At 36.2% G+C, this 144,179-nt stretch overlaps 11 protein-coding genes across 12 annotated transcripts in view; 5 read left to right on the top strand and 6 right to left on the bottom strand.

Annotated features, from left to right (window-relative positions):
* Positions 1-227, bottom strand: part of LOC114537245 (uncharacterized skeletal organic matrix protein 5-like) — a 1,181-nt gene extending 954 nt beyond the window's left edge. Inside the window, exons 1-2 of the mRNA XM_028558381.1 lie at positions 148-227; positions 1-24 (exon numbers count right to left, since the gene is read on the bottom strand). The exon at positions 1-24 is cut by the window's left edge and continues 109 nt beyond it. The gene's annotated coding sequence lies outside the window, so the exon portion shown is untranslated. The remainder of the gene's footprint in view (positions 25-147) is intronic.
* Positions 228-16,085: 15,858 nt separating this feature from the next.
* LOC114537255 (uncharacterized skeletal organic matrix protein 5-like) lies at positions 16,086-17,794 on the bottom strand. The gene is made up of 5 exons (XM_028558390.1): positions 17,661-17,794; positions 17,370-17,403; positions 17,205-17,259; positions 16,975-17,110; positions 16,086-16,862 (listed from the first exon to the last, which is right to left on the bottom strand). Exons 1-5 carry the CDS (start codon positions 17,730-17,732, stop codon positions 16,335-16,337), a joined length of 825 nt encoding a protein of 274 aa, XP_028414191.1. The 5' UTR covers positions 17,733-17,794; the 3' UTR covers positions 16,086-16,334.
* A 3,074-nt stretch (positions 17,795-20,868) lies between these two features.
* On the bottom strand, positions 20,869-21,604 carry LOC114537244 (uncharacterized skeletal organic matrix protein 5-like). The gene is made up of 2 exons (XM_028558380.1): positions 21,461-21,604; positions 20,869-21,357 (listed from the first exon to the last, which is right to left on the bottom strand). The coding sequence occupies exons 1-2, from the start codon at positions 21,602-21,604 to the stop codon at positions 20,869-20,871; spliced, it is 633 nt and encodes a 210-aa protein (XP_028414181.1).
* A 1,048-nt stretch (positions 21,605-22,652) lies between these two features.
* On the top strand, positions 22,653-25,546 carry LOC114537226. The gene is made up of 2 exons (XM_028558363.1): positions 22,653-23,267; positions 25,259-25,546. Exons 1-2 carry the CDS (start codon positions 23,038-23,040, stop codon positions 25,419-25,421), a joined length of 393 nt encoding a protein of 130 aa, XP_028414164.1. The 5' UTR covers positions 22,653-23,037; the 3' UTR covers positions 25,422-25,546.
* An 8,679-nt stretch (positions 25,547-34,225) lies between these two features.
* Positions 34,226-57,960, top strand: LOC114537232 (transmembrane protein 180-like). Its single transcript, XM_028558371.1, has 7 exons — positions 34,226-34,484; positions 36,377-36,456; positions 36,679-36,717; positions 37,436-37,834; positions 55,603-55,714; positions 56,325-56,593; positions 57,185-57,960. Exons 1-7 carry the CDS (start codon positions 34,341-34,343, stop codon positions 57,624-57,626), a joined length of 1,485 nt encoding a protein of 494 aa, XP_028414172.1. The 5' UTR covers positions 34,226-34,340; the 3' UTR covers positions 57,627-57,960.
* Positions 57,961-58,976: 1,016 nt separating this feature from the next.
* LOC114537223 (uncharacterized protein C19orf44-like) lies at positions 58,977-64,755 on the bottom strand. Its single transcript, XM_028558360.1, has 5 exons — positions 64,381-64,755; positions 61,623-62,440; positions 60,831-60,999; positions 60,359-60,522; positions 58,977-59,694 (listed from the first exon to the last, which is right to left on the bottom strand). Exons 1-5 carry the CDS (start codon positions 64,646-64,648, stop codon positions 59,656-59,658), a joined length of 1,458 nt encoding a protein of 485 aa, XP_028414161.1. The 5' UTR covers positions 64,649-64,755; the 3' UTR covers positions 58,977-59,655.
* A 3,856-nt stretch (positions 64,756-68,611) lies between these two features.
* On the top strand, positions 68,612-77,515 carry LOC114537231 (programmed cell death protein 4-like). Its single transcript, XM_028558370.1, has 13 exons — positions 68,612-69,062; positions 70,527-70,633; positions 70,833-70,907; positions 71,231-71,266; positions 71,628-71,672; positions 71,756-71,794; positions 72,249-72,327; positions 72,883-72,944; positions 73,907-74,170; positions 74,492-74,551; positions 74,805-74,915; positions 75,211-75,350; positions 76,289-77,515. Exons 1-13 carry the CDS (start codon positions 68,813-68,815, stop codon positions 76,338-76,340), a joined length of 1,320 nt encoding a protein of 439 aa, XP_028414171.1. The 5' UTR covers positions 68,612-68,812; the 3' UTR covers positions 76,341-77,515.
* A 5,911-nt stretch (positions 77,516-83,426) lies between these two features.
* On the top strand, positions 83,427-113,661 carry LOC114537219 (myoferlin-like). Of its 2 annotated transcripts, none has more exons than XM_028558352.1 (58): positions 83,427-83,605; positions 91,399-91,454; positions 92,387-92,478; positions 93,051-93,156; positions 93,788-93,918; positions 94,340-94,403; positions 94,590-94,721; positions 94,902-94,964; positions 95,060-95,110; positions 95,506-95,536; positions 95,832-95,896; positions 95,986-96,036; positions 96,266-96,315; positions 96,567-96,649; positions 96,886-96,935; positions 97,185-97,238; positions 97,421-97,489; positions 97,883-97,926; positions 98,156-98,232; positions 98,314-98,414; positions 98,714-98,827; positions 99,118-99,217; positions 99,466-99,668; positions 99,933-100,039; positions 100,256-100,340; positions 100,773-100,883; positions 101,054-101,206; positions 101,787-101,936; positions 102,155-102,235; positions 102,706-102,785; positions 103,045-103,159; positions 103,385-103,487; positions 103,570-103,697; positions 103,838-104,008; positions 104,125-104,179; positions 104,311-104,388; positions 104,696-104,877; positions 105,255-105,404; positions 105,559-105,657; positions 105,732-105,893; positions 106,352-106,511; positions 106,877-106,941; positions 107,080-107,187; positions 107,654-107,785; positions 108,293-108,412; positions 108,628-108,663; positions 108,770-108,861; positions 109,321-109,491; positions 109,812-109,957; positions 110,166-110,308; positions 110,601-110,785; positions 111,367-111,414; positions 111,525-111,615; positions 111,717-111,816; positions 112,120-112,316; positions 112,724-112,833; positions 113,025-113,172; positions 113,382-113,661. In XM_028558352.1, the coding sequence occupies exons 1-58, from the start codon at positions 83,455-83,457 to the stop codon at positions 113,412-113,414; spliced, it is 6,033 nt and encodes a 2,010-aa protein (XP_028414153.1). In that variant the 5' UTR covers positions 83,427-83,454; the 3' UTR covers positions 113,415-113,661. The 2 variants fall into 2 exon arrangements, with proteins under 2 accessions (XP_028414153.1, XP_028414155.1); XM_028558354.1 differs by lacking the exon at positions 83,427-83,605 and adding an exon at positions 88,980-89,298.
* A 993-nt stretch (positions 113,662-114,654) lies between these two features.
* Positions 114,655-120,267, top strand: LOC114537229 (vesicular glutamate transporter 2-like). The gene is made up of 10 exons (XM_028558368.1): positions 114,655-114,758; positions 115,478-115,942; positions 116,266-116,465; positions 116,638-116,725; positions 116,895-116,990; positions 117,117-117,244; positions 117,824-117,973; positions 118,578-118,710; positions 119,080-119,318; positions 120,012-120,267. Exons 2-10 carry the CDS (start codon positions 115,543-115,545, stop codon positions 120,129-120,131), a joined length of 1,554 nt encoding a protein of 517 aa, XP_028414169.1. The 5' UTR covers positions 114,655-114,758; positions 115,478-115,542; the 3' UTR covers positions 120,132-120,267.
* A 2,203-nt stretch (positions 120,268-122,470) lies between these two features.
* Positions 122,471-123,924, bottom strand: LOC114537215. The gene is made up of 3 exons (XM_028558350.1): positions 123,838-123,924; positions 123,282-123,588; positions 122,471-122,782 (listed from the first exon to the last, which is right to left on the bottom strand). The coding sequence occupies exons 2-3, from the start codon at positions 123,582-123,584 to the stop codon at positions 122,579-122,581; spliced, it is 507 nt and encodes a 168-aa protein (XP_028414151.1). The 5' UTR covers positions 123,585-123,588; positions 123,838-123,924; the 3' UTR covers positions 122,471-122,578.
* A 4,517-nt stretch (positions 123,925-128,441) lies between these two features.
* On the bottom strand, positions 128,442-129,898 carry LOC114537214. The gene is made up of 3 exons (XM_028558349.1): positions 129,779-129,898; positions 129,246-129,556; positions 128,442-128,748 (listed from the first exon to the last, which is right to left on the bottom strand). The coding sequence occupies exons 2-3, from the start codon at positions 129,549-129,551 to the stop codon at positions 128,545-128,547; spliced, it is 510 nt and encodes a 169-aa protein (XP_028414150.1). The 5' UTR covers positions 129,552-129,556; positions 129,779-129,898; the 3' UTR covers positions 128,442-128,544.
* Positions 129,899-144,179: the final 14,281 nt, after the last annotated feature.

Raw genomic sequence — 144,179 nt, 5'->3', positions numbered from 1 at the left:
GTGTAGGTACCATCAGGCAATGATCTAGATATGGTTATAAAAAAAAATTTCTGAATAATTGTGGAATAATGGTTGAAATTCATTGACTGTAATAGACCTTTATCCACCAGTATATATATATATATATATTTTTTTTTTTAAACTCACGTATTCTTGACAAACAATTCTGTGCAAGATTGTGGAAAGGCCTACAAAAAACGACAAGAATATATACGTGTGAACCCATTAAAAATTTCTTTTGTATGTAAAACTGATTTGTCAACCCTCCACCGTCTATCTTTTTGTTCTAGATCTCTAAATTAATTTCGTAGATCAGGAACAATAACTCGCTCGAGAGCACTTGCAATGCTTCACTATTGTGAAACATCGCAAGTTAAGGTGGCAAAAATAAGGAAGCCATGGCAAAAATGACGTTTCAATATGGCCACAAATTATCATTAAATTACGATTATTTCACAAACCCTTCGGTTAAATGTCTTCTTTTTCCATTAAACCTTTTGCCAGATGTCTGGTAATTTGACCGGGCAATTTTAAGAAAAAGTTATCGATACAAAAAAAATTAAAGTGCGAAAACATGGTTTTACGCAATTTAAAAAAATCCTATCGATAACTTTTTTTGTCCTTTAATAAATGACTTGCAAAGCATTCGGTGAAAAATAAAAAAAATCACCGAAAGATTCTTGAAATAAATGCAATTAATCATAATTTGCGGCCATGTTGAACGTCATTATTGCAATCCCAACGGCTTTCATAATTAATCCGTCAACAGTTTCTAATCCTTAACGTACTGTACATTATATTCAAAAGCATTATTGCTAATCGTGTTTAATTTTTCGCAACAAACCTGTTATCTAGAATTTTTACAAACTCTAGGGAGCCACTTTAAATTTTCAAATATGATTTTTCCAAGATGGACTCAAAATGGATTATAAGTGGCATGTCCACATTCAGTGGCGTAGCCAGCATGATAAGTCGGGTGGATATATTAATATAATTTTATTCGTGTTTTACATTGTTCATTTCTTTTCAAATTGATTGTTTTTTAGGTCTGTGAACATGAATACATTCTAATATATGTCCACCCCACTTATCGATGCTGGCGAAGCCACTGTCCACATTTCAACATAAAAAACATTCGCTGCTAAAATATTATGTGTAAACATGTAATATAATTGTTGCTAAACATATGTAACTCCCCTATAAGCAGAATTAGTGGACACTTCATTTGTCCATACCCATTTTATGTGATGTTGCTATGGTCTTTGTAGTAGTGATAAAAATTTTTGCAAATTGTTTGATAATTATAATAAAACCGCCGAAATTGCATATACTTACCCTTAGTGCCGTAACTAGCACGATGATTTGGCGGAGGAGTGAATATTCATATATCCAGTTCTGCCTTATGGATTTATTTTGTAAGTGCAATGGTTTACAATAGAAATCCGTCGGGCAGAACTGAATATATGAATATTCATCCCCCCCCCCAATTATCGCTCTAGTTACGCCCCTGCTTACCCTAGTCCTATTAGGACTTGTCAATTCGTAGTAATCAAAATCTTTGTGCTGAAGAAAATGTTTTGCAGGCATCTCTGAAGCAATATCTTGAAGGAATTCACAATTTTTCTCTGAGTTTGAGCATTTTTTGAAATTAGTAGATCTACACGCTTCGTTATCACGGGCACAAAAGTAAATGCATTCTGCTCCCGTTCCTGCGTGGACTTTTTCTATCACTTCGGTGTTCAAACGACGACCTTTAGAATAGTAAAAAAGAAGGTAAACGTGCATTATGAATTATGATGCAAACGAAAATTGTTGATTTTTCTAATCGAAACATTTCGTCGTAGCACATGCAGGAGAAAGTAATAAAAACATGGTTAAATATTTATGAAGGCGTCTCGCTAATGTAGTCCGTGTGCTTCGCAAGTGAGGAACTAGACTTAGTAACGTAGAATCCAATTAACAAAGTGAGAGGTCATTGTGAAATTGCAGTTTAGTTAATAAATGTGACACGAATATTTGAGTTTTGTCCAGAAATAATGCAACATATGTACTCGTAACTAACGATTTTCTGATATCGCAATCCCTGAATAAAGCCCCTTAAAGTTCCTTTATAAAATACCATGGTCTCTTTATAGCTAGAAAATTCAGCCAGGAGAAGCCTAGCCGAATTCATATTAGAGACGGGAAACTCGTTCTAATGTGAATTTAGCCGTTTGGACGGGGTCCCATCTGGACGAGAGACTGGTCATAAATTCGCATTTCTGAAATATAAACACGGTGAAGGACGGAACAAGGCTAACGGAAAACAAACAAAATTTTTATCGTAATAATTACGATACCCTTTTTAGCATTACCCGACCTATCACACGTATAAATTTATCCATTCCTATTTATATTTTGACGGGTTTTTTACCATCAAATTTCCAGTCTAAGATGAGTTTCCGGTCTCTAATATGAATTCGGCTACTCGCCCAGCTTAAGGGGCAAGGTTTGCTTCCACGCAGCGATTTGAATTGTGCCAGTTGCTTTAAAGAAATTATTAGCATTCACAAATATAACTGTATTGTTGGCAATGTGAAAGCAAAATTATAAATATTTTACCCTACGCACCTTCATTTGGTCCTTGAAAGCAAAAATCAAAACCATAACCAAAAGTTTGAACATTCAGGAATATCAGCAACAAAAGACTGACTTTGACGAATACACGAAGCAAAAGTCTTGTTTGCATAATCAATTCCATATTCACTCGTTGTTTTTGTTGGACAAGCGACATCTTTCCTGTAAGTAGAAACCTTTTATCTTAACGTAAAATTCTTCCTCAAAATTCCTCTTCAAAATGTTATAGACTTCAACAGGAAGACCTATTCTGACACTGGGTCTGCCTGACAACAAGAACGAAGACTTGTTAAAGGATATTTCATCTGCGCCAGTGAAATACGCGACACAAATGTTTTGTTTTTCAAATTATCGTTACTAACATATGCCACTTTGGCTTTAACAAAATTTATTCATTCATACTATATTCGTTTACATAATTAAACAGTAAGCTTTTAGAGTTGAAAAAACAACAAATTAAGACAGTTTATTAGAGTTATTAGGACACACGGGTGTAACTAGAGCGAAATTGGGGGGGGGGGGTGAACTGATATTCATATAATTCAGTTCTGCCTGACGGATTTCTATTTTATTAAGGCATTGGAAATCCAAAGGGCATAACTGGATATATAAATATCCCGCCAAATATCCTTCTAGGTACGTCACTGTTAAGACATTGCAAACTTGTGACGTTGAAAACAAATTATTGCAAAATAATATACTGAAATAAACACAGCTGGCGTGATGAATACATGCATGTTCGCATGAATATATTGTGCATGTGTAATTCATTTAAATGTTTACAAATAATGTGCACGATTGTGTTGAACCAAATGTTCTTTTAACTTGTTTCGTAAATTTCAGGGGGCTAAATAGGCTTCTTCGATATTGCATGCACATGGTTTGAACATCAAATTATGAGGTCGCCAAAAACCACACAAAACCCACGCTAATATATGTTGGTCACGTGATTGATATTTAGGTATTTATGAATATATGGACAGAACAAACGTTTGGACAAGCATTGCATGTATGCAGAGTCAGAGTGTCCCAGTAAATATATTTCATGGTTTGTGACATTGTGCTAAATATATAGGTGGTTTAAATAAGTAAAATCTAATCATTGCGATATCTGCATATATATGTTTCAAAAATTGGCAGTTTTCCAGTTTAAATGCTCCGGCAATGTTAAAAATCTTCGTAGATTTCTCCACTGTCAACAATGTCTTTCATGAGTCGTCTGAGAAATTTAAAACGCTGCCTGAAAAAGGTCCATTTTACATTCAAGCTAGGCCACTCGAGTTTCACCTGTGCTTACACAAAAATATCATCCACGCTGAAGTCATTATTGCATGCAATTTTTTTCATTTACAAGCATATAACTTTGAATTTTATGTACATTTATCATGCTCCAATAGTACACCGATTGTAAGACCGTAAATTGCTATTTCTGAAATTATCATCGGTTTGTCTACATGATTGAAAAATGGAGACAACTTTATTTACAAGATATCACATTGCAACTTATGACAGGACGACTTATTTTTCAAACACATTTGGATATTAGGCCATAAATTGTGGGTTTTTACTAACGGTTTAACTAAATAAGTTATATAAAGTTGGCGTTCTTTGAAGAGAATCAAATTTTCACTTTCTTGGCATATTAATCCCCAAGCCGGTGCGGAGCGCCGTGCGAGGGTACTAATTCAGCCCGGAGATTACGAATCACACCCGGGTTTTGTGACAGAACATTGCGGCAACCAAAGTTGTCAAAATTCTATGTCATGGACGTTGGATGGTTTTGCTAGTTATGCGCATGCGTGAAATTTAAAGTGGAGGAAACCGTTATCGCCAACTTTCTGATTGGCTGAGTCAGAGCTTGATACGTCGTTTTCCAAAGTCATATTGAGCTAAAAAAGGCGTTTACACCAGCAATCTGACAGCAATCTGACAGAAAAATATTTTTGTTGCGTTTCATTTTCATAGGACTACATAATCTAATGTGACAGATACTGTACTGTTATAGGCCTAATTATTATGCTGAAAAAAATTTATATTATCAGTCACAGTCTAAGGTGCTCGATGTATATATCAATCAAAGTGTCTTTTCTGGTGATATTTACCAAAGCCCAGAATAGACGTGCTATAATGTTTTTAATGTGTGTGTAATGTCATCATTTATGCAAATTCGTTATCTTTGACGATATGAATGCTGGAATATTCTTCTACGATCTGCCAACAATAGAGAGGTTAAGATACCCCGGTTCCGGTGTACGGGTACGGGTAGCGCCATTTTGTTTTCCATTTTTCGCTGATGTCAGCATATTTACCCGTAATATCTACCCGTTTTCCCGTTGTAAACGACGGTCTACACGTAAACAACGAACGGGTAACTACAAAGACAAAGTGGTCAAAGTTTTTTTAATAAAGGACAAATGGAGAAGCGGGCGAGTGTCTTTAACACGTTTAAAATACATTTTACGTATTAATATGGTGTCCATATTGTTCAGGCTTCTCAAAAATGGTTTGCAAACATAATTTATGAACGCCATCTTGATATTTTTGATTTTCAAAACAAACACACGAAATACTATAGTTATATAAAAGTTAAGTAGGACTTACAATGGAAATGTATAATACATATCTACTTTTATAGTCAGTTCTTACCCGGTGTTGTTCTCACCCGGAATTTAAGAAAATTCTTAAGTTGCAAACCGTACCCGTCTTACCGGTAACGGGTACGTGTAATTTACCCGTACCCGTACACCGGAACCGGGGTATCTTAACCTCTCTAATAGCCTACACGCGTACAAACAATGAGATTATCGGGTTTTAACAAACCATAGTTATCTTAACCTTGACTAGAGAGTAGCGTGCTATTTTACTGGTTTATTATTGAACAAGAATGTATCCAAATGTCGCCAAAGATTTTGCACCGTTATCGGGTTGGTAGCCATTTTTAGCAGCATTTCCACAAGTCTTTCCATTCATCTTTCCATAGCCGAGCCAAGAATCACACGTATCGCAATCGTCCTGGTTATTGGCAAAAATTCCAATTCGCAATTTGGAAAATACATTAAACCCTTCCCTGTTGCAGTTTTTCTGAAGTGACGAGTCCGCGATCAGGGATTTCCATGCTGCTCTACCAGCGCTCGTTGCCCTGAATTGGCCGTCTACGATCACACTGTACAGCGAAGTTGCGGTGTAGTTGAAACTCATCCATTTTGTGTCTCCGTTATACGACATACCCAGGCAAATCTTTGTGAACGGAGTATTCCAATACGAAGCCAACTTGCTTTCTTTCTCTGTCAATCCTTCCAGACCATCTTGTACTGCGTATGTCTCTTTGTTTGTCCACAGGGAAGAACCATACATGAATGTTTTCTGGAAAATTGAAATCACTTCATTACGGATTGACTGATTAGAAGTGAATACGCACTATACTCTTCATGACTACAATCTAACCTTAGTCCCATCAAGCTTCGTCACTAGTGTCCAACCTCCAACCCCACATCCTGGGATATCTGTCATGTGACAATATACCTTATATGTTGGTGAGGAATGATTCTTCTGAAAGGTGTAGACACCATTGAGCAATGATCTAGACATGGTTATAAAATATTCTGCTGAGTAATTCTGGAATAAAGGTTGAAATTCATTCGAATTAACTGTAATAGACCTTTGTCAACTGGTATATGTATCTTTTTCACTTACGTATTCTTAACAAACAATTCTGTGCAGGAATTTGGAAAAGTCTAAAAAAAACGACAGAATATATTCGTTCGGATCCATTAAAGCACGAAGATTTCTTTTGTATGTAAAATTTATTTGTAAACCCTGCACCGTTTATCTTTCGGTTGTCGAAATTAATTTCGTATAAATCTGGAACGTTATAAATCTCGGTATAAATCTCGTTAGAGAGCATTTGCTATCCTCCCATATTGTGCAACATCACAAGTTAAATGAATTTAAAATAGATTATAAGTGGCATGTCCACATTTCGACATAAAAACATTGCCTGCTGAAATATTATGTAAAAACGTTTGACATACTTGTTGCTAAACATTATTTGAACAAAAGAGGCCGCTAGGCAATGTTTAACAGAATATATAAGCAGAATTTCGAATTCGTGCAAACTTCATTTGCCAATATTTGATTTTATGTGATGTTGCTATGGTTTTCGAGATTGTAATAATAATATTAATAATAATATTTAAGATTTGTAGCGCCCAAATTTACATTGATATATGATCAAATAAATATTTTAAACATTTAATAAACATTTTGCGGGTTTTTTCTTGATTAACCACTGAAATTTCAATACTTACCCTAGTCCTATTAGGACTTGTCAATTCGTAATAATCAAAGTCTTTGTGCCGATGAAAATCTTTTTCAGGAATCTCTGAAGCAATATCTTGGAGGAATTCACAATTTTTTTCTGAGTTTGAGCATTTTTTGAAATTAGTAGATCTACACGCTTCGTTATCACGGGCACAAAAGTAAATGCATTCTACTCCCGTTCCTGCGTGGACTTTTTCTATCACTTCGCTGTTCAAACGACGACCTTTGGAATAGTAAACGTACATTATGATTGAATTGCAAATTTTTCATTTCTCAAATCGCAACTTGTTGTGGGACAGGAGGAACCAATGGAAACATGGTTAAATATTTTTGAAGGCGTCCTAGTAATGTGAGTCCGTGTGCTTTGCAAGTGAAGAACTAGAAATACTTTCGTGCAGTCTGTTTGAGCCTATTGACAAGGCGAAATGTCATTGTTAACTTGTTGTTTAGTCCATAAATGTGACACGAATATTTGAGTTTTATAACTAATGATTTATTCATATCGCAATATCTAAAATAGAGTCCTTAAAGTCTCTTTTTCAAGTGCAACACTGCTTGTCAAATTCAGCTATGAGAAAATTCGCGGAGCTTTGAAACGCAAGGTCTTAGCATTCACATGAATAGCTTGAAGTGGATTAGCATTCGCATAAAATTATATAACTGCATGTATTGCAGGGAATGTGGAAGCAAAAATTTAACACATTTTCGAAAACGCACCTTCATTTGGTTCCTGAAAGCAAAAATCAAGACAATATCCAAAAGGTTGAAGATTCCAGGACATGAGCAACAAAAGACTGACTTTGACGAATGAGTGAAGTAAACGTCTTGCTTGCAAAATCAATGCCATCTTCACTGGATATTTTCTTGGACAGGCGACATGTTTGCCGTTAGTCGAAACCTTTTATCTTTATAAAATTCTGCTTGAAAATGTTATACTTATAGACAGACAACCTGAGTCAGCCTGTTTGAACAAGAAATCTTGTTAATCAGATGCATTCATCTGCCGCTAGAAAGTTTAATAAACAATCGTATTTTTCAAATTATCGTTACTGACATATGCCACTTGGCTTTAATAAACTTACTTATTCTTCCAGCTATATAGCACGCCGAAACGGGTACTGCGGTTAAATATTTATTAAACCGCAAATTTTCAGAAATGAAAAGGTTCATACATTGAAACCTGTTTTGAATTTAGTAGAATCGATGCTTCGCCTTTCAATATGCATGCACAGGCTTGGGTCTGGATGAACTAAAAACGGGCTAATAATATCATAATATTACAAAAAATAAAACGGCGGAAACGGCTTAACTTTGTCTCTTTATCGGTAACAGGAAAACAAATGCAAATTTTATTTAATATCAATGACAATATTCGTTTTCCTAACACGATGATCTATGTATAGCAATCCATAATGTTCAGTGCACTATGAAATACCCCCCAAAAGTCACGTCATAGTTCATTGGTTCCTCCTTTAGTTGAATCTTTGCATGACTTTGATAAAAAGCTTCTTCAGTAGATTAGTCGTTACTCGACAAAATCTTTCATGTGTCATATTATATACGGCGTCACAAAAAATGTCCGATCATATCGGTTTTTCTACAAATCAAACTTTTCAATTGTATGATTTTTACAGCGACCGAATATAGTAAGAGAAAAATTCGCACTTTTTCAAGTTTTGATTAATTCAGTAAGTTTTCGCGGAATTATTACATGAGCCATCATGAGAAACATGAGAAACAGAGCAGTAAGAATGCATCAACTCATTGGAGGGGGCACAATGAGGGAAAAGGCGGCTGAAATGTTTTAAATGTCAGAAGTGTTGAATATAATAAAAAAGTTAATGATTCAAATTTGTAATTGAACTTCTGAAATTATTTAACCATTATGCAAAATTTGGACAAGTGAGAATTTTAGTACCACGTTTTTGGATTGCTGCAACAACGACATATTTCAAGGTTCGAATCTGAAAATTTGCCGGTTTTTTATCAACGAATGTACGTGTTTGCTTCCGAAAATTTAATATTTTTTACAATGAATTACATCTCTCGCAAACATTAGCATAAGAACTGACCGCATGTATAGTTCATTAAACTGTACTATTCTCAAGATTAGCACAATGACACTTATGTACCATATTTATGAGCGTCTTAGCTGTTTCTTTCGGATATATATAACGCCCCTATTGTAGTGCAGAAATATGATTTCTCATTTGCGAAATGTAAAGAAGCTGATTTCTGTGCGTTTTACTTGTTTATTCATACTTTATACTAATAGTTTACACACTTTAACCTATATATTTTACCAGTTTATACCCAACTTATTATTATTTATACATACAATCACCGTATTACTTCTCTAAACTTGTCAATCTCAGAGTCTATGATAACGTTATTTAGTTACTAGAGTATACACACCACAATAATTAAGATAAATAAACACACCGCAATAATAATTTTATCAAGCCGTATCTGTACCTTTTAGCGTTTGAAGATCAATGGAAATGGGATATTTTCACTGCACCAATATGTATCCAAATGCTGAAATGCGTTTTGCCTTCTTATCACACGTAGTACAACGTAGCTTACCGCAGGCGAGATGGACATTTCTTAACCCGTCGAGCCTTGCACCATATCCTATCCAGGAGTAAGGGCTGTCGCGTTGAGTTTGGTCGTTACTAGCGAATGCAAGCCTCGCTTTAATGGTGTACTTACCACTCTTACTCCAAGACATAAAACCCCTGGAGGTTACCCTTATATTAAAACCCTGAAGGTTGCATTTTTTTGCAAGCAGGAGCCCGCGATCAAAGACAGCCAAATATTTTTCTCAGCGGTTGTATCTCGACACTGACCATCCGCGATCAAGTTGTACAACGAACTGGCTTCATAGTCCAACATCATCCATCTTCTGTCGCCATTAACGGTCATGCCAAGACATATTTTCTTAAAAGGAGTGTTCCAATAGGAGGCCAGTTTACTTTCTTTCCCTGTTAGTCCTTCGAGCCCATCTTTAACTGCATAACTTTCTTTGTTTGTCCACAAAAACGCGTCATGGTAGAACGTTGACTAAGGAAACAATAATTTGCTATCAGCTAGCGATTTGAAAACTAGTTAAATTGGTGCATGTACCTACTTTTTGCTGTATAGGAAGGCGATTCCTAAGTATTGTATACAGTGGCGTAGCCTGCATGATAAGTGTGAGGAGATATTCATATATTCGTGTTTTACATTATTCATTTCAAATTGATTGTTTTCACCGTCTGTGAACGTCTGTGAAATGTATCAGTATGTCCACCCCACTAGGCTGAGGTTGCAGAATAAACAAAATTCGTTGAAATCGTGGTAAGCTAGACGAAATTGATCTGTCTTATTTCGAAATTTTGATTGATTGCATGTTTTTGTCGTTTAAATATTCAGAAGTAAATTAGAGTAGGGTTTCTTTTAGATCCACTGAAGAACCTCTTCCGCACTCTTTTTCCAAAATCACGCGAGATCATCTTTGAAATTTAAGAGGAAAATATATATTTCAAATTAATTCTTGCCTTATTTCCGTCCACTTTTAAGACGAGTGTCCAGCCCCCAGCTCCACAACCAGGAATATCTGTCATGTGACAATATGCCTTGTATGGTGTCGAGGATGTGTGTGACTGCAGAGTGTAAGCACCATCGGACATTGACCTGGATTAAATAACCTCTTTCAATACCTTCAATTTTTCAATACCTTCACGCCAACATGCTCACAAGAAAAACAGTCAATAGTGTATATGAAACTCACGCATTCTTGAGTAACAAGTCTTTGCAAGACGTACCTACTGTAAATTTCATAAGAAAAACAAAGGTTATAAGCTTGTAATCGGCTAAAACGGCATATAGAAATATGTAGCAAATAACCAATTCAAAGAACTCCTATACTTATTATGTTATTCCTGTTATTCCTTGGGGGATATACTTGACCAGGCAGCTCCTTGGGCAACTAAAAAAGAGTAGTAATGTTGTCAAAATATCGTTTTATATACAAAATAAGTTAAATATAAAAACTAGCCCGGCTAGTACGAGTGTTTACTCAATACGATTATCCTTAAAATTAGCTGTGACTTAGCTACGCCTTTACTTACTGGTTTAATTATGATAAGATGGTTAAACTTGGAGTTGCTTGTTTCATCGTCATTGGTTGTTGCTTGATGTGTCTTATTGTTGAGTTCACAGCGACCTTTACCGATACCAGAAGTTTTGAAGTTGGCTGACGTACATGATCCATGACGAGCACAAAGCAAACCGCAATGAAACTCGGACTTTGCTTGTTTTGTTTCGATGACATGATTCGCCAAGTATTTTTGCTTGTTTTTCCGAAAGACGACTTCCTTTAAGCGTTCGCCTGGGACGAAACGAGAAATTTTCAAATATTTAAGGTCCTGTCATACGGTGCAATTTTTCTTGCAAATTGCAATGCAATTCTACTTCTAAGAAATGTAACTTATTGAAGAGTCTTGCAGAAGAAAAGTGCATGAAGTTTAAACACAAAAGTTTCGTTATTCCCAAATATACATCCCTCAAAAGTAGAGTTGCATTGCAGGTTTCAAGAAAAATTGTACCGTGTAACAGGGCCTTTAGTTGCTATCTATATAAAACTAAGTACGCAGTAGTTTTGTTTAATTAATTTCGTTCATTAAATCGACGAATTCATTCATTATTTCATTTGATTCAGCCTGGATGCAGCGAACTGGTCAATTTAGTGTGTTATGTATAAACTACACCCGAGTATCGAAGTCAAGAAGTATCGTATTTTATTGTTTATCGTCCTTATTGCGCAATCAAAATCAGGGAACGTGGCTCACGTGGCCAAAGCTTGCCCTGTGATTGGTTTGCTACACTGCGCCGTGTCCGAATGTCACTATAATCAGTAACAATTGCGGAATAGTCTGCACGCTCACCGTTTTAGTGTCAACTAGTTGCTGTGATCGCAGCTTCCATTTCGCGACTACCTTCCGAACATACTCAGCACAATTTGGGAAGATTTTTTTACGCAATTTTAACAAGAATTGGTATAATTATGACAACAATTACGAAAGATATTACTCGCTGTGGACATACATTTGCTTATTACACATTATATTACACATTATTTTACACATTATATTATATACATTAGTATATACTTCTAAATAATTGACGTGAATATTTAATTGCATTTCGTATGCAAAAAGGATGAAACTGGAAAATTCTAGATGGGAAAATCTTACCGTGGCTCGAACCACTTTCGATGCGGTCGGATCCGCGCCAGCTGAGTGTGTGAATGAGTGTTATAAGAGCTTATTATACAACAGCTTGTTACACAACAACTTGGAATAAGCAGTGCGAACTCATTTTTTTTTATCAAATTTTTTTTATCAAACTTGGTACTACAAAGACTTTTGGTGTAAATATTAAAATGGAAGGGGGATAAAATAGAAAAGCAGAATGAAAAAGAAGTTATTTAGCTTTCCAAAGGCACCTTTCTACAATTCATAACAGAAAGAAATGGACAAATATTTTTTTAAAGTGAAAATTAGCGATCGAATTCAAACTTTCCCGAGTGAAGGCAAACGAAGAAAATTTGATCATGAATTTATTATGAGCTGTAATAAGCATGTATACGCCCATAACGTTGTCTATGTATCTATTTCTGCTTATTATGGCATAAGATATTTATGTGTTCCTGTCAAATTCAGAAAGACCTGCTACATTTTCAATCAGTGTATGTTTGAGAAAACCCGCGACTATAGAAATCGCTACCAAACCATGCATCCCGACAAGATTGGCAACACGACGCAGTATTTATCTCAATTTCTCAGTTCTCCGAAGCTTTTTCATCCTTTTCAAACCTTTTGAAAATTACTCAGCGATTGTGGATCAAAAACACACACAAAATGCGTACTTCCAAAATTTTCCCTCCGAATCAATTGTGACAGAAAATTCGCTAAATTTAAGGAGCAAGGCGAGTTTCCACGCAATGATTTGCGTTACGATAATTGCTTAAGTGATTCGACTACATGTGAAAACTAAAGTTACACGCAAATCAACACGTACCTTCATTTTGTCCTTGAAAACCAAAATCAAGACCATATCCAAACGATTGGAGATTCATGAATATCAGCAACGAAAGACTGACTTTGACATATACAAACAGAAAACGTCTTGGTTGCATAATCGATTCCATATTCACTGGCGACATGTTTTGGTAATTCAAAACTCTATATCTTAGACAAAATTCAACAGTTCAAAATTAGACAAAATTTTCCCCTTTAAAATTTTGTAGACAGACAATTCAACCCCTACTCAAGACCTATTCGGATAACGCATAGGTCTGCCTGTCTGACAACATAAATGCAGTCTTATATATGTCTGACAACATGCATAAATGCAGTTCATCTGCGCGTTACCTAGGTAACGCATTCTTGTTAATGAGACCATTTCAACTTTTTGAATCGTATAGGCGCTGTTACACCATGCAATTTTCCTTCCAACTTGCAATACAATTATAGTTTTAAGGGGTGTTAATTTGTAGAGAGTGTCTGCAATGCTGAGAAAGCGTTAGCAGATCGCAAGAAATGTTCGTATTTGACAACTTTAGATTCCTCAGGAGGATTTCCGATCCTCAAAAGGAAAGGCAAAATAAACTTATCGTCACCGAACGATCCGATTTTGGCAAACGTAAAAAGGAACGCTGATTTTATGAATTTCACCGTTTTCAATTCTATATGTACAACTTTATACTGCACGTTTAGTGTAACAGAGTCCGTCGATTTCTGTGGGTTTTATTTATTGATGATTTTAAGTTATCATTCTGAATGTACTGCTAATATTTATACGGAACATATCATATTCAGCTTTGGGATGGACTACAAATGATTATAACTATTTTCAAAAGTTCAATGAATGAGCTGCGTATATGTATAGCGCCATGCCGGCACAACGTATCATTATCTACATGCTTTAAAGTTATCAAACTCAAAGACTTTTTCGTGAATCGTGATAACATTATTTGAATGTCTGAACGTAACATACTACATTATAGTATGCTCCAAATTATTATGCAAATTAGTTCTCTAGTAAGATTTCATAAATTATTCATCATAAATATGTGAAACTTTCAGAGGTTCTCGTTACACTTTTAGAGATATTACACATTAATATTTTTGTTAACACTCCAACAGAGATCCCATTAGGACGTTTTATTCAAATAAAACGCTTTTGTTCTGCATTAGAATAATATTATATGCAAATAATAAACCATAGGTTGCACTTGTTACAATAGCGCAATATTAAGAATTCAAAGTTTTGGCTGTATATACTTCTGGAGCACTCGGTCCGCATGGATTGACAATAGAAGCCTTTTATAATTTACGACTTTTTTATTTGGATTGGCGTTCGTATACTAAGCCGTTGAATCACGACTTACATATGGTCCCCATGGGGCGGCCTTAGAACGGCGTAGCATACTTTCTGTTAAGGTGGTAATCGTAGTTAAAAGAAATTAATCCCATGGATAGTCTTTAGAGCAAACCATAAGTCGTAGACGCTTTGTGAATTAACTCATCTCTTGCACTATCCCCTTGACATTGTCCCACAGACTTTCGATAAGGTTAAGGTATTTTGACTGTGCAGGCCAATCCATTTCTGTCACTCCAGTTTCCCTCTTCCTGAAACCATTGCCTGACTATCTTGGAGGTGTGCCAGGTTGCATTATATTAATAAAATATTGCTTGGAATAAGAGAATTATCCAAAATGCCTGTGAAGCCCTCTCCTATATTTGCCTTCTTTTGTATGAATTTGTATCTAAACAGTTCTTTTTGACCGTTAGTGGATATTAAAAGATTCATTGTCACGATTCCTGTTACATACGATACTAGCAACATCCGAGCAGTTCTTTTTTACTGCCAGTGTACTACATTAGTATATATTACATACAAATTTAACGATATTCAGGAAGTGATATCAAAGGTCGAGGAAGAAAACGTTTTGCAAAATGAGGCTAGGAATAATGAGCTTTTTATCTCACAGGTGTCTAATTCCATGATTTTGCTCTATAGTATAACAAAAGCTTTGTTCCAGGTAATTAGTTTTTGGCGTTGTAACATGAACTCTAGAGTTCTAGGAGAGCATCTATATAAGTTTATATTCAGTGGTTTCATTAATTAACGCTTTTAAGGGGCTGTTTACATGAGCCTGGTTACCCGAGATTCAACGAAGCATGAGAGGACTTTGAGGTATTGAAATAAGTCTTTATGACGCCAAACAAGCACATGCTATTGTTGTGGTGATTATACGACTGCCAAGCTCAAGTTGTCTGTTCATTTTAATACCTCAAAATCATCTCACGCTTCGTTGAATCTCGGGTAACCGGGCTCATGTAAACAGATAAACCTAAATAAAACATTTTTAGTTCATTATCATATATGCATAGCTGATAGCTCATTAGTGCATTACATTTTGTGTAGACTGAAGACACGCGAACAAATAAAACCGATCGTAATTATTTTAATATTTTCATCAAGAATATAACGATGAAACTACACGTATTTTCAATTCTGGGAAGAGCCGTAAATAACGATATTCTATAATGTAGAGTTCTTCAAACGCTCTAAAATACCAGCCGGCCGTCTGTATACTGAAATACATCTGGAGCGGTTTGGCCGTTCTTCATATTTTGGGTATATTTCGAGAAGTATTTATAATTTTGAACTCGAAAATGATAATCGTTAGTAGATTTTCTATCGATGTAAGATAAAAATGAAAGATCCTCTGGGTTTAGTGTTTATAGTATACAGCAGGACCAATGCTTGAAGAATCATCTGCTCAAAAAAAAAGGTAAATTAAATCAGTTCATTCTGTAGCTTTTATTTATTCATTGAATATTTTACTTTTTCCATTCTGAATACAACGCTAACAGCAAGCATTCAGCTTCGAGATGAACCACAAATGATTTTATAAATATCGATTTCAAAAGAACAATGAAGGTGCATGATGCATATATATAGAGCTATTCTAATGGTTCTGAGGGTCTTAATTTCGAGTGGAATTATACACACTTCAAATTCAAGCCAGGAACAGTTGATGGAAAAATCAACTGTTCCTGGCTGGAATTTAAAGTGTGTATAATTCCACTCGAAATTAAGACACTCAGAACCATTAGAATTTACCTACATTGAGTGAAGTGCCAAAAATCATATAAAGAGCTATGCTCAATGATCATTATCTACTTGTTTTAAAGTTATTAAACTCAAAGATTTTATTCCTGATGACATTGTCTAAATACCTGAAATTAACATGCTAGTGATGCTACATTATTTTGCAAGGCATCTATATGTATCTAATGTCACTATTTAGGGTACGTAATGGATCTGAAATGCGTGAATCATTTTCACTGCACTAATATGTATCCAAATGTTAGAATGTTTTCAAGCCACCTATTATATTCACCACAGGCTAGATTTACTTTTTGGTGAAAACCGTGGTGGCTAACACCAAAACCAATCCAGGAGTCGGGGCTTTTACAGTCGTCTTGGTTGTTGGCGATCAGCCCGATTCGGGCTTTAATGTCGAAATGCGGACCGTGCCAGGGAGAAATTTCGTTTAGAATATTAAAACCCTGAAGGTTGCAGTTTTCTTGCAAGGAAGAGTCCGCGATCAAAGACTTCCAAATACTTTTCTCAGCGGATGTGTTTCGATACTGTCCGTCTGCGATCAAATTGTACAACGAATGTGCTTTGTATTCGATCACCATCCATCTTCTGTCGCCGTTAACGGTCATGCCAAGACATATTTTCTTAAAAGGAGTGTTCCAGTAAGAAGCCAGTTTACTTTCTTTCTCTGTAAGTCCTTCAAGTCCATCTTCAACTGCATAACTTTCTTTGTTTGTCCACAAAGACGATTTATAGAAGAAATTTGGCTATGAAAAAAATGTTTAATCAGGCAGCGATTCTAAGTACTAGAATTATTTTGATTCTTTCTTAAACGAGAATATGATTGATTCGAGATGGTCATAATGTGGTCAAAATTACCTTATTTCCATCCACTTTCAACACTAGTGTCCAGCCTCCAGCTCCACAACCTGTGATATCTGTCATGTGACAATATGCTTTGTATGGTGTCGAGGAACTGTTCAACTGCAGGGTGTAAGCACCATCGGGCAAAGACCTAGATTAAATGAAAAATGTCAATTCAGATGCTTTCCAGCAAAAATGCAGACAAGAAAACAATCTCGAACTTGTGTGATGTAAATCAAACTTACGGTTTGTTGAGTAGTAAGTCTTTGCAAGATGAAACTAAATAGCACTGTTTTAATACTAAATCGAAAATGATAAAACTGGTTATGCTGCCCCGAAAAAAAAATCATAAATTAAAATCCGTATTGGTAATTGCACTCTATAATTATATGCATTCTTAGGAGTCATACCTGAGGAGTATATCTGACCAGGCTCTGTGCAAGTCTGAAAAGAACATCAATGCAATATGCAGTTATTATGTATAATTCGGTAATTATTTTACGCGAATACACGTATTGGATATAAAAAATAGATAAGAGTATTGTTTATGAAAACTCGTCCACTGTATATAGTCTGTTTCAATGATGAACATATCAATTCTCTTTCTCCATAAGTGCACGTTTTAGTTATAATGAAATATTGATAAGGTTTCAGCATTTGTACATGTAATTATTAAGATTGTTAAAATTTCATATACTTACCTTAGTCCTATTAGGATTTTTCAGTTCGTAGTAATCAAAGTCTTTGTGCCGATAAAAATCTTTTTCAGGCATCTCTGAAGCAATATCTCGGAGGAATTCACAATTGTTCTCTGAGTTTGAGCATTTTTTGAAATTAGTAGATCTACACGCTTCGTTATCACGGGCACAAAAGTAAATGCATTCTACTCCCGTTCCTGCGTGGACTTTTTCTATCACTTCGCTGTTCAAACGACGACCTTTGGAATGGTGAAAATAGGTAAAAGGTAAATAACAGTAAATGCATTATACAGCAAGCGCAAAATTGTTGATTTTTTTGATCGGAACTTCTTCTAGGGAGAAAGGACGCAATTAACATATGGTTAAATATTAACGAAGGCGTATTACTAATGTGAGTGTTTGGCAAGTAAATAACTAGAAATGCATTGGTGATGAAGAATCCTTCGCTTATTTGAACAAATTAATGTGTATTTCAAAAACTGAAAAGTCATATTGTGAAACCGCTGTTTAGTCAAAAAATGTGACGCGAATATTCAGTTGGTTTTTTTTCTGAAATAGTGAAACATGTTAGCTAATAATTTTTTGATTACGCTTACGCAGTAAAGTCCCTGCAAAGTTTGCTTCCACACAGCGATTTTCTTTGTGCAAGTCACTTAATTTGATACACAGATATAACTGCATCCATTGTTAGCAATGTTAAAGAATAACTTTAAGATACTAATTTTTCAATACACACCTTCATTTGGTCCTTGAAAGCAAAAATCAAGACAATATCCAAAAGGTTGAAGATTCAAGAATATCAGCAAGGAAAGACTGACTTTGACGAATGCACGAAGCAAACGTCTTGGTTGCAAAATCAATTCCACTGGTTGTTTTTGTTGGACAAGCGACATGTTTACCGTCAGTCGAAACCTCTTAACCTAATTCAATTCGATATTTCTTATCCACCTCAAAATTCTATAAACAGGCAACTCAACTCCAACAGAAAGACCTATTCGGACACCCGGTCTGCCTGTCTGAAAACAAGAACGAAGACTTGTTAATGTGATGTACATTCATCATTAAATATGCACGACGCTTTTTTTCAAATCATCATAATTGCCAACATATGCCACTTTCATTTGCCATTATATATGTTGACAAACTATATTGCATTCAGTGGGATGCTTTGAATGAAACGTGGAATATAGCGAACTTAAGCTTGCGAAAAAATAACACAACAAGACACAGAAATTTAAAAACTCATTTGTTAGTGAACCGTTAAGAAACTACTTTAAACCCATTGATAGTATGATCAGCCTGACAATTTGGTCCTGTTATGGAAATTTTATTTAGTTTCATTTTTCGTAAACACATTAATTTCTTTCAGCAAAAAAGCTGAATATTTACATAGGTATGATGCAAACTGCTTAAAAATATATACAAATAAGTAAAAGTATACTCATTAACGCACGACATTACTATATATTATTACATACAAATTTAACGATATTTAGAAAATGATATCAGAGGTCAAGGAAGAAACCTTTTTGCAAAATGAGGCTAGGAATAATGAGCTAATAAGCTTTGTTTACGGTATTTAGTTTTTGGCATTGCAAAATGAACTCTAGTAGAAGAGCATCTAAGGTTATAAGATTATTCAGTGGTTTCATTAACGCTTTCAATTAGCTCTTATTAATTCATTATCCGACGTATATTGGTCATTATTGACCCTTTCAAAACGGTTTTTGTTTCGGACTGAACACACGCGAACAAGTAAAAGAATTCGTTCGTCAAGCAAAATTCTGCTCTAAGGCGATCTTCCACCATTTTTTGCCCATTTTTACAGCCCGAAAAAAAATTTGCTTTGCGCAAAAAATATCGCTATAGTGGAAATTTTATTGCGTGGCTGTATACATCAATTTACATGAGTGGATATTGGACACCTGCAACTCCACCCGCAAAATAAAAAAGAGGCATAAAAAATGTTGTATAACACATAACTGCCTAAAATAGGAAAAAGCACTTCTCCATAATTCGGAGCGGAGAACACATGTTTATTATATAGGGGCAAAACACGTGATAAAAATGGACCTATAGAAGACAAAAGAATAAAACAAATTCGAATGCAATGCATTACGTTAGTAAGCCCGCTGAGCTTCACTGTTACTGGTGCGTGCATTCTCGTTCCCATTATGCGAAAAACCTGGGAAAATCCGCAGAATGTCGGCAGATTTTTCGCGTACTGCGTGTGAGAGTGTTGCACAAAATTACATCCGCGTTCCCACTACGGGAAAAACCTGGGAACTTTGCGCTGATGATTTAACCTTAATATAAAAATCTTTTAAGAATGAGATGTATTAAAGAACTGCCTCTAAAGCCATACTCCTGTTAAAAATCGTAAACCTGTATTAACAATCAAAGCCTTATTTGTGATGATATTTTTGGAAGGCCTAGAATTTACATGCTACAATATTTTAATGTCTCTGAAATGTCACCGTTTATGCTAATTCGTTATTTTGAATATATAAATGCTGAACCTTTTCACGTAAAAACTATATGCAAGAAAATGCCACGTTCTTACAACCCATAAGCTAGTTATCTTAATAATTATTAACTAGAAGGTAGCGTGCTATTTTACTGTTTATTATTGAACAAGAATGTATCCAAACGTCGCCAAATTTTTATCACCGTTATCGGGTTGGTGCCTAGCAACATTTCCACAGGTCTATCCAGTGGACCTTGCTCCATAGCCAATCCAAGAGTCACACGTTTCACAATCTTCCTGTTCATTGGCTACAAGTCTAATTCGCATTCTTAAACGTAGGTTTATGTTAAACCCTTCCCTGTTGCAATTTCTCTGAAGTGACGAGTCCGCAATCAGGGATTTCCATGCTGCTCTGTATTCTTTAATTCTTTAATCTATATATTTTAATCGTATTTAACCTTAATATAAAAATCTTTAAAGAATGAGATGTATTAAAGAACTGCCTCTAAAGCTATATACACCTGTTAAAAATCGTTACCTGTATTAACAATCAAAGCCTTATTTGTAATGATATTTTGGAAGGGCTGGAATTTACATGCTACAATATTTTAGTGTCTCTGAAATGTCACCGCTTATGCTAATTCGTTATTTGGAATATATAAATGATGAACCTTTTCACGTGCAAACTCATAAGTTATCTTAATAATTATTAACTAGAAGATAGCGTGCTATTTTACTGGTTTATTATTGAGCAAGAATGTATCCAAACGCCGCCAAATTTTTATCACCGTTATCGGGTTGGTGCCTAGCAACATTTCCGCAAGTCCTTCCAGCTCCATAGCCAAGCCAAGAATCACACGAATTACAATCTTCCTCGTTATTGGCTACGAGTCCAATTCGCATTCTTGAATGTCGGTATTCATTATTAAAGCCTTCCCTGTCGCAGTTTTTCTGAAGTGACGAGTCCGCGATCAGGGATTTCCATGCTGCTCTGCCAGCGGTTGTTGCCCTAAATTGGCCGTCTGCGATCACACTGTACAGCGAAGTTGCAGTGTAGTTGAAGCTCATCCATTTTCTGTCTCCGTTATACGACATACCCAGGCAAATCTTTGTGAACGGAGTATTCCAATACGAAGCCAACTTGCTTTCTTTCTCTGTCAATCCTTCCAGACCATCTTGTACTGCGTATGTCTCTTTGTTTGTCCACAGGGAGGAACCATAGATAAATGTTTTCTGGAAAATTGAAAGTTCTTCAAAATTGAAATTTATCATTTTCATTACAAATTTATTGTTTAAAAATTAATACGCACTATACTCTTCATAACTGCAATCTAACCTTAGTCCCATCAAGCTTCATCACTAGGGTCCAACCTCCAACCCCACATCCTGGGATATCTGTCATGTGACAATATACCTTATATGGTGGTGAGGAATGATTCTTCTGAAAGGTGTAGACACCATTGAGCAATGATCTAGACATGGTTATAAAAAATCTGCTAAAAAAATTCTGGAATAAATTAAAGGTTGAAATTCATTGACTGTAATAGACCTTTGTCCACTGGTGTAAATCTATCTTTTTAACTTACGTATTCTTGGCAAACAATTCTGTGCAAGATTGTGGAAAAGCCTACAAAAACGAAAAGAATATATTCGTTTGGACTCATTAAAGCACGAAGATTTATCTTGTATGTAAATACCTCGAACGTTTATATCTCATTTCTAGATCTCGAAATTAAACTCGTAAATCTGGAAGAATATCTCGTTCGAGGGCATTTGCAATGCTTAAATATTGTGCAACATCACAAGTTAAATTTTCAAATATGATTTTTCCAAGATGAATTCAAAATGGATTATAATTTGCATGTCCACTTTTTATATAGTTGTTCCTAAACATTATTTTAACAAAACATGCAGCTATATATGCAATATGTAACTCCCGTATAAGCAGAATTAGTGGACACTTCATATTTTTAACAGAATTAGAGGACAAAACATATTTTTATGTGATGTTGCTATGGTTTTCATAGTAGTGATAAAAATTTTGCAAATTGTTTGATAATTATAATAAAACCACCAAAATTGCATATACTTACCCTTAGTGCCGTAACTACACTGCAAAAAATGCATTTTCTCATTTGAGTAAATGTTACTCAATTTTTGAGTAATTGTACCGATTACTCAATAATTTGAGTAAATTTTACTCCTCATTCGGTAAAGAGAAACTTTACTCTCTCTTGCGAGTAAACGAAAACTCAAAATGTTGAGTAAAGTGTTAGAGTAATTTTTACTCCAATTTTTGCGCAAATTTTACTCAACTATGAGTAAATTGATGAGTAAAATTTACTCAAGCTTACGCAGGAGATTTAAATACTCACAAATTTGAGTAAATGTAAAGTTTTACTCTTTTCCTGAGTAAACGCAGCATTTACTCAAATCATGAGTTATGTACAATGTGTAAAATTTACTCAAAATTTTGAGTAAATACAACGTGTATCAGTTACTAAAAAAACACGTAAAAAAAAAAAGAGTAAACTTTACTTTTACTACAAAACTATGCCGGCCACATATATCTTTCCAGTATTTGGGGCTTATTTTGACGGCTAAGTTATTAACAAGGCCAAGAACATTATTGGTTCATATATTAATATCACATAATACCACAAATTAAATATATACAATATATATATTATAATGAGCCAATCATGTTTTGCGTTTCCTTCGGTATGCTAATACAAGCGTACGGATATAATTAATTATAATGCGCCAATCATGTTTTGCGTTTTCTTTGGAGGTAAATGCTAATACAAGCGGACGGATATAATTAATTATAATGAGCCAATCATGTTTTGCGTTTTCTTTGGAGGTAAATGCTAATACAAGCGGACGGATATAATTAATTATAATGAGCCAATCATGTTTTGCGTTTTCTTTGGCGCGACGATTCAAATGACTCCAATTTCATTGTCAGTTTCAAATCACCGTGAGCTTCAACGTGCGGTAAAAGCTTGTCTTTGTGTCTTGGTATATTCAAATATTTCTTTGCTCTATAATTCCGCTGAACTGAGAAAAAAATGTTCACAGTGGAAGACGTTCACTCATGGCTTATTGCAGTTGGCTTTGGCGAGTATTGCCAGACGTTTAAGGTATGTTTTTGAGCTTGTTGTTAGCGGGAGATGTGGCGCGCAAATACTCTGTAATTTACTCTTGTTGTCAAATCCAAAGTACAATCGCGCACAAAATGTAGATATTTCAAATTTCATCACTATATAAAAGATAGCATATGCATACACTACCTTTAATTGTAAATCCCCGAAAAATCGCCGTGACATTGGCGGGATTTAGCCTTTAGGGGCATTGCATATAGATACGGCAGAACGTCGATGTTGGACACCATTGTTTAATGGTTTATATGAGAATTTCGAGTGCGGCTTATTTGGGGCAAACTCTGGAGCCTTGTCTTATTTTCGCTCGTATGTAATGGCCCTCATGCTTATATGAAACTTAGGCAGCTTATATATACTGTTTATATACTGTAAAAATGATATTTTGATTGTAAGCAGTCTCCTTGTTTGATCTTGTATGAATTTGTATTGAATAATTCATATCAAAAATTCAATTTCAATTGAGAGGCCACTAAAAATTGTGTTCAGTTAATAATATAAAATTATGTATTTTGGAGCACTAATAGTAATTTACTTATGGTTTTCAAAACACCAATTCACAAAAGATTATTTATACCTTTGACCAATAGATCATTCAAGTAATCAGGTTGCACATAAAGTGTCAGTTATATATATATTGGCTTCATGAAAGGTCTTATACATAGAACCTATTACTTTATTTACTTAATGACCTCAGAACAAAGGTCTCACAGCAAGTATAATATATTGATTTTTTGAGCACACATGCTCTTAGATATGTAATAGCTTTGGTCTTTCATTTTCATTGGACAACATAAGCAATAAAGGTATATAAAAAGAGCATCAAACATTAGAGTCAAATTACTGTCACATTTAAAGGTAACCATGTTAAATAATTTTACTAAAAATTGTGTTTGGCAAATTATGAATTAAGTGACATTGCAGTTTATTGTTTTGAATATTGGCCCTGGCATTGCTGTTTAACAGCTTTTGTGTAAGGTGGCTTAGACCGCCTTTAACCATCAGCTCACTTGGGCAGCACATTTTGTGTTGCCCATCAGTGAGAATTGCAAAGACAATATTCAAGACATGTATACATTTATGTTGATGCAGTTCTGCTGCTGTGTAAGGTGGATTCCGCCTTTTACCAGTACCTCTTTTGAGTGGCTTGTCCGCTCATGAAAGAGGAGATATATAAATGAATACACTCTGTAATGTAATTTAATACAAGGTTTTCTTTTAGACTGAGGTGAAATGACAGTTTTATATGGGGCTTATACATATTTTTTATCAAATTTGTATTTAATAATAATTTAACTAAAAATTGTGTTTGGCAAATTAGGAATTAAAGTGACATTGCAGTTTATTGTTTTGAATATTGGCCCTGGCATTGCTGTTTTACAGCTTTTGTGTAAGGTGGCTTAGACCGCCTTTAACCATCAGCTCACTTGGGCAGCACATCTTGTATTGCCCATCAGTGAGAATTGCAAAGACAATATTCAAGACATGTATACATTTATGTTGATGCAGTTCTGCTGCTGTGTAAGGTGGATTCCGCCTTTTACCAGTACCTCTTTTGAGTGGCTTGTCCGCTCATGAAAGAGGAGATATATAAATGAATACACTCTGTAATGTAATTTAATACAAGGTTTTCTTTTAGACTAAGGTGAAATGACAGTTTTATATGGGGCTTATACATATTTTTTATCAAATTTGTATTTAATTGCACAAAAAATTCAGCAACTAACACTTAACAGTACTAAACATCTTATAAAATACAAGATTACATTTAAGTAATATATTTATCTTTTTTACTTGACACTTACTCTTTGATATGTGATATGGTCTAATGTGTTTGAGAGAACACAAGCTGCACCATCGCAAAAATAAACATGTGGCAAAATGAAAACTATAACTTGTTTTATTATTTATGACTAAATAAGTTACGTACCATGCTAAATGATTTAACTAAAAGTTGTGTTACTCAATATAAGTTGGACAGAGACATCAGCGATGAATGATAAAGAAATGGCGAGTTCACTAAGTAAGATCAAATACATGTCTTCTCCGAATCAAAAGAGAGAAAAAAGACAGGAAGACAAAGAAAACAAGAAAAAGAACGAAGAAAAAAGTGACTTAATTGGTACTGTTTTTTGAGGCGAGTTTCTTTTTACTTGTGTCATTAACATTATAGGCCAGGCTTGATCCTGGCTGCTAAGTAACAAAGCAATTACGAGGTCTTTATTTGCCTTACCGAGTACAGTACCCATTTGAGACAAACACCAGGGCGTTGGGTGAAAGGTTGCTTAACGCTCAAGTCTTCTGTCAATATAAGTCTATCTGAACGATATTTTATTTATCTTTTCTATAGGACGGAAGTTTCGAGAATGCAGCAAAAGAATGTTATGCAAGCGGTAAAGCTTCATTTTGCAAACAAGAACAATTATACATTATACATAGCAAAGTCTCTAGGTTATCTTTCTTCATTTTTACCGAAATGTACGTTATTTGCAAAATAAAATTTGTCCTCCAGATGCCAACTGTGACATCATGAGTTTTGCATTGATGACTGCATGTCATTTTACTATATTATTGACAATGTATATACCACTTTAACAAAACTTGAGGCTGTGATTGATTGTATATTCTGATTGTGTAACTGCGATTCGTGTGCTGCAAAATAGCAGGCCTGTTGTAAATTAATTTTTAAAATAGATAATTTCATTGAACAAGTTGTTTGTGTGCATTTTTTGTCTCGATCTACATTATTATGTAGTGCGGTGTATTCTTGTTATTCTCCTTGTTTCAAGTTTTCACTTTTTTTTTTACTCAGAATTGCGAGTAGCTGTCATCACAGTAGCTGAGCAATTTGGAAATCCAATTGGAAGTCAAATTACGCAAACGTTCGAGTAGCTTTACTCGTCTTTTGAGTAATTCCCGCGTTTACTCAAAATAAGGAGTCACTGTGGAAGCAATTTGTCCGAGTAACTGGTACTCGTTTTTTGAGTAGAAACTACTCTTATACTCGAGTAAATTTACCGAAATAATGAGTAGTTTCTACTCAAAAAATGAGTTCTAGTTACTCAAACAAATTGCTTCCACAGTGACTCCTTATTTTGAGTAAACGAGAGAATTACTCAAAATTGCGAGTATTTAACTGGGTTTACTCATTTAATGAGTAAATAAGGGTACATAGCTTTTGAGTACTTTGTACTCTTTTATTTGAGTAATATTTACTCAAAACAAGCGAGTAATTTTTACTCAAATATTTTGAGTATGTTTTACTCAGTATAATGTGTCACTGTGGAAGCAACATTTTACTCAATAATTTGAGTACAATTTACTCAGGATTTTTTGCAGTGTAGCACGATGATTTGGCGGCGGGGGTGAATATTCATACATCCAGTTCTGCCTTATGGATTTACTTTTTAAGTGCAATGGCTTACACAAGAAATCCGTCAGGCAGAACTGAATATATGAATATTCACGCCCCCCCCCTATAATCGCTCTAGTTACGCCCCTGCTTACCCTAATCCTATTAGGACTTGTCAATTCGTAGTAATCAAAGTCTTTGTGCGGATGAAAATCTTTCTCAGGCATCTCTGAAGCAATATCTTGAAGGAATTCACAATTTTTCTCTGAGTTTGAGCATTTTTTGAAATTAGTAGATCTACACGCTTCGTTATCACGGACACAAAAGTAAATGCATTCTACTCCCGTTCCTGCGTGGACTTTTTCTATCACTTCGCTGTTCAAACGACGACCTTAGGTAAAAAATAGGTAAACATTATACAGCAAGCGCAAAATTGTTGATATTTCTGATCGGAATTTCTTGTAGCGAAGCAATTAACACATAGTTAAATATCAATGAAGGCGTCTTACTAATGAGAGTGCTGAAATGCATTGGTGAAGAATGAAGAATCCCCACTCTTATTTAAACAAATTAGGCCCGTCTCACTCTCAGACGTCAAACTTTTCATGTGCCGAACCTAATGTTAATGAACTAAAATCTTTGATTAAGCTCATTTGCATTTGATTCGCCACATGAAAAGTTCGACGTCTGAAACGGGTCTTATTAATACGTATTTTAAAAACTGAAAGGTCATTGTAAGACCGCTGTAAAGTTAATAAATTATAAATGTGGCGCGAATGTTCAGTTAGTTTTTGTTCTGAAATAGTGAAACATGTTAGCTAATAATTTCTTGATTACGCTTACGCAGTAAAGTCCCAGCAAGATGTGCTTTCACACAGCGATTTTTTTTGTGCAAGTCACGTATAATTTGATACACAGATATATAACTTTAAGAGATTAATTTTTCAATACATACCTTCATTTGGTCCTTGAAAGCAAAAATCAAGACAATATCCAAAAGGTTGAAGATTCAGGAATATCAGCAACGAAAGACTGACTTTGACGAATGCACGAAGCAAACGTCTTGGTTGCATAATCAATTCCATATTCACTCGTTGTTTTTGTTGGACAAGGCACATGTTGGACAAGCGACAAGTGGAAACTTTTATCTTAAAGTAAAATTCCTTCTCAAAATGTTATAGACTCCAACAGGAAGACCTATTCTGACACTGGGTCTGCGTGTCTGACAACAAGAACGAAGACTTGTTAATGAGATGCATTCATCTGCGGTAGAGAGTTAAATCCGCCACGCAATCGTCCTTTTCAATTTATCATTAGTAACACATGTCAATTTGGCTTTAACAAACATACTAATTTATCGAGCTATATGTAACATGCCGAAACGAATGGCAGACTGTTCGACATGGAAAAATTACCAAATTAAGAAAAGTTAAAATATTAAAGTTTAAAAATTTTAAATTCAGTAGGATCGATGCACGATGATGCATGAGTGAAAAGGAAATGAAAACTTTTTCTAATATTAGTATTCGTTTCCTGAACACGATGAGCTATATATACCAATCAATAATGTTTATTGTAGCTATATACATCGAAATAATCCCAAAAAAGGCCACTTCATAGCTCATTGGTTCATGGTTCGTTAAATTTAGTTGCATCTTTGACATTGATAAAAAGCTTTTTATAGATTAGTCGTTTTTCGACAACGTCGCGTCGTGCTAAACTGTATATAGGATATTATTTCCAATATATAACACTTAAAAAATTGTTTTTAGTTAGTGAAACAAATATGGAATAACAACTGCCTAAAATAGAAAAAAACACTTCTCGACATTTCGACCTTTAGGAGAGTTATTATGAAAACGATAACTCATTTGGGTTTTCCCAGAAATTTCCATTCCATATCAAACATTTGTATTGCATGATTTTCAGTTACATCGACCGAATGAAGTAAGGAAAAAATTCGCACTTTTATTTCCAAGTTTTGAATAATTCAGTAACTTGTCACTGAATTATTACATGAGCCTTCATGAGAGACATAAGAAACAGAGCAGTAAAAACGAAACCTTTTGCAAAATAAGGCTAGAAATAATGAGCTTTTTATCTCACAGGTGTCTGATTCCATAATTTTGCTCCATTATAAAAAAACCTCTGTTTAAGGCATTCGGTTTTTGGAATTGCAACATGAATTCTCGTAGAAGAGCCTCTAAGGTTATATATTTCATCAAGAATATGGCGATGAAACTGCATTTTGAGTGCCGGGAAGATCTAAATAACGATGTTATATTTTATAATGTAGAGTTCTTCAAACACTCTAAAATACCAGCAGTTCGTTTCCGTTCTTCATATTTTGAGTATATTTCGAGAAGTATTTATAATTTTGAACTCGAAAATGCTAATCATTAGTAGATTTTCTATTGATGTAAAGTGAAAATGAACAATCCTTTGGGTTTAGTGTTTATAGTTTACAGGGTCCGCGTCTGCAGGGCCAATGCTTGTAGAACCATCTGCTCAAAAGAAAAGGTAAATTAAATTCACTCTGTAGCTTTTATTTATTTATTGATTATTTTAATTTCCACATTCTGAATACAATGCTAACAGAGGGAATTCAGCTACGAGATGAACTACAAATGATTTTATAGTAAACGTAATGCATCTGAAATGCCTGAATCATTTTCACTGCACTAATATGTATCCAAATGTTAGAATGTTTTCACGCCACCTATTATATTCACCACAGGCTAGATTCACTTTTTGATAAAAACCGTGGTGGCTAACACCAAAACCAATCCAGGAGTCAGGGCTGTCACAGTGATCTTCGTTGTTAGCGATCAACCCAATTCGGGCTTTAATGTCGAAATGCGTACCGCGCCGGGAAAAAATTTTATTTAGAATATTAAAACCCTGAAGATTGCATTTTTCTTGCAAAATAGAGTTTGCGATCAAAGACTTCCAAATGCTTTTTCCAGCGTCTGTGTTTCGATACTCTCCGTCTGTGATCAAATTGTACAACGAATGTGCTTTGTATTTGATCACCATCCATCTTCTGTCGCCGTTAACGGTCATACCAAGACATACTTTCTTAAAAGGGGTGTTCCAGTAAGAGTCCAATTTACTTTCTTTCCTTTCAAGTCCTTCGAGTCCATCTTCAACTGCATAACTTTCTTTATTTGTCCACAAAGACGAATTATAGTAGAAATTTGGCTATGAAAAAAATTGTTTAATCATCTAGTGATTCTAAGTACTAGAGGACTAGAGTAGTATTACTATTATTTAGTAATTACTAGATCTTTATGGAGAATTACAGATGTACGCATGTGACCAAAATACTGCGCAATGATTGGAAGTTAGACAAATAAATTATTAATGAATTTCACAAATCTAGTTTAATTGTGCTATTGTAGTAATTATTTCTGTTAATATCTGTTATATTTTGCAGAAACTTAAGTTTTGAAATTCATATTTGTAATCATTCATTTGGAATTATTTTGATTCTTCATTAAACAAGAATCTGATTGATTCGAGATGGTTGCAATAAAATCTTGCCTTATTTCCGTCCACTTTCAACACTAGTGTCCAGCCTCCAGCTCCACAACCTGGGATATCTGTCATGTGACAATATGCCTTGTATGGTGTCGAGTAACGGTTCAACTGCAGGGTGTAAGCACCATCGGGCAAAGACCTAGTTTAAATGAAAAATTTCAATTCAGATGCTTTCCAGCAAAAATGCAGACAAGAAAACAATCTCGAACTTGTGCGATGTAAATCAAACTTACGGTTTGTTGAGTAGCAAGTCTTTGCAAGATGAAACTAAATAGCACTGTTTTAATACTAAATTAAAAAAGGATAAAACTGGTTATGCTGGCCCGGAAAAATTGCATCCATTAAAAGTGACCACTCTATAATTATGCATTCTTAGGAAACATACCTGAGGAGTATATCTGACCAGGCTTTGTGCAAGTCTGGAAGAGAACATCAAAGCAATATGTGCTATGTATAATTCAGTATTTATTTTGCGCGAATACACGTATTGGACATAAAATATACATGAAAGCATTGTTTACCAAAACCCGTCCACTATAGTCGGTTTTATCAAGAAGAAAAAACTGCGTATATATTATATATGTCATCGCTACAGTTTCTTCAAAATTTTTCATATTCCGCAACATTCTATAATATTTTTCTGAATTTCTTTCGATTCATTTCTTAGGTTTATTCATGCGGCGTACTCGTCTCTAGGTCGAGTAATGATGAACATATCAATCTTTTTCGTCCACAAGTGCACGTTTTAGTTATAATGAAATATTGATAAGGTTTCAGCGTTCGTAGTTATTAAAATTGTTGAAATTTCATGTACTTACTTTAGTCCTATTAGGATTTGTCAGTTCGTAGTAATCAAACTCTTTGTGCCGATGAAAATGTTTTGCAGAGATCTCTGAAGCAATATCTTGGAGGAATTCACAATTTTTTTCTAAGTTTGAGCATTTCTTGAAATTAGTAGATCTACACGCTTCGTTATCACGGGCACAAAAGTAAATGCATTCTACTCCCGTTCCTGCGTGGACTTTTTCTATCACTTCGCTGTTCAAACGACGACCTTTGGAATAGTAAAAATAGTTAATAGGTAAATAACAGGTATACTTTTTACAGCAAGCGCAAAATTGTTGATTTTAATTTCTGATCCGAACTTTTCTGAAGAAGGCAATTAACGCCTGGTTAAATATTAATGAAGGCGTATTACTAATGTGAAGGCTTCGCAAGTAAATAACTAGAAATGCACTGGTGATGAAGAATCTTTCGCTTAGTTGAACAAATTAATGTGTATTTCAAAACCTGAAAGGTAATTGCAAAACCGCTGTTTATATAGTTGATAAATTTGACTCGAATATTCAGTTTTTGTTCTAAAATAGTGAAACATATTAGCTAATAGTTTCTTGACTACGCTTACGCAGTAAGGTGCCAGCAAAGTTTGCTTCCACACAACGATTTTCTTTGTGCAAGTCACTTAATTTGATGCACAGATATAACTGCATGCATTGTTAGCAATGTTAAAGAATAACTTTAAGATATTAATTTCTAAATACACACCTTCGTTTGGTCCTTGAAAGCAAAAATCAAGACAATATCCAAAAGGTTGAAGATTCAGGAATATCAGCAACGAAAGACTGACTTTGACGAATGCACGAAGCAAACGTCTTGGTTGCAAAATCAATTCCATATTCACTCGTTGTTTTTGTTGGACAAGCGACATGTTTACCGCGTCAGTCGAAACCTCTTATCTTTAATAGAATTCGATATTTCTTATCTACCTCAAAATTTTATAAAGAGGCAACTCAACTCCAACAGAAAGACCTGTTCGGACACCAGGTCTGCCTGCCTGAAAACAAGAACGAATACTTGTTAATATGATGTATATTCATCATTAAATATGCACAACGCTTTTTTTCAAATCATCGTGCATAATTACCAATACATGCCACTTTTATTTGCCATGATATATGTTAATAAACATTGCATTGCATGCATTCAGTACGATGCTTGAATGAAACGCCGAGTATAGCGAACTTAAGCTTGCGAAAAAAGAACACAGAAAGAAACAGGCTAATAATGTAAAAATTATACAAGAAAAGTAAACGGAATGTCGGAAACAGACAAATGAAAATAGAGGCCACATCGGGAATGTTTTATATTTCAATGTCAGTCGTGAGAAACTGTCTTACAACCAGTTTCTTTTGCTTATAAAATAACAGCAACAAGGTAGTGTCCCAAGTTTGATTTCCATACGCAAATTACAACATCGAAACCCGGGCTTTGACCAATTATTTTAAAAGATATATATATTGCAACAGTATGTTAAGTGTCTAGTTTTAATGAGTGCAAGCGTCCTCCTGTTCAGCAATATTAATTATAATTAATATTTTATAAATACAGAGTACTTTGCATAATGTAGCGATTTTAAAAAGTGCAAGCATAAGATATTAAAATCTAAGTTAGCCCTTACTCTAACTAATGAAAGTTGTTTCATTTCGAATCAAATCACTATTTTGAATCAAACTGAAGTATTTTTTCGACACCCGATATAGATCTTGTTTTTTCCACTTTGTTTACACGCTGCGCGATTTTATTCCGGCTTTCAAAAAATGTGATCAAGCGGGTAAGTTAAGGAAGTTCAGGTTTAGACACTTTTTGAGATCGCATTGATAACTTTTTACACTTTCGCATCGATATCTGTTTTGAAAAGAAATTCGCACTCAAGATCACGGAAAAAAAATTCAAAGAGAGCCGGGTTTTTGGTTTCAAGGAAAACTTAGTTGGAAAACTCATTTGTTAGTGAACCGGTGAGAAACTGTTTTTAACTCATTAATAATGAGATCAGCGTGATAAATTGGTCCTAGCTGTCATGGAATTTTTTTTCAGTTTCATTTTTCGTAGACACATTTATTTAGTTTCTTTCAGCAAAAAAGCTGACTTACAAAAGAGGTGTGATGCGAACTGTTGGAAATTTTATTGCGTGACTTCATGTATACATCAATTTACATGAATGGATGGATATTGGACACCTGCAACTCAACGCGCAAAATAAAAGTGGTATTAAAAATGTGGTATAACAATTAACTTCCTAGGAAAAAACACTTCCCCATGTTTCGGACCGAAGGGCCTTCGTCAAGAGACATGTTTAGTATATAGGGTCAAAACGTGCGATAAAAATGGGCCTATATATAGAAGACAAAGGAATAAAGACAAATTCGAGTGCATTACGTTAGTAAGCCCGCTTAGCCCGCTGAGCTTCACAGTTACTGTTGCGTGCATCCTCGTTTCCAGTATGCGAAAAACCTGGGAAGGAGAATGAGATTTGGAGTGCTCATCCACGACAGCTGGTTTAAGTCTGCGTTTGGGAGTGTTAGACAAAATTACATCCTCGTTCCCAGATTTTCGTGCACTGCTTTCAGTGGCGCAATGAGTACTAGAAAAATGAGAACTTTGCGCTAGTGATTGTCTACTTTTGATGGAGGCAAACGAGGGAATAGTAATGAATTATCCGAGGTATAAGTTCATCCCAAAAAGTTGTTAATGAACGTTGAGATAAACAGTGGCGTAGCCAGCGTGACGATTTTGTCCCACTATGTAAATTTTATGTTATTATTATTATTCATGTCTTTAAAAATTTATTGTTTTTACAGTCAATGAACACCAAAATATTAGCATAGCGGGACAAATCGTCTGGCTGGCTATGCTACTGAAAATAACATGGTCCGTTTCTTTTTTAATAATATAACCAGGGAGCAGCGTGGCAGCGCCTTCAAATAGCTTAGCATCAAATGTGGTATAACAATTGCAAATGCATAAAACAGACTTAGTATTCTTCTTTGCTAACTCTCCTAACGAAGGCCCTCAGGTCTAAACGTCGAGAAGTGTTTTGTCTATTTTAGGCGGTTGTTATACCACTTTACTAAAGTTGCATTTCCTCCAGTGATTATATACAGCTCAGTGGATCATGAATGTTTCCTGTGAACATGCAGTTGTCATGGTGAGCGGTTCTAACATGAATTTTAATGAGGCAAAATTAGTGAAACAGGAAATGGAGAGGAGACTAAATATAATAGTCAGAAGTCATCACTGGAAGTCATTGAGAGTGTTTTGGTTCGGTATGCCGTCTTTCAATTTAGGATCAGGAAAATCTTTGTTTTCTTTTCATTTTTTTCGCGATGGAGCCCATGGAAGTTGTCCGTATCTCGTACGGCTCTATCGCTCTCTTCTGGTCGATACTTCACAATGTCTTTCTCCTGTACTATGTTGAGATATTCGTGTCCGTCTACAAGATAGACAAGACATCGTTTTGGATTGGCGAGGTTTGTACTGCGCTCTTTATTTACTAAGACACGTTATTTCTATTCAAATAACTCGTAAGTAAGATTGTTTAACTCTGAGATATTTTGTTCTTCTTCCAATAATCGTATTTAACCTTGATATAAAAATCTTTTAAGAATGAGATGTATTAAAAAACTGCCTCTAAAGATAATTACACCTGTTAAAAATCGCTAAAGCATGAAAGAAATAAACAAACTTTTACTTGTCACCATACGCTAGACCTAATGCTGTGTAGGAAAACCTTCAATATATACGTGGCTTTAATATTATTATATATTATTATTAATTACAATATTGCTGATGCACATGAAAGGTTCCTCCAGTTTGATTGGCTCTCTCAAGGGCAGTTTGTCCAAAATAGAATTAGCATGTCAAGTTTTGCAATCCCCAAGAAATCCCTTTGTATGTGTAAAAGAACATTTATATCTGTATGTGTAAAAGAACTTTAATATCACCTCCTTTACAAAAAAACTTTGAATTCAGATTTTGAGAATTTATTAATACCCTTCTGATTGAAGAACTACTATGTACTTTTAACATGTACTTTTAACAGTGGAATTCTTATTTACACATATGTCTCCCGCCGCAGAAGCTAATCTCTGGACTTGTCTCGACAACTGCTTAGTTTCAACCTGTTGTGTGGGAAAGTTAAATTAAATTATTTGAATTATATTGGTGCAAGTCATTACATAGCATTGTGATACATTAGGTATAACTATTTCAATTAACATTTGGCCTGTCATGTTTCCAGCGCATTTACCTTCTAAAGTTAAATGCTCAAGCACATATGTTTGAAGCAGGCCCTATATAAAAGAAGAGTTTGTAGTAGTTTGTAGGTTATTTTGCAGTGGAAAAAAATGTAAAATGCAATCACTCCAAGAAAGAAAATTGCTTGAAAAATGTTCAGGGTTGCTGCATGCCCTGAATAGGTGCACACTGAACACAGTGGTGTATATATGTGAGCTCACACCTGATAGTCTCTTGAAAGAATACTATAGCAAGAATACACTTGCCCAAATCAGAACTTTGCAAATATTAAAATTGCAATTTATGTCTATTCTGTTAAATTATTAAAGTTCTAGTGGTTTGTTCCTTAACTCATACATGACATTTCACTGTTCAACAATATACACTTAATGTATGATCCTGAGGGAAATAGTGACTTTTGTTTTTCCAAGAGTCTGAATATTTCCCGAGAGGAAGTTGATGGAAACATTGAGACTCAAGGGAAAACAAAACTCACTATTTCCTGAGGTAGTGTATACGTTAATAAGTGTTTTTTATATAGGGACAAAAACATACATGTTACACAACAATTTCATTTAAAAAAAAACCACTTTACTTTGTTATGAAAAGAAGCGGGCAACAAATTTTCACTTGTTTCCCTGGCGGGAAACATTGCATTTATTTAAAGTCATGTGACTATGAATGAACCAATCACATTTGAAATACATAGCACCTATATATAACAATTAATTAATACCTGGGCAGTGATTAACACAAGTTCAGGATGGGCAGAGGAAGTAAACGATTTATAAGAAATTTTTGACTGAGCAAAGTTTTTCACTTGAATTTCTTTTTAACTGTGATCTGTCGAGTGACCTGTCTGTGACACAGTGAATCACTGATCTCATAATTCACTGGATATGGAAACTATGAAGAAACTTTTAGCTCCATTAAAGTACATGCTTACATAAAATATCCTTGCTAGTGTTAATACTGTTTTGCATGACTGTGAGGTATTAACAAGAGAATTCTGCATATCTGGCAATACCATAGTGAGTTGCAATAACCTCTTCACCCCTGTATTTGCATGTAAATAGTTTTTGATTTGATAAAATAAGTATTTTTTAAAGGAAAATTTTTCTATTAGGCTGTCTTTCTTGTTTGGAATTCATTAAATGATCCACTTTTTGGCTGGATCAGTGACCATGGATCATTAGAAAATAACATGTAAGTTGATGCACTTTGGTTGATGGTATTGTCTAGGCAACTTTGTCACAAAGAATGACACAGTTGATTTATTAAGTCATTTAGGAGAGTATTGTGCAGTGTTGAGACATTGCATTGGACCATGCCAGGCCATTATTATTATTAATTTGCACTATTTGGTGTCCCCCTGTATACCTGGAATGTACTTCATGTAGTGCTTATGCGTTGTGATATTTTTTATAGTCATGTTGGCTCCATTGAAATTGTTCGTAAAAGAATAAGGTACAGTTGCTTAGCTGTGAAGATTTTATTCTGATGCTTATGATGTTAAAAAATATTCCCACCAATTTCCACAACTTTTTGAGCTATCTCAACAAAAATGTCATTTTTTCTCAGGGATGCTGACAGCTGGGGCAAAGGAAGGGGGGTTGGGGGCAAAGATTACCTTTCAATTTAAAGGGTTACATTTATCATGAGTAGAACTGTAGAAGTGCAACCAACAATTCAAAAAAACAGTGGCGTAGCCAGCCTGACGATTTTGTCTCGCTATGTAAATTTCGAGTTATTATAATTATTCATGTCTTTAGAAATCTATTGTTTTCACAGTCAGTGAACACTAAAATTTTAGCATAGCGGGACAAATCGACAGGCTGGCTACGCTACTGTCAAAAAACATGACAATCGACAAACTCCTAGCTGCTGAAATCATTCTGAAGCTAAAACGCGATGAAATTAACGAAGTTCGAAGTTCTACAAACGTTCTCTAGTATGCCCTGCTACAGAAATGTCACTTCACCAAAATCCCCCCCCCCCACTTTACCCTCGCACCATTCCGGTGTCCCTGTTTCTTCTTGCGCGATTCAAACATCCGAAATCAATTTGTCACTGTAAACCAGCTGTAGGGATGTAAAATGCATTTATAACCCATTTTTCTTGGTTTAAGCTGAAAGGTTTTAAACAACTGCGTATTGATCTATTCTTGTTTTGAATCACCTTCTAGAGCGCTGATGAAATTTAGTCCCGTATTTGTCCTGGGTTTTTTATCTTTCTGGTTCAGCTGGCTGCAACCTTCGCTACAATTTGTGATATGTCTTTGTATATACGATGCATTTTTAACACTTATCGACCTAAATCACTCAGCCTTGCTTGCTGACCTCGCTCTTAGTGAAGAGGAACGAACGAAACTTAACAGCTATTCATCATTTTTCTCCGCTATCGGTTCCACGTCAGTGTTCATATCGTACTATTTCTGGGACAAGGAATTTATTATCACGTTTCAGACATTCTGTGTTTGCCTGGCAATTTTTTCATTCCTTGGTTTTGTTCTGAGCACCTCGACGCTGAAGCATTATTTTGAGAAAACGAGTCGCTCATCAGTCCTGACCTCGACAAACGAGAGGTAAGACTTCTTCCATATTTTTAGCCGAGAGTGGCGGGCATTATCATAGCTGGCGCCAAGGTTACTCTCTGAGAGTACTAATGGGTATTCCTGTGCTTGAGTAATCGTAATTGGGGCTTATTCCCGTAAAAGATATATAATAGGTCGTGTGTAATTGTAATAAGGCGAGGGTTCCAATGGACGACTTGCGCTTTAGACTAATTTTGATCGAAGTGACTACAAGAAAATAAATTATCACAGCTAGAAAGATCTTACTTAAATTAGTGCAAATGCAAAGTTTGGCTGCGAAATTTTGTAAAATACGGAAAATATAGCCATGCGAAGTTGGCAAATTTTGTATACTTTTGTATTATACGTGCCGAAATGTGTAACTAAATTAGTTACAAACTTCCGGCCGTAATAAAAAAAGTATACAAACTTCGCATGGCTATATTTTCCGTAATTCACAACAATTCGCAGCCTAACGTGCATGGCAGTCTAAAGCGCAAGTCGTCCATTCTCATGGGTAACTCTTTAAATTCGATTTCCCTTTGAAAGGGAAAGGGCATGCAATAGTCAACTTTTATGCTTGAAACTTTGTTTGGAGCTGTGTTTAACGCCTCGTCAGTGCAGCTTGGTACATCTATACACGAGATTACTACCGTATCTACGCATGTATGTTTGCTCTCACTAACCGCAAGTGGTTCAACACAAATCGAGCCACTCCATGTCTATACGTGTCTATAGACATGCAGTAGGGCCACAGTGCTTGAACGACCACAATGGAAGTGAGCTTTGCATTATATGCTAATTAGCACCTACTATAGCTTTCCCAGAGTGCTCAACAACACCAAAGTGAAGGAGCGCGTGCTAAAAGAGTTATATTACCCATATTAAAAACTTCTTGTAAGTTAAAATCATATATATTTATATATCATATATTTATACATGATATTTATACCCTGATGTTCTTTTTGAATTTATTTTTTTAAACCACCCTCCTGTTCCAATGCGCACTCAATAGAAATATATATAGTATATACAATTTCAAACCTTTTGTTACTAAAAATGACAAACTATCTTCATTCGCTACATTTACGTGGAAAGGTCAGCACATATAGCTACGCAATGAGTCAATTAATGTATGAATTAGAGTTAAAATTATGGTTATGAAAGCACTACTGATAGTTTGCAAGAACTAAAAACAAAACTTCAAACTTTCCAACAAAAACATCGTTTCTCCTCACCAGAAATAAAATGACTCCTTTATCAAACGATTCAACTTAATCTAATTTAAAGCTAGCTAAAACCTATTCAATTGCTAGCCTTGGTTATGGTTATTGTTGTTCTACTCAACTGCCCGGGCATGTTAAATCTCAACTACTGAATTGCCTTAATTGGACATGTTATTTATTTAACAAGTTATGCAATAGGTGCGACTGGAAGGAAGAATCACCTCGAAGTAAGATAAAAGCGTCACTTTAAATGTCAGATAAAACAATGTCTAAGTTTGAATCAAGCTGAAACAACGCTAGCAGTGCAAACTTCCTGTACATGCATCATGCGTGTTAAATGCATTATTTTTTTAGTGGTCCCGTGTGCAAGATAGCGCTGTATGTAGCAGAATATATAAACTGACAACTGTTGTATAGCCTTACATGCATGCTGACGTAATGCATTTGAAACAGGATCGTATATAGTTTGAGTGAGTTTTCCTGACAAGAATCCAGTTTGGAATCTAACATAGAGATAAAACTAAAACAAAATGGCGCTTCACGCGAAAAATACAGTGGAAAACTGGTTTTAAATGCTATAAAATAGTTATTTACTGAACAACAACGCTTGATTTGGAAAGAGAACACGTAAGATAAGAGATCATGGTATCTCAACCAAAAAGGGAAATTGACCGGTTTTTCAGGTGAAATAATTTTTTATGGTCATTAATGACGGATGCAAGTCATTATATAAGCACAGTCAAATATATTGAACAGTTATTGACGGCGGCGTAACTAGATATTATTCTTTCTCTTCGAAATAGCACGCTGGCGGATTACACTTCACCCATGGATAAGATCTATCATGCACCTTAATTGTATAACTCATGTATACCGTATTAATTATTTAGGTTTCTTATTCCTAGCACTACATGGCGCAACCGTCTTAAGTAATTGAATAATTGTTATACTATATCTGTTTAATCTTAATAAAAAGATTGGACACGGGTTAATTAGATCAAACCACAGAAACGCCGCATTGACAGCATCATGATTTAAATAAAAAAAGATCAATTGTTTGAATGGCAGATACAACATGCTGAGCTGAACGTAGCTTTGGATCTTACTTATTGGTCATTTTCCGGCATGAGAATATGTGCCAGCGAGCATCTTGTACATTTCAAAACACCAATGTGATAAAACTTTGTATTTGGTCTTAAATTGATCAGATCGTGCTGGAGTCTACGTGAACGTGTCCTTGCAAAATCCTGTCCTCAGGTGAGTTTTTTATTTAGTCAAAAATTGATGTAGTAAAACCTTTTGCCTACCTTGCACAATGCAATTATTTTTTTATGCATTTATAGCTATTCATATAACCGATCTTCACACACAGTGCATGACCGTGATATTTTTTAGAAGGTTTCAAATTCATGCATGGCAGGGCTACGAACTATGAAATTCGTTGAGATACCTCTCATTGCTGGGAGGGTTCCATTTGTTCCTGTCTAACACACATGTATAGAAAAAACAGAACTAGCTAATAACCTGTCAATTTGAGGTCTAATTATATATATATATATATATATATATATATATATATATATATATATATATATATATATAATTTTTTCCTGTATAGATTTTGAGCAACGCCAAAAAAATTTGTCCAGGTAAACAATGTATCACTGAATTGAAAAATAAATTTCATTTCATCATTTCTTTTATATACTTGTATAAAGAGCTTTTAGTTGAACTATACGTAAATATATAGCCTCATGCAATACTATATAACTGCATTGAAGATAAGCTAGATATATCAGTTATCTGTCTAACCATTTATGCATGTGAAAGCAAAAAGGGGATATTGCGCAACCTTTCAAATTTTCTTTCCGTTTCTTGTATGTTTTTTATCGATTTCCAAAGTGTTTTCTTTTTAAGCTTTTTTAATGATGAGAGTTCTGCGATTGGTTTTCATCCTGAGTCTTGTTTTGAGTTTGGCGATGGTGGCTAATGGGTTGTGGCGTCGGCGGCGCTCACGCCCTGCAGTTAGGTGTCATCATTGGTACAATACGTTAGGCTGGTATCTCAAAGGAACTGATCTCGGATGTTGTGGAAACTACAAGGGCTGTTGCAAATTAGCAAGCAAAGCGTGCTTAGCGCATGACAAAGCGTGTTTGTGTTGTGACAAATGGCACTGCGGATGGGCGTGTAAAAAGCATTCTTCATGCGGTAAATGAAACGATCAACGCCTAAATGAATTGATGGACGCATGGTTTTAAGGAGATGTAGCTCAGTATAGTGAACATAGTAAAAACTGTGTTTTTTGTAATACTATTATTGAAAGCATAACAAGTTGTGACAGCATTCTAGACAGATGACTATATTGTTCAGCCGAAAATTGTTCAGTTTTTGTTTGAGGAAAGCTTGAGCATGCAGGGAGGGAGAGGATTATCTATAATGAGGAAACATGTAAATTTACAACCATCGATAATTAGTTTGAACACGCTCAAAACAAATATGCATGCATGTTTATTTAGTAAAAGAAATCATGTAGCGTCACGCGAAGGAAAAATTTCCTCATAATTCTCTGATTACAGTTTAAATCATCTTTGCAGTCCCATAAACTCTCAACAGTCAACTTTGCGCAAAAAATATAGCCAACTTTACGGAGCTATTGCGAGCAAACTGAATAAAATAAAACTCTCATTTTCGGCCATGTTCTTAACAATATAACAAAGAAAAAGATCCTTTTTAAATTTTTCGATTTCCATTAAAAGCGAAGCGGCCACATCGGTTTGTATGAAAACCATAGGTTACCCGAAAATGTGTTTTTTCATGGCATTAATCAACAAGTAGCATTTTGATCCGTGATAATTTGCATTACATGAAGTAGCGCACGCACTCATAATTAAAAAATGTCAATGATCTCTTATGTATAAAATATATACAAGGTTGGCAAGTATTTTACTGTATACAAATAATATATCAATAAAAAAATACGTCAAAAACTCTTCAAACTCTTGCTGATTCGTCTAAAATGAAATTCCTCCTTGTTGCTGTCTTTTGTCTCTTAAAAAAATGGGACTGCGAACATTTTGTACACCGGCATCGTAATTTTTATTACATACGGCAATAATTAAAGAATAAAGACAGGTTTTATACGGCATGCATGGGTCAAATTACACGTAAACCGTGTAATTCCTGTATAACACTACAATCTTCATCAGCCAATAATTAAATAACCACGCATATCAACTTGTCACCAACAAAATACTCGTAATAACGATTACTTTCTGCGACTATACCGAAAGTCAAATTGGAAGTTGCCAGGAAAGGCTTTTATTTCCAAGGGTTATGTCTTTTAATAAACTGCCTTTCCAGATTTAAAGATGTTTTGGTTATTGTTGTTCTACTCATGCGTAAGAGCTTGTTAAATCTCGATGACATAATTGGACAAGTTATTTATTCAACAAGTTATAAAGAAACGACCGGAAGAAGTATCACTTTTGAGTAAGATAAAAGCCTCACTTTTAGTTGTCAAATAAAGCAATACCTAAACAATACCCACAACTCAAATTACACTTTTAAAAACACTTTTTGAAGTTAAAGTTAAGCCGAAGGTGTAATAGCCTTTCGCAGTTGGTTATGCCTTTGCAAAACCGCATACAAAGATGAAATTTATACAAATAAACTGCATCTTTACCGCGAAGCAAATACGAAATAAACAAAGTAAACACGTACCATAGAGGGCGAATGACGACTTTTAGGCAGGTTCTATACGGCATGCATGGGTCAAATTACACGTTAACCGTCCTAACATTAACAATTCTTCCCATGCAAGTAGTTTCAAACAATATTTTCGCTGTTAGGAAATAATTTTATTCATAGTGAGCCAGTCACTCAGCTTTATCAACTCAGCAATTAAAATTCCTGTATAACACTACAATTTTCATCAGCCAATAATTAAATAACCACGCACATCAACTTGTCACCAACAAAATACTCGTAATAACGATTACTTTCTGCGACTATACCGAAAGTCAAATTGGAAGTTGCCAGCAAAGGCTTTTATTTACAAGGGTTATGTCTTTTAATAAACTGCCTTTCCAGATTTAAAGATGTTTTGGTTATTGTTGTTCTACTCATGCATAAGAGCTTGTTAAATCTCGATGACATAATTGGACAAGTTATTTATTCAACAAGTTATAAAGAAGCGACCGGAAGAAGTATCATTTTTGAGTAAGATAAAAGCCTCACTTTTAGATGTCAAATAAAGCAATACCTAAACAATACCCAAAACTCAAATTACACTTTTAAAAACACTTTTTGAAGTTAAAGCCAAGCCGAAGGTGTAATAGCCTTTCGCAGTTGGTTATATGCCTTTCCAAAACCGCATACAAAGATGAAATTTATACCAATAAACTGCATCCTTACCGCGAAGCAAATACGAAATAAACAAAGTAAACACGTACCATAGAGGGCGAATGACGACTTTTAGGCAGGTTCTATACGGCATGCATGGGTCAAATTACACGTTAACCGTCCTAACATTAACAATCCTTCCCAAGTAGTTTCAAACAATATTTTCGCTGTTAGGAAATAATTTTATTCATAGTGAGCCAGTCACTCAGCTTTATCAACTCAGCAATTAAAATTCCTGTATAACACTACAATTTTCATCAGCCAATAATTAAATAACCACGCACATCAACTTGTCACCAACAAAATACTCGTAATAACGATTACTTTCTGCGACTATACCGAAAGTCAAATTGGAAGTTGCCAGCAAAGGCTTTTATTTACAAGGGTTATGTCTTTTAATAAACTGCCTTTCCAGATTTAAAGATGTTTTGGTTATTGTTGTTCTACTCATGCGTAAGAGCTTGTTAAATCTCGATGACATAATTGGACAAGTTATTTATTCAACAAGTTATAAAGAAGCGACCGGAAGAAGTATCATTTTTGAGTAAGATAAAAGCCTCACTTTTAGATGTCAAATAAAGCAATACCTAAACAATACCCAAAACTCAAATTACACTTTTAAAAACACTTTTTGAAGTTAAAGCCAAGCCGAAGGTGTAATAGCCTTTCGCAGTTGGTTATGCCTTTGCAAAACCGCATACAAAGATGAAATTTATACCAATAAACTGCATCCTTACCGCGAAGCAAATACGAAATAAACAAAGTAAACACGTACCATAGAGGGCGAATGACGACTTTTAGGCAGGTTCTATACGGCATGCATGGGTCAAATTACACGTTAACCGTCCTAACATTAACAATCCTTCCCAAGTAGTTTCAAACAATATTTTCGCTGTTAGGAAATAATTTTATTCATAGTGAGCCAGGCATTTATCAACTCAGCAATTAAAATTCCTGTATAACACTACAATCTTCATCAGCCAATAATTAAATAACCACGCATATCAACTTGTCACCAACAAAATACTCGTAATAACGATCACTTTCTGCGACTATACCGAAAGTCAAATTGGAAGTTGCCAGCAAAGGCTTTTATTTCCAAGGGTTATGTCTTTTAATAAACTGCCTTTCCAGATTTAAAGATGTTTTGGTTATTGTTGTTCTACTCATGCATAAGAGCTTGTTAAATCTCGATGACATAATTGGACAAGTTATTTATTCAACAAGTTATAAAGAAACGACCGGAAGAAGTATCACTTTTGAGTAAGATAAAAGCATCACTTTAAGATGTCAAATAAAACAATACCTAATTTAGAACCGAGCTGAAACAACTATCAGTACAAATTCTTCAAAACACCAATTAATGTGATAAAACTTTGTATTTGAGCTTAAATTGCTCAAATCCTGTTGGAGACTCGAGTCGTCAACGTGAACGTGCTACTGCAAAATCTTTTCATCAGGTAAGTTTTTTAGTCAAAAATTGTAGTAAAATCTTTTGTCTACTGCATATAAGTTTTACTTTTATATGTTCAATTTTACAAATTCGAAGAGGCATTCAATCAATTCGTATCATTAGACTATTTGTAATGTACAAATAGAAGCTTTAAATGTGTGTAGTGAGCGTAACATTTATGGTTATATATTCACAATATAAGTTTTAACATTACATTTGCTGATATTTGCACGCCAACTTTAAACGACGTGTAAAATTGGTTTAACTTTTAAGCTAAACTTTTAAATTTTCCTCTTAGGCCAAAGGTTCAATTTTGTCGATTTCTGATTGAACGGATTTTTCATTAATTAAAGCTTTTCCCACGATGGCAGCCCTGCGATTGATTTTTGTGGTCAGTCTTGTTCTGAGTTTAATTGTGGTAAACACTGACGGCTGGTGGAGGCGGCGCCGCCGTCGAGGGTGTTGGTACAATCCTAAAGGTTGGTTCCTCAAAGGTTCTGACCATGGATGTTGTGGAAATTACTCCGGGTGCTGTTGGTATGCAAGTTTTGCGTGCTTGGCGCATGACAAAGCGTGTCGCTGTTGCAATAAACGGCACTGTGGATGGGCTTGTAAGAAAGAGAGTTCGTGCGGTAAATGAATTAACGTTCACGTATTAACATGGTCTTAATGTGATGTTTTTAGAACCTACAAACAATGTTTCTGGTATTTTGTAATAATATTTTTAAAGGCATAAAAGGTAAATAGTTTGCACTAGTTTTTTTTTAACCGAAACGTTTTCCTAATTAGGATTTATCCTCACCAAACAAAGGTGTTGGGAAAATACATGTGCTTTATCAACTGTTTCTATAGAAATATATTTTTGCATCCTTTTAATTAAACTATGCGTGGATCGCTATAGTTTAAATAATTATAAACTGTATGATGTATCTACATTTTACATGTTTCAGGCGTGTGTTTTATAATTATAATTATAATTTTTCCGGTAAGGAAAAATAGGTCAGCGAGCATATTGACATAAACTTAGTGTTTGTTAAGACCTTGATCATATCGTATTGGAGTCCTCAACGTAAACGTGCCACTGCAGAATCTTGTCCTCAGGTAAGATCTCATAAAACTCTATAAAAAGTTTTCTTTCTATACAGCGTATCCCGATGTTGAGTCATCCCTCCATAAAATATATATCCTCACACTATGGTATTAAATTAGTTTTTCAATTATAGTCAAAAGTGCTAATTATTGTGCTTTTTTCTCATAGCTATAGCTATATATAAATAAAGTTTGCGTGCTTTAGTAGTAACCTTTATGACGGGTAATATACATATGTTTTTAGAATTTTATCTTGTTCAAATGTTTCATGTGAGTTTTATCCATCGCAATATTATAAGCACCTAAATTTGCAAGTTGAGAGCCATCACATTATACCGGACACGATCCAGCGACGATTCTCTGTTAAATTTTCGGAATTCAATAAGAAATAAACGTCAAAATTATTGCAAATGTCACAGCTTTTCGAATGTAGTAAAAAAGATAATTCGGGTCAAAGTGATACGTCGGTGAAAATCATATATATCAAAATATATATATCATCTTTTGTATATATATATATATATATATATATATATATATATATATATATATATATATATATATATGTATATATATATATATATATATATATATATATATATATATATATATATATTATATATATATATATATATATATATATACCAGGAAGAAATTTTCACTCAGATGGATGCAAATAGATCTACATCCTGCTTGAACGTGTTATAATTACAAATGTTCTTGTTCCAGACAAAGAAAACACTTTCAGTCTAACTCCAATTTGCATAAACTTGTTGTTGTTAACCTTGAATTACAACACAAAGGCTATCCGGTTTTCAAAACAAATTGTCTACAAATATTTATGATTCTGTACTTTCAATACACATGCAGTCAATAAACGATAATGCTTCGAGTTTGAGGGCCAATGACTGAAATATTTTCTCATAAATGGTAATCACACTTGCCAGCGTTTTGATTGATTGACAATACACCAGCGATCTAGTTTACTGATTTAATGAAAATTTTACACGAGCATGCAGATAGGATTTAATGAGTGCTTGTTGTCGGAAATTATTAAACTAAGCTATATAAGCAATGTTATGTTAATTGACATTGTTTAGGTGGTATTTACGTTAGAATATATCTCTAGATTCCTCAGCAACCCTATTCTCCCGGGTTCCGGGTGTAATTCTAATCTCCGGGCGGAATTAGTACCCTCGCACCGGCTCGGGGATAAAACTCCTTGCTAATTTAAGGCGTATTCATATACGAATCCGTAATATTATTTTTAGATGAATCCCTTTTAGCAGCTTTTGTGGATTTTCCAGTCTTTGTTTATTTTTCACACCACAGCAAGCCCTTACACTCTGCTTATAATCCATAGAGGGCGAATAACGACTTTTAGGCAGGTTCTATACGGCATGCATGAATCAAATTACACGTTAACCGTCCTAACATTAACCGTTCTTCCCAATTAGTTCCAAACAATATTTCAGTTCTTTCGCTGTTAGGAAATAATTTTATTCATAGTGAGCCAGTCATTCAGCTTTATCAACTCAGGAATTAAAATTCCTGAATAACACTATAATCTTCATCAGCAAATAATTAAATAACCACGCATATCATCTTGTCACCAACAAAATACTCGTAATAACGATTACTTTCTGCCACTATACTGAAAGTCAAATTAGAAGTTGCCAGGAAAGGCTTTTATTTCCAAGGGACTTGTCTTTTAATAAACTGCCTTTCCAGATTTAAAGATGTTTTGGTTATTGTTGTTCTACTCATGCGTAAGAGCTTGTTAAATCTCGATGACATAATTGGACAAGTTATTTATTCAACAAGTTATAAAGAAACGACCGGAAGAAGTATCACTTTTGAGTAAGATAAAAGCCTCACTTTTAGATGTCAAATAAAACAACGCCTAATTTACCTAATGAGTACAATCTTCCTGTTCATCATTTTCGTGAAAAAAAATTGGCCAGCATGTATAGGCTGTTGATTATGCATATCATATCGAGCACTAGTTTATAATTGTCTTGATACCCTCTCTCGTGTCTTCTGAATAAAACTAGGTCAACAAAGTCGGACACAGGTTAATGGAATAGCAGCGCCGCATTGGAAGCATCGTGACTTTGAGATGAAAAATATCATTTGTTTGATTGACAGATCAACATGCCGAGCTGAAAGTAGCTTTGCATCTTACATATTGGTCATTTTCCGGCATGAGAAAATGTGCCAGCGAGCATCTTGTACATTTCAAAACACCAATGTGATAAAACTTTGTATTTGAGCCTAAATTGATCAAATCGTGTTGGAGATTGGAGTCGTCAACGTGAACGTGCTATATACTTCTTAAATATACTAAATCTTTTCATCAGGTAAGTTGTTTAGTGAAACCTTTTGTCTACTGCATATAAGTCTTACTTTTATATGTTCAAATCACAAATTTGAGGAGGTATTCAATTAATTCGTATAATTAGACTCTTTGTAATGTATACAAACACTTTAAATGTTGTATAATTATAATGTGTAGTGAGCGTAACATTTGTGGTTAGCTATATATTATTCACAATATAAGTTTTAACATTACATTTGCTTATATTTGCATGCCAACTTCAAACGACGTGTAAATTGCTTTAACTCTTAAGCTAAACTTTTAAAATTTTCCTCTTAGGTCAAAGGTGCAATTTTGAACGGATTTTTCAATAATTAAAGCTTTTTCTAAGATGGCAGCCCTGCGATTGATTTTTGTGGTCAGTCTTGTTCTGAGTTTGATTGTGTTAAACACTGACGGCTTGTGGAAGCGGCGGCGCCGCCGTCGTACACGTCGAAGGTGTTGGTACAATCCTAAAGGTTGGTTCCTCAAAGGTTCTGACTGTGGATGTTGTGGAAATTACGCAGGCTGCTGTTGGTATGCAAGTTTAGCGTGCTTGGCGCATGACAAAGCGTGTCGCTGTTGCGATAAATGGCATTGTGGACCGGCTTGTAAGAAAGAGAGTTCGTGCGGTAAATGAATTAACGTTCACGTATTAACATGGTCTTAATGTGATGTTTATAGAACGTAGTACAATCGATGTTTCTGGTATTTTGTAATGCTCTTATTAAAGGCATAAAAAGTAAATAGTTTGCACTAGTTTTCTTTCAACTGAAACGTTTTCTTAATTAGGATTTTATCCTCACCAAACAAAGGTGTTGGAAATATATACATATGCTTTATCGACTGTTTCTATAGAAATCTATTTTTGCATCCTTGGAAACTATATGCGTGGATCACTACAGTTTAAATATAAACTGCATGATGTATCTAAATTTTACATGTTTCAGGCGTGTGCAGGCTTAAATCTTTGTGCAAGACATTTTTTGTTGAATATTTATAAATTTCTCACCAAGTTTGAAGCCTGGGTATAACCAATTTCCGCTTTGTCGCGTGCATGCAGCAACATTTCGCCATGCTGTTCAAACCAAGCAAATAATTTTTCTAACTTTTTTTCCTTCATTTTAACCCTGTAACATTCATATAAAGATTAAACAGAAATCACTTCGAGAACAGATTGAAGGAGAAAATGTCACTTTTGCTTCTTCACTTGTAATATTACTTATTAACGACGAATCATGCATGCCTGCAAAACGACTTGCATAAGATAATGCGAAATAAAAATCGCTTAGCACGTTCCGTTCTAAAAAAGTTTTCTTCATTATTCTCGTGTTTCAGCAGTCCATTTTCTTATAAACTTTGGCGAAAATAATTTTCTGAATGAATCTTCTGTATTCTCGCCCAAAACCACCTTTGTTTCATCGGTTACATGTTCCGGTTCATTATAATTTTTCCGGTAAGGAAAAATGGTTCAGCGAGCATATTGACATAAACTTAGTGTTTGTTAAGAACTTGATCATATCGTATTGGAGTCCTCAACATAAACGTGCCACTGCAGAATCTTGTCCTCAGGTAAGATCTCATAAAACTCTATAAAAAGTTTTCTTTCTATACAGCGTATCCCGATATTGAGTCATCCCTCCATAAAATATATATCCTCACACTATGGTATTAAATTAGTTTTTTCAACTATAGTCAAAAGTGCTAATTATATATTGTGCTTTTTTCTCATAGCTATAGCTATATATATATTTTCCGTGCTTTAGTAGAAACCTTTATGAAGGGTAATATGCATGTGTTTTTAGAATTTTATCTTGTTCAAATGTTTCATATGAGTTATATCCATCACAATATTACAAGCACCTAAATTTGCAAGTTGAGGGCCATCACATTATAGTGGTCACTCTCCAAAAAGAAGCTTTTGGGAGTTATGAACGCCAGATGAGAAAAATCCGCTACCACAAATTTTGAGAATCAATTAAAGCAGGATGAAAATAGTTAGCTTCGCATAGAGATGAAACACCCGGGTTTTACTTTTGTTGTAATTGACAGCCCTACTTTTTATAAATTTTCTTGCATTTTTTTAAACCTTGTAGTTTTGCTTCGGTTGTGACGTCTTCCTTTCGTGCATGCTCACAGCCGTAGATGAAGTAGTGTTCAAAGAAAAGTCGAAAAAGTGTAAAAAACCTTTTTCCTGAGCCGAGTGTATATTCAAAGAAACCACTTCAGACTTTGTTTACCCTTAAAAGCCTTGAACCCCTTGAACCCCAATATATAAAGACTGCAGGTAGCACATGATGATTAATTGGAAAGCTATATAGCTCAAACAGTATATACAATATAACGCGAAACAGAGTTTCTCAGCTCTAAGTTTAAGATCAAACACGCGAGCATGAACCAAAAATCCAAAACCAAAAAATAAAACTAGCTATATATTATAGCAACTCTTTGTTTCTGCATGATCGCTTTCTTTGGAAGCTAGGAATACGAATAACGTTTCAGGATTCAAACAACTTTAGCATTAAAAGAGGTGTTCTTTTATAATGTCTATACTTGACTATATATGTACTTTATATCGGGTTATTTTTTGTAGCCTAAGGACAAACTTTAAATAATGTATATATATAGCTGTCGTAGATAAACATGCAATAGGTTTCAACATGACATTATAATCACGACGCATACAATTTGCTGAAATTTGCCAAGTTTCTCGCGTGTATATAGCTGGTGTATATACAGTATAAGTATTTAAAGAGGCCTTTTTAAAATTTTCCTCGCAGGTAAATATTGCAACGGTTTTTTTTCATGATGGGAGTTCTGCGATTGGTTTTTATCTTGAGTGTTGTTCTGTGTTTGACGGTGATGGACACCGCTGGGTTGTGGGGACGAAGGCGCTCACGCCGTACAATCAGATGTCATCATTGGTACAATAAGTTGGGCTGGTACCTCAAAGGAACTGATCTCGGATGTTGTGGAAATTACAAAGGTTGTTGCAAACTTGCAAGTAAAGCGTGCTTGGCGCATGACAAAGCGTGTTTGTGTTGTGACAAGTGGCACTGCGGATGGGGCTGTAGGAAACATCGTTCGTGTGGCAAATAAATATTGCATGCCTTTGGCGAATACGGAATAATATAACATTGTCTTGTTAACGTAGTATGAATTTTTTGTATAATGCTGTTATTAAAAGCATATCAAGATGTGACGACATTTTTTATAAGTATGATATTCTGATATAGGAACATCGTCAATGCCAATTTCCCGTTTTACTCGTTTTTCCTTATGTCATGTTGTATTAGATAATGAAACCTAATCAAAACTAAACTTGTTTTGGAGTACTAAGCGAAGCCAAATAAAAAATAGAATTACACTCATATGTTGTATCCATTATTTTTCTCTGATTGGAGTTTAATTCGCGTCTGTGATTCATGTACTCAACAATACTGACGACTGTCTGTTGCTGTTACTTATCTCCTGCCGATAAAGACACTCGAAAACTTGTTTTGATCATGGCTTGTAAATTTTTAACATTATTTGCATACTTATATTGTACTTTTTATGAAAATTTATGCATTCTGATTGGGTCACTGAAAATGTAAACAAACTTGCTGATTGGTCTAAAACGAAATTCCCCCTTGTTACTGTCTTGCTGATCTCTTTCCAGCCTAAAAATGGGCCTGCGAGCATTTTGCACACCGGCATCGTGATTTTTATTATATACGGCAAAAATCATTAAACTTTGATAAAAGTGATCAGATCGTGTTGCAGTCTTTGGCCTGAACGTCATAGCAAAGTTCTGTCCTCAGGTAAGCTCTTGAAAGAATTATTAAATTGCACGCGATATGCATTTTTACACGCATGGTTCTTGCCAGGGAAGCAGTCACTATGGTTATAGAATTACCCCTCGCTATATTACTATTAGGGACTGGGCCATGAACTGCACTAATTTTTTGTTGCTATAAGTTCTATATTCATTGCTAGCCAGGGTTTAAATTATTGTTATTACATATTTTTTTTCAAGTTGTCTTAAGTGTGAATTTTTATTGTTTTTTTTATAGTTGGCTGGCAATCGGAAATTTTTTTTCAGGTAAGATATGTTAGTATTTCATTTCATGTAAAAGTCTCATTCATCGCAATAATTATTATAAGCGCATGAATTTGCAAGCTATCAAGGGCCATCACATACCGGACACGATTCATACATAACATGTAGCAACCATTTTCTGTTTAATTTTGACTAAAAAATAGAAAATAACCAATATAACATACGAGGAAATTATATCTTTGAAAGTTACAGCGTTTTTAATTTTTCAAAAAGGCAAATGGTGGTCAACGATATCCTTAGTGACAATCATGCACAAAGATTCTTGTGTTGAAAAAATCACGTCCGGTATGCATGCATGTCTTTGCCCGGCTTGGGGCCCAAATTTTCAGTTTTCGTAAGCACATGAATTATATTTTAAAAGAAAGTCGTGAAGCTGGGTTTGGACAACAAATATCAATGAAAATGTACTGTTGTTATAAGAATCCTCAAGATTATTGTAACAAAATCAAATTTGTTTGCTTCCAAACACTCGAAAACTTGGGAAAATTGCGTCCGCTTTTGGCCTTCACGGCCCGAGTTTGACAATGTTTTTGTTGTACACATAAAAAATCATTAATTCCGTGCATGTGTGTATATCCAGTGCTGTTGGCATACAATATTAGGAAGAAAATTTCACTGAGGTGGATAAAAATAGATCTACATGCTGCATGAACGTGTTATAATAATTACAAAATTAATGTTGTTGTTACATAAAAAATCATTAATTTCGTGCATGTATGCATACCCGAAGCTGTTGGAAGATAATATTAGGAAGAAATTTTCACTCAGATGGATGCAAATAGATCTACATCCTGCTTGAACGTGTTATAATTACAAATGTTGTTGTTCCAGACAAAGAAACCACTTTCAGTCTAACTCCAATTTGCATAACCTTGTTGTTGTTAACCTTGAATTACAAAACAAAGGCTATCCGGTTTTGAAAACAAATTCTCTACGAATATTTTATGATCCTGTGCTGTCAATACACATGCAGTCAATAAGCGATAAGGCTGAGAGTTTGTTGATTTCATCCATCTTCGGGGGCCTGAATACCATTTACAAACTGAAGGTGCATAATTGATATTGCTTAAGTGGTATTTACGTAAGAATATTTCTCCATTTCCTCAGCAACCCTATTCTATTTCCCCCTATTGACCTTTTTATTAATTAATTCAATGTCACGAATAAATAAAACTTTACATAAAGCGTTGTCTCATAAGTATTTGTATTGCATGATATCAAAAATAGTAATATTGTTTATCATTTTGTATTTTCGTCACAGATAAAAAACATTGCAGCTTTTTTTATGATGAATTTGCGAGTGGTTTTCATCTTGAGTCTTATTCTGTGTTTGGCGGTGATGAACACCGCTGGACTTTGGGGACGAGGGCGCTCACGTCGTAAGTGTCGTAATAATCCGCTAGGCGGGTACCTCAAAGGATCTGACCTCGGATGTTGTGGAAACTACAAAGGTTGTTGCAGACTTGCAAGTAAAGTGTGCTTGGAGCATGACAAAGAGTGTTTGTGTTGTGACAAATGGCACTGCGGATGGGATTGTAAAAAACATCATTCGTGTGGCAAATGAATTGACACTCACGGGAATAGTAACTAACATTGTCCTATCAATATGTTGTTGTTTTGTGAATATACTAACAACTATGTTATTTTTGTAATGCCGTTATTGAAGACACATAACGAGATATGGCACCATTTTTAATAACTATTGTAGTGACACCTAAATTTTTCAATCCTGTTTTACTTTTTGCCCTCATGTGATATGGTAATTCATAAAACGTAGCATAAACCATGTTTTTTGATTATAATATGTGCGCGTGAATACAAGTAGTGCCTTTATCTTCTTCCAGTCAACCCTTGGGTAGTCTTCACGATAGTAATAGCAATTTTGCGTGTCAAAAACTTGATCTTGTTTATATTATGATAAATGTAAACAATATTTTATCGTGGTTATGCGGTAGTGAAAATTCTTTCCCGGGTTGAGATCGCACATAAGTGAGAATATGAAGCATTACGCATTCGCATGGGGTGAAACCGCAGTACTATTGTACGTGTGCTCAAAAAATCGTCCTGACAAACAAAAATCGCTAAAATCGAAATGCACGTCAAGAATGTAGGTTGTGATAACAGTTTGTGATAAACAGGTTGTGATAGTTGTCCAGTATTGCTCAAATCTTTTTCTTTATGTAATGTAGTTTTTAGTGCAAACCATGTTTTTGTAATACTTAAAAATATGATAAGTTGCGACAGATTTTTAAACACCCTTTCTCAGCAAGCATTATTTACTTCTGTGTTACGTTCTAATTTATACGCGATCAAATTTCGATGCCTATTTCCTATTGCTAGGCTGCAGCGATTCTTATGGAATTCAAAAAAAATTTCATTTTAGGCCAATCAGTTACGACACCGCGGAAATTGGTATAGGCTTAGCCGCAATTCTCGATACTTAGACTTCAAACTTGGTGAGGAAAAAGATTTATAAATATTCAAGAAAATATGTCTTGCACAAAAGATTTGAAGCTTGCTCACGGTAAAAACGAATCGTCTGAATTAATAACCTTGTGTATACTTTAAGCCTCAAAATGGCCATTTCACAGCGGTCAGATGTGTATGATGAGCTGTCAAAAGATTGCAGAATGCGTATTCAGAAGAAAAATTGAACTTTTTTAAGATATTAAAAAGGTTTCTCTTTGATAGGGCGATACAGAAATGCACAATTGTGAACCAGCGATTAGATTTTCGGGTTGAAACGTCTTAAACACCAATTTCTGCGGTGTCATCAGTTACCCAATTGGAATGCATAAATTTTGACTACTTCCGGTAAGATGGTACATTATTTACCATTTTACATGAAGTATTAAAAATTTAGGCATTCTAATTGGCTTTCCCTGAAAAATGTAAATAAATATGGCGATTGGTATTCAAGGACAAGAGAATCTCGCCATGTTGAATGTATTAAAATTGCAAGGAAAATCATTTGTATAAGTCATCCAGCATGGCGACGATAACGTAAATTGCACTATCTGGTAGATAGTGTTTTATCCACCGTTCGTACAACCGCTCCCAGGGCGCATGAAATAACAGTACAACTTTAAGGTACCTTTTTGCTGATCGTATCTTTATTGATCGATATAAAGTTTGAATTTTTATTTATGATAGACATGAAGTTGCGACTCGGTATAATTCGTCCTCTCTGGCATTGAAGAGATACGTTAAGCAGCTGTTGGGACATAAAAATTTCTGGTGGTTCACTGCTATGAATTTAATTCAGGTAAGTGGGAATATATAATGTAAAACTTTTTTTTCAAAAGTTATCCCCGGTGTATACCTGATTCCTGATTGGTGGATCAAACACGATAATCGCACTTGTGTTACTATCATGAATAATCGTACATTTGTTGTTATCGCTATTCACAATACAATATATGAATCATTGTTATTAACAACGGGGAATTTCGTTTAAGACCAATCAGCAAGTTTCTTTACATTTTCAGTAAACCAATTAGAATGCATAAATTTTGACTACTTCCGGTAAGAATGTACATTATTTACCATTTTACATGAAATATTAATATGCCGATTAGGTTAAAACGAAATTCCTCCTTGTTTTTGTTATTAATTATTAGTAATGATAATTTATTATTAATGATAATAATTAATAAATTATTATAATTAATTATAATAACATTGCGCCGATCAAGCAGTTGCAAGAAATATTGGTATTGGTACTGGTATTGGTACCCAATTCTGCGTCAAAGAAGGCGGTCAAGTAACCGACAGTTATCGTTTCATACTAAATGTTGTAGCAAGTATTTTTGCAAGTGCTATCCAATTAGGCCATCGAAATCCGAAAATATAACCGCATGTGCAATTTCTTTCAGGTCTTCCACTGTCATTTTAACAGCAATTTTTTCCCGTTATTTTTGGACAAATTGCTTGGTCATACACTTTCACCGAAGTCAGCCGCATTTTTACTTGGTCTTTCGTTTGTGACACCTCACATCAATAACCTGTACTTTTTAACGTTGTGTCGTCGTTTCGGTGCTTACATAGTTATTAGGTGGTTGTTTTACGTCAAACTCGCGTTGAGTTTGGTTATGTTAATGCTGGGCCCTGATTATACGGCATTATTATGTATTTTTATCGCAAGGTGGGTGTGTTTATCTTCTTATGCCCTTCTTATGCATTATGACATTGATTGCTCTTGCATAACCACAAAACTAGCATTTCCTGCTAGAATTGCAATGTTTTTCTTGATTGTTTTTCTTGGATTCTGGTTGTTCTTTGAAGTCATGCATATTGCACTGCTCTAAACCAATCAGATTGCAGAAATTTCTTCATATGATAAGATGCAAAAGTTGAATCTTTCTTTATATGTTATGAAAAGTAATACTTCACCCGTATAGCCTACATCACCGTTTAATTAATATGGTATTGAGAAACTATACGACAAATTGTCTGTCAGAAACACTTTATAAAGGATAGTGCATGAAATTTCAGTCGACTTTTTGCACACATATTTGATTTACATTTTACATCCCCTCTAAAAGGTGGAGTAATTACTTTGCATGGTTCCAACAAAATGCATGAAATAATTTTAATTATGGTTCAAGATGGCGTCGTGAATTTGAGCTTTTCTTACATAGCGTATAACAAACCTTTTCTCGCACACCGTACTTTGCAGTTCATTACGTGTCTCAGTTTTTATTTATTTTCTATTCTATTCTGTTTGCAAATTTAGTAATCGTGTTTTCACGGAAGGGACTTGTAAGCTTCTCAACCTCGTCATCAGTGATCTGGTTGACGAAGATTACGTCATACATCATAGAAAACAAAGCATCTCTGCGCTGGTATTCGGCACTTCCGCATTACTTTCGAAACCAGGCCAAACACTTGCGCCTCTTTTGGGAACATGGCTGCTGGCCAAACAGACTGGATACTCAATATTTTACTCCGACGAGGTCTCGGAAACTCACAACTCTGATTTATTTTTGGACGAGAAAAACTTTCACGATAGAACCGGAAATGACGTCAAATATGGATGTTTTCAAGTCTTGGTGTATGTTCCAATAGTTTGTGCTATATTACAGATTATCTTTTGGAGTCGTTTCAAATTGCATGGTAGACGCTTGAAAGTTGTGACGTCACAGAGGATTGGTGCCGAAATTGGGGGTGCTGTATAAAGCACAGTTTTGTCTACGGAAAATTTTCTATTTTAAATATTTTTATTAAATTAGAATTTTTAGATAGATATATTTATCAGAGTATCGAATTATTATATAATAAACTGCATTTACTACACATGCAGGCAGGTACTGCCACATATTAAGGTCCGTTTTTCGGAGAATACCAATATTTTCTCATGAAACTAAATTTTGAACGTGAAACATGTAGTGAACGGTGACATCGTTGTTTAGCGCGTGATACTAATTCTTACGGCTATTTTCGTTCGGAATATTCCTTTCCCATTTTTAAACGTGACTATTTCGAAAATTTTTTTTGTTGAGGAAAACGCCAATGGACGCGTCACTTGCGCTTTAGACTAAGGCCCTGTTCATATGAGCCGGGCTGGCCCGCTTTCCATGTGAATCAAATTTCAAAAACATATAGAAACAACTTAGGAAGCGGGATCTCGCCTCTAGCGAGTCACCCCGGCAAAGCGGGCCAGCCCGGCTTATATGAACAGGGCCTAATTTCTTACCTCGGCGATAACAAGGACATTTTCTGAAAGAGCATACTAAAATAAGTAAAACTGCCAAGTTTGGCTGCAAATTGTTGTAAATTACGGAAAATATAGCCATGCGAACTTCACCGATTTTGTATACTTTTGTATTACGGCCGGAAGTGAGTAACTAAATTAGTTACACATTAGCGCATGTAATACAAAAGTATACAAAGTTTGCCAACTTCGCATGGCTATATTTTCCGTATTTTACAAAATTTCGCAGCCAAACTTTGTATTTGCACTAATTTAAGTAAGATCTTTCCAGCAGTAGGCATTTATTTTCTTCTTGTTACTTCGATCAAAAATTAGTCTAAGGGGCTGTTTACATGAGCCCGGTTACCCGAGATTCAACGAAGCGCGAGATGATTTTGAGGTATTGAAATGAGCAGATAACATGATCCTGGCAGTCGTATAATCACCCAAACAATAGCATGTGCTTGTGCATAAAGACTCATTTCAATACCTCAAAGTCCTCTTCAACATTGGCATTTTCAATTTTGAACTATCTGAAATGAAATGGATTTCAAATCTTACTCATGCGAGCCATGTGAAAACGTTTTTTCCGGTTTCCAACCACCAAAATGACATGGCGTCTTTTTAATTTATATGCTCGGTTTCCCGGGCTAGCGGGTTAGGGTATTGAAATTTAATATAGCTCTGGGTTGAGGTTAGGGTTAATGTTAGGGCGTTTTGCCTTGATGTTATGTCATTTTGGTGGTTGGGATTTGGGAAAAAGTGACGACCATGTGAATATATGCAAAAGTATTAGCAGCGAGTTACCATAAATATTTTAAATTAGACAAAAATGTAAATTTAAAGAATATTCTTTATTTAAAAAAAATAACATTTCCGTTCTATTCAACAATTGATTTTCAAGGGAGCAAAATCCTTTGACCAAGATACTGAGCAACTAAAATCGGACGACCAAAGGCCCGTTTGAGGAAGACCCGGACGCGATCCGACAACGCGACGCGATTTTCACGAATTTTTCAGTTTTCAAAAGCTGCTAACCTTGACAATGTTGTGTATTCTCGGTAATTACTGATTGATGGTACCGCATTTTGACTGGTCTTGTACCCATACTCTCTCAAAATTTTCTCTCAGAATTGAATTTATTTATGTATGAAAATGAAAAATTCGCGTCGCGTTAGCGAATCACGTCCAGTGTGTGTGGGGCTTTTACACATGCAATTTATTCCCGCGATTTTCGTTTTTTGATGAATGAAGACGAGGAGATAGCTATGAATGCTCTGATATAAGGACCCTCATTGGAACACCCATAATTTAACCTAGACGAAAATCGCAGCATATCGCGTCGTGTGCGCCTGGTTTAATCGTAAGAATCGGTGATTATCGGATAGACAACACATAATGGATCCCCGATTCTCGGGCAAGTATGACCCAGAACCAAGTGTTTGGAAGCAATTCTTCATGCCTCTGGATGCGAAATTAGTTCATCTTTGTCCATTCATTTTTGATTAACAGGTTCACGTTTCATCCGGACGGTTTCTGTTCTCATCAATGTACTATAATATAGAGAAGGTAATATTTTGATAATATTTTTGTGGTTTATTTATGAAACAGCAACATCGTCTTTTTGTACATCGTTGCCATGTTCACATGTTGGTCAGAAGATTGATCGAAGCCGAAGGAAAACTTTAGGATCAAATCAGAAACATTGAGAGAAATGAAACTCATGTTTTTCGGCAGGAATTAAACCTACGGCTACGCCTCTGCGATTGCTGTAAAGCTGCTACCAATCAACGGGGTAACATGCTTATACATCCTCCAAGATTACCCAAGATTGGGAACCGTGAAATTAATTTGAAGTATTGAAATAAGTGAGTATTAGCTACATTTAAACAAGGACAAGGTTCAAGCAGCAGTGGGCCATCTTGGCAATACCATGTTTAAGTTGATCCAGATTCATAAACTTATTTCAGAAATTCAGAGCTCAAAATCATGCAAGTAAGTCGTAGTGCTTTATTACGAGACAATAGAAAGTTGGGTTAACGGCCCGAGACCGCTTGTATAAAACTCTTATACAGTGCCCATTTCTTTCCCTTAATATAGCTAAAGTTAAGTACATTTTTATACAGAGCTACGAAGAACCGTGCTCGTCCGAATAGACGAAAATTTACATTTGGAAACGATATTCCTGTCTGAAACACGCATATATTAGTTGCATACCTGTAAAGTGTCTTCTAAGGTCGTATATCTGTATGTTGTGTCGAGGTTTCTTGTGTAAGATTCGTACATTCGTCGACTGTTGTCGACAAATTGTTGAACCAAACTGAGCTGTTGGCGGAGCATGTCTGTCAAGGCTATTACCGCTGGGTTGTATGCAGTAACGGCTAGATATAATAAACAAAGCTAAAATATAGATTAATCTCCGATATATATTCGGCAAAAACTTTTTATTTGTGAATCTGTTGGTGATCGAATTACTTATAGAAAGACCATTGACCACGAGCACCCTAAAAACAAGGGTTCCGCTGTTCAAAAGTAAAATTCTGAAAAAAATCGTCACTGATCGCTATATAGTACAGTGCTATTACTAGCTCTATTCTCAAAGGTTATTTTTGTTGCAGGCTGCTGGAAAACTAATGGACCTAAATAAAACACTGGAGTGATTGAGTAGAGACAGAACGATACAATGTACCTTCGACGGCATCAGCATCGACCGCATGGCGAGCGATAGGACTGGGGTCGACATAACGATGACCAAGTGATGGACCGAGCGTTGCCATACCAACAGCTAATTTTGGTCCGCCAACGTCATCCATATTTACTTGGGTAGCGACATCGTGAGAGCACGCATTTATTTTATGCTGTATTTCAGAAATAAGTAATTACGTTACTGCCGCGATAGGAAGGATTTTCACGACTAAAGGTATATTTTAATGGTTAGGGCTACAGGTTACGTCGGTTTTGTTCCGTATAGCTGCGATATTATACCAACACACACCCGTGTATTATCAGATGAGTTTAAAAATTGTTGCCAAAGTAACCTTAAGGTTGTACACCACAAAAAGGTCATTTGCATCTTAACATACTTAATACCTGTTTTTTAGAGTCTAGTTCACAGCAGAGACATCAGTGTGCCAAATATGTCGTTTTAGAGCTTAGTTTTATGGTAGAACAATGGGAGAGTTTCTGCCGCAATAACTTCAGTACGATTGCGCAAAAAATATTTCTCTTTGGACGTGTATCTAAACTCCGAAACGACTGCTGAAGCGAACTTGTTCACAGCACGTGAATGTCCGAGCATGTTAGAATGTTAGATCAATCACACATTCAACATATTTCAATATTTCTGTTTTTATATAAATATGCAAATTATCTTTTTGTGGTGTACCACCTTAAGACAAGCTGTCAAGAAAATTTGTGTTGGCACACTTAGTTCTAAACGTTAAAAAATTGTGCCAATTTGTAAAACTAAATTAATACTGACCTTACTCGTCGTTTTACTTATTTCAGCAACCGAGGTCACTTTAGAAGATAAAACAACTGAATTTTTGCCCAAGCCAGACTGAGTGTAGCTGTCAGTTTCGTTTATTTTGCTAGAAAGACTTGCGGAATCAGAAAAATCAGTTGTGTAGGAATCTTCAGATTTCTTGGAGGTTCCGTGCCCTCTGCTGTCCGACTTGGATCGGCTTGAGGAAGTCCTCTTTTCTTTTCGTGAATCAAGAGAGCTGTAGCTGTGCTCGCTCGTTTGCTGCGAGCTTCGTTTAGTTTTCTTTTTACTTTTAGATTTCGAATGTCTTGAATCACTACGCGTCTTTGAGTGTCCACTTTTGGACGAAGTTTTGTGCAAACTTTGGTCTGTTTCATCATAGACAACCCTCTCAGATTTCGGACTATCCTTTTGTTGACGAGATTCATTATTCCTCTTTAAATTACTTGATATTGTATCTTGTTTAGAGCCTTGACTCAAATCTTCTTCAATTTCTTCTGTGATTTCGTCTAAAGTGTGTACCTCCTCAGAATCAGCGCTGCTTAAATCCTTCCCTGTTGACCTAACATATCTGTCGATTACTTCCTCTGATTCATCTTGGCTCAAAGTCATTTTCACGTTTTTCGTTAATTTTTGGGGAGCGTCGGATAACTCGAGGTCCGGCATAAGGTTCACTGCTTGAAATGGTCTGATGGAACTCGGTTCTGAGACCTCTGTCTTGTTTTCTTCTGTCGCAACAGAAGGCAGGGCCATAATGTTTGGAAGAAAATCATTATCGCTTGCTTCATTCTTGTCCGCTTCCTCGTCAATTGGAGCTACCCGAATCAATAAATGAGTATTAACTTGTAAGTCTTTCTGTATAAGGAATGCATTAAAGCAGAAAAAAGATCAGATAAGGGATATATCTACCTCATCCCCAGTTCCCTTAAGTTAAAACGTGGGTCACTGAAACTGATCTGTATGAATACACTGGACTGAGTATTTAGCTCGCCAGTTACAGTGTTGAGTATGCCAATCCATTCCTTGCTCAATTTTTCTAATAACTATATAATACAACTTCTCTTGATATTTTGCAGTTTGGTTTTTCTTACTTGCATTAGTCTCTGTTAATATCTACTGTGAATTGATCAGAATAAATGAAAGAAAATGTCATGGATATATATGGTGGTATATGAAGGGACAAAAAGACAAATGATAAAATAAAAAGTAAGTATAATACAATATAATGAATGACTCATAGACAGATTTTAATAGTACTGCAACAGAAATTTATGGCAAAAAAGTCTTAAGTGATGCCAAAACAAGTTTAATTGCTGAGATTCAGTAGATTCAGTTATTGTTTTAAATGCAAACAACCTTGACCTGTACCGGTTAAAAAATCTGTTTTTAAATATGGGTAGTTGTCCTGGCCTAAACATATTAAAAAACCCTGGCATATTAAAAAAACCTGGATTACTATTAAACCAAGTCTAGTCTAGGCCAAGACTATATTGGGGGGGGTGGGATAACATGAATATATGAATAGGTGCCCACCCCCCCACCCCCATTATTGTCTCCGATATGTATGCCACTGGTCTAGGCTGCAGTTCCCTGCTTGAGAAAAATTACAGATATATCACTAATTCATGGAATTGTAGCCTAAATGGATGCTTAGTGTACTGTCATAATGCCAACTGCACTTTTTTTTCACCAATGTGGAAGCACAACCAAGAAATCAGGCAAGAGATTTTTTAAAACATCTTCTATTTATTTATCATTTGTTTTAAAATCTTAGGTGTGAAATTTGCATGCTTTCAGTCTGGGTCCACAACCACTGCTAGCTAAACATTTATTTGACCCAAATTGCATTATGTGTAGCCTACACCAAAGATCTTTGGTCATAACAATGTAATCATTTGTATTTAGATGTACACATTATAATGTACATGCTACACAGAATGCGCAACTTGGGTTAAATGTGTGCTGCTCTGCATATATGGTATGAATATAGAACTCAGGAATGATTCGTCCAGATTGTTTACACATCTTGGGGGTAAGTTATTCTTATTTAACTTTTAATGGTACACTATGTTGCATGCAATATTATATGTGGTATTCTTGGCAGTGTAATCAACATGTGACTAGATTGACAGTTAATGTTCCTCCTTTCTGTGTGCTGTCTTGCTGTAATATGTAAAATGTAATTGTTCCAGAATAAATACAGGAAATCTATTATATTCAAGGTAGTTTACTGCATGATATTAATCATGAATACTAGTGGTATAATAACAGGCCTGACTAGCCACGGACTGGTCCTACTAATAACAACAACCAGCAACAAGTTAATAATGATTATAAACTGTCTATCAGTAATTATTAACTTAATATTCTTGTATGTTTGCATGGTGACAGTCAATAAGTAATTTAGCTTGTAATTTAATACTGCAAAGCTTTCGGTCTGTTACCCACTGATACTTACATGGTGTACCTACAAGCTAAATTACTTAATTATTAACTTGTTGTAGGTTGCTGTCGGTTATTAGTAGGACCCGCCACTGACCTGTAGAGATGATAGTTAATTGCATGATGTTCACAGATATACACACTTAAATTCGCTGTAGCATATTATTTCAGAAAACCATTCGTTCTCTACGAGTGCACAATACGAATACTTTTCCAAAATAACGGCTGGAGATTACGGTCCTACTAATAACCGACAACAACCGTCAACAACGGAGATTACGGTGAATTATATACAAATGAAATTATTTTATACCTTCTCCATCAGATACAGAGGAAATTGAGACATCTGGTGTCCTATCAATCACTCTATCAAATGTATTTCCAGTCCATAAACGATTTAGTCGATTTACTCCGGATTTTTCCTTCATTTTTCCTAAATACTGTTCTAACTCGTTATCGGAAAATGACAGGTCGTCTTCATCCATGAGGCTGGATTTTACAGTCAAAGAATTGCTCAACGATGTTTGAGAAATTGACCTTGTCTTTTGAAACGATGCTCGCCATTTTGCTTTTGTAGACATCTGATCCCTTTTTAATGAAATGAAGTGTAAATAAAAGGGAATTTTTGCCTCAAAATGTTTGTTTATAAACCTACATATTTTTAAATTTTAATAACAAAACAAACGAGATCTTGATATTGTGGGACAAATGGGAATACTGGGATGTTTAGGTACAACCAGGTACAGTTACTTAAAATATGATCACGTGGTCACACGTGATCATCGAACAGATGGATTTATGATTTATTGAAAGCCGAAGGCGCCATTCTGGGTTCAGAGTATAAAGCAGCAGAACAATTACTATATTGCTCCTTTTAGTATTCTCGTTAAATGCTAATATGGATTTAAAACAAAGTAATTTTCGTAAAAAGCGATTTTCACAAGGTAGGGATTTGGTTAGACATCAAAGGACACACACTGGAGAGAAATCTTATGAATGTGATGTTTGTAAGAAGAGATTTTCACGTGGTAGTAGTTTGGTTAGTCATCAAAGAACACACACTGGGAGAAACCTTATGAATGTGATGTTTGTAAGAAGAGATTTTCACGTGGTAGTAGTTTGGTTAGTCATCAAAGAACACACACTGGAGAAAAACTTATGAATGTGATGTTTGTAAGAAGAGATTTTCACGTGGTAGTAGTTTGGTTAGTCATCAAAGAACACACACTGGAGAGAAACCTTATGAATGTGATGTTTGTAAGAAGAGATTTTCTGATGGTACTAGTTTGGTTCAACATCAAAGAACACACACTGGAGAGAAACCTTATGAATGTGATATTTGTAAGATGAGATTTTCACAGGGTAGTAGTTTGGTCAAACATCAAAGAACACACACTGGAGAAAAACCTTATGAATGTGTTGTTTGTAAGAAGAGATTTTCACTGGTTAGTAGTTTGGTTAATCATCAAAGAACACACACTGGAGAAAAACCTTATGAATGTGATGTTTGTGAGACGAAATTTTCACAAGTTAGTCATTTGGTTAGTCATCAAAGGACACACACTGGAGAAAAACCTTATGAATGTGATGTTTGTGAGAAGAAATTTTCACGTGGAAGTAATTTGGTTAGACATCAAAGAACACATACTGGAGAGAAACCTTATGAATGTGATGTCTGTAAGATGAGATTTTCTAACAGTAATGGTTTGGTTAGTCATCAAAGAACACACACTGGAGAGAAACCTTATGAATGTGATGTTTGTAAGAAGAAATTTTCACGTCGTAGTAATTTGGTTAGTCATCAAAGAACACACAATGGAGAGAAACCTTATGAATGTGATGTTTGTAAGAAGAAATTTTCACATGGTAGTGACTTGGTTAGTCATCAAAGAACACATACTGGAGAGAAACCTTATGAATGTGATGTTTGCATGAAGAGATTTACTCGATCAGGCCATTTAACAAGACATAAAAAAAGGAAACACATATGAGAGAAAAGAGTACAATCAAACCATTGAAAGACTAAATTAGACTGTCAATTTTTTAGCAATATATAGAAACACAATGCATGTGTTTTGTCATATGCAAAATTTCAAGTAATTTTAAGACGTAAAGACAACTTTTCTGTTTTGACCATAGTTGAAATTATCTCCTATTTTCATCTCTAAGTCTTCAATCAACCTTGTATGTGCAGTCAAAGCTTTCATTCAAGTGAGCCCAGTCTCCAAAGAAAGCAGTCCATAAGTTTATGTTCATATTATTGAGAGGTAATATTTTTTGATGTAAATAGTTCTTACATGCAAGTGGAAAGTTTGGTGGTATTTTTGTGTTTTATAAATTTATGTTAGGTTTTAACAATAAGTTTTCCTGGTTTGAAATGTTTTCTTGCATTGAACTTAGCTCTACGAAAGAGTTTCCACTAGAAAACTATGAACAAGACTCTTTTATCAACGTTTACGGCCTTGTTTTGCGTTTATTAATCAAAGTCATAGAGTACTCATAGGATTTAACAATAATTGTGCTCAGCAATCGTTACTCCAGACTATTTATGAGACCAGTGTTGGTTAAGAATATCAGCTGCGGATTCAATGGCTGCGGATTTCCTGATCATTTTTATTATCCTCTAACGCAAAATATGATCACGTGGAAGACTGGAATGCGCCATTTTTTAACTGGCATTTGCACAGAATAGACATTATGCAAAAAATGGACACTATGATATACTACCATTGTATATAATGTCTATTTTTTGCTCGGTTAACTGTTATAAATAACAGGAACGCTACCTTATCGTTTTCGTGAACCCAAAATTTCCTGAAGACTAAAGTCGCTAAAGTCCCGCAAATTTTTTGCTTCATTCGCGGGTGACAAGGGCCTTTTGATCATCGTTTTGTCAACAATTTTTATTAGTACATCCGACATTGCTTCGTTTTGATCGAATATAATTGTAGTATTACCCATTAAAACAACAAAAATCGGGAAATACAACTACGAGGAGTGCGATTCAGAGAAGGCTTCTAGAACTATGAACTGAGAAATCAAGGTATATAGAAAATAGTGAAAATTTTATGGCATTTTGTGGCAAAAGGGTATACATGGGCCATTTTTTGTATACGAAGGCAGTATATTTTTAGGCCAAATATATTTTAGGCCAAATCGGCTGTGTCACTGGAGATGCAGAGCGAATTTGAAAGAACTTTTGTTTTTTTCGTTTCATGGTTTTAAATGTTTTTTTTTATGGGATTATAATGGAATTAATCTTAAATTCAACCAGGTGAACTGTTTTACAAATTACGACATAGGTAGCCCAAGTGCCCAACAATCAGGTTTTTGATGAAACAAGACACTCTTGCCAGTCTCAAATATTTTTTGACCACGCGCTGAATTACGTACATCACTAGCTCGGGTCACGTATATAGTATACCTTAGGTAATGGAGTTGCCGATCGCATTGGAAACAAATTCTCAAGTAGTGCAATTTCGACAACAATATTTGTACGAAACGGATATCCTAAAGCTAAAATTTCATCGCAAAATACTTATGTTTAATTAATTCCAAGTGACTAGATGGCAAAAATTGTATTAATTATAGAGTAAAACAAATCATTGCCCCGAGGCTCTACGCATTTTCCTAGCAAAGAACGTCTTACTCCGCATTTCCAAAAATAGGTCCATAAAATGCATTCCACTAACATCAAGAATGTCTCACCTGCCAGGAAATACTAACAAAATCAGTTATTTATCTCCCTATAAAAATTTTTGGTTGTTTTTATCATATTTTTAATACGAAATAAAAATAAAAAACTTTTGTTTTGCCCGTGTTTGTTTTTGACTTTTTGCGTGTAAAGACTGGGGGTGACTTAGTTTCAACTTCCTATTATATGTAATTGGGCGCTTCTAAAGCCGGTTTTCCGCTAGCGATATTTTTCGCGCGAAGCGACTTTATTTCTTTGTATTTGAGCAATTTGTTCCAGATGGTTGCAGTTGAGAGCTCTGCAACAAAAGTAAAATGTCGTTTCGCGCGAAAAATATCGCTAGTGGAAAACCGGCTTAACGTCGTAAATTACCTTTATTACATGATATTAAAATTTGAAACTACTTTTGAGTGGGCCAGGAACTAAAACCGGCTGTTTTCCATATATATGAAACCGAAGAATAAATGATCGACTTGTGGTTATTGTCAGGGACAGATTTCCGGTTGCCCATATAAAAAAAGCCACTAAAAACGTATAAAGATTTGTAATGACGTAATATGACGGCTGATATTGCATCATGCTGTGTCCTATGTAAAAAATAGCAAAATAAACAATTCCCTTCACAATCCATGGCCCTATGAAGAGATTTGAGCGCGTTTAATGAGGCTTCAAACATTGTACTGTACTAAAATTTATTCTGCAATAAATGCATGTTATCACAGCTGTTTATGCCGTGAAAGTGCTACCAGAAACGTGCGACCAGCACAATAAACGGCAGGTGCAATATTGAATCACACCCCTCCTGCTTGAGGTCACTTGACCAATCAGAGTTGGGAACGGGCTCACGTGAGACGATCGAGAGAAACAACAACAGTAGGAGAACGAATTTACAAAACGTGGTGCTTAGTTTGTTTTGCTCGTAGAAAGCGAAAAGTTTTTACATCAAAAGCGGGGCGAAAGGCTTGTGTATTTGCATTTGGGGGTGTTTATGAACTCGGAGTCATAGTTTGGAAGTAATTCGGGTTGGTTAACGTAGAGAAACTGCTGGAAAATGGCTGATACCTTCCCAACTGCAACGACCCTGCAACCGAGGTCTCCACAGAAAAATGGACAATCGCAGACCGATGGGCATGTGGACAATCATAAGCAGAAGCAGAAGAAAGTCAAAACTTCACATGATAACAGCAAAGAGTTGAACGGCATTAAAACGACGACGGATAACCAGCTTTTCGTGAAATCTGCGAAGGACAAACAGCACGATCGGAAATCACGAAGCGGACGAAAGGGGGAGCCGAAGAAAGGTAGGTTTAATCGAAGATGCTACTATATTTCGATGTTGACATATTTTGTAATAAATCTTGCAACCATTTGTGACAATGTCATCGAGCCCAAAGAGGATATGGCTACATTTGCGTGTTTAACAATCGCCTAATTTGATGCAAATTTTCTAACCCAAGTCATTCGTTGTGGTTTGGATACGAACGATAGTTCTTTTTCCACTAGTGTGTCGAGTGTCGTTTTCTGTGTCAACAGCACATCTCTCCAGACTTCTTTCCATTTCTATATTGAGAAAAGATAAGCGATAAATGGCTTTTGAATATGAGCTACTGTACATGTTATCTCTTGCATAATCAATCAATTACCCTTAGTCCTAGACTAGACAGCTTTAAAATTAGCTTTAATGCTTTGAGGAATTCAAAATTCTGATATAATATCGCAACAGTTCAATGTTTTAATTTGAAATTTTCAATCTTATTAGAGTTGAATCGAATATTTCACCCTAGGAAAATCCTTTCTTGCAAAACGTGCATTTGTGCAGGCGGCGATGACTTTACATGTTTGAATTGACAATGTGGTGGCATGGAAACATGATTTTCGTACGGTGGTTACACCCAATTTATTGTTGTTTTATTCAAATTATTATAAAAGCGATATTTGTTTTTCATACTGAACTTGGTGAGTTTTGCGTTAACAATGTTTCTCTTTGTATCTTATTAGCCTGTGTCTTCCTGTAAAAACATTAAAAACATTATCCCTTTAATCACCAGTCATTTCCTCTCCCCTAGGGAGTTAAAGCATGTGAGTGGGAATTTATTTAGATTTTAAATCCTATACTTCAGGCCCAATGCTGTAAGGCCCAATATATAGACCACTATAACTAAACTTCTATGCTCACATTTGGAAATTCCGATATATTGGTAAAATTTCATAGGATCATCAAAGTTCATAAACAAAGATTTTTCTTGCTGAAAAAGTGATATTTGAACTACTAGAAATTTAACAGAAATGAAAAAATACCAGTAAATGCTTGTCATAGCAATTAATTCATATTTTGTTATTGAATATATTAATATAGTAACAGCTTGAGTAAGCCAATGACTACTGGTTTTTTTACATACGTGAATCCTTACAGAGGCCATGGATTATTGGAAGAAACCAATTTTATTGCCAAAACTTGTGCATCATTTCAGTTTCCAGTCATTTTAGTCATCATTTAGCCTTTCTTGAGCAATATGTAAATGGAGACACAAACTGGCAAACTTAAAAGCATATTTAAGCAATAACCTTCAATTTTCAGTCTATATGTATACTTTTTTAAGTAAAGCCTGATAATGGGGACCAGGAGACCAACCCAATTCAGGAATTATGTTCATCTAACAATTTATATTGAACAAATGTGAAAATTTTGGGAAAATAATTCAGTGAAAGTTTGGCCTCAAAACATCCAATTTGACTGTAATATTTTATCAATTGAATTATCTCAGGTGGTGCAGGTGGAAAAGGGACATGGGGGAAACCAGGGGAAGTTTATGATGATGTGGACATGGTAAATGATGAACAAGACCCAAACTATGACTCCGAGGAAGCCGAGGTACTATAATTTACTGTTGTTTATTAATTTGATTTTCATGCAGATACATATGATTACATTGTATGTGTGTTTCAAAATGCACTCCCTTTAACCCTTTTGTTTGAGTATTTGTAAATAATGATATGAGAAGTTTGAGTTTGAAAAGGGTAGTTTCTAAGAGATAACCTAAAAAAATTCAAGTGCTTACTACTCATTGCAGGAACCATATCTTGAAGAACTTAAGCCAGAATTAACCGAAGAGGAATTTATCAAATTTGTAGAGCCTATTATTCAGGTAAATAAGGCATTGCTGTTATGGTTTTGAGACTCGTAAATTTTGGTTCTACAATTTTTAGACAGCAACATAAGAGTTGAACATAGATAGGTTTTCTGGTCAAATTCATTGGTGTCTCATCGAATGGAAGGCAAATGCACTCTGCAAAGTCATTATGACTACTTAATGCAGTGAACTTTGTTATATTTTGATATTTAATTTTCTAAAGACGTTTTGAAAAATTTTTTAATGCTATCCATAAAACTATAATTATGATTATTATTTTTATTACCTGTGTATGCTCATGCTATAATTGCTCATTCTTTCAACTATTCTTGGTTTAGGAATATTATGAGCATGGTGACACAGAAGAAGTTATTGTAAGTTTTTGATCAATGTTAGATGTCCATTACTTGGAAAGTGAAATTGCATATTTTGGGACCTACTTAAACCATGCTTAATTACCCTGTATAATGGCTTTGCTTTCCACAACAATGGAGTATTGTTTGCAATTGAGTATCAGTCTTAACTTTGATGTAACAAATGCTAATTATTACATAGCTTGGAAGATTTTAAATTATTATTTTAGCCTCTTTAATGCCTACAATATTTCACCTGCTCTTATAACTTTGCAAGAGGGCGTGAGATAGAGACCAAGATTATATTTGATCTGCAATTAATATTTAACATTTTTGGTACTAAGCTGATAATTTTCTTTTCACCTTTCCATTATATTAACAGTTATCCTTGAATGAACTGAACATCCACACATCTATGAAACACAAGGTATGCTTGTTTTGAACAAAAATGATATAATTTGATTATTATCAAATTACAAAAAAGATCTATATTTTATTTCTCTTATTTAGACCCTAGCATTAGCAGTGACCCTTGCAATGGAAAAGAAGGTACTGTACAACAGTTTGATACTTATGTTTACTCTATAAGACTTTATTATGAAGAAAAGTGAACACTGTAGAAACCTGAGGCCGGTTGTATGAAAGCCGGATAGCGCTATCCACCGGATAGTGATTTTTCAACCGTTCTAAAAATGCTCGAAAAGCGATAAAATTTCATTTTTGGGACCAACAATTATTAAAGAGGATACTCGATTTAGTAATACTAAGATTTAATCAAAGTTATAGCAAACAACGGGCGATTTTAAAGCGATTGAGGAAACCACTATCCGGTGGATAGCGCTATCTGGCTTTCATACAACCGGCCCCTGCTTGTAAAACAGAAACATATTTACAAGTTTGAAATTATAACTTGGTAATTTGAGAGCTTAAAATGTAAAAATACTGTAATAGACCTATCCAGTTCAGTAATTATATTGATATTTCTGTACCATTTGTGGTTTAGGATGCCCAAAGAGAAATGGCATCCATTCTCATATCTGATCTTTATGGCGAGGTCGTGACAGAAGATGAAATCTCCCAAGGTAAGTCATATGTACCAGATAGTCAAAAATTCCTGGAATTTTACTGGAATCTAGCCCATTCTCAGACTTTTTTGGCTCTGCACCAAAGAATCATTTAGGCAATTATGCATGCAAGTGGAATATTGTGGTCTTATTAGTCCACTGTGGTGGAGGCTGCATTATTGTAGACTAGTATGGTTAATAATTTAGGTATGTAGATTGCACTATGGTAGTCTACTGTTGTTAATTAAACTGCACTATGATACTCTTCTGTGGTTAATGAAGTAGATTGCGCTATGGTAGTCAGATTTTGTTACAAGACTGCTCTATTGTAGTCGATGGTACCTGTTAATGTGATTACACTATGGTAGTCTACTGTTGTTAATGTGACTCCAGTATGGTAGTCTACAGTTGTTATTGAGACTGCGCTACATGGTAGTCTGTGGTTAATTAAGGAGGCTGTGCTGTACGTGGTAGTCTTACTGTTGTTAATGAGACTGCGCTATGATAGTCTACTGTAGTTGATAAGTTGCTTTAATTTTTATCGCCGCTAGACACAGCACTTTTTATTTTTAGCGTTTATGGACGTTTTGGATGATTTGGAGGATGTTACCCTGGACACCCCTGACGCCCCAGAAGTAAGAAAAATCACTTTTTTAATTAATTTAACGCCTGCTTTACTTTAGCTACTCGCTTATTACTTGCTTTAAAAAAATTAAAATATCCTACAACTATTATTATCATAAAATCTTCACTTTACGTCTTTAGTTTAGCGACAACATTACCTGCACACTTCATTCGCCGGCCGTGTTAAAAACACATTTAGTCATTTATTGTATGACCGAAATTCGTGCAAAAATTGAAAAACTCTTTCGATAACATTTTTAAACCTTAAGCAGTTCAAATGTTAAAATGTGGACGGCATATACAATACTTTATGCAATGGTTTTGGAGTATTTTCTCTGGTTTAATTTCGGAGTAAATACAAAATTCTCCATTTTCGCGCCAAACGTTGTTCTTGCAAAAACCATACTTCAAAAGGATGATTTCGAGCGCGGACTTGGGCAGCCCACTACTAGTAGCGTACTACTAACGTAGCTAATCGGAATTCGCAGTACATGATAGCCCATAGTAACTTTCTGACGGATGCAAAAGAGGGCCTATGCCACAATCTTCATTCATATTGTTCAATGGAATTTAAAGTGTCACGTTTGTACGTGTGTTCATACGTTCACATACGCCAGGGTACGAATCATAAACGACAAATCGCGTAGTGTAAATGGGTCTTAAAATAGACAAAACACTTCTCGACGTTTCGACCTAAGGGCCTTCGTCAGGAAAGTTAATAGACGAAGGCCCTTAGGTCGAAACATCAAAAAGTTGTTTTTTTTTCTATTTTGGGCAGTTGTTTTACCATATTTGATGCTAAGTTATTTGAAGACGCTGCCACGCTGCTCCCTGGTTATATTGTATAGTAACTTTATACTGATCGCTGTTAATCTATACCCATTGTAAATCAATTACGATTTGTGACACTTCACTTGATGTAAAATGATGGTTTAAAGGTCTTCAGAATTCCTCACGGGGTTTTTCTATTCAGGTGTTGGGGAAGTTCATAGCAAGAGCTGTGGCAGATGATTGTCTTCCTCCAGCATTTGTGAAGAACTACACCGAGGACACTGGTGCCGAATCACTTCAGAGAAAAGCGTTGAGTCGAGCTGATGTGTTGCTCAAGATGAAACATGGTATGGTGAGACTCGACAATGTTTGGGGCGTTGGAGGTGGACGGCGACCAGTGAAACAACTGATTAAGAAAATGGTGTTGTTGTTGAAAGAGTATCTTTCTTCTGAAGACATCGAAGAGGTAATTTTGTAACCAGCATGGGTAACCATGCTCTTTCTTGAGAAACATTCAGGTTATACATTCAGGCTTCTATAGAGATCAGTGGGTGCAAGATGATCAACCACAGGGTTAATCAATGATCTACATCGTTTGGCTATCTAGCCTATGTAGGTTGTAAGAATTGCTTGAGGAACAGTTCACTCATCTTTTCGTACTCCACCCCCAGTCATTTGTAAAGACAAAATTATAAACCAGGAATTTAACACCCCCCCCCCCAAGTATATACGTCTGCCTTTCCACTGTATGTATTTTGAAGTTATGGAAGCGTATTTACCCTTGCAGGCCAGTCGTTGTTTGGAGGAACTGGAGGTGCCTCATTTCCACCATGAACTTATCTACGAGGTTAGCTCCTGTTCTGTTAAATTTACTCTCCTAAAACATTTTAGCTTATTTCACATTTAGTTGTGAGCATGTCAAGGTGGTTTATGTACTGAAATATTCCTCCTGTACGAAAAATTGTTTAAAGCAATTACGAAGGACAAAATTGAAACTAGGCTTTAAGAGACCCTCTTTTATAATTTGATACCTACGTCATGATATTTCTCAGCCAATCTTTTAGCTCAAATCTAATTGCTGCTTGCATTTTTGCATTTAGGCCATGGTCATTTTGCTTGACAAAGAGGACCAAAGAGTTGGAAAGAAAATGGTGAAATTGTTCAAAGCGTTTACTTTGAGTAATATTGTCACACCTGATCAATTCACTTCGGTAGGTTGAAATTAGTTTTACAAGTTTCCTTTGTAATCCTGGATCAAATTTAACCCACAATCAGGGAAACTTCTGGTCCGTGAAAAATGTCAATTTAGGGAACTCTTTCCCCCATGGGCAGTTCGTTATTATTGCATACAATTACAGTATATCCTCATTTTTGCCCCATTTAAGCCTTGCGCCCATTTAGGCCTGGGGTAAACTCTCCCCGCTCTTCCCTCTAAGAGGCATGTTGTGAACCTCCTATTGTGTGGGTATCGCATGCAGGTTGTTTTAATTCATTTTTGTTGCATAGGGATTTGAACGAATCTATCGTTCGATGGAGGATCTGAGTCTGGACTCACCTCACGCGTATCAGATTCTGGAGTCTTTCTGCAGCGATTGTCTTCGGGAGAATGTCATCACTGAAGAATTGAAGAGAAAAATGCCGGCAAGGTAAGGGACATGGCATATTTTAACTATATACTGGAGCCCCCAGGCCCTCTTGTTGGCCCCGCCACTTCCTGGACCCATTTGGTCTCGACGTGCGGTCGTCTCTAGGTTTATGCAGGCTGTTGTACTTTTGAAAATGGTGGCAAAGATTTTTAGGGATTCATCTGGGTGTTTGTAAGACTGTAAGTTTCAAGAACAAAAGAACTATGGCGATCAGATAACTGCTAAAATCACAAGAATTGTATTAAATTGCGTCAAATAGCATTTCGGAGATTTCAGTTTTCAAAATTTTTCCACATGGCTCACGCCTGACGGGCTCTTTTGAGCTTAATGGCCCCCCAGTGTAAATTTCTTAAAATATCTCTTGGTGAGGAGGCAAAACGTAATGTTAGTTTTTAAACCATTTTAGCAGTTCTTATACTGGTGTCTATGTATTTTGATAGTTTTAGGGTTTTAGTTTTCCGTCAGGTTTTAAATCAATCTCAATTAAAGTCGTGACAACGACTATCATCAACAAGAAAGACAGTGTGAACGTAGCACACTTTCCTAGACTTGTCCAGGCCAGGTCTAGGCCTCTAGTGTAAATGCGGTTTAATCTAGTTACACATACAAAAGTATACAAAATTTGCCAACTTCGCATGGCTATATTTTCCATATTTTACAAAATTTCGCAGCCAAACTTTGCATTTGCACTAATTTAAGTAAGATCTTTCTAGCTGTGATGATTTATTTTCTTCTAGTTACTTCTAGTTACGGTCAAAAATTAGTCTAAAACGCAAGTCGCCCATTGTTAGCCCAAAATGTTGGTTAGCCCTGTTGTTTTAGTGCTTTCCGGCATTTTTTCAGAGGTTGAAAAAATCACTATCCGGTGGATAGTGAGTTTTTATCGACAAGCTGCCCCGGAGTCAGTATAAACTCATAAATCCATCGTTTGCATTTAGGGGAAGAAAGAGATTCGTCAGTGAGGGTGACGGTGGTGCGCTGAAGCATTAACCTTCCCCTGCAAGCTGAAAACCTGGTTACCCACTCTTTAGGCACTGCCGAAGAGATCTTTCAAATAATTGGTCCTTGTGTATTGTTTCAATATGATAATGAATTGTCAACGGTTTTGTAAATAGAATATGCACAGAGTGGCACCTGTAGGCCGACATGTGGAATTTTTTAATTCCTGGGTATTTTTATGGGGTATGTTGCCTATTCTAAGGTCTGGCGTCTTCAATTTTACTCAAACAGTACTGTGCGGAGGTGTTTGGTCACCTGCTAATAACCTTCGTTAAGTGGAAGTGTCCTATTGAAGAACCTTTAATAATTTCAACTTCATGAAAACCAAAAAAATCGTGATAAAAAACTTTTTGTGATCTAAAACTTCCACACAGTACTGTGGGATTTTTTTTTATGCTTGAGGTCTCCCCAACGGACCTATATATAACAACTTGTATTACCAAACTAGAATTCTTAAATATTCTGGTTCTGATGGTTCAAAGCCGATTAGCTTACCTCAGGATTATCAATACAAATCTGGAGATTGTGTTTTACCTATTGCTTTTTAATCATGTGAGATATGTTTAATGGTTTGGTCTGATAGATTGTTCTCATTTACGTCTAAGATCCGCCTTGTCGGTGCAAATTTAAGAAGAGATGACTCTGAGGTCATGTGAAAACTATCTATAAAGGTTTTAAATTAAAATTTAAAACGAACACCCGATGAGAAATACTTAAACGATAAAATCAATTTTTTTAGGACTAGAAAAAAGTTTAGAGTTAATCGTGCTTTGGACTGCCAACCCGAATTTTTGGCAAGTATAGTCAACGAGTCCAGTTGTAATATAGATTATAGTTAAGTCAGTAATACTTCAGAGGAAATTGTCGACTAGTCCAGAAAAATGCGACTACAAGTGGTGAAAAACGACTTGGCGTAAGCAACGATGACGTCATGCCACAATACCAAATGTCTCGCGTGGGATCCTTTTAGTTGTGTTTCACCCTTGCCAAAGATCCGGGTTCCTCGTATATGCACTGGGTACATGTGGGGTGAATTGTGGATATGATTGCGTACTATGTAGTGATTAGAATTGTATTGTGGGTACCAGGATTTTCAGCTGCCTGTAACAAAGTGTAATGCGGAAAAAAACGTGGCCACTGCCAATAAAACATGCTGTGAAAATTCATTTGTTTTCTTTTTTTCATTGTTGCCTAAGGTGATTTGCTCAATAGCGAGGAAAATATGGGCGTCACTCGTGGCTGTTGACGATTTGACGTTACCAAGGCAGTATGTGGCCTTATAACGGTCACGTTGCAAATTCCTGGAAAGCACGTAAAGACTTCGGGCCTGTTCAAGTGGTCAAACATTTTCCCAGTTAGCGAGCGAAATTTTCGGCAAATTCGCAAGCGAGATGACGCTTATTAACAAATAATACCAAAAACTTGCTTGCGTTCATATCCGTTCATATATATGACGCTAAAAGTTTTCCCACTTACCGAGATCTCGGTAAGCGAGAGAATATGTTTCGTTTTTCCTCATGCCATTTTGCCGGGGTGATTTTCTGTCTAGTCAGAACCGAACCGAACAAAACAATTTGGTTGGTCAGAAACTTTCGCCCATATGAACAGGCCCCCTTAGCATAATATATAAGGGCTGTTTATATGGTCCCACTTAGCCGAGATTCAACGAAGCGCGTGATGATTTTCAGGTAATGAAATGATTATATAACATGATCCTGGCAGTTGTGTAATCATCACAACAATATCATGTGTTTGTTTGGTTAAATAAAGATTTCTGAAGTAAAATCATTTGATTACATTATACATGCATTATACAGTACTGATTAAGAGCTGTATATTGTGTTATAATTATTCACTGTAGCCTATATAAGCTATTCTGCAACCTGATTGGTCGAGAGATCCACCGTATATCATCACGTGCAGCTCATATAAGGTGAGTAGCAAAAACAAAATGGCTGACAGTTTTGCGAACTTCAGTTGACGAAGAAGAAATTTAAACACTTTTGTCGAGAGATTCAAAGCAAATGAAATGAACAAAATATAACAAAAATATTTTGGTGTTATTGAAACTGTCAAAAATCAGCTCTTGCTAAATATACGTTTTGCAATTTGCATGAACAAGAAAGCTGCATGCTTTTGGCTGAGCTACGTACCCGACTCGGCGGCTATCAGCCAATATAATATACCACCCGAACTCGTGGTATAATTGTTAGTTGTTACACTCACAACAAAGACTTTGTTATCATTTTCTTCGCTTTAAACCAGACAAATTTACCCGAAAGAAACTAAATTCGATCGAAATGTCCTTCTAGGATTGAAGCAAGAATGTTTTGCAATCTTTACTTCAGTAATTTCTCCGCATAATGTTTCTTTAAAGTCGGTTTAAGTCGGTTTTTTCCGTATGAAGCCAATTACAGCTTTGTTTCAGCTGATTATTCGGCTGCAACCATCCGGATTAAATGCCGAAAGTATTAACGCCAAACCATTCGACCGAGCAATTCGGCAAGTGATACCCTGCTTCGTTTCGATAAAACAGCGAGTATTTTAGAGGTTAAAAGTTTATCAAAATATCTATAGCAAAATTATTTTCCAACAGACGCCAGCAAACTAATCTAAATGTCACAACGATTGTTACAAAACACAAAATGTTACAATCGTAAAACCCGACGCTCGGTGTTGCCCGGCCTTTGTCGCCTGCAGGGCGTAACTAGAGCGATGATTGGGGGGATAAATATTCACATATTCAGTTCTGCCCGATGAATTTTTTATTGTAAGCTATTGCACTGCACTTACAAAAGAAATCCGTAGGGCAGAACTGGATAGATATTCATCTCCCCAATTATCGCTCTAGCTAGTTACGCCACTGGTTGCGTGGTACGAAAGATGCTTTTAGCAATGTATGTCTGAGTAAAAGAAAATTACAGTACCGCGGCAGCCACGAAACGAAAGTTCATCCAAAACAAATTAAAACCTCTAAAAATACATCTTTTATGTTCAAGAGCTTGTGTTCACCTGTTTATAAAACCTTATCGCTTTCAAGAGAAATCAGTCGAGCATAGGACGAATGTATGATTATGTGCATGCATCCAAGCAAGCTATACGTACGCTTTTAGCCACGGCCCTGTTTTATACGAATGTAATCTAATCATAGCTCATTAATTGACATGATATTTTGATGTTTAGTACGACGAAATGACGAATACAAGCTTATGTTCGATACAGTTTAAGAGTCATGTAAATCATACCAAATTTGCATCCAATACCATTTCGTATCGCTTCACTGGCTTTTCCAGTGATATTAGCCAGCATCGAGGGGCATGTACAATTCAACCGCGTGTAATTGACAGAGACATTGAAATGTTAATGCAGGCTATAAGTGCGTAATTTGAATGAAAATAAGTGCGATCCAGTGCCTGGCATTGTTTTCGCTTATACATGCGTAAACAGCGATTTGGACCGTAACGAAGCTAGCTACGACGTAGAGATGTCTCGACTGATTGCGACCCAAGTCGCTGTAAAAGATTTGCAAAATGTCACCGAGAAACCGGCGACAACAGCGGAGGCGGAACCATCAGAAGAGAAGAAAATCGACTTAAATCCGAAACTTTCACTTGCTTTCAGAGGTATGGAAATTCCATTGCTTAAGTAAATAACTAATCTTGAATTTATATATTAGTCAAGGAGACAAAAAGTTTCATCTTCAAAATTTCTTAAGTTTCCTTTCGAAATTCAACCAGCTGATGCCGTGTTTTTATAAGAATCTAATAAGGCGCTTGAACTAGGCGTGTGAACTTCCGTGAGTTTTGCGTTGTAACGGATTTCGGCAAGTCTTCAGCCAGTAATCCATGCCTATTATAACTGTTGACTTGGAGTACCTCCAGTCACGATTTCGCGAAAATGCGTTTAGACCACGAAAATTTAGCTCAAGTCAAGTTGCCGAATCAGAGAATATTTCAGTCAAACCAATTCGGGTTCTAAATCGCGGCATATGTGACAACAATGAAAGAATGTTAGACACTTGGACTCGATCGCCTTTCCGCTAAACCAGCCTAAACCAGTGATTCGTGTCCAGACGGAAGACAACATTTGTCGAATTGTGGTGTTCGGTATTGCAAGCTAGCGCATCATGCATCATGCTTCTATGCTGCACGGGCACCAGAGCGCCGGCCGTTGGCGATAGCATCGCAATGTATCAATCATTTCGAGGCTGGGAAGCTTTGATTTTATTAAGATTAAAGCTGGAAAGTTTATTGTATTGTATTGTATTGTATTGTATTGTATTGTATTGTATTGTATTGTATTGTATTGTATTGTATTGTATTGTATTGTATTGTATTGTATTGTAAAGAACACCAAAACAAGTTTTATCACACTATGAGTATATTTAGCCATGATCAATGAGTATATAACCAAATCAACAAAAAAACAGAAATGATAAAACTCGATTGGCTCGAAGATTGTTGCGCTGTTTCCTACAGCGCAATTCCTTGTCAAGTTTCCTTGACGGCCGTCACACACGCCCGAGCATTTTTCCTTGTTGAAAAGCTGGCATGACTAGCTTTTGAACATGGCTCCTGGTCAAGGAAATTTTGTCAACTTGTCCCCTACACACGAGCAAATAAAACTTGGCAAGGACTTTTTCGTCTCTATGGGGCATGCATATATGGGTTTGTAAACATTGACCACATATAGAGACGACGAGTAATCAAGAGTGACATGTATGTTTGCAAAGTGCATCAGACAACCGCCTGCCATGCAGGCTATACAGCAGCTAACTGCCTGCCATGCAGGCTATATCAGCTAGTGCATATGAGGCTTTGGGTTTAAGCTCATGCATAAAATGGATTAAATGGTCACGATCACGGAAATGCTCATGTCGTATCATATGCGGAAAATGACAAAGTTTGTTGAAATTTCTTCTTTATGTTAATCCATTCAAAGAAATTCAAGTTCCAAAGCGTAGCTAAAGAGCATTAATCATAGACACTTATACGTGGACTCGCCTTCTGCACGTTGAAACTCTAGGAATACACTGAACACTAGGCAATATATTTTGTTCATATACAATTGAATTTATTTGGAAGTTAATATCTCGATGGGTGAAATCCAAGCGGGCAAATCAACGTAGCCTATAATGTGCAAATTATATGTATACTGTATACAGCATATAGTATGCAAAAACCGCTGACATACAGGCTCTTAATTCAATGACACATCATTCAGAAGTGAATTGGATCCGATCGTATGAACAGAGTTTAATTGTTAACTTTAGCACGTTTACCGTAATTTGTTGCACTCTTTCTCTGAGAGTGAGTTTCTTGTAATTCCTTTTGTAAGTGGTAATTTTGCTGACAAACGTGTCACTAATGTACTTAGATACTCAATGGACCTCTTCCATAATAGACCAACTCATTATCCAGGTGACAAGGATGAAATAAATCACCACAGTTAAAAAGAGCATACCGAAATTAGTATAATTGCCAAGTTTGGTTTCAAAATGTCAAGTAGCACGGAAAATATAGCCATGCGAATTTGGCAATTTTGTATACTTTTCTACTACGGCCGGAAGCGTGTAACTAATTTAGTTACACACGTCCGGCTGTAATAGAAAAGTATACAAAATTGCCAAATTCGCATGGCTATATTTTCCGCACCTTACAATATTTCGCACCCAAACTTGGCAATTTTACTAATTTTTGTATGGACTTTTCGGAAATTCTCTTTTTGTCTTCAAACTCAAAAGTTGGTCTATTATGGAAAAGGTCCATTGTTCAATTATTCATATATCACTGGATTGTGTCTGTCGGAGCTCGGGCAAAGCCTATTCGGTTTCCATTTAGCCCTTAATGTCGTGAACAAGTCATTTTCACCGATGAGAAATAGTCAGGATGTATATTTCTCTTCATTTCTATATTTAAATCGGTCATTGTTGACTGCACGCAAACTAGAAATATTCTATCACATAAGCCACCTTGACATGTTCACGACACTTACGATTAAATGGAAACAAGGCATTATTGACAGTTGTAATGCACAGGCAATATAAGCTTACGTTCTCACGGGACTGGACTAATTTGGAACCATGTTCGAAATCCACACTGGCCCAGACAGGACGCGATTAGCAACGCGGCGCGATTTTTCAAGGTTTTCCACTTTCTAAAAGCAAATAAATCTGATAAATGCCGATACGAGAGCCATCTTGGTTGACTGGCTAGTTGAAGTTCAGGAAAATTTCGAACTTTACTATGAAACATTATACCTTACTGTGAAAATAGATTACTTAATGATAGTATATTCTGAATATTTTGTGTTCATAGTTTCCAAATTTTGCTTCCAGAATTCAATGCCGATGCGATTATATTGCATATTTATTCCTATCACAATTCACTTTGGTCTTTCCGCATAATTAGGGCCCTCATAATCAATTTCATTGTCTTATCAGTGGGGAATTATAGTCAGTCTTTTACTTTGTATCTTACTCAGTGGCGTAGCCAGCCTGACGATTTTGTCCCGCTATGTAAGTTTCGAGTTATTATAATTATTCATGCCTTTAGAAATTTATTGTTTTCACAGTCAGTGAACACCAAAATATTAGCATTGCGGGAAAAATCGACAGGCTGGCTACGCTACTGATCTTATTTGACGTATAATCGCGCTATAATACAAATTGCGTCTTATAAACGCGATTAGCCATCAAGTTTTTCGACCACGATTAGTTGTTTATTTAGCGTTGCTGAGGCCAACCTTAAGGTAGCTTTTCCCGTTTGAGTTTTGCCTGTTTCACTTTTTGAGTTTTTTTTTTGCCCTCAGTAGTTGTCTGCTAGAACGTTCTTTCTAAATTTACCCCAAAGAGTTTACCACAGGACTTCTCTTAAAATTCGACAAACATTTGTTTTTATATTTTTCCCACATAGTACTTATTTACTCAACGTAAAAGTTCACACAACTTTCTCACTGATGTCAAAGGCAGCATTACTTCCTTTTGGGTATCCTAGTGTTAAATCTACGGGAAAATATGATACGACCAATATCAAATTGCACCACTAGGCAGCGTTAATGAGTGAAATGTACAGTTAATGCAAGGAATACATCCAACTCTGTAATAATGGCGCGGCTTATAGCTAGCGCAATAACAATCAAAGACCTGTTAACCAGCGAGGCAAAAACAGATGGAGAGCCTAGCGAAGAGAAAGAGAAGGAGAGGAGGGAAAGCCTCGGCGGTAGCATTGATCCTTATGTCTCGATGAAATTTAAAGGTGAGGTATTGGGAGACATAGGTTGAAACACCGCATGTCCTTGTCTGCTATGCGCAAAGTATAATCCTGTCTAGAAGCATTAGTCGACGCACCTATGGTGTTTAGGCACGGGAAATGTCCTCACTAATTTTGTAGGCTGTATACATTGAGAGGTACAAATCGATCGTAAGGAATAGAGGGTTTATGCCACTCATGAATGTAAAATATCCTAGTATAATAATGAAAATGTTTGCGCACATTTAATAACAGCGCGGTCTGGAGATCGCATGCCGGAATAGCGCTAATCTTATCCACGTTTTGCCAAGCGTCTAGTACTGCTGTCAACGCAAATTTTTATATTTCAGGGGGTTATAAAGACTAATTCTTAGTTGCAGCGTTGTCTTAGACAAATGCGGGAAAAAATATTGCAAGCCAGGGTTTTCGTAAACTAAGGCAAGTTTCATTCATGCAGTGAATCGAATGCAAATGGTTTTAGCTCCTTAAATACATTGCCATGGGACAATATTATATACACGCACATTGCAAATGCGTTTTGATTAGTATATATATAAAAGATGTTTATTTTGCACATAATATGATATACACACATCATGAGTGTGTGATAGTATTTAGTATTTTACACAGGATATGTACCAGCCATCGTCTATTAAACGCGTGTTGAAATTAAACCAGGAATTTCTAGCCGGTATTTTAGACAGCAAATGTCTGCTTATGTAAGAGGGCCAACGGCGTTAACTGTCTAACGAATAATGCTATTTCGGGCAATTTTAAACGTAATAAATAAGTAAAACTGACGAGTGTTTTAAAAATATGCTATTTTTAGCTTATATGGGCAAAGTCACCATAAACATAATTGATAAAGACCATAATAGGTCCATAATAATGGAATAGCTGAGGTCGGTAACGGCAAACGGGTAGCAAAGGTAGAAATTGATGCAAATGCTTAATAACTTACTGGACTGTAAATCTTATCGACACCATTAGCACCCTCATGTAAATTATGGTTTAAATGGTTATTACTAACACACAGTAATGACAGTATAAATGGTAGGGGAAATGCACTATTCGACAACGTGACATACGAAGAAACGTGTAGAAGGCCCCTGGAGATGCCCTCATTATCAAATTGGATTCATATATCCAGTTCTGCCCTACGGATTTCTTTTGTAAGGGGCTGTTTACATGAGCTCGGTTACCCGAGATTCAGCGAAGCGTGAGATGATTTTGAGGTATTGAAATGAGCAGATAACATGATCCTGGCAGTCGTATAATCACCACAACAATAGCATGTGCTTGTTTGGTGTCATAAAGACTTATTTCAATACCTCAAAGTCCTCTCCCGCTTCGTTGAATCTGGGGTAACCGGGTTCATGTAAACAGCCCTAAGTGGAATAACTAATTAGGCCTTTGTTAGACGTCGCATTTTAGTCGCGTCGAATGCAATTCAAACAATAGAAAATGAGATGGTAAACCTCATTACACTTCATTATCATCTCATTATCTATTGTTTAATGGCATTCGACGCGACCAAAATGCAACGTTTAAGTTTTCACCAGGCCTTATAAATATTTGTCAAGCGCACACTTAGCACATTAGTCACGTCGCTTGATAGAGAATATCATCTTTGATAGAAATATCATGTTTAATAATCGGCTCTTAGGAAAAGAATGACAGAATATCTCAATTTGGTCCAATCAGACTAGGAATATGTGCAGGTCATAAATGTCACGAGTGACATGCGCGCGTGCTAATTTCACCCGTGTGTATCAGTTTACTGTTGAGCACCAGTCTTGAGACTTGAGGTATCTTTGTCTTCGTGACCAGTTCGATCATCCTCGAGGGAGCGGGCCATCGGCTGCAATGCCGAAGCTTAGAGTGAGAAAATTTTGTGCGTTTGCATTGCCAAATCTGACTAAAAGTTTTCGTAAGGAGAAAGGAACAAGTACAGATCCATTTGCGACCCTTCAGTTCGAAGGTAATCAATCTATATTTGTATAATTCATCTTTATTGAGCGGTTTTTCCAAGCAGGTGGTCAACAAGCGCCAGGTACATGATTTCAACTAATGAAAATGTAAGACATACTTCAATTCTCGTTTATGGTGAATGCTATTTGGATGTTGATAGTTTAGACAAGGAGGAATATGTCATTCGTTTATGATATAGAGGGATTTATTTCATTCGACATCAGAGAGAATAAATAAGTCGGGGTTAATATATAATGAAATGCGGAATGGATTACTGTGTTTAAACGTAATACGGTACTCTGAGGAACATGGTTTGGTAAATAAGATGTATGACTTGCATGTGCAGACACTGTATGGCCTATGGACGATAATATGGCGATGTGCTGTACGTCTGAAAATTGTAAAGCATCCCTAATTTGCACACATGCAACTTTTCTTTAGCAAATTTTCAGCTTTAAGGGCTATTCACATAAGCCCGGTACCGAGATTTAACGAGATATTGAAATGAGTAAATAACACGATTCTGGCAGTCGTGAAATCATCCTAACAATAGCATGTGATTGTTATGTTTCAAAAAGACTTTTCAATACCTCAAAGTCCATTTTACACTTCGTTAAATCTCGGTGACCAGGTTGATGTGAACAGCAGTGGCGTAACCAGCCCGACAATTTAGTCTTGCTATGCTAATATTTTGGTGTTCATTGAGTGTTAAGACAATGAATTTCTAAAGAAATGAATAATGATGATAATAACAAAAAATTTGCATGGCATGACTAAATTGCCAGACCGGCCACGCCACTGGTGAACTTAGCATTCATTTGAATCATTTGTCAAAGTGCAACTGCCGTAACAAATTTCTTATTTCTCATTCACACATGAAATTTGTCAAAAATATGCCATTACTATACAGGGTGTCTAAAAAAAACGCAACCGCTTAATATTCTAAAATTCATATTGTTCATAAGCTCAATAGATTTTATGCCCCTGGGATTTTAAAATGGCTTCTAATCGTACAGTTCAACTGCTAATGGTCAAATCAGCTAACCTAATAATGGTGCAGCTAACAACCGAACAACGAGTTTTTATTGTCGTGCATGATAACTTGAATGCTAACTGTCGACCTTGTAAAATAAATTGTAAATAAAATTTTACTGGTTAAATACTTTCAATTCAGCTCGTTGGTTTACGCACCCGACTTTGTTTACCGACGATTGTGCCGCTAGAATATGATTACAAGCTTTCTCGCATTCCAGGGGCCAAAAGTCTTTTGTGTTGTAGAACAAAGAGGATATTCATGAATATTAAGTGGTTGCGTGTTTTTTTATACACCCTGTATAAACGTCGAACCCGCCTGGCGCAAGGTCAGAACACCCGGCCGATTTCTACTGTAATTTTTAGTGGGACTTATTTTGGTAGATTTGATCGAGTGGAGAAGTTATGGATGTGCAAATAAAGGCATCTGTACGCAGAGAATTTATAAATATTCTATTCACTCGTTTGCATCCGTCAAAGATAGGACATCAAAATGCCCTCCTGATATTTTCCACTTGCCTATCATCCCCATGCTAGTTGTGTGTGAAAGTTAAGTATATGGTGCTGAATCCAATTTCCATAGAAAACCTTTTACTTGTGCAACAAGGGGTTATATTTTGGATAGTTTGGCATAAGGGTCAAGCTAAATAGAACTTGCTTTTATGACAACACGCGGAAAGTCTGCTGTTACACGAAATTTGATTGGGTCCACAAAACTATCGAGCTAATCAAACTTCGTGTAACATCAGACTTTCCGCGTTTGACGTCATTATGAAAAAGGTCTATTCAGTTGGCCGGGTAAAAGATGATATTATATGCAAGCTGTGACCACGCCCTTTCCTTCAAATGGGCATGGTCCCAGATTGCAACTTCCCAATCTCAATTTCGTTCCGATGGGCCTTCCTTCTTATGCAAAACAAAAATTATTCAGTAATAACGCAGTTATCTACCTCTTACTAATCTACAGCAAAGAATCTTTTGACTGCTAATACGACTTGTATGAAATCCAAGACTGATTTATTTCTTGCATTGTGCTAAACCACATACGCCAGGAGTTGCATGTCCTTCTTAGCTGAGAATTAAATAAGCGTAATGTATGACAGAGGTATTCGTCGTCCCGACTAAGCGTGTCTTCGTTTGGTTTCTAAGGCCTGTTTTCATGGAGCGAGTTATCCCGGCTAGGCGAGATGAAAACCGTATATAATGAAAGACAAATCAGGTTAAGCCTTTGATGTGATGCGCTTTTCATCTCGCCTACCCCGGGATACCCCGCTCCATGCAAACAGGCCCTTAAAAACTCAATTTAATACCTGAAAAAATCATTCGAGGCTTAGTTTAATCTGGGGTATTCAGGATCATGTCTACAGCCAATAATATTATCCAGTTTAGAACATGTGACTAAGATTAACATAATACCAATCATTCATGTGATCATCTCTTGAGAGCCATAAAAGGACCTGTTTACATGGAGCGAGTTGTCCCGGCTAGGCGATGTGAAAACTGTATATAATGAAAGACTAATCAGGTTAAGTCTTTGATGTGACGCGCTTTTTACCTCACCTAGCTGAGATAACTCGCTCCATGTAGACAGTCCAAAGACGCCAGTCACATTGAATTAATCCAATATCGGCATACTTGTTAGCTCTTCCCAAATCCAATTTGATCTTCTGACCTTCTTTGGATCTTCTACGTGTTTCTATGGTTACTGGCCAGCAGATTAGCTGCAAATTTTCATGAAATGCCTTTCTCCATTGGAAAACGTATCATAGGACTGACAAATATGCTATGCATGCTATAATTCACAATTTTCACAAAAAAGCTACTTGAACAGCACGAGGATGGACTAGCTAAGAATTTAAAAGATTTCTAAATTTCGGCTTGTAAAAAGTATTTTGCAACAAAATCGGAGGAATTAATTCAATATTCTGCTCTTCGGCCTGGAATGAGGCTATATACTAGTCAACAATTTAGGCGATCGATAAATTTTCCCGCATTGATAAAACTTTGCTTTAAACAGGAGCTGCTCGTCAAAATTTCATCCAGTCACTTCCATTCAGATCAGTGAGGAACATATTTATGTCGCCGAATTAAAGTTTTGCCACCTGCAGCTTCAGTTTTGAATTTATGAGGGTTTAGAATGTAGATTAGAAGGTGAAATATATATACATTGTACATTTACATTTTACATGCACGATCAACGTCAGCATTACGTGACCATGACAACGGCCTTTACAAATCATAATTCACAACTTATTTCACCTTGGGGCAGTTATGAATTTTATTTGTTTTCTTCCCTGCTTGCAAAAGAAAATACAATTTACATAAATTATAAAGATGATTTAAACGGTGTTCTCAAGACCGTCACTCAAATGGCATAAGATAAACATTAATTTATATTTAGAATGGAATTAAACGCCCCGCTATCAGAGCTGGCGTTTAAGTTTCCCCGAAGTTGAAAAATATGTCAGATTTAGTGGTTTTGTTGCTGTTCATTTCAAGTGTCTGACAGCCCCCACGGTGGGAGGCTTACAAATTTCGTTTATATTACTGTACAAATACTCTCGCCAGCTGTGGACAGCGTAGAGGGAAAGCACAATTAAAGATGGCGTTGCGAATTGTGACTGCTTGTGCGAGTAACCTACCGAACGTCGATAAAATTAGCAAAAGTGACCCGTATTGCATCTTATCTTTCCTTGGTAATGTACCCAATTGCTTTATCTTTCTATTTCAATAGTTCTTATAACCTTCGCATAACGGCAGTTCTGTAGCTTTGGGCAATGCTTCGCGTGACTGGGTAAACTATATTTTTTGCACGGCCATGCAGCAGTGTTCTGTTCATACGCGTAATAATTTTGCCTCTACATGCACTAAGAACCAGGAAAATTAGACTAGTTTATGCGATTCAAAAATTGTCACGGATTATATTAATACTTCGGTTATAATACCGACGAAGTATAAAGTGATAACGATCGTATATGCAAGGCCATAGTCATAGAAATTTCTTTCTATATCAAAAGCCAGAGGCGATATGATAGGCAACACAGAGGGGTTTTAGTATTTCATAGTTCTAGTTTAATTGCTTTCATCTATCCTGGGAAAAACTATATATTTAGGCGTCTCGGTATATTTTATACAACAATATTTTTGTAATTTTGCAAGACGAACAACAATATAATTAATTAGTTTGTAGTTATACACCAGGTATGTATTTATTACTTCAAAGCTTTCGGCCCTTAAACCCGGGCTTTCGTATTGAAGAATGAATGTTATATTGCGCTGGCGAAGGCCCAGATTATAGCGAAAAGAGATCTTCGTCCTAGGGAAAGACGTGATGTTCCTACAAACTAAATTTGAAAACTTTGTTTGGCTTTACGTTTTCGTAATATATGATGGAGGATCTTTAAAAATTGTTTGTTTTGTCTGTATTTTGAAATTTTCTTGCATGTCGGATGATTTTATTTGCCTAAAAAGTTTTTATTTACCAAAACATTGTAGTTGATGCCGAAGGCTATTTGGTTTAGCAAAGCGCTTATATATACCAGAGTATATAGTCATGGACTATAGTGTCATATATTAACATAGCGCACGCTGCAATTTTGTTTGTAGTTTTGAAGACCTTAATGTACTTTCTTTGCGATATCGCTAAGGCATATTATAGGAGAGAATGCATGAGCTATAAAGAATTGGACGTTTTTCAAAACGAATAGCAAATATATAGGTCATAAATATTATCAAACCTTCTAATTCCTTTTCTGGGATATCTGCGTGGCAAAATCTTGGATTAGTTTTGAGGCTATATTCACATGGGGCCGGTCGAATTCGAGACCTTTCTTGAGTTCGGACGGCCAGTTTGAGTTGATTATACCGGCGGTAAAATTGGATAAAGTTTGACCCGGTTCTACGCGTGTGTTCACATGCATCAGCTACACGATTTTGAGCGGTCTTAAATTTGCCTGTCTTCAATTTGCTTGCATGAGCGAGGCTCTAGGTCTGTGTAGGTCCAAAAAAGCTTTCTTAGAAGACATTAGAATATATTCAATTAAAGAAAACGGTCTATTCCTATATCTCCTGTGAATCTAGAAGCCATAGTGTAATAGCGAAAGAGGCAAATCGACAGGCTCATATATAAATTGGCATTCCCTAGTTTTTGCAATTGAAAGTTAATTTTCCTATTGAAGAGGTCGGAACGTTAACTGGTCAAATATCAAACGTATATATCTTTTGATTGATATTTTGACTATATGTTGGACATGTTGACGTTCTTTTATAGTTACCGCTGTATTGAAATTATAATGTGCGAGTTTAAATCGTTCATAATTTAAGCTAATTTGTTCCAAGTATACTAATTCTGAGTCAGATTGGAAAAACAGGGTTTATCAGCCTCAACTTTGACTTATAGCATGCTTCAAACGTTGCGCCCTCTTGTTTTGGACGACAACAATAGTTACAACGAGTCATCTCAACTGCTCAAGTGTGCTCCTTTTGTTTTTTAATTTAATACGCACGACTTTAGAAAGAGCCTGCATGGAAGGAAAAGGCAAGGAAGTTTAGGGATGAACAGTTGAGCCTTTCTTAGGCTACATAGAGGAAGCCATTCAAACGGAGCTGTCTTCTATGTCTATATGCAATGTTCTATATTCATCGCAATTCGATGCAGCTGTCGTAATAAATGTTGTTTGTGTGTTGATGTCGAACCGCTTAACGCATTAGTTTTAACTTTGAACGACTTTAACAGATCGAATTTTAATTGTAAAAACCTCGTAAATAATAGACGACCGTTCTTGTTTACGTTTAAGGAATAACGAAAAAAACTGAAGTGATTCACGACGAATTAAATCCAGTATGGAACGAGGTACGTCATCGATCATTTGAACCACGGGTTGTAATTTGGATGAAAGTTGTATGTATATGCATATTCAATTGTTTGCAAATACGATTAATTTCTTGTGTGGGCGAGAAAATTATTATAATTTCACAAAAATGAGCGATTCTAATGGCTTTAAAATGATAACCTTTAGAAGTATATTTTGCCAAAGTGAGTGCAGTCGTTAAATCATATTTCTAATCGAAAGAATCGGAAAATTTTGTGTGGACATACTTCAATACTGCATGCGTCACATAGACACATACTTGCATGCATCTTTTATGAAACCAGATGGCTGGTTCATGATCGCATCGGCTCTTTTAGCCCGGCGATAAAAATATCTGTGATTAATTCACTCACTGACATCCCTAGCATGTTTCTGTATTTGCAATTTGTTTAAAAAAAGGTCATGTGAAATAGTCCTTTTAGAACCACCTTAAATGAAATAGATTTCAAGTTTTGCCCCCATGAGCCACGTGCAAAGCTGGAAAACATCCTACTTCAACACATGCATGAGAAATATTTTTTATTTCGACCAATAACTGTGGAAATAAGCCATAACGCGAGAACGAGGCTCAGGGGCCAAGAATAAGGTTTCTATACTTATTTGTCAAAATTAAACATTATTTTTCATGCATGTGTTGAAGAAGGATGTTTTGCATCTTTGCTCATAGCTTGTGAGAGTAAAACTTGAAATCCATCTCATTGAAAACGACAATGTTGTGACGTAAATACCGAAAAGGTCTATAAAAACCTCCATTGTTCACAATTGGATGCAGTTCTGCATAATACTGAATCCCTAATCCTAAATCAAATCTCAAGGATTAAATTCGTGTATTTAGGATTTACTAAACCGAAATTCATCAGTCCCTCGGGAAACCTGTCTTTAAACTTGCTTTTATATAATTATTTTCATGAAGGCGTTCGAATGGGATTTGCAAGGCAGAGCATTGGTTCCAGAGGACAACCTGGTCGTGCAAGTAAAAGACTGGGAACGAGTAGGAAGGAACAGGTCAGTGAACGTGATAAACACCAACCAACTGTTTGCAGAGCTCGTTAATGTTCAAGCGTTTCCTTCTTTGTAAAGCCGGTTTTCCACTAGCGATATTTTTCGCGCGAAGCGACATTTTACTTTTGTTTCAGAGCTCTCAACTGCAACCATCTGGAACAAATTGCTCAAATACAAAGGAATAAAGTCGCTTCGCGCGAAAAATATCGCTAGTGGAAAACCGGCTTTACTCTAGCATTGCTCGACCTAACCATAGTCGTGTACCCATTTTTACTCGAGTTTTCTTGTTTTATTATTGAATTCTACAGCGGCGCGCAGATTTTCCATTAATCGCAAAATCAACACGCAAACACGCTGAGAATGTTTGCATCTAATTAAAATAAACTGTCAAGCATTGTGATTGGACAAAATTACTTGAAGTAGCGAGCTTGCGAGTTCCGACGAGTGAATGAGAGCCTTAACAGGTTTGCTCTGCCCTTCACAGTGTACTAATATGTTAAAATTAGCTTAATTAGGCCTTTGAACGAAAGACAGTTGAATTAAAACCGATGTTGGATGTTCTTCTGATTTTCTAGACTTCTTGGAACGGCGACGATATCATTACGAGATTTGGTACGTGACGATTGTAATAGCATGCAGGCTGATGTCAACCTGCTGGATGGCAATCAAAGAACGACACAGGTACTGGAATAAGGACTACAATCAGGGTAAACTTGGGATCGTGCGGGTGTTTTCCCGTTTTCATAAATAATCTGTGTTCAAACATGGCGGTTTGATTGTGAAAATGACTTTGATAGTGTTCAGGAGCGATTTAGTTTGGAAAATATTCTGCCGATTTTTTACTTTGCTGCACTTTATTGTTAGTGGCTCTGTGTGTACTGTCTAAACACTCGTAATTTGGAGAAAAATCCGCTTTTATCTGGTACAGTGACATGCTCAAAAACTGTCATTAGAATATTTTGTTTCAACTGATTATTTCCATCAAGTGACTGCTTCCATTGATTAAGTAATTGTTTTCATTGATTACCTGTTTTTTTTCATTGATTGAGTGATTGTTTTCGTAAGACGTTTTCTCAAAGGAGTGTTTTCATGACTCGTCAATCAACATTTTCATATTTAATAGCTATTTCTGGAAGACAGTTTCTTTCAGCCCATCAGTTCAGTTCGTAACAATGCATGCGAGACCCTTAAAAATTGCTCAAACTCCAGTTCATATTTCTTTAGAGGCGTAGCGAAGGTGTTATAGAATTATTCAGGCAGCAAGTTCAAAAAGTAAAAAGCCGTTTGTTTATTTATATACGGTCCTCTGTAGGCAAAACTTTCAATGCAGTTGGAATACATTCCTCCAGAGGCCCAGAAAGATGCCAAGGGTGAAAATGCCGAGGACAAGGATGCAGAAGGAGAGGAAGAGGAACAGGAGACTGGGATCGAGGGAGCGTCAGGGTAAGTTTTTGTTTGCTGAGAAAATAACTAAATATCACAAACATTATTCTGACGAAAGATAAAGCTATATGAAAGAATTAGTATACCTCTGAAGGAAGATGCTATATCAAAAGAAATTCCTCTCATCCTATAACAAAGCTTGTCAACTGAACTAGGCAGACTAAGGGCGCTTTCCTTTATACAATAAAAACGGCCAGACCGGTCCTGTTGAATTTCCCTACAGACAGATTACCGATATCTTAGAGTGTTTCAAGAACTCGACACTCACGTATATCGTTCTTAACTTCTTCCTACACGGATATTCTCGAATGAATTACTCAATTCAAAATATGACATTCAATTCCTATTGTTCCGAGGCGTGGCCTAATGTAGGATACACCTATGAATGGTTGTCTCAATTAAACTTCATTAAATTCTCTAGGAAGGGAAGAAGAAAGATAAGGACCGCAAGATATCAACTTTCCGATAAACCACAAGATTTTCAGGTAAGTGAAAAACGAAGTAAAAGTCATTTAAAAAGACATCACAATTTTAAGACAGGAATTTTTTAACAAGAGTAACTCGATGTATGATAAAGTAAACTGATAAAATAAACTGTCCACCATGGAAGCTGTATTTCTGGTTGCAGATAAAATCAAACTTCCCAAATAATGATATATTTTGTTTTATAGATTCGTATCAAAGTAATTGAAGGTCGACAGCTCACAGGTCTAAATATCCACCCTGTCGTTCGCGTGAGCGTTTCCAACCAAGCCAGGCAGACGAGAGTAAAGAGATCGACAAATAAACCATACTATAACGAAGTAAGTATTCTTTTTAACAGATTTTTTTAACATCCCTAGGCCTATAAGAGTCGTAACATCATAAGATTCATTAAATCAATGTAAGAATCGTAACTAAGTCCTAAATAAGAGTCGTAACATAAATTACTAGATATAATATTGGAGAACTGTTTGAAATTGTCTGTGATTTTCATTGAACAGATATTCTTTTTCAACTTTCAAATGGTCCCGTCTGAACTATTTGACGAAATAATCACGTTCGAGGTAGAGTATATAGCTTGAAACTAAACTTCATGTCCCCAATCCATCAGCCTTCACATCATTGTTAATCGCTAAATATTTCTTTGTTTCTGGTGTAGGTGTTCAATTCGAGAAAGTTAAGAGCAAACGCAATGATCGGTTTCTTTAAGGTGAGTAATTCCAGAGAAATAGAGCCTTCCTTTAAATAAGAAACCGCCTAAAGACTACATATGATAAAGTCGAAACTTTCCGAAAAAAAGTTTAAATGTAAACTGCTTGATGGTTTTTTACACAATATTTATCACAAGAACTCGTTTCCCACTTACCAAATCTCTTGCTACAATATAGAATTATTCTTGGCTTATTTTGATGTAGATTATTTCCAAAAAATTGGCACAAAACGTCACTACAATACTTTATTAAGTCTAAGCTATAAGAAGATCATTTCCATGTCAATAATTTTATATTTTATATTTACTTTATACACGAAATACGTTTCAATTCCTACTGGATCTGGTTGGTACAACTACATTTGATAACAACATAATCGTTTATCTTTTTGTAGTTGGATGTTGGAATGGTTTACGATGAACAAGGCAAGTCTTGTTTAACTTTATATCCATGCTAAAGGAAATGAATTGGAGCCCAAAATCTCAATCATCATTGTTAATATGTTATTTATAACTACACGAGTTGGTTATTATTTACTATATATAAAGTGATTTCTGAATGATACAAGATATTTTTCGTCAAAATATAGATATAAGATGAAAACTCAATTGTGTGAAATCCTGAATAGCAAATGCAATCAATCATTCTAAGGTCCTAGAAGGGACGAACATATGCACCAGCTTTGTGCACGTGAGCGAACTAAACTTATATGATTTTCAGAGCACGCTGTTAGCAGAAAATGGATCTTACTCACTGATCCAGAAGATAAAATGTCTGGCGTGAAGGTATTGTATGCTTTACGAACTGTGTTGATAAATCCCTGGGAGAAACGGCAAGAAACTTTTGACAAATTCGATTTGTACTTCAATTATAGGGCTATTTGAAAACATCCATATGTGTTTTGGGACCTGGTGACAGAGCTCCGGTGAGTAAAACACTCCGTTTTTTCTCTTTCCTTAATGATTTCATTTACATAGAAAAGATTAAAATATGTCAGAAATTTCCATCAAGTCAGATATGTTGAATATTGGGCGCTTGTACTCACGTAATTCATTAAATTGTTGTTGTTTTTGTTGTTATTGTTTGTTGTTCCTTGTTTGTTGGAATTGTTGTTATTCCTCGCATGTTTTCCGAATGTTGATGTGTATTTTTAGTCCATGGAAGACGTTGATGCAGCCGATGAAAGCACCGAGGATGTTGAAAGGTATTCTTTTTAATATATAGGGGTGTCTCGAAAAATAGATACATTTTCGTAGTCAGTGGTGGAAAGGAAAGTTTACGCAGGAAAATTTGAATTGAATGAATAATAAATAACGTCGGCACGAAGTGGAAAAACCTATTACTCTATCATCCAATGTACACATTGAGTAGTTACTTTTAAACTCTCATCTTTGTTTTAATGAAGATTAGAAACTATTGGTTTACAAACTGTTATGATGATATTCCCTCTTGCAGTAACCTCCTATGTCCTGCTGGAGTGATGCTTCGTCCTGGAATGTTTTCACTGAAAGTTTACAGAGCCGAAGATATTCCACAAAGTATGAACAATTCAAGCTCTTCATATAGTCACATTTGTTCATTTTGCACAATTTCGTTAAATTATACTCGCCTCCTAGCTGATATAGACAGTATTAGCTACGATTCTTATCTTTGATGCCCCAAATGGAGGAAATCTCAAATATCAGGAGAAGAATCTGCATGATCATGTGAACGTGTGCTTTTCTTCCTATAGCTAACACAATATACCGGTAGTAACTTGTCCCTTTTTGTGTAGTGGACTCTGGTTTTGCACAAGGAATAAAGAAAATCTTAAATGTTGGTGAGGTAAGCGAGATTTTACATTTGGGTGTTTTTTTTTTTAAAATGATACCTTTAATCATCTCCAACCAGGATGAACCAAACTTGCATATAAAATTATGGGACTCTGTCGTTGTCACTGTCAATCATCTGGAACTCTGTTTTACACTGTTGAATTTTCCTGCATTCACAGCTACATTCCTGAATTCGTGGATAATTAATTGATATTCGTTTTCCTCAAAAGTTTTTTATTTCTTTCAAAATCTTTCAACACAGGAGCAGAAAGAATTAGTTGATCCTTATCTTGTGTTTTCCTTTGCTGGAAAAAAGGTTAGTTTAATATACTGCGGAAGAATTACGAGTATACTTTGTAATTAGGTATCCATAGAATTGGTTGTTAAGTTCAGTTTGTTTTATTTCGTTCTACTTTCGATGTTATCCAGCGTATGTGTTGTTAGCAATAATAACAGGAATCTTTGTGTTTATTTTTTTCTAATCCTCCACCATTCCAGAGAAAAACGCGGACACATTACAATTCTGATCACCCAGAATTTAATCAGGAGCTCCATTTGCCTTTCAAGGTAAGAATTCGTATTATTACAATAGTTTTTTTGCTTGAAAAAAATCACATTCAAATGCAGGTATAGAAATAGCAGTTTCTTCACGTCTGAACTTGTAATCTTGCTCGAATTCCTATATATCATCTTTCCATCATAGATTTTTAACAGGTTTTGTGTAGAAAGCTTGAATTCGTCTAGAATACAAAAAATAATTTTCCGAGCGAAATTTCCTCTTCTGAAAAGAAGCACACAGTCAATAGGTTAACAATGCCCTGAGAGAGCTAGGTTTATAATGTCGTAGTTTAATCTACCACGATATGCGATGGAGAGCGAAATTGCAAGAGGAAGTGTCTTACCACAACATCATAAAAACCATAACCAATACTTCATTGATATTACTTTACTTTGGTTTAGTTTCCATCGATGTGCGAAAGACTGAGGTTGCGAATGATGGATTGGTATGTTTGAAATGTTTTTTGTTCACTGTTTTTCATTTGCATTCATAATTGCGGGAAAGATATTTCTCTTGTTTCATCCGTCTAATCTTTTGACTTTCCAGCTCTGCGTTCACAGGCTGCAGACAAATTTGTCAGTAGCTGGTTTTACCATTATACTTTATGAGATATCTGTCTTACTAATATCTGTCTTACTTATTTGTCAAGCCGCTATTTCTTTGTATCTGCACAGGGATCGTTTAACAAAAGATGATTGTATTGGCACCGTTCATCTTCCGCTGTCACAAATCTCTGGACAAGGAGGAGATGGTAGATATAAAATTAAGAATATTGAGAATCTAGTATAATTACTAGCTGTTTGTTCTACTTTCGTATGCTTTTCTATTTTAGGCTTCTTACCGACATTCGGTCCATGCTTTATCAATTTTTACGGTTCCACAAGGGAATATAGTGACCTTCCAGACGAACACGACGAATTGAATATGGGCCAGGTTTGTACCTTTCTTTGAAATTTTGCTTTTTGAAGTTTCTTTTCGGCTTGCAAACAAAGCGAACACGGCTAATAACTATATTCTACTTTGAAGAAACACGGTAAACTTAGGACTTCTATAAATCGAGGCATGTTTCTCTTTAACTTCTTTGAAGGGTTAAAACGAGCGAAAAGATTACTAAAATGCATGACTGTCCTTATTTGTACACCCGTAACTAATTCACTCATTTGCAACAATCAAAAGAAAAATATCACACATAAAATCGCAACAAGCTTATTTTTATTTTGTCTTCTGTTTAGGGTGAGGGTGTTGCATACAGAGGTCGTCTGTTAGTTGAACTTGAATCTGCCCTGGACTGCAAAATTGATGAACCAGTTGAAGATATACAGAGCACCGACATTGTCAGAATACAGGTAAGTCGTTTTTGGAAGTCTTGCGATGATGACTTATATTAAATTTATTATTGTACGGACAGCAAGCATTGGAAAGAGTGGGTTGAGTAATGTATGCATAGCAAAGGAGCTTTTTTCTTAGATTTTCTAGAATAAGTTATAAGAAATCGCCTTTTTTTCACCATGGAAACAAATTTTATGTATTTCCTAATTCATGGTTTGGTCAGATGGTGTATGCAGTTGTTCCCGTATTACTAACACGCTAAATAAGCCACTGTAGAATTCTGAGAGACATAAATCTCGTTCTTTAGTCATTCTTACGAAGACGAAAGTTCAAATTGTTTGCATGTTTCTTGGAAGCATTGATGATCAGCATTCAAGATTCCCCAGTTGAATTTGAAGTCAGCATCGGTAAGATAAACTACAACATTTGAAAAACGTTGAAAAACATTGTTACTCAGTAAACTAGTCCCCGTTGCTTTAACCAGTGCGTTATCCGACCATTTGTGGGGGGGGGGGAGGAGGGAGCTCATCGTGGGGCTGCTTTACACGCCCCTCTACCAACCATGTCGATAGCCTATTTACTTCTACAAAGTCGATGCTTTACATAAAGCCTTTCCGTTAAATTTCTGTGGGTTTATTGTGTTGTTTATTTGTAGGAAACTATGGTAACAAGCTGGACAAGTCTGTAGCACCGTCTTCGTCGACGACTCCACCAACGAACGCAATATTTGATGGTTGTTACTATTATTACTTACCTTGGGGTAACACGAAGCCTTGTATATCCGTAGACAGTCACTGGGAGGATATCTCGTTTCGTCTGGATCCTTTGAATGTTTTGTTGGAGTTGTGTGAAAAATTGGTAGGTTTGATGTGAATAATCCTGCAGCATATTTTGATGCCTTTAAAGATTACTTGAGCCATTTCCGTAATGCCAGAATACAGCGACAAAAAGTCTGTCTGTATTAATTGGTTGATTGATTTTTTATAAAAGAGATTTGTAATCATTGAAAAGATTTAATTGGGGTTAAACATTAAAAATCGAGCTCTTGATTTGGTTAATTAGTTGCAAGTTACTATAGCTTTATATTACTGGTGGTGTCATCGGCATTGTTATGATATATAGGAAATGAACATGGAGAAAGTGACATTGAGTTTGGAATCAAACGACTCAACAGCGGAAACAGCAATTTTACTCATTGCTCTTTTGGATGAGCTGATCGCGGAGTGCAAGTTCGTATTTATTTTCATCTTTTATAATACTCGTTATACTGCGTAATATACCCGGGGATTGGGGGAGGTGGTGGGTTGCTCATAATTTATAAGCACCATCTATTATCACCTAATATATCTTCCAGATATCTGTTCATTTCTATGGTCAGAACTGCCGTGAACAATTTTTTATGTCATTGAAACATCTGTAGATTACCTAATTCATCTGTTAATTAGGAAACCATTGCCTTCCATAAATGCAAAAACACCAGGTGTCAATGAACTGGATCTTCATCTTCACGAAGCTAGAGTGTTGGAAATGGTGAGCATTCAAGTTCTATAATAATAACTAAGAAAATCTTTTTAGACCGTGCAGGTTTCTATGTTAGGTAAATTTTTATTTCACGAAGCGTATCAAATGATGCTTTTTCATCAGATTGTGTTCGTCCAGTGTTATCCTCAGTGACAAAAAATATATAATTTTAAAGTTAAGATTGAGTGTGGAAATAAGTGTCCTTGAACTAGATATTCAAATAGAATAACATGCCAGATTTGATTTTCTTTTTGTACGCATGCGCATGCACTGTAAAATAAGCACTATTTAGTCTTGGTACAACGTGCTTAGAAAACAAATGTTAAACACATGCATGTATCATGTGATCAATAGCAGTTATAAAGACTGATCGAGACAAGTGAAATGACTGTACAAAATGTAGCAAAATATTTTCAATACTAATAAAAACATTTTCCATAGATTTCAATCAGTGAAGAGGCAGCCAAGTTACGTGAATGTGCTACAGATATATCGGAAGCTTTGAGCGAAATTAATGGATTCCTTATTCGGCTGAAGGACATAGCGATTGAGGTATGGAATACTCTTCGTATCAATTTGTACCGTTAAATCGATATACTTGGCGACGTTTTTTTTTACAATTAGCACTATAATCCAAGACCAGTTGTATAAAACCTCTCAATATGTTCCCTTTGCTGTTAATTATTCAATTTATGTCAGTTTCTTTATTCTGTTTTATCTAGCCTCAGAATTCGTTACCAGACGTGATAATCTGGATGTTGAGCGGCAGTAAAAGAGTTGCTTACTACAGAATCCCGGCGTATAAATTGCTTTTCTCGAAAAATAGTGCGGCAAAAGGGAAATATTGTGGAGAGGAGTTGGATGTCATCCTTAAAGTGAGTATCTTGTTTTTAGATGAGTACAAACGCAAGAATTCTTCACCATTGTTAATGATAGCTTGCTAGTCTGTAATTTGATGATAAGTACTGACAAAACTAAGTAGTAGCTACTAGTATATACATAATTACGTGGGCTTATGTAGCAACATTTTAAGCGCAAACGGGTGGAGAAAAACAGCTAATTCAAAAGGCACGAGATTTCAATTTTCAATTCAAAAGAGGAAATACACCCTCTTTAATGTTTGTCTTTCAAGTCTCCAGTAGCAAAACCGGGCTGGCTTTTTTTTCCAACTCTAGCCATGCAAAATGCAAATTTTAATCATTATGATTTTTATTATCAAAATTCAGGCTGGCTAGTCACAATAAGTTTAGAACATTTTTCGTTGAAATCTATCTTTGAACATTCCTGGAATCATCGTAATCGTCTCGAATATCATGATATAACAGCCTAGCTAGGTGCTGCTGTCTGTTTTGTCTTACTATATAGTCTATTTAGAAGAACTCGACCGTGAACGATTAAAAAATTGACGATGCTCTCTTCTCTTATGCTGCATGTTTGCTTTATTTTACTTCCCAGTATCCGGGCAAGAAAGGTAAGAATATTGAAGATTTCCCCGAAGTTCCTGCTTACCTGCGAGTTATGATATGGTTTGGTTTGGAAGAAGATCAAATGGATTGGACAAAACGTGATGATGTCGAAGGAGATTTCTCAGTTTTTGCGGAAACTGTAAGTTTTTGAAAGCAATCTCACAATTTTGGATTCTCCAAAATGACGGATATTCGTCATCGTGAAGTAGGCAGTGCACGACGTACAACAAACTGATACAAAGTTTTGAGAATAGTGAAGGAAACTAGGCAAACTGTAGGAAACTAAAATTGTGAAGATCTTTTAGGAAGTGAAATTGTTGTTTTTGTTATCCTTAATTAATGCGCTTATTTTTTCAGTACGAGAACCAGATTTGTGTGTTGGGTTCGTGGACGTCAAAGGGTTGTCCCAGACCTAGTTTTTCCAACGCAAGAGGAGACGTGAGTGGATTATCGGAACTGATATAAAACACTAGATATAGCAACTATATACCAGTCAAATACAGATCCAGAATTAATGAATTTCCGGTGACCTAGAACGAAGAAGAATACTACCTCACGAGTGTCTCTATCAACGCACGTTTTTAAGATTGATCTAGAACCTGTTTCGTGATCTTTGACATAGATCATTGTTCAGAAATAATCTTTTCGTGTTGTATTGGGGCTCAGTTGAGGCTCTCGAAGTTCATTTTTCTTATTAAGTATTCAGTCAGATCAGTGGTTTAAACCCTGTTCTCATTTTATTCATCACAGAACATTGATTTGCTGCAATCTTCAAAATATGGCTAACATTATTTCCTTTTAACTGTGTACTAAACTTTGAGGAGAAATCCCTCTTCGAAAAATGATATGTTAATCACGATTTTATGTGCACGTAACGAGGAAAGATGTCTTATTATTTCCTTTTTCAGGTGGCTTTACCGAAGACATGTTTCAATCCTCCAGAAGGATGGCAATGGGAGGATGATTGGTTTATCGATCCAGAACTTAGGTAAGAGTGATAGAAGCTTTCATATGGAGGGTCTGGCAAGGAAAAAAAAACATGTTCTTTGAGCAGACTTTCGGGATATATAATATTTAATGATTTAATTAGACAACAAGAAAAATTGACTACTTTTAAGATAAAAATTTCTGATTTCAAACGCAATTTGTCTAAATTGAACGCAACGAAAAACGCAATGGTAATTCAGACAGCACTAAATACTCGCATTAGTGAGACGTTTCTTGTTTTGTTTCTTCTTTACCAACAGCCTGTGTTATGATCGTGATACTGGTCATAAAAGCTTTCTCGAAGATGCGTTTGAGAATGAGTCCCGTGTGCCAGGAACAGCCTGGCAACCCGCCGTTCCCGCGTGGACTGATGTGGTATGTCCAGACTATATGATATCGTTTTTCAATACCTTTACCAATAATGCCTTTCAATACTCGTTGTTAAGATACACTACATTTCGTTATTATCGGATTCAGTTAAAAACAGCCTTTACGGTTTCGTAAGCCTATTTAATCGTCTTATGCTGAGAGTTTCTTTTTGAAACTTCCAAGAATTAATTCCCGAAGGTCTAAAAATATTGTTCTTTTTTATTTTTGTAGAAAAGTGACGCGATTACTCAACGCCAAGAAATTCAATGTCCCAAAGGATGGGTGTGGACAAGCGAGTGGAAAATTGATTTAAACAGAGCTGTCGATGAAGAAGGTGAATTTTGCAGTCGCGTGCAATGCATGTGTTTAAATCGTAAAGATTCAAATTATCTCATCTCGATGTTTTTGTTCAACAGGATGGGAATATACCGTCGAGGCGACGTTGGCCACCTATGGTCCTGTGGAAAAAGTGTATCATTTGTGTCGGAGACGAAGATGGATTAGAGAGAGGAAGTTTGTAAAGGATTCTAAAAAAGAGTCGGATGTACGTATGTCATTTAATGAACCAATGACTTATTTTATCCTAAATATCTTTTTGCCAGCGAAAAATATTTCTCTTGACTGTATAAAGCACAACTCTTCCTCCATTAAGTGATTGATAGTTGTTTTACCGCTATTCTCCAGACGAAGAGTAAAGAGGTTTCCAAGGAAGGCTGGGAATATTCCACAGTATTCACCACTCGTTTCCATGCCACAAATCGTAAGATGGACTTGGTCCGACGTCGTCGTTGGCATCGTAAGATGACGCAGATGATACCGAGTGCGCCAGCAGTGTTTCTTATCACCAGCCAAGAAGTTAGTTCACATTAATAATAGTTATATAGCTTAACTGGAATACTTTGAAGTATCATACTTTAAGATTTCAGCTCATGCACTCTGTATTTGACAACTATATATGATAAATTATACAGGGCAAAGACCATGCTCCAATGCTCAACGCTCCAAGAATGTTCATCACCTTTGAAAGTAAGTATTCATTTTCATTTGTAATTAGTTTTAAGTTGAAAAGTACGAATGAGTAAATACACTACGACTGAAGTCTTCCATACGAAGGACAATACATTATATCAATGTGTGGATTTAATCTGCTTCTTTAGAACCCCACAAATATCAACTGCGTGCGTACGTCTATCAAGCGCGAGATATGATTCCTTCTGACTCTTCAGGCTTGTCAGGTACGTTTCAAAATTTCAAAATTTCTTAGTGTGGAATGCAATTCTTCTATCATGCCATTCATGGCGTGACCATAAATGCTCTTTGATGATGTATTGTTAATACAATGAAGATATGAAAAAGTTGTTGGATTTTATACTGATGGAATACGTGAATGCATAAATGGTCTCGTTGCATGCAGCATTTGGTGCATGAATTGAATTCGATTCAATCGCAAATAACAGCAATACTCTACAACTGACCAACCAACTTGCATTGCCATGTTTTGCTGAGAGTTCAGTATTACTACTCAAGCGTGATTCTTTTTAGATCCGTACGTTCGCGTGTCTTTTGGTAACTCCAGCCAGGCCACTGAGATCCTCATGCAGACGCTGTGCCCGACCTGGGACCAGACGTTGATATTCGAGAACGTTCCGATCTATGGAAATATTGAAGGAGTGCAAGGCGACCCGCCACATGTTGTGCTGGAGTTCTTTGACAGAGATGCTGTGGTAAGTTTTGGTGAAAGCTGTTTTCAAGTTAACCATTTTGATTGCCATTTTGATTGCTGACTAAAATCTTTGTGTGTGCGCTTGGACCTTCGCTTGAACCTTCGCAAACAATTGATGTCAGTTTTCTTTAGTTGTCTAGATCAGAAGATTTTTGTTTGCCCTGTTTGGACGAATGATCCGTATGACAGATCATTCGTCTGAGCCTAAACTTAGTATAATCTAGATGAACTATGTAGATGAACATGTCGAACGAAACTGGCTGATCATTGACCACTAAAATGAGCAATCAAAATACTTAATGTGCTACTATGGCAGCACATTTTCTCAGTGGTAAAATATTATTTCAAAACACTTTGTTTTATCACTTTTGTTCGCAGGGAAAAGACGAGTACATTGGCCGTACTATTGTGAAACCAACCGTAAAGCTTAATGGAAGCCAACCTCCATCGCCCCAACTCCTGTGGTACGACATTACCAAAGGAGATGAAGATGCTGGAGAAATGCTGGCAGCGTTCGAGTTGTTTCTGGTGAGATCTCGTTGCATATATTTTCTTTCTGTTTTTGAATTATTCCAGTCATTTACACACCCTCGATAATTCTGCCTAAGTATACTATTTTGCCATTTTCATCTCAGGTATTTCATTTCTGTTCTGCATTTTAATTTTCCTCGTGTCTTCACAGGATGAAGGTGCTGATCTTCCATTCGCCCCTCCGCTAAGAAACGAGCTGTATTTGGTACCAAGCGGTGTACGACCTGTTCTACAGAGAACGGCAATCGAGGTGAGGTCAAAAAAGGCCACTTAGCTATACGGTAATCACGATATAATTCTTCATCGAAAATGTTCTGTTTTCAGGTTTTGTGTTGGGGAGTGCGTAATATGAAGAAATACCAGCTGGCTACCGTATCGTCTCCCAGTATTGAGTTTGAAGTTGGCGGCCACATAATTGAATCAACTGTTATCATGAATACTGCCAAGAATCCAAATTTTGATGATCCTCTGTTCTTCTTTGACATCGTAAGTCTTCTACTACTCAAGAGGCTTCTGCAAAATATTTCAAATAGCTGTGACACGAAAATCGGTTTCATTGTAGAGATCAGTTTAATTGACATATTCCGTATATCATTGATTACGTAAGAAAACTCTCCTTACTCAAGATATTGGAGTTTGTTTCGTATCAAATTCACCAGTGGGAAATCAAATCGCATAATGAGATGTCATAAATGCACAGTTTTGTCGCGAATACCATCGTATACTATATACGATGTGATATCATACCGGTGAATTTGCATTTGAAACAACGGGTTAATAACAACCTCGTTTGTCTATAAAACTTAGTTTCTACTAAGAGACGGTAGTTTGATGTATTTACTAGATGACATTTTCGGACCCCGCTTTACCAAGACAAAAAATACCCCCAAAATACTAAGACATAAAACAAACTATATCTCAGTATATTACTTACGTTTCTATAGTATCTTCCAAGAGAAGAACTCTACATGCCGCCGATGAACATCAAGGTTCGTGACAACCGCTCATTTGGAAGAAAACCTGTCGTTGGCTTATGCAGTTTGAAATCCTTACATCACCACAGACGAGAACCACGTGATCAGATCGACGCTCCTGATTCTCAAGGTACGGTTTAGTAAAAATTTTTTTATTTTTCGCTGAAAATGGCCGAATTGCACACGGAGTGATTTGTAACAACAATTCGTGATTCAGATGAATGATTAAGATAGCCCCGGTACGGTGTTGGTCAACAGACATGGGTGGCAGTTTAGAATTCACCAACACTTTGTAGTGTCCAATAAGATACACCCTTTGAGGCCAAAAATGTCTCATTAAACTTGGAAACAACGAAAAATGTTTTTAACGAATAATAGAATGCTACCTGTAACCTTGACTGGAATTTAATTTTATATGAAAATTAAAGTCATAATATATAAAATTTAAATTCTAAAATTCCTTTTATAAAACAGTTTGTATTGTTTTGAATTTAGAGGGTCATATTCCTCCTAAGTCAGGAGCTCACGCGCTTGAGATTAAAGAAGAAAAGAAACGAAAGGTAGCCTACTTTGGCACATAATAACTTTTCCAACTGTTTTTTTATACCTTACAAGATAAGTATTAAGTGAAATTGAATCTATTTAAATAAAGGCATTTATAAATGTTAATTGACTACATATTGTATTACGTATTTTAGAAACACGACTCGGAAGAAGATTTAGATTGGTGGTCTAAATATTATGCCTCAACCGGAGAATTAGCGAAGTCTGGTAACTACCTGGAGAAAGGATACGACAAGATCAAGGTATAAGCAAGGACTATCGTCTGTATTTTAAAAGCTCACTCGCACTCAAATTTACGGAGTGTGAGATCTTAATATTCTCATAACGTTTTAATGGCGGTATTTCCAGCCGAATAAGGGCTTGATTTACCTTTCAGTGATTTACCTTACATCTTTCCATCTGTACATTCAGAGAAAACTTTCTCATTGATCAGCATTGACAAAATTTATATGTCACACTCAATGAGTGTGAGTGAGCTCTTTGAATACAGGCGTACGTAACCAATACACACTCATTACAGAGTACCGTTAATCTTTTACATTGAACATGTCCAATGATACAATGAGTTGCATATTTTGCAACACTTTCGGTTTGGTGTTAATAGTTTCCACCTTTTTTCTGCCAAACCACCATCATCAACGACCGTTCTTCACATCATGCCTTTCTTTAATGATACAAAGAAAAAAAGGTGTAAGTTGTTTTTTCCAGATATATCCAAGCGAGCTTGAAGAATGCGATGGATTTGAAAGGTTTGAAGATTTTGTTCAAACGTTCACCATCCGTCGAGGAAAGAATAGAACGAGGGAAGAGAGTGACGAACATACTGTCGGAGAATTTAAGGTGCGTTCTGAAACAAGAAGGAATTTCGTTTTAGACCAATCAGCAATTTTGTTTACATTTTCAGTTGCCCAATCAGAATGCGTAAATACTGACTACTTCCGGTAAAAAACTACATTATTAAGCGCTTTACATGAAGTATAAAAATTTTGGGCATCCTGATTGGTTTAGCCTGAAAATGTAAGCAAATAGGCCAATTAGTTTGAAACGAAATTCCTCCTTCTTGCGTTCTAATGAATCAGAAATTTGCAAGCTAAATATATTTTCTAACGTGTCTAAGTTTAATCTGGGAAAACGATGAAGAGGGGAACCTTCTATGGTTCCCCTGATCCCTAGGACCTTTCATTAAATAGATATCTAATTTCTAAATTGCTAGTCCAAGTGTTTCCTTTGGTATAGATGTAATATAGAAGTAATCAAATGCATAGAAACCAGGACATCAAATTCGTCAATAAAGAGACATTGGTAATAGGGACGTTATGGATTTAAACCGTTGTTTTCAAATTTTAGGGTACATTCAGAGTTTACCCTCTACCCAATAATCCGAAAGATCCACTACCTCCGAAATATTTACATCATCTACCCCCAAGTTGCCCAGTGGAATGTATTGTTCGTGTTTATGTCATAAAGGTAAAGACCTCCATTTCCAGTTTTCATTTAAATGAAACATCGCAGTTGGTTGTTGCAGTAAATTAGCTGCCTATAATATTTTCTATATTTTTTCTATTGGTTAACTAAAATGGAATCAAGCTGATAGTCCTTTTATCATAATATCCCGAAAATCGTGCCAGTTGATATCGCTAAGGTTTTTTCTATACCTAATCCATATTTTTTTCATTTTTCAGGGCATCGATCTCCAACCAATGGACGCCAACGGTTTGGTAAGAAATCTACGTAGAATCTCTTTTCAGAGTTCTAAGTTTGGAATAACATCTTAAATTGACTTAGCAAGTAATTTAACGAATTTGTGCGTATTTTTCATTAAAGGCCGATCCATATTTGGTAGTGAAGTTGGGCAAACAAAAGATAAATGATCGCGAAAAATATGTCCCCAATTCCCTCAATCCTCTTTTTGGAAGGTATGCGATTTGTAATAGCTCAAAAATCGTAACTGAGAAGTGATCACATCACTCAGATTAGTTCAAAGAATTGTTGGTCAATGATAAATACTTAGTCGTGGGAGAAGAGAAACAAATTCTTTGTATAGCTTTAGCAAACCTTTCAACCAAGGTTATCTTTTAACCTTCTTCCCATTTATTTCTTTGTCATAATTCGATCTGTTTAGCCAAACAAATTATTGAGAATACAAAAGTAATTAAGTAAATCTCGAAACCCAAATTAAAGAAAATCCTTCTTCAGAACAAAGTTATGATGAAAAAACTTCATTCAAACATCAATACAATTCAAATTTTGACATGGTTTCCCTCCGTCTCCCTTCCCCGTGTCTCTTTCCAATGCATTTCTACTAGGAACCGCATGCGCACGCCATTATTTTGTAATATTTATTTATTGAGTTGCGTCAAAATATAATATTTTAGGATGTTTGAGTTAACAGCCACTCTTCCAATCCACAAAGATCTTTGTGTCAGAGTTATGGACTACGACCTCATTTCCCATGATGACGTCATTGGCGAAACAGTGATTGATTTAGAGAACAGATTCCTGTCAAGTCATAGGGGTACCTGTGGTTTACCTGAAACATATTGCTTGTAAGTGCATATAGGAACCGCCTCAGGTCGAAACGCTTTCTTAACAAACCTCGCTCTGCCGAGATGCATTTGTCAGCAAGTGTCCCCCAAAATGCGGAAAATCAGGTCATAGCGACTCTCAAGAATGCAGAAGAGGGTCCGCTGGTAACGAATCCATAGAAACGGCCTTGTTCTCAAAAACACCACTTCCAATATGTGGTAAACGTGTCTCGAACGCTTAAAGTTTTGATGAAAATGATCTTAATACTGAGTTCGTTAAGCGATAAAGGTTCATCTCTCAAACATTGAGCCGAACCAGTGTTTTTTTTTGTCAACTTCAGATCTGGTCCAAACCAATGGCGTGACTGTCGTACTCCTAAAGAGTTGCTTGCTGAATGGTGCGAAAATCAGAGCCTTTGCAAGCCGCATTACATTGGCAATACTCAAGTCATTATTGACCAACAGACTTACACCCTCAGCGCTTTTGGTGAGTGTTGTTGAAGATGTTAATTATCAATTTTAGTACTGATTGGCTCCGAAAACACTATAACGAGCAAATCAAACGTCATGTGACATTAGGCTTTTCTCGTTTGGCGTCATTATGTTCGAAATCGAAGTCGAAGTCGAACCACTGTTAGTCTTGTGCTCTTGCATCTTTCGTCTGCAATGTTTTTTGACATAATATTTTCTCTTAGAACGAGGTCTTGTCATCCATTCCCACATGGGAGCGCCTGATCAGAGATTGGCACTTCACGTCCTGAATTCGTTGAATGTTTTTGTGCCGGAACATGTCGAGACACGACGATTGTACAATCGTATTCAACCCAATATTGAACAGGTAGCGTATGTGCTCCAAACCAGTCGACTCATCAATACTGGGCAAAATTTGGAAAAATTATTTTTGTGTTTAGCAGTCTTTGGGCATGCATTTTGATTTGCAAGTACATTTTTTTAAACGTTTCCACGCACCTCGAGACTGAGATATTGTACTCAACAATACACATTGCTGACTTTAAATTCAATTACATGCATGCCTAATTTACATACGGAATCCAGCACAGAATGCTCTAATATTGCAGATCAGATTGCAGGCAATTTTAAGAGATTTAATCCTTTTTAAATTGTTATAGGGTAAACTGCAACTGTTTGTGGACATCTTTCCCAAACATCTCGGAACTCCAGGACCGCCATTTAATATTTCACCGCGAAATCCAAGTAGCTACGAACTTCGCATTATTGTTTGGAACACAAGTGATGTTATTCTGGACGAAACCTCGATCACTGGGGAGCAAATGAGTGACATCTATGTGAAATGGTTAGTGTTAGACTATTATATTCAGATCAAGAAACAAACTCGAAGTTATAGGTTAAAATTTGGACGTTGCTGTGCTTAATTGTCGAATCACAATTTTTCTAATTCTGTCCACTCTAGTTTCTTTTAATATAAAGTGTTAAAAAGAAACTTCTTTCCCCTTGTTTTGCTAAAAATATTTTTAATAATAGCATGCCTATGACATAATTAGGAAATAAATTGCTTTCCGAGGGAAATTCGGTGAAGGTTCCTCCCCATATTTTCTTAAAATACAAAAAAAAAAAAAAAAACTTTGGATGTGAACATCACGTAAACCCGAGGTCTTAGTTTAAAGCGAGACAAAACTCAAGGTGGAGTTAAAATACCTTATTTTGTGTTTAACAAGTCATATCTTGGTTTATGTACAAAATGTTGACATTCCGGAGACGTCAGGTCAATTTAGTTGTTAAGCTCCGGAGACAACTTCTATATCAGTCTGTAAATATCACAATAATTGAGAAAACTCAGTAAGTCGTTCTAATCAAGCGTTCAAGATCGTGTATGTATTTCAAATATCGGATCATCGTATAATATTTGTCTTTTAGCTGGGTAGCAGGTATCAATGAGAAGCAGCGAACTGACGTTCACTACAGGTAATGCAAGCTAAAAGATCTAGACAAAACAACCGTCAATATCGGCGAAATGATTTTATTCTTTGTTACAGAAGACTTTTTGCGTTACTAAATATTCTCTGTTTCTTTAGATCTCTGGATGGCGAAGGAAATTTCAACTGGAGAATGGTGTTTCCATTTGATTACCTTGCTGCGGAGAAAATCATGGTTGTCAAGAAGAAGGTATATCGCTTTTGAACATTATCCACGTTTGACCGTGATTCGGGCATGGTTTGGTTGGCTTTTTTTGAAAGGATCTTTTGAATTTTTTCGTTTTCTTGCAGAGTCATTTCTGGAGCCTGGATTCAACTGAAGAACGATTACCACCGACGCTGGTGGTTCAAGTTTGGGACAATGATTCATTCTCGCCCGATGACTTCTTAGGTAAACTATATTTGGTTAAACTTCTTAAATAAACTAAAGTTGCTTCTATAGCCATTTAAAAAGGGATGTATATCTGCATGTAATGCTTGGCCTCTTCATTCACGGTCTAAGCAGCATTGCTTCCCCCAATTGACCAGTGAGTGTGTTGGCAGGTTGGGGTTTTATTGCCCCTAATTGGAAAATAAGTCCGGTTTAGTCCGCTAAAACCATGGCCAGGTGAACATTCCGTGGTGTTGAGAGACACTGTTGTATATAGAATTACCAAGGAACATTTGAATGATCTAACTACTCACTCATCATCAGGTGCGGCTGAGCTTAATCTTGACCATCTTACAAAACCTGCTAAGAAAGCGAGTAAATGTGGTCTTCATCAACTTCCTGATTTGGAAGATGCGAAGTTCCTGAGCAGTCAAAAGGAGGAGGTGTCGCTTTTTGAACAGAAAAGAATGTACGGCTGGTGGCCAGTGGTTGGTGAAGAGGGTGACGAAAGAATTTTGGCGGTAAGCGTTTGTAGAGCGTTTTTTTTTATGAGCCAGTTACTTGATGTAAGTTAACATTGAAGACGATTTAAGAAGTTGTAAGTGTTATTCCGCATTGCTATTCAGTAACTAGAACTACTTAATATTATACTACCTATTAGATGGGAAAGGAAATATTTTACAGTTCATCATATGGAGAATTTCTGGTAGATGAGAATTCTTTACAATTTAATCATATAATTTTAATTAACGCAGATATTTGTACGCTTGCGTACCTATTTTTTATTCTGCAAAAAGATCTAGCCTAATTTGATAAAGCCAGACGGACAGAGAGTTTATAACACGCCATTGTTATGAATAAACGTTATGTTATCGCTTTCTGTATGTCTGATATTGTGATTGAAATCTATGTTCTTTTACCATCTTAGGGTAAAGTTGAAATGTCCCTGGAATTATTAACAGCAGAGGAAAGTGCATTGAAGCCTGCTGGTCTAGGAAGAAACGACCCAAATGCAAATCCTGCCTTAGAGGAGCCACAGTAATACCTTGTTATAGTTTGTCCATTCTAATGAACCTTTCTTATAATGACGTCAAACGCAGAAAGCCTGATTTCACATTAAGTGTGACTGGTTTGTTAAGGCTGGTTCACACGATGAAATAAGCTCCCTAATAGGCTCGCTCGAGAAACAGTTGCGATGCTTAATTTTGTGGTAATCTTCCATTTTTCAGTCGTCCTGCAACGTCATTCCGGTGGTTCACGTCTCCTTGGAAATCAATGCGTTACATCATCTGGAGAAACTACAAATGGTATATCATTGGTTTCATTCTGCTTGTCTTGATACTTCTCGTAATTGGAATATTTTTCTACTCGATGCCGGTAAGTCATAATTTATCTTTATGGTAAACTCGAGAAAAGCTGAATAACTCCTCTTTTCTGCTATGTAAAAATCAAATCGCTGAAACCATTATTTAAATCATTACGGCATGTTAAAGTGGCGATAAGGTTTTTTTGAGACACCCTGTAGTGGAAGAGTTCAGTATAGTCATTGGTAAATAACTCGTATATTGCATGTTTTGTTTTCACAGGGGTACAGCGTAAAGAAGATTTTCAAAGTGTAAAATTCGATAATGAACAAACGCAAATTTCATCTCGTGGACAACTTATTCACAATACTAAGTCCAGTAGAAAAAGATATCGTCCTTGTCTGACAATAGTGATATTCACTAAATATTATTTTGCTAGTATTTTTGCACACAATGACCGGGATTCCATGGGGTTCTCAATAAACCAATTCATTGCATATGTATATTATATATTATTGGTTGTAATTTAAATTATTATATAGAATCAAATTGAATTAAAATTCCTAGAAAATACTAATTGCTCTATAATCTTGTATGTAGTCAGGGCGACCACTACGCACTATGAACAGCATTTTGATCTAGAAAAATCTCGTCACAAAATAAGTTAAATTCGTTAAATTTTGTAGCGAGTGTTTTGTAAAGAGTGTTCGAAATGCTAAGAAAACGTTAGCAGATCGTAAGAAATGTTCGCATTTGGCAACTGTAGATGCATCAGGAGTAGAATTGCATTGCAAGTTTGCAAGGAAAGTTGCATAGTGTAACACCGCCTTAACATTTGATGAAAAAGATGTCTATTTCCGGCATTTTACAACATTTTGCAACGAAACGTGAGGATCTTTCCCATTTTTTTTTGCTCCTTCCAGCCATGACAGAATTAATTTCTCCGGGTCTATTTACAGACCGCATTTCGCAAGCGGAATTAATTCATGCATCTTTAGCACTTACTGTAATCAATCTTCAACAATCTTCCTCTAGGCTCTAATGCCTGGTTTCCATTTAGTTTCGACTCGCAAGCGTCGTGAATATATATGTCAAGGTGGCTGATGACATCGAATATTTCTATGTGTGTGCAAGGAATAAAAACAAAATTACATCCGGACTATTTCTTATCTGTGAAAATGACCTGTGCACGACACAATTATACGACTAAATGGAAACCTGCATGCATGACTTAATATACATTAAATCTAAAAATCTGGGCCTTAAGGGTTGATAGTTGTCAAATACGGCCGTATTACGCAAAGTACTGTCTCCTACAACTGATATTCCTTACAGGTATTGCCATTTGAAAATGTTTGCCGAAAATTTAAACGGCGAAGATGGTCGATGGTCAGTCCACCTGTATATTATCGTTTTTTTCAAAAAAATTGTCGACCTCTGGGAATGTTTTAAAAGAAAACTATCGCTAAATAACAATATTTTTTTAGCAATTATCCCTTTACTGTAGTGAAATATCCTCCTGCCCTAGTTTTATATAGTAATATAATTACATCGCTGCATGATCATAATTTTAGCTAGCGTTGTAGCCACCTGTCAATTTTGCAACGGTCTTTGATTTCACGTTATGGCGGTGTTGTTGAAATAATGAAATACATACAAGTAAGTGTTTTTATATGTTTTAAACTATTTTATGGATTTCTAATGGTAAAATATCGAAGAATTTATGTTTAAAACTATGGTTTGGTTCTTAGGCCATTTAGACGTGTTTCAGAAGTCAACAGCAACATACATTGTATGAGTTAAATGCTGTTTGTTTGTGAAGCTGTCTTTTAGTTTTAGTTGTATTAATGTTTATTTCAACCTCGCGTATTTCAAATGCTTGTTTAAAACGCTTTGTCGTTGGATCGCTAAATAAATTAGGCTACGGAGGCACCGATTTGTCGTTTGATTTAAGCGAACCTCGTTAACAGACTGATTATAATTGCTTCTGAAGACAATTGCAAAATGACAGATTTTGATCGAGAACAGCTATGGTTGACTCCTGCCGCGCGATCAAATCTTAAACGTTTTTAATTTGTATGTATATACTAAATTAAGATCTTATTCCATCCTTTCAAACCCAGCAACGCTAAATCTCGTACAAGGGACTCGAGCAGCATAGGAACTTTCTTTACAAAGTTGCTTCGAACGATTTGTACTCGTGCAACGCTGCCGATGCAAAACTGACTGGTCCCATTCTCATTTCACAGTTCTCACCCTAAACTGCATTATTTTTATGAGCATCTTTTCTGACACAGTTGTGCTTATGTTCCTTTACTGTCATAAATATCATTGTCGTAAATCGACATTTAAAAACTAGCTTTTGCTTTGTATTCTAGTAACCACGTGTAAGATGCTTCTTGAAGATATATAAAATTTCCCGCCATATATTGTTTTCATCCAAATGGATTCAAATTTGGAAGACACCAAGAGTGGTACAAAAAAGAGGGATATTTCTGAAGAAGACAACGAGATTGCAACAAAAAATGAAGGTGAAGAATTAAACAGACAAGAAAATATCGAAAAACAAGTTGGTGAAGGAAGCTCTGAATTGCTCGCGAAACAGGATGAGGAAGCGAGGAAGGACTCGAGAATAGCAGAATCTTCAAAATTTTCTCTTTCCTACGGAATTCCAAAACGTTACGTGCTGTTGCTCTTAGTGTTTCTCGGTTTTGTGAACATTTACGGTTTGAGGATCAATCTGAATGTTGCACTTGTTGCCATGGTGAATAATCGCACGTATACACGTGGTGGAGTGACTGTCAGCGAACCAGCCGAATTCCACTGGAACTCGAAAACACAAGGTAAACTTATGGCTAGGCTGTTTTCCACTATATCTGCTTTGCCCGCACAGAAGAAGCTGCCCGAATACTCGAAGGTGTTTTATTGTAATTGTAAACGAACCTGCCCTAGGCCTGTTTCAGTCGTCGAACTTTTCATTTGCCGAACCTAATGTTAATGAGCTTAAGCCTTAAGACAATTTGCATTCTATTCGGCACATAAAAATTTCTACGTCTGAAACGGGCCTTAAAATTTTAAAGTTAACAAATATAGCCAAAAGAACATGATGACTATATGCATACCAATAAAAATGTAACGCTATTGTGACGGTTTCTTTTTTCATTAGGTATTGTATTAGGTTCATTTTTCTATGGTTACTGGGCTTTGCAAGTTCCAGGCGCGTGGATCGCGATGAAATTAGGAGGAACACGAGTGTTTGGATACGGCGTTCTGCTCTCTGCTCTGCTCACTCTATTGACGCCAGTGGCAGCGAGATATAGTGTCGGAGCTTTGATAGGACTTCGAGTATTTGAAGGTCTATTTTTGGTACGTATAAAATGCAATAAAAATCAATCGTGCTTTGTTGCCAGGGTGTTTATTTCACTTTTCGATGACAGTGTTAAATCCTCGTTCTTCCACTAGTTACAAGCACAAATGTATGATGAGTTACCCTCCCTGTTGGCATGCCAATCATATGACAGAATATTTACATTCATAGGGAGTTAGTTATCCTTGCAATCACGCGATATGGAGCAAGTGGGCTCCTGTTTCTGAACGTAGTACCCTCGTTACGGCTGCTATTGCTGGTAAGAAGCAGTATAATATTGCTTTGATGAAATCTAGACTTGTTTCCAGTAGGCAGATGTGGCAGGCAGTTGATTTTCTAAAATATCTTAAAATGGTGAAATTAGTGGCTCACAATGATAACCTCTGATATACTATTGGTAGTGATTAATAATGTTTTCTAATTCTCAGGTGCAGCAGTTGGAAACATTGTTGCTCTTCCACTGACTGGGTTATTGTGTAAATACGGATTTGATGGTGGCTGGCCCACTGTCTTCTATTTTTTTGGTATGAACAAGTTTTCCAGAGGATTTCAAGAATATGTCTTAGGCAAAATGGTTTTCATTTCACCTGAAGTCAGATCTTTGCAGCAGTTGTTTTGGTTTTCAAATAACGTTTAACTTCTTGATCTAGGCTCAATGAGCATTCTGTGGTATCTTATTTGGGAATTTTTTGCCTACGAATCACCCGCCGTGCATCCGACGATATCAGAAAGTGAAAAAGATTATATCGAAGGGAGTATAGCGGATGAAAAGATCGAAGTAAGTTTTCCTATATGCAGCTGATACAAGTATATGGCTGTTCTTTTACGATTAATATTAAATCATAGTGCGCGAGCGATGATTACTTTTCACCTAATGTTCTTGAAGACACAAAATTCTCCTTAGCTGAATCAAATTCCTAACGTTACAAGTCTACACAAGCTGTAATCATTGTCACCAGCGCGCTGACAGCCTAAATTTTCATGTTTATTTTCGAAAGATCGTCCTCCTTGAAATATAGCTGTGTACCTGTAGTATTCATTGTACCAGTAGAATTGTTTATATATCTCCAGCGGCCTAATTTATAAGTGTCGTTTTTTGGTAAAATACGGCACCTAATTTTTGCAAAGGAGGGAAGTTAGTTTTACCAGAGTTTCAACCTTCCTCCGGGAGGAATCGAAGTTCTGAAGACCTTCTTCAAAATTATGTGACACCATTGCTCTTGATTTCACTATCGAATAGGGTCTATGGTTCCACTATTGAATAGAATCTGCCATTTTACATTAAACGTTCCTCAAATATAGTGATGCCCGCAGCTTCTTGCAGCTCTGGGCTTTATGTTTTTGTATTGTGTTCCAGAGCGACTGTCCGCCGTGGGGAAAGATTTTGACATCGCCACCGGTTTGGGGAATAAACATTGGACACTTCGGAGCGTGCTGGGGATATTATACACTCTTCACAGAAATGCCAACTTTCCTGAAGGATATTCTCCATTTTGACATCAAACACGTAAGTTAACCTGAGGAAAATTGTATTTGAGTACAATAATTCAGTTCCTTTTTGAAATTCTTCGGAGTCTCCATGTCGACATATCAAAGTCCATTTATTTACAGAGATAGTTATCCTTTTTATCCTGGAAAATTTTGGGCGAATGAAAATCCACGTCAGTTAGTCTAATGTCTGCGAGTTCCTTATGTAATATTAGGATATCTGGATGAAAAGCAGAGCTGTAAAGTGGAAGACGGCCCTGCGATAAGAATTTTGTCAAATTTTTTCATGTTCCGATTTTTTTCCATCAAAACCCTACTTCATATTCATTTAAAAGCAGCGCAAACCTAAACGTTGTTAGATATTTAGACAACACAACGTATTTCAAAAATTATAGAAGTTCAAAATGTAAACCGTTTGTTTACATACGGACTTGACTTCCACTTTAAGTTTTTTTGTCTGTGCGGACTGTGAGCTGTTAAGCTGTGAGCTGTGAGCTGTTAACAAGGGCAACCAGCAGTACTTGGGAAAAACTCTCCTGACTCCACTGACGAGCATTATACTCGAAATGAATTTCATTTTCTTAGCGTATCTGCTCAGTTTTACGATCTTCAATTTCATTTAGATGGGATTTCTGGCAGCTTGTCCATATATGCTCAAGTCAGTACTAGGACCTTTAGGAGGACTTTCAGCAGACTTTCTTATCAAGTACAAAATCATGTCAATACGAAATGTTCGTGCTTTGTGTTACGCTATAGGTAAGTATTTGAAATTTTATTCTTATGGGCTGTTTTCCATTGTCCCGTTTTTCATATACGTACGCACATGCAGTAAAACACTAAATCCTTTTATTATATACACAAGCGCCAGATATGAGGTATGCTGCAATTTCATTGGTTGGCTGATATCTGTTTAGTAGAGAAAGTAAAAAAAAATATTTGGGGAGTTGAGTGAAATTGAAATCCAAGCTTTAGTTGATAATAGCACACCAAAATGTACCGAAAGGGCTGCAAAGTTTGTGTATATAATAAAACAGTTATCGTCATCCCTAAGTAATAACGAACGGTGACCCCCTCATTACTGTACACCTTAAACAGATTCAATTCGTTTCCTTATTTCTTTACCAGGTTGCATATTTGCTGGTATTTTTATTGTCGCCACAAGCTACGCGACGCAGCGATATTTGTGTGTTATATTTCTTGTTCTTGGCGTCGGTTTTTCTGGCATAAATGCGGCTGGTTATGCCGTCAATCACTTGGACATAGCTCCACGCTATGCTGGGTTGTTGATGGGTCTGTCGAATACGTTTGGTTCCATGCCTGGATTTCTCAGTCCTATGCTAACTGGATACATCGCACATTCTAAGGTAATGGAACTGAATAAGGAATATATTGCCGGAATTTTTTGGCATCGAGCCTGCAGTCCGCTGCGGTTTTGCAAAAACAAAACGTAGGCAAATTAAATATTGGGGTGCGAGAAAAGGCTTTACATTACTAAATTCGTATTAGCAGTAGCCATTTCTCTAAAAACGCCATGTAAATTGCACAAATGTTGTGTTAAACGCAGTATTTGACAGCAGATTATACCAATATTGTGTAGCCGGGGAAATTTAATTCGCCAATCAATCTTTTATTGAAAAAGTCATAATAAGCTTTTCCACAAGGCTTATCAAAGCCAGCATAATTTTGAAGATATGGCAGGCGAAGGTTTAGGCAGTTTACCGCTGACTTCATTGGGGTCTCAAATGTCCGAGACTCTGCAGATAATAAGGTAACAGAATGCATACTGAAAATTCATGGCAAGAAAGTCGAAGACTTACAAATTTCGCATTTTATGCGCTTTAAAACTTTTAATAGCTCAAATATAAGTTTACAAACCAGTTAAGCGTGTTTATTTGCTAGGGCTTAATTGTATGAAATGTAGTGCCATGGAGCAGTTGGGCGACCATACGGAAAGAGCAAACCTCAATTTGTAAGCATTCTCCCCTCTGGGAAAAAAAGCAAAGAACGAGTTGGACGGACATGCCTCAATTATTGTTGCTTTTATTTGCCCATTTTAGGATCCTGAAGAATGGAAAATTGTTTTTTGGATAACACTTATAATTTATGTGGTAACTTCAATTATTTACGCCATACTTGTATCGGGGACGAAACAGCCCTGGGCAGACAAAAAATCCTAACTTTGTATAACCCGAGAATTTTATGGTATGGCCCAAGTGTTGTGTTATAGAAATGAAATACCCTAAAGAACAACATGTTGTAAACCAACGATTTTATCTTTAAAACAAGTTAAACAAAGAAAACAATTTAAAATCAAGAGGCTGTTCTTCAGAATAAATTTCATCCTATCAGTATTTTATTTATATTGTATTCTTGTAACGGTTTTCAATTTTTAGTGCGATATTACTTTATTACAAGATTTTTGGATATAATTAAATGTACGAGTAGCCGATTGCCAGCCGTTTTCTATACATCTACATGCGTGATTGTGATATGTAATGACAGGATTTTCCTGTCCTGTCCGATCCAAAGGAGAATTTTCCTGATTGGAAACTAGCCTTTAACAACATTCTGTATTTCCTCTATTGAATTGGAGGCGTGACTTGTATCCAATGTATCGTCCGCAAAAATGCTGGGTTTAGCCATGTTTAAGCAACTTTCCTTGCAAATTGCAATGCAATTCTACTCATGCAGAGGCATCTAAGGTTGACAATAGCCGTACATTTCGTACGCCCGGGAACACTCTTTGCAAACTAAAATCCCTTAAAATTATAATTGCATTGCAAGTTGCAAAGAAAATTGCATAGTGTAATTTTGACTGCAATACTCAAAAACATTTGTCGTTCCCTTGGCAATTTGTTCTAAATGTTCATGTAATGGATTATTGCGGTTCTTATTACTGGCCTCAGGCCACACCTCAGGCCTGCTTAGCGTGATGGGGAACTGGTGACAAAAACTGGTCAAACCGGTTAATTACAGTAAAATCACATCTGGTCGCCTGTTATCGTGTTGCTGCATTCGCTTCGTCAATTCACAGACATATACAACCAAAATAAGTATCATATGCATAAAGGTAAGTTGTGTGCTACTTTACTTTTAACTTGTTGTGTTCAGTCAATGTGTTAAACGTTTTATGGCCTGCACAGTTTTCCAGTATAAACCACGGCTTTATTATTTATACTTTGGCGAACTATTATTATTCATTGTGACAGTTCAGTAATTTATACACCATTCGTTTTGTGTTGTATATTTCGTTGCTTACAAACGTTTGGTTTCCCGAGGACTGACATTTGATTTTGATCTGTGAGGAATATAAGTTTGCAAACGTTTAATCATCTCACTCCTACTGTATTCCACAATCTCGTTTCATACGCCGTATTTTACATGTGCTGAATATATTAAAGACACAAGTTATTAATGAGACATTCCAGCTTAGTATCTATATTGTCTTTATATATAAAAAATTTAAATATTTAATGTTTCGGCAGGTGTGAAATGCGTATACAGCGTATAGCCTGGTTTTAATATAACACAATTCGTCATAATTCGTCGTAATAGAGAGCATGCACAATTCAACGAGAACGAACGACTATACAGGGTGTCTCAAAAAAAAACCGCAACCTCTTAAATATGCAAGAATATTAATATTGTTCGTGTTTGCACCATAGTTCAGCTAAAATGACTTTTAGCATTGTAAATGAAGGTTTAAGTTGTATTAATGTTCTTGCATATTTAAGTTTTGCATTTTTTTTAGACACCCTGTATATGCAGTAATGTTAATAAGTCTTGTTAAATATGTCGTATATGTTATACGAGTTAAAAAACTATACGAATACTGTCCGGTGAATAACGCTATCCAGCATTCCTGCAACTACGGCCTCTGAATTTATTTTGTTTAACAAATTTAGTTGAACGGCTACCAAGGTTAACTTCAACACTGAATCTGAAGTCAGTGGTGCATGGAAAACACAAGCTCGGAATTTCCCGAAGGATACTAACTATTTAATTCCGATATGCACTCAAGTGCATGACTTGAGCTGTATAAAATCCTAATACACTTTTACCTGTAGTTAGATGCTGTTTATGTGATCTCAGGTACCCGGGATACTCTGGTAGAGATCGATAAACTGATCATAATCATATTATAGCAGTTAAGACGCAAGGATTTAAATGGAAGGTTTTTAACTCGCCTTGGCTTATAGGGTCACCCTCGATTAGAGATAGCCCTAGTGGTAGGGGAAACTTTTATCCATGTAAACACTTTGCCTCGGTTTCCAGGGTTAACTTTTCCTTCTGGCGCGTGCGCAATAGCGAATAGAACATTAATTATATTAGCTTTGGCGGGCATAGCGGCTTATCTTGCGGGCAAGAATGATAAATTTGCAGGGTTGAAGTTCAGTAGTTCATTCAGTAGTTATAGGAAAAGCGTGCAAAGATAGTTATGTGAAATTTTAGGATTCAAATTTCCGAAAATGTATTAAGTCTATATGGTAAGAGATTAACGAGAATATATATAAAATGCAATTCTAACATTTCTTTATTCATGATATTGAAAAAAAAGTGGAATTAAAGTGATATTAAAATGTAGTATTTAATGCACAAATCCCGAGGGGCTCTCATAGCCCATTTAAAGTTTTTCCACTTTGAAAATTGTGTCGTGATTGAGACCAATTGTCGACACATCTGGGCACTCGCTCTTAGAAATTGTCTTGCTCTTTCCATCTGTTGTGTACAATTTCCAATTGCCTCCAAATACAATGATTCCAGACACACCGCTCGCCCCTTCCCCAGTGGGAAATTCGGATTCAGTAGATGTGGTGTCTGTGTAGGTCTATATTAAGTAAAATATTACATGTGAACTATTTATAAAACTGTCTATCATTTGCAACACAACACTGGTATTAAAAATCTAGGCGAGTTGAGAACGTATATTAATGTGCACAGAAACTGATTTGTTCAGATAAAGCAACAAAATAAAGTGCATATATATATATATATATCTTCGGGCAGCGATATGTGCATGCCGCAAAGATTTACAAAGAAGGAAACACAAAGGCATGCATTCATATATATAGCAATGCCATTTCGGTAATTACATTACAACTAAGTAGAAAAGAGGTTGAGCAACCAATTGGCAACATAGCCTTTAAATTATTGCTTGGCCCTTAGCCTCGCCTCCATGTTGTTGTGATTAAATTAACACCGTGAAAAGCCTATCATTTATACATGTTTTGAACATTTAAACCGATTAGATTGATTGAAATAAAAATATGAATTTAAGACAATTCTTGCCAAATTTATCTGGGAGAAATGATATAAGACGAACTTACGAAATTTTTCCCCCAAAAGCTGTGGTGTTCAAACAAACAAATGCCATTCTCAACAAAATTGATGGTTTTTACAGCAGTGATTGGCGTCGCTCCGTTGTCGATCTGTCCAAAGCCATTACCTCCATATAGTGGAACGAATTTATACTCCCATTGGGGACCTTGAGTATTGTAGATAATCCAGTTGCCATAGTCTACCACAGCTTTCACAAAATTGTTTTCTGCTGGGATAGATTCATTATCTTTCTCATACGTTTGCTCATTGCCATTCTTTTTTGTCAAGGTTATCTTATTTTCTTTGGGCATCGTTCTTGAAGGAAGTAAAATCGTCCTTAATTAACTATAGTCTTTAATTAAGATTAAATGTATATTATGTATCATATATACATTATATATATATATAATAACGGAATAACAGAATAACTCAAAGGCGTTCAAAACTTAGCCGCGGCGTTTGAAAGCAATGGATGATCTATAGGAAGTCAACAAACATTGTCATTCGACTCTTTCTGCATAAAACTGATAAAACGGTCTTCATTATTCAATTATTTCAACCTACCTTTCAATTTACTGTGATTTTCGAGATCAGGACAAATCAATTCAGCTCAGCTTCAGCGCTGGCGATTCTTCTCTGATTCAATTCAACTCCGCTCTATATTTATAGTCAACGGCAGACGTGCAGGAATTTCAGCATAAATCAATTGATGTGACTAGAATGTTCAAATCAATTGTTCTGCTGCTGTTCAAACGGTTCCTATTTTTAACCAATTCACAGTGGGTGCTTATGTCCACATCACGAAATATGAATGAAATAAAGGCACACTCATTGGGCGGTTTGTGGCCAGATGTCTTTGGATAAATTCAAAGTGTCCGCTTAAGAAAAAGCTGTGAAAATGGCATACCACTCGATTGCATACCTTGGATTACGAAAATTATAGCTAGTTTAATCAGAGTTTATGACAAAACAATATCAAAAGCTCTCCTCCACTTAGACCTATAATCTCCTCTTTCAATTCATATAATTACAATTAGCTAAATACTTCATGCGCTCTACTCAACCCTAAGGAGACTACATCACTAAGGATTCATTTTTGCTCGTTAATTACTATCACGAGCTACCATTACCATACGCATACGAAATAATTTCATGATAAGAGGAAGCTTTTTTAAGAGGAACTTTTTTTTTGAAATTTGGAATTCTGCCAGGTCTGTGTTCATTTGCGAAACCTTTTGTCAATTTCATCTTCCTTTTTGAACTTAAAGCACTAACCTGTACATGAAAATTTATTGTGAAAATGATTGATTCATTTGTTAAGCCCTTTCAAAACGACCATTTTCTATGATTTATTCTCAAAATCAAATTTTCAGAAATTCAGCAGCTGTTCTCGTTTATCGCTAAGGGTTAATAAAATTGCACCCATACCAAGCTGTATTGATTACGTACGTATACTACAGAGAATATCAAACGAAATCGCCGCATGTTGACACTGCTTGCTGACCTTTCCTGTATTGTTGGCGTGCACTTCATTACCCGTCGGTCTTTTAGTCTAGATGAGACACAAAGCCCGTCGTGTGGTAGTTTTTTACCGTCAGCAGGGCGTATTTACTTGGGGTTGCATCTTGCCTTGGTAGTCTATTTATAAATCATACTACATAAATTTCTTATTTTGTTCGCACATATTTTGTTTTCTACCGGTGTTATGGTAATGACATCTTTGCATGTTTAAAACACATGATTTCTACTATTTACTTCCTACAAAATCAAAAACATTTTCAGTTTTATGGATGCTATATCTATAGTGATTTAAAATGTATTGTGGTGTATAAATTTACTTGTCAGGATATATTTCCTGTTACATTGGTAAACAACCCGCGCCATCTTGCCACAAGATCAAATAACACACCACCTCTGAGAAAAGCTCACACATTTACAAACACCTACAGAACCCTAACTGCTGAAAACGAATTAGCCACACCCGCTCTTGCTTTTTCAGTCTAGACACTGCAAACACCTCCACTCTTAAACTCAAGGAAGCTCTGCAAATTCGCAAGCACAAACCAGACCTATAACAAACAGGTTCAGCATTTTAATACAATTTTCCAGTTATAATTTTGTGTTGTCTTGTCTTTGTCCTGTGACTTGTATCATGTTATGTTGTCAATCATGTTTGTAAATATTCTAGAGAGTATCAAAGAGTATCACAGAGTATAACCTCGCTTGTATCATATTTCTACCTTATATTTCAAAATGTAAATAATTATCTCATTCGCACTGAAGATGGTTTCTGGTTAAGTCGAAATATGTTTCCAATAATAAATTTGTCCCTTATTTCAAATGCTTGATATCCATCTTAATTTAACAACATATCCTCAACAATACACCCATAATTAAATGCGTATCTCGAACAATCGTCATTTTATGCGATAATTCTATACGCAAAATATCATTAATTCGTACCCGTATCATTATATCATTTCATTCGCTGGTTTGCTTTATTGGCAAATAATTCAATAGTATTGTGTTTATAGTAAATTGTCAGTCATAGCATTCTGAAATCATGTTCAACTGAGGGCTACATTAGCACAAATTATGTAACTGCGTAACGTATATTTTAGAATTCCAAATTAAAGACTAGTCAGTGATGAAAAGTTCCTCTTATCACTTAATTAGCATTATGTGCTTAACAATACATCAATAATTAAACGCGTATGTTGAACAATCGTCATTTCATGCGATCATTCTAGACGCAAAATATCATTAAACCGTATATGTCTTTCGAACATTTTCAGCTATTTCTAAATGATGTGTTGACGTCTTATATAGTAACGTTTCAGTGATCATTGAATTAGTATTTTCACCTAAATTGTTACTCATTCTCAAATTAATCATGTTCAACTGAAAGCTATATTAGCTTAAATGATATTATACATATACCTATACTGATCGAATTAGCATTGTCACCACTCATTCCGTTTTATGATTGTCAGTTAGAGTACATTTTAGTACAAATGTAAGAGACACGGATCGGAAATGAATAATGTCGCCTCGCTTATACCATCTGTGCATGTTGTGAAAATTATCTGTGTATGTTGTGAAAATCATCTGTGCATGTTGTGAAAATCTTTCATGGTTATTGAAGCCATGCATTTTACAAATGGTCACTGAAGATCAATTTCAACAAGTTTCATGCAAACTTCATCAATACACTTAATGAACGGATAATAAAACGTGCCAGCTTAATTTCGTGTGGCAATTGAGCGGTATGGGGCCAAATGTTTTAAATCAATGTTTCCGCCCTAGAAAAAGCTGTTAATATTTCTTCCATGGCATACCTATCATCAGATGTATACAGATGATGACTGAAAAGCATAATTTAATCAGAGTTTAGGAGATAACAATCTCAACAGCTCTGCTCCAATTAGACCTATATATATTCTCGTTTGTTGACGAACTTCTTGAACTTGACCGCAGCTAGTGGATGCTTTCTTATATCTTTCGACGATGAAAGGTTTTGTATAAATTATACTAAAATCCCTTTGAACGACACTATTGAAATTTCGGTCATTAGGGCAATCTCATTCTCGACAAATCTCCTATTTTTTCTTCTAACAATAACGGCCTTATGCACATTGGCTTATTTTACGACCAAATTGATGGTGTGGCAAAGGACCCACTTTTAGCTTCGGTTCTGGCTGATCTTTTCATGGGCTACCATAATAATAAGTAAAGCGGAAAAAAGCCTCTTTTCTACCAATGACATCCTCTTAATGACATCTTTTGCATGTTTAAAATTGAAAATGTGCCAAACTATTTTTCGATTATTTAGACTCACGACATGATAATATCAGGTTTACTTTTGGAACGGAAGGACATTTCTTTCCCTGATATAATCATGAAGAAATATACTACTACGTCTTCGACCTCCGTGTATCACAAGAAATCTTACATCGACCTTTTGATGTACTATTTTAGTTTTACATCATTTCAGTATAAATCGGGTTTCATGAAAACTCTTATAGATCGCATCTACAAAGTTACCAATGCGGAGGACGGCCTTAACGATCTGTAAGAACTCACACACTTAACGCAACTCGTTCCCGAAAAATCTGGTTGAACGCGTCATGAATTTTTACAACAACAGGCAAAACGCACAAACAACAAACAATCTTAACGCCAATTCGCCTCAAGCAACAACAACCCAACGTTCAATATTTCAAACTACAGGGTGTCTCAAAAAAAAAGGAACCACTTAAATATGCAAGACATTAATACAGCTCTAAAGCGCAATAGATAAGCACCTCTGGGAATTGAAAATGGCTCTTAATCCTTCATTTAAAATGCTAAAAGTCTTTTTAGCTGAACTATGGTGCAAACCCAAATAATATAAATATTCTTGCATATTTAGGTGGTTGCGTTTTTTTAGACACCCTGTATATACAAAATGAATTAATGTCAAATTACTGAACAGAAACTCTTCTATCCATGGAAACACTTTGCCTCGGTCTCCAGGGTTAACTTTTCCTTCTGGCGCGTGCGCAATAGCGAATAGAACATTTATTATACTAACTTTGGCGGGCATTGCGGAGTATTTTGCGGGCTAAAATGATAAATTTGCAGGATTGAAATATATCTTAGCCCGCTGATCTAAGCCAATCAGTAGAATGACTAAAAAGTACATTGCATAATTTTTTATACAAAAATTACCGTTTAAAGTTAATATATAATAGTAATACAGTAATATGTGGCACAAGTTAAGTGCGTTATATCTTGGGTCTATAGAGAAACAAGAATGCGACAGAAAAAACTGTGCTAGCCGCTTTTAACACCCTGCCTGCATGTGCAAGCAAAGCAATTATAACCAACAATGAATAAAAGGCGCTTCCGGATGCTAGCTGGTACGCGATCTGGTCATAAGAACAAGATAAGATGCAGTTGAGTTTTGAAGCTCCTATCATCTTTATAAAATGTTTTTACTTTTGAATTTTCCAGCCTTTTGCTGATTAGCAAAACCCACTAATATATTGCGTATCTACCATCCGTAGTGCTTTGCATTCAGCAGTTATAGGAAAGGCGTGCAAAGATAGTTTTGAGAAATTTTAGGATTCAAATTTCCGAAAATGTATTAAGTCTATATGGTAAGAGATTAACGAGAATATATAAAATGCAATTCTAACATTTCTTTATTATATTGAAAAATAACGTGGAATTAAAGTGATATTAAAATGTAGTATTTATTACACAAATCACGAGGGGCTTTCACAGCATTTAAACTTTTTCCACTTTGAAAATTGTGTCGTGATTGAGACCAATTTTCGACACATCTGGGCACTCGCTCTTAGAAACTGTCTTGGTCTTTCCATCTGTTGTGTACAATTTCCAATTGCCTCCAAATACAATGATCGAAGACACACCTTTCGACCCTTCCCCAGTAGGAAATGTGGATTCAGTAGATGTGGTGTCTGTATAGGTCTATAGTAAGTAAAATATTACATGTGAACTATTTATAAAACTGTCTATCATTTACAACATAACACGGGTATTAAAAATCTAGGCAAGCTCAGAACGTATATTAATGTGAACAGAAACTGATTTGTTCAGATAAACAACAAAATAAAGTGCATATATGTATTTTCTGCATTTCAAGCAGCAATATGTGCATGCCACAAAGAGTTACGTACAAGGAAACACAAAGGCAATCATGTATAGCAATGCCATTTTGGTAATTACATTACAACTAAATAGAAAAGAGGTTGAGCAATCAATTGGCAACAAAGCCTTTAAATTATTGCTTAGCTTGGCCCTTAGCCTCGCCTCCATGTTGTTGTGACTAAATTAACACCGTGAAAAGCCTGTCATTCAAACATGTTTTGAACATTTAAACCGATTAAATTGATCGAAATAAAAATATGAATTTAAGACAATTCTTGCCAAATATATCTGGGAGAAATGATATAAGACGAACTTACGAAATTGTTCCCCCAAAAATGGTGGTGTTCAAACAAACAAATGCCATTCTCAACAAAATTGATGGTTTTTACAGCAGTGATTGGCGTTGCTCCGTTGTCGATCTGTCCAAAGGCATTACCGTCATATAGTGGAACGAATTTATAATTCCATTCGCCACTAGCTTGAGTATTGTAGATAATCCAGTTGCCATAGTCTACCACAGCCTTCACAAAATTGTTTTCTGCTGGGATAGATTCATTATCTTCCTCATACGTTTGCTCATTGCCATTCTTTTTTGTCAAGGTTATCTTATTTTCTTTGGGCATCGTTTCTTGAGGGAAGTAAAATGCTCTTTAATTAACTATAGTCTTTAATTAAGATTAAGATTATATAGCGGAATAACGAAAATATCGGAATAACTCAAAGGCGTCCAAAACTTAGCTGGCGTTTGAAATGAGTGGATGATCTACAGGAAGTCAACAAACATTGTCATTCGACTCTTTCTGCATAAAACTGATAAAACGGTCTTCATTATTCAAATATTTCAACCTACCTTTCAAGTTATGGTTATTTTCGAGATGAGGACAAATCAATTCAGCTCAGCTTCAATTCTGGCGATTCTTCTCTGATTCAACTCAACTCTGCTCTATATTTATAGTCAACGGCATACGTGCAGGAATTTCAGCATGAATCAATTGATGTGACTAGAATGTTCAAATCAATTGTTCTGCTGCTGTTTAAACGGTTCCTATTTTTAACCAATTCACAGTGGGTGCTTATGTCCACATCACGAAAGATGAATGAAATAAAGGCACTCTCATTGGGAGGTTTGTGGCCAGATGTCTTTGGATAAATTCAAAGTGTCCGCTTAAGAAAAAGCTGTGAAAATGGCATACCACTCGATTGCATACCTTGGATTACGAAAATTATAGCTAGTTTAATCAGAGTTTAGGACAAAAACAATATAAAAAGCTCTCCTCCACTTAGACCTATAGTCTCCTCTTTCAATTCATATAATTACAATTAGTTAAATACTTCATGCTCTGTACTCAACCCTCTTATTCCGCATGACTACATCACTAAAGATTCATTTTTACTCGTTAATTACCATCACGAGCTGCCATTACAATACGCATACGAAATAAATTCATGATAAGAGGAGCCTTTTATTTTGAAATTTGGAATTCTGCCAGGTTTGTGTTCATTTGCGAAATCTTTTGTCAATTTGATCTTCCTTTTTGAACTAAAAGCAAACCTGCACATGAAAATTTAATGTGAAAGTGATTGATTCATTTGTTAAGCCCTTTCAAAACGACCATTTTCTCTGATTTTTTCTCAAAATCAAATTTTGAGAAATTCAGCAGCTGTTCTCGTTTATCGCTAAGGATTAATAGAATTGCACCCATACCAAGCTGTATTGATTACGTACGTATACTACAGAGAATATCAAACGAAATCGCCGCTTGTTGACACTGCTGGCTGACCTTTCCCGTATTGTTGGCGTGCACTTCATTACCCGTCGGTCTCTTAGTCTAGATGAGACACAAAGCCCATCGTGTGAGAGTTTTTTACCGTCAGCAGGTAAAACACATGATTTCTACTATTTACTTCCTACAAAAACAAAAACATTTTCAGTTTTATGGATGCTATACCTATAGTGATTTAAAATGTATTGTGGTGTATAAATTTACTTGGCAGGATATATTTCCTGTTACATTGGTAAACAACCCGCGCCATCTTGCCGCAAGATCAAATAACACACCACCTCTGAGAAAAGCTCACACATTTACAAACACCTACAGAACCCTAACTGCTGAAAATGAATTAGCCACACCCGCTCTTGCTTTTTCAGTCTAGACACTGCAAACACCTCCACTCTTAAACTCAAGGAAGCTCTGCAAATTCGCAAGCACAAACCAGACCTATAACAAACAGGTTCAGCATTTTAATACAATTTTCCAGTTATAATTTTGTGTTGTCTTGTCTTTGTCCTGTGACTTGTATCATGTTATGTTGTCAATCATGTTTGTAAATATTCTAGAGAGTATCAAAGAGTATCACAGAGTATAACCTCGCTTGTATCATATTTCTACCTTATATTTCAAAATGTAAATAATTATCTCATTCGCACTGAAGATGGTTTCTGGTTAAGTCGAAATATGTTTCCAATAATAAATTTGTCCCTTATTTCAAATGCTTGATATCCATCTTAATTTAACAACATATCCTCAACAATACACCCATAATTAAATGCGTATCTCGAACAATCGTCATTTTATGCGATAATTCTATACGCAAAATGTATTTATTATTAAATAATAAAGGAAGTTAATGTTATTCGGGTCTTCGTATCGTAGTGTCGCGGGTCCTAGGACGCTTGTCTGGTCGGCTACTTGCCCCCTCCGGTGAGTACAAATATGAGCCAAGTTTGCCTGATCGAGTTGTTAGTTGCTTGCGTGAATCGATGCCGTCACAACCTTGTCCAACAAAATCATTTCGCTATAATGGCTCAGGAAAATATGTCTCTTCAAGGAGTTGCTTTGAGTTTAACGCCAACTAGCTCACCAGTCGTGTCTGCTGTTACAACTTCAACAGTGGCATCGCAGTTGATCGCTACGGCTCCCCTTGCCGTTCGCTCGTCGCCATCTCGGCAATTTCAGCCAAGTTTACACCAGCATATTGCTTCACCGTTATTCCCAACTCGTGTTCCATCGCCGGCTATTGCAAATCAACAAATCGTCAGTGTTGCTTCTACCGTTGGCCATCGAGTCATCCAAGTTTGACACCATTTTTCGCTCAGCAGCCACCACAACCCGTGTTACTTCAATCAGCGACGCCTACGGTTCCCCAACAACAAGATCGTGCCGTAACTGGATATTGGCAACCGCCTCAACAGACGCTGCAGCAGCCGTTGTATCGGATTCAAAATCCTGTCCCTTCAGGTACGCCATATTTGTTTTCTTCGTCTACGTCCCCGGGCCCCGGGATGGGGTTTGTTTCGCCGGGTGTTTTTAGCCTCTGGTGGTATTGCCTCGCCCCCTCGCTTCTCTACGCTTACCGTATCGGCTTTTTCTCTCTTCGTGGTCGGGCCTGGTTTCCTCCCGTATCCCCAAAGCTTATGGCATCAATTTTCAACGGCGAGTTGGTCGAGTTGGCCTCTCTTATCGAAGAAACTTCAGTTCATGACGCTCCTTCGTTTACCATCGGGGATAACGAATTAGTTTTGCGACCGTCAAAGCGCCCTAAGGAAATTACAGATATTATGACTTGGCTCCCAGCCTTTTCTGTTTATATCCTCGTGATGACGAATTTTTGGCCGTCTCGCTCCCCGGATTTGCTTCGCTACCAGCTACTTATTTTGCGTTCCGCTCAGAAGCATCTTGGTTCGGGGTGGATCGCGTACGATCGCGCTTTTTGTCGCCATGCAGCTGCTCTCCGCCTCACCGATTGGTTACAACTCCACCCGGAGCTGTATAATTTTCATATATTCGGCGCCGGTAGTTTTCTTCTACTCCTGCTTCGCGGGTATCTACTTCGTTTTCCTCGTCCTCCAGCTCCCTTGAAGTGTCCGGTACCCCGTCGTCGTCCATTACTTGTCACTCTTGGAACGCTGGTCGGTGCTCATCGCAATTCCTCTGGTGTCTGTTCCGTCATGCCTGTGATTTTCCGGGTTGTTCTGCAATCCATCGTCGTAGCGTGGCCCACCAGTCTACACGTTGTCCTCGTTCACCATCTCGCTCGCAACCCGCGAAGTAGCGTCTATCATCAGACACCTCGCGTCGTTAGTTAATACGTCGTGGTCGGTTCGTTTGTTCCCGTTGTTCCCGGACGTTAACATTGTTCTGTGCGCTATTTTAGTTTTTTTTTGTTTGTAATTCGTGTTCGGTTATGAATTTGCTGAATAAAATAGTTATCTAGCTTCACTTGTGATTTAGTTGCGCACTGTTCGTACCGTTCGCACCGTTCGCACCGTTCGCACCGTTCGCACCGTTCGCACCGATCGCACTGGTCGCACCGTTCGTACCGTTCGCACTGGTCGCTCCGTTCGTACCGTTCGCACCGATCGCACTGGTCGTACCGATCGCACTGGTCGTACCGTTCGCACCGTTCGCACCGATCGCACTGGTCGCACCGTTCGTACCGTTCGCACTGGTCGCTCCGTTCGTACCGTTCGTACCGATCGCATTGGTCGCACCGTTCGTACCGTTCGCACTGGTCGCTCTGTTCGTACCGTTCGCACCGATCGCACTGGTCGCACCGTTCGTACCGATCGCACTTGTCGCACCGTTCGTACCGTTCGCACCGGTCGCTCCGTTCGTTTCCGCTCGCTGTTCTTGCTATTTTTCTGCTCCGTTGTAGGTGCTTTCGTTCGTGCTGTAGATCCACCGTTGCCGGAGTCCCGCATCCTGTTTCCGTTGGTCTCCCGCGTTTCGCCGCTTCAATACGTCGAGTTTCATCGGGAATTAATCAACCATCCCAATCAAGCTATGGTTCGCTACGTGTTGGATGGTATAGCTCACGGCTTTCCGTCGGGTTTTGATCCTTCACTAGTCTCTTTACGACCATCGCACCGAAACATGAAATCGGCCTTGCAACATCCCGATGTTATCGACAAATATTTGGCAAATGAAATTTCGCTTGGTCGTGTCGTGGGTCCTTTTGCCTCGCCACCGTTTCCTAATCTACAGTGCAGCCCGTTTTGGGTCATTCCAAAGAAAGGCCAGCCTGGTAAACGGCGTCTCATTCAGGATTTGTCGTCACCCGAAGGCCATAGCGTTAATGACGGCATCCCCAAGGATCCTTTCTCGTTGACTTACATCTCCGTCGATCATGCCATTGCTCGTTTGTACAGCTTGGTCCGGGTGCTCTTATGGCCAAATTTGACGTAGAATGTGCGTACCGTAACATCGCTCTCAGACCTGACGAACGTTTCTTATTTGGCATGTGGTGGCCTGAGTCATATTTCGTCGATTTGGCTCTTCCGTTTGGTCTGCGTTCCGCCCCATTTATCTTCAACTCCGTTGCCGAAATGGTGGAATGGATTCTTAAAGCTAATTATCGCGTTCGTTTTCTCCTTCACTACCTCGACGATTTCCTGACCCTTGGCCCCGGCAACTCCACCGAGTGCGCTAGTAATGTAGCCATCGCCAGGTCCTTATTCCTCCGTTTGGGTTTGCCTCTCCATCCGTCAAAGTGCGAGGGTCCTACTACTACGTTAGTCTTTTTAGGTGTGGAACTAAATTCTCTCACCCAGTCTGCTCGGTTGCCATCCGCTAAAATTTGTGGCCATCGTAGAGCTTCTTAAAAAATGGAATCGTAAGTCTTGGTGCACTCGTCGAGAGTTAGAATCCTTTATCGGCTCGCTTCACCACGTTACGAAAGTTGTTCCGCCCGGTCGCACGTTCCTCCGGCGTATGATTAATTTGCTCTGCGCTTTTCGTTCACCTACCCACCCTATTCGGCTCAATACGGAGTTTTTTCTTTTAATGTTTACCTAGCTGCTGTCCGTTCCTATCATATTGACCTTGGCTTCCCGGATCCCACGAAAGGGAAACCACGGTTTCGTCGTCTGCTTCAGGGCATCCGTCGTTATCGGTCTGGCGTTTCCTCGTTACGCTGCCCCATAACCCGCGATCTATTGGATGTTATTCATTCGTCGACGGTTGGTGATCTTGGCGTCTACGATGCAGTTATGTTTTGGTCTGCGTGCTTTCTGGCTTTCTAAGACTGATCCTCTTGGCGTCGGACAGGTCCTGTACATCGGGTCTTCAAGCAATCATCTCTGCCCTGTCTTCGCGCTTCAGGCGTACCTCGATATGCGTGGCAGCGGCCCTGGTCCTTTATTCCTGTGGTCGATGGCTTCCCCTTAACTGCTCAACAAGTCAATTTTTTCCTTCGCAAAATCTTGAGGCGAGCCGGCGTAATTGGGGAACTACTCATCTCACAGCTTTCGCATTGGGGCTGCTACTTCCGCCGCTGCGGCTGGGATTCCGGATCATCTAATTCAAGCTCTTGGACGTTGGACTAGCCAAGCTTACCTTCGCTACGTTCGCACATCGTTGCAGTCATTTTTCAACGTTGCCCCGCTGCTGTAGGGTTGGAGACTGGTGGAGAAGGTTAACGGTAACCTAACTCCAACCCCTCATCTGGCTTGGAGACATACTTGGAGGAGGTACCGTTAAAATAGCATGGTTCGTTGAGTTATTATCTGCGCCGAAAACAGCAAACTCAAAAGAAACACCGTTTCACCCCTAGCCCGACCGTTTCGCTCGGATACCGTCTCCATCCCTACCGATCGGCAGCGGGCAAAAATATAGTGTAAGAGTTGGTGTGCTATCGTATTGATGTGAGCCTTAGGATCCGTTAGAACGTTAAATATCATTAATTCGTACCCGTATCATTATATCATTTCATTCGCTGGTTTGCTTTATTGGCAAATAATTCAATAGTATTGTGTTTATGGTAAATTGTCAGTCATAGCATTCTGAAATCATGTTCAACTGAGGGCTACATTAGCACAAATTATGTAACTGCGTAACGTATATTTTAGAATTCCAAATTAAAGACTAGTCAGTGATGAAAAGTTCCTCTTATCACTTAATTAGCATTATGTGCTTAACAATACATCAATAATTAAACGCGTATGTTGAACAATCGTCATTTCATGCGATCATTCTAGACGCAAAATATCATTAAACCGTATATGTCTTCCGAACATTTTCAGCTATTTCTAAATGATGTGTTGACGTCTTATATAGTAACGTTTCAGTGATCATTGAATTAGTATTTTCACCTAAATTGTTACTCATTCTCAAATTAATCATGTTCAACTGAAAGCTATATATTAGCTTAAATGATATGATACATATACCTATACTGATCGAATTTGCATTGTTACCACCCATTCCATTTTATGTTTGTCAGGTAGGGTACATTTTTGTACAAATGTAACAGACACGGATCGGAAATGAATAAGTCGCCTCGCTTATACCATCTGTGCTTGTTGTGAAAATCTTGCATGGTTATTGAAACAATGCATTTTACCAATGGTCACTGAAGGTCAATTTCAACAAGTTTCGATGCAAACTTCATCAATAAACTTAATGAACGAATAATAAAATGTGCCATGCAGCTTAATTTCGTGTGGCAATTGAGCGGTATGTGGCCAAATGTTTTTGGATAAAATCAATGTTTCCACCCTAGAAAAAACTGTGAAAATTTCTTCCATGGCATACCTATTATCAGATGTATACAGATGATGACTGAAAAGTATAATTACTCCGGCGTCAGCGACGGAGTTGAAAATTCGCCCCGGTTTTGTTTTGTTGTTTTTTTTGTTTTTTTATTTTTTATTTTTCGTCGTCGCAAGTCTGAATGGCGGGAAACTTTGTAGTATTTAAAATGTGTATGTAACCGTATTTATCTACGTCCTAGTCTTATCTACCAAGAGTTGTGGTGCACAGCTTTGGCTAATTTTCCGATGCGCGATTCGATTTCGCTCGCATGATACGGCAATTCCTCCAAGAGCAACAAATAAACTGTTCTTTTCATGCTTTTCGACTAAGTTTAGATTGAATTGGGGTAAGGATATATTTATTACATGCAGAGTTTGGTCCTATTTTAATAATATCGCTGCTATTTCGCCGCTTAACAAGATGATGTGGTCGTGTATGGGCGCGTTGAACGTCGTAGTTTGCACAGGATTGAAGATTTAATATTACTATATAAGCGCGAATTCCAAAGGCAAAGTGTAAGACAAAGCGAATATATTATGCGGTTTATTTACATTTTTGAACAATTGAACTTCTATACTTTTTAAAGTACGATGTCCTTTTGAATTTCGCGATCGAACATTTAGGTTCGCAAGGCATCTAAATGCGAATATGAACTGTATTGTTTATGTTCAGAAGCTCTATATTGAGGACTGGCACGTGCGCCGGAGTTAACGCCAGAACAGGCGTCTTGTTTAATTAGAGTTTAGGAGATAACAATCTCAACAGCTCTCTTCCACTTAGATCTATCTATATTCTCGTTTGTTGACAAACTTCCTGAACTTGACCGCAGTGGAAGCTTTCTTATATCTTTCGACGTTGAAAGGCTTTGTATAAATTATATTAAAATCCCTTTGAACGAAACTATTGAAATTGCAGTCATTAGGTCAATCTCATTCTGGCCAAATGTCGTAATTTTTCTATTAACAATAACAGCCTCACAATGGCTTATTTTACGACCAAATTGATGGTGTGGCAAAGGGCTCACTTTTAGCTTCGGTTCTGGCTAATCTTTTCATGGGCTACCATCAGAGAAATTGGATTATAATAAGTAAAGCGGAAAAAAGCCTCTTTTCTACCAGCGTTATCTTAATGACATATTTTGAAAATGTGATCGCAATGAAATTAGGAGGAACACGAGTGTTTGGATACGGCGTACTGCTCTCTGCTCTGCTCACTTTATTGACGCCAGTGGCAGCCATTGTGTTCTCTCTTGCATTTGAATCGAATGAATCTTTGTGCTCAAACACACTTATTTATGTACACATATCATGCATTAATTTAAGTGATATTATACCTAATATGAAAATATTACATCTCCCCTGTTTAATTGAAAACTTGAAGTTACTTTTTTTGTATGTTTACGTTTTTCTAAAATATAATGTTAATAAATGTTCCAAAAAAATAATACAAGTGTTAGCTATATATTGTTACTATTATGTTAATCTAGACATAGTCACCAAATCTCTGAGTCCTTGGCGTTGGTTTTTCTGGCATAAATGCGGCTGGTTATGCCGTCAATCACTGGACATAGCTCCACGTTATGCTGGGTTGTTGATGGGCTGTCGAATTTTGATTTAAAATTCAAATAAAACCATTCGCCATTGGGCTGCCTATGGTTAGTAGGAGAGATAATTTCGGATACGCTTCACAAAAATGTCTTTAAAATAGCTGATTCAGTTACTAAATTAGTAAATATAGGTAAATAGTTGACAGTCTCTTATCAAAACATGCCTCTTGTGCGAAATATCTGTAAAATAACAGTTAAATTTCGATTGTTTTATGATAAAATAATTTACCCGCATTTTCTACCATTATCCGCAAGAATTTACCTGCATTTTCTACCATTATCCGCAAGAATTTATCCGCATCCGCCCATCCGCACCCGCGTTTTCTACCATACCATTTTAAACTTACGTTCTAATTAGCCGATCTGTACCATGTGAGCGAGTGCCTTTAAAAAATTTATTGCACTGTCAAAATGGTGGCAATTAATACGGAAACAAATAAAAAAATTGCTGAGCTTAGCGACGACGAAAATGAGAAAATTATGGATAAATCCACACCTAAAATACGAAACGAGTAGCAGCATGGGGTATTTCCGTATTCAAAGGTAAGCAAGTGTTATTTGTTGAAGTCTTTGTGTTTTGTACTCACCGCGTGCAGTGCAGTATATTTGAACTTCTCGTTCCTTCACTTCCTTGATTATGAACTTGTGCATGTAAAACCCGATATAACGCTCTCACAGTGTTTAATCATTAAATCGTATCCTATTTAACTTCTTATTGACTATTAGAAGGGTATTGGAACCTATTCTATGGGATATTTTATGGGCATGGTCGCATGGTCCGTGGAGAGGGGAGGGGAGGGGGCTGGGGGACTGTACTGTACAGGATACACAGTTTTATGTTGCTTACATGTCCATCAAGTTGTGTTTAGTTCAACTTATTGTTTTGATGTCTTGTTTCAATTTCACCTTTTCTGCCTTGTAAATATTGTTTATTCTTGCAAACATCACTTTTATGACATCTTCTGTTTTGCATCCAAACCTCTTAATTACACGAGTAAAAAGAATGTGAAAATCAGATTTCTTTTAGGCAAAAAGGATATAAATATATGTAAAATATTAGTAAAAAAACCCTACAGTTTTTAAAGTAAAACTGAAAGTGTGTATTTGCATTTCAAACAGACACACTTTTTCAACTTACAGCATATACTTTGCACTTTTTCTTTGTCGGGTTGAGGTTTCGCATCCTTGCTTGTCCCCAAATGCATCAGAGACCTAGCTTTCCTGTATGTCATGGCGTGAGCTAGTAGTACACAGAATCTCTCTACACTAAATCATGCACATATCATTTTGGTTTGATGACTTGAAATTGGGCTTTTATAATGGAAATATTTTGACCAAATGATACCTACAATCATAGTTGTGAAAAATTTAAATATTTAAAAAGTCAAAACAGTAAGTTTTCACCATGCAATATAGATATAATTCATAATGTCTGGCATTAGATAACACACAGTATAGTACATCCCAAGTAGGCCAGTGAAAACGCCAGCAAATTATTTAACAGTCATTTCAAAAACTATTTTATAAAAACACATTACAAATAAAACGAGTAAATTCGTTTATTTATATGATCAAACGACTACGTTAACTTTTTAAACATTAACACCGCACTTACCGTTTTTAAGACTTAGCGATGAAAGAGGAACAATATATATATAATCAATTTAAGCTACCAAGTGTTATGAACAGGTGGGTGTCTATTTGATATATATATATATATATATATATATATATATATATATATATATATATATATATATATATATATATATATATATATGTGTATATATATAATTATATATATACTGTTTAGGCAACCAGTTGAAAACATGTTTACTTGGAGTTGTATCTGGTTTAAAACAATTTATTAAAAAGATTCTAGATTAAAAAGTACTAAATTTTCGGTAGCTAACTGCTACCTTCATCAGAGTTCTAATGTTCAAGCAGTATAGACAGACTATTATATAGTGTCACTATCCTTGCATGATTGAATAATTGGTATGTAAATTTGAGGAAAATGTTTATGCTCATTCACTGATCTTTTGTCCAAAACCGAGTGCAATGACTCAAGGAAGAGTCTTTTGTTTGTGTTATGCACTTTCTTTTCCAAAATCCTAGCATTCTCCATTGACACTTCATGACCGGTACTTTCTGCATGGTCTTTAATCGCTGACTTAATCTCTCGTCGTACGCCAGGTTTATGCTCAGCCCATCTCGATTTCCATGATCTTTTACTCTCGCCGATATAAGTGAATTGACAATCTGGACATTCAAACTTATATACAATGCCTTTTATTTCAGAATCTAATTGTTTATCTTTAGGTTTCCCAAGTATATCACCCAAATTTTGCATAGGTTTATATGCTGTACGTACGCCAGCAGTGTGTAGGACTCGTTTGATTTGTTCGGATACCCCTCTTACATATGGGATGCTTGTGAAACAAGTGGCATTACTAGATGTAGATGGAGCTTGAGTTGGTTGACTGGAATGGTCAATGAATTTGTTAGGGTAACCATTAAGTATAAGTTCTTTTTTAGCTCGTTCTCGCTCATTTTTTCTATTCAAGGTGGTTGAGGGAATATTATCAGCCCGGTCAAATAGACTTTTGACAACGGCTCGTTTGTTTTGAATAGGATTGTGTGAATTGAATGACAAGTATTTATTTGTATGGGTCTCCTTTCGATATACATCATCACTATATAATAGTCTGTCTATACTGCTTGAACATTAGAACTCTGATGAAGGTAGCAGTTAGCTACCGAAAATTTAGTACTTTTTAATCTAGAATCTTTTTAATAAATTGTTTTAAACCAGATACAACTCCAAGTAAACATATATATATATATATATATATATTATATATATATATATATATTATATATATATATATATATATATATATATATATAATATATATATATATACACCCGTTTGCAAAAACGTTGGCCGCAGATAGATATATAGATAGATACCCGAAATCTAATTAGAATTGCATATGTTGTGTAATATGATTGAAATCCCATGCAAATGTAATCATATGCAATTCTAATTAGACTTCGAGTATCTATCTATCTATCTATCTGCGGCCAACGTTTTTGCAAACGGGTGTATATATATATATATATATATATTATATATATTATATATAAATAAATAATATATATATTATATATAATATATTATAATATAATATATATATATATATATATATTATATATATATATATATATATATTATATATATATATATATATATATTATATATATATATATATTATATATATATATATATATATATATATATATGCAATTTGTTTGCATTTATACCAGCTTAATAGGTCATGAAACGGATAAATAATGCGCATATTTGTTCAAATATCTTTTCATTGCTGCACTATGAATTATTTTTTCCCCATTGAAGAACCCTTTAGGTGATGAGGGTATATCCTGCATAAATATAACAAGACGCCTGTTCTGGCGTTATCTCCGGCGTGCCGTGCACATGCCAGTCTTCAATATAAAGATTCTGAACATAAACAATACAGTTCATATTCATTTAGATGCCTTGCGAAGCTAAATGTTGTTCGATCGCGAAATTCAGAAGCACATCGTACTTTAAAAAGTGTAGAACTTCAATTGTTCAAAAATGTAAATAAACGGCATAATACATTCGCTTTGTCTTACACTTTGGCTTTGGAATTCGCGCTTATATAGTTATATTAAATCTTCAATCCTGCATGTGCAAACTATGACGAGTCAAAGCGCCCATACACGACCACATCATCTTGTTAAACGGCGAAATAGCAGCGATATTACTAAAATAGCACCAGAATCTTCATGTATTAAATATATTCTTACCCCAATTCAATCTAAACTTAATCGAAAAGCATGAAAAGAACGGTTTATTTGTTCCTCTTGGAGGAATTGCCGTATCATGCGAGCGAAATCGAATCGCGCATCGGAAAATTAGCCAAAGCTGTGCACCACAACTCTTGGGAGACAAGACTGGGACATAGATAAATCCAATCACATAAACATGTCAAATACTGGTATATTTCGCGCCATTTCAGACTTGCGACGACGAAAAATAATAAAAAAAAATAATAAAAAAAAAACAAAAACAAAACAAGGCCGAGGCGAATTTTCAACTCCGTCGCTGACGCCGGAGTAATTAGCTATTATAAATAGCTATTAAACTTTGGCTTCGAAATGCAGGAAGAATACTGATAAAAAATTTTGAAAATCTACCGCAAAATATTTTTTCTGCGACTAGCAATCAAAGGAAATTAAAACAGACATACTAATAGTTATATTTAGCGTCTTAGTAGTTTGTATCATATAAGTATTTTAGCTAGTAGGTACGGCCACGTAAGTATTTATTACTGCAAAGCTTTCATCACTGCAATAATAGTTTACTATAAGCTCACGCGGAAGTGGAACGGATGTTAATTTTGTCCGAATTTTCTGGCCATGGTCGTTTTGCATGCAAGGATATAACCGACTACGAAAATGAAAGTGTAAATTTTAATTTTGATGAAAGAAATATCACTTCAAAGCTTGAAAAGTCGACTGCAAATATTTATAAATATTCAAAGCAACATTTGACGTTTAGTCTTGGAAGATTTTGTACTGTTTTTAATGTTTGAAGGTTGAGTTTTTAAGCATTACTCAAGCCGTAAGAGTCCATTATATGCATAATTTGCCTGCTGCAGCATAATGCACCTAAAAACGGGTTATAACATTTCATTCCAAATAATAGTAATATCAGCTATCGACTCATTTGAGTCATTTCATAATATAAGCTTTAAGGTTTGGTTAGCTCCGGAAATTGGTTGAAGTTTGATTAAAGTTGGCGAAGGGTTACTGCATGCATGCATTTCTTGCTCCCGAGCCGGTGCGGAGCACCGTGCAAGGTTACTAATTCCCGTTTGGATAATTACACCCACGATGTGCAAATGCGAAATCAAAGTCGTCCGCCATTATGCAATGGACCTCACGCCATGGACGGTCCTCAACATTGTGAGCATGTAGCAGTGTGAACTACCAAGCTCTTGATTGGTCGAGACAAAAATTTGTATTTTCAAACTTCAATGAATAACTGTCATTTCGTAAAATTTTGATGAAATGTATATATAAATTTACATTTTTATAAATGTGGAATATATGTATTTTGTATTAAATTAGAGAGAAGCTGGAATGTGGTCAGGACTTTTCACTGTTTAACAAATAACAAGACCAAATTTTCGACCGAATTCCGGTGTATAATAAAGTCGGAAGATTTTACAATTGATAATATTTCTTTCGGCACAGCTTTAAAGAGTAATTCTTTTGTGGTAAACACAATTGCAACTTTAATATTCTCAAATGTATTTAACTATAAATCTGAATGTGTTATGTGATAAACGACATTATAATTTCATTTATAAATTCCGTTTTCACAATGACAAAAAGAAAAGAAAATCAAAACATTCCCGTGCAAAAACCAGTCGAGGCATAATAAACATAAAACTTGGGAAGTTGTATGAGACGTCTGATGTTATATTTCATGGTAATTAATAATTGAAATAATTTACCATGACACTGACTATAGATGAGTAACTTAGCTTCCGGAAAAAGGTTAGAATCTTGTGGTATTTTTGCCATTTTTTCACAAAAATATGAGGGTAAACCACTGAGCTATATAATAATTCCTGGAGGACCTGCTCGTCACCAAAAAGCGTAGCCAGAAAGATGGCGGATTAGGGAGAGTAATTTTTTTAGCATTCAGGTAAGCCTTTTTTGTATCTGCGAATGCAGGTATATTGTCATCGCAAGCGTACTGATTTTTATGATAATTTCAAGATTTTTTGTCTTTGGACTACATGTCTTTGGCATGACTAGTCTGATTACCAAAGCTTCTGAGCCATTAAATCTATCAAAACTTATGGTATAAACAGCAAATATACTATCGTATTTTCGATCTTTGGTACATGAGCTAATTACAGTGCAATGTTATAGTTACGCAACTTCGCCGACGCAGCTAACAAACCAAATATAAATACATAAGAGATGCCTGCAGAGGAGGCTAGACTGAGCAGTGTTTCTTCAATTGTAATAAAGTAATAAACCCGAAA

Source organism: Dendronephthya gigantea, unplaced genomic scaffold, assembly GCF_004324835.1.
Source record: "Dendronephthya gigantea isolate DGI-Jeju-01 unplaced genomic scaffold, DenGig_1.0 000154F, whole genome shotgun sequence".
In the NCBI taxonomy this organism is placed as follows: Eukaryota; Metazoa; Cnidaria; class Anthozoa; order Malacalcyonacea; family Nephtheidae; genus Dendronephthya; species Dendronephthya gigantea.
This window is presented reverse-complemented; position numbering and strand designations above follow the sequence as displayed.

Coding starts and splice junctions, on each gene's coding strand:
- LOC114537255 (XM_028558390.1), bottom strand. CDS start 17,732: ATGCCTGAAAAAGATTTTTATCGGCACAAAGACTTTGATTACTACGAA. Junction 17,260..17,369: donor TGGTCAGATATACTCCTCAG/GTATGACTCCTA, acceptor TTTTCGATTTAG/TATTAAAACAGTGCTATTTA. Junction 16,863..16,974: donor TGAAAGTGGATGGAAATAAG/GTAATTTTGACC, acceptor TTTTTTTCATAG/CCAAATTTCTTCTATAAATC.
- LOC114537244 (XM_028558380.1), bottom strand. CDS start 21,604: ATGTCTAGATCATTGCTCAATGGTGTCTACACCTTTCAGAAGAATCAT. Junction 21,358..21,460: donor TGAAGCTTGATGGGACTAAG/GTTAGATTGCAG, acceptor TCAATTTTCCAG/AAAACATTTATCTATGGTTC.
- LOC114537226 (XM_028558363.1), top strand. CDS start 23,038: ATGTTTTGCGTTTTCTTTGGCGCGACGATTCAAATGACTCCAATTTCA. Junction 23,268..25,258: donor AGTATTGCCAGACGTTTAAG/GTATGTTTTTGA, acceptor ACTCAATATAAG/TTGGACAGAGACATCAGCGA.
- LOC114537232 (XM_028558371.1), top strand. CDS start 34,341: ATGGAGCCCATGGAAGTTGTCCGTATCTCGTACGGCTCTATCGCTCTC. Junction 34,485..36,376: donor CATCGTTTTGGATTGGCGAG/GTTTGTACTGCG, acceptor TTTTTCTATTAG/GCTGTCTTTCTTGTTTGGAA. Junction 55,715..56,324: donor CTGCTATGAATTTAATTCAG/GTAAGTGGGAAT, acceptor AATTTCTTTCAG/GTCTTCCACTGTCATTTTAA.
- LOC114537223 (XM_028558360.1), bottom strand. CDS start 64,648: ATGTCTACAAAAGCAAAATGGCGAGCATCGTTTCAAAAGACAAGGTCA. Junction 61,000..61,622: donor TAAGTAAAACGACGAGTAAG/GTCAGTATTAAT, acceptor TCTGAAATACAG/CATAAAATAAATGCGTGCTC. Junction 59,695..60,358: donor CCTTAGAAGACACTTTACAG/GTATGCAACTAA, acceptor TCTATATTATAG/TACATTGATGAGAACAGAAA.
- LOC114537231 (XM_028558370.1), top strand. CDS start 68,813: ATGGCTGATACCTTCCCAACTGCAACGACCCTGCAACCGAGGTCTCCA. Junction 71,673..71,755: donor ACACATCTATGAAACACAAG/GTATGCTTGTTT, acceptor TCTCTTATTTAG/ACCCTAGCATTAGCAGTGAC. Junction 74,916..75,210: donor CACCTGATCAATTCACTTCG/GTAGGTTGAAAT, acceptor TTTGTTGCATAG/GGATTTGAACGAATCTATCG.
- LOC114537219 (XM_028558352.1), top strand. CDS start 83,455: ATGGCGCGGCTTATAGCTAGCGCAATAACAATCAAAGACCTGTTAACC. Junction 97,927..98,155: donor AGGTTGCGAATGATGGATTG/GTATGTTTGAAA, acceptor GTATCTGCACAG/GGATCGTTTAACAAAAGATG. Junction 107,188..107,653: donor AAGGATACGACAAGATCAAG/GTATAAGCAAGG, acceptor TGTTTTTTCCAG/ATATATCCAAGCGAGCTTGA.
- LOC114537229 (XM_028558368.1), top strand. CDS start 115,543: ATGGATTCAAATTTGGAAGACACCAAGAGTGGTACAAAAAAGAGGGAT. Junction 115,943..116,265: donor CTGGAACTCGAAAACACAAG/GTAAACTTATGG, acceptor TTTTTTCATTAG/GTATTGTATTAGGTTCATTT. Junction 118,711..119,079: donor TGCTTTGTGTTACGCTATAG/GTAAGTATTTGA, acceptor TTTCTTTACCAG/GTTGCATATTTGCTGGTATT.
- LOC114537215 (XM_028558350.1), bottom strand. CDS start 123,584: ATGCCCAAAGAAAATAAGATAACCTTGACAAAAAAGAATGGCAATGAG. Junction 122,783..123,281: donor GCTTTTGGGGGAAAAATTTC/GTAAGTTCGTCT, acceptor TACTTAATATAG/ACCTACACAGACACCACATC.
- LOC114537214 (XM_028558349.1), bottom strand. CDS start 129,551: ATGCCCAAAGAAAATAAGATAACCTTGACAAAAAAGAATGGCAATGAG. Junction 128,749..129,245: donor ATTTTTGGGGGAACAATTTC/GTAAGTTCGTCT, acceptor TACTTACTATAG/ACCTATACAGACACCACATC.